Genomic DNA, 121,896 nt, shown 5'->3' on the forward strand with positions numbered 1-121,896 from the left:
TTTTCTTTATTAAAAACCAGAAAGCGCAATTAGCTACAGAATATGCTTAACCCTGTATCGCTCCCTCAGCTCGAGGATATATTAGTTCTTCTTCTTCATTATTAAAAATATCACGGGAGTGTGAGAACATGGAGGAGGGGAGCAGGCAGGAGATATTACAGGTTGTTCAGTAAGTGGAGGCGGGGAGATGTATTCTGTGTCGTGGCTGAAAGGCAACCATGTGCTTCTTCTCTTGCATGCGCCTGAAGACATACACTGTGCATCCATATTTAAATGTTGCAAAATGAGCATGCATGGGATTTGTGGATGTCGGTGACATTACAAGTGAAATATGGCAATAATGACAGTTATTGCTGGAGTGTAAAGGAGAGGCCAACCGTGACGGTGGCTGTCCCTGAATGACCGACACTGAAACATGTATTAGTAAACGTCCTAGGGTAGTTTTTCAACCTCACGGGGCATCCATAAAGCTGTTACCATGAATCTAGTTTCCCTTCTGACTGAGGCTGCTTTTTCAATGAAGCTGTGGCTACATCTTGCATCTTAAAAGGGTAACTTTCTCCAAGTTGATCCATTATACATTCATTGTCATAGGTTCAGGGTTATTTTGCATCATCTTATCTGAAAGTAAAGAGCAACAGACCCCAAATGTTTATCTGGAAAATATTTCCAGGTTTAATGATTAACAACAGAAACATACTAAAAACATAGTTTTTACTTGTTAGTTTTTTTTTATTCACTTTCTTTCCTACATAGGTATGTCTTTTCACAAGTCATTTTGGAGTTTAGACCTTATGCTTTTCCTCAAATCTAGTGTAGAACGAAGAAATGTTCTGCTGCCTGCAGATCATCCAGCTCAGTGATTCAGATGTGACTCGTGCAGCAGGACAGGATGCTTGAGTCACCTCTAAAACACATCAGCGAGGTCAGTGCGGTGCATGAAAGCATTCAAATAAGTGAGTTCTTCAGTGGCGTTTCATATTTTCTGTGAACTTTGAACTGAGCAAGAATATTTTCTCACTCATGGGCGTGAACTGAGTGTAGGAGAGTCTGTCAGCTTCTAAAAGGCTTTTTTTGAAGGGCGAAAGGCCGTGAACTGTGACTCTTCAGGCAAGTCTATGAGAACTTGGTTCATTGCTGCTCTATTAGATTATTACAGGCTGCAACAGACCTGAGACCAGGGAAGAGGTGCATCCAGCAGCAGGACAGGAACCCAAACTCCACCCGTTTCTACAGCGCAATGGTTCAAATCAAACACATCTGCATGTGTTATAATGGTCCAGCAGAAAAGCCCAGACATTGAATCCAGGTGATAAATCGTTGAACCCAAAAACGGCTGCAACAGGTGACAGTTTCAACATGGAATTTTTTCTCCAATATGAAAGAAGCTACAGTAATTAAACAGTGGAACAGTTTTTGCAACTGTTTACATTAAGATAAACACACCAATTAAAAGTATTTCAAGACATCTGTTCATAGTTACCCTTACATATAGTACAGTTATTCAGGTAAGAGCAGACCTGAGTGAAGTTGGCCCCCCCACCTTCTTCAAATCAGACAAAATTAGTGTCAAACGTTTGTGCAACGTTTGTGCTGGTTTCTGCAGCAAAAATTTCGTTTGACACCAATTTTGTCTAATTTGAAGAAAGTGAGGGGGCTGGTTGACCTTTGACGACCTCTAGAAACATCTCTTTATATCTTTAAAATGGTAGCGGCACAAACGTTTGACACAAATTTTGTCTGATTTGAAGAAGGTGGGGGGGCCAACTTCACTCAGGTTAAGATCAGGTATGCGTGCATGTGCTCATGTGTCTGTGTTCTATCTGTTTTAGTACCGAAAAGAATAAGTTTATACATAAATATATATATACATTATTTAATAATCTTTTTAAATGCTTGGTATACTTGTCCAGTACCTTAGTTTTTAATTCTAACATATTACAGTACAATCATTAGATAAATAAATTACAATAGATTGTATATATCTATCTATAACAACATACATGCTAAATCTGGCCATGTAAAGTATGTCTTATACAATGAACATCACCAACTTGAAATTTATTAATACTTAATACCCAAGTTACAAAAAGGAAACAGTCAAGTAATAAGTGTCATTAAAACATTAAAACAATGCATAAACAATGCACTGAGAAGTGCAACAGGCCAAAGGTCAAACAAGTAACAAGCTGTTCTTGAGACCGTTAACTCCACTGGAAGCAGGTGTTCTAATTTGAAGAAAACTTTACAGTTCAGACTCCTCTCTTGGCATTTCATAGACTGCTCTGTGCAGGAATTCCCACAAACGTTCATAATGCTTTAGGTATTTAATGAGCAAGACAGGAAAAATGCTTTGAAGCAAACATTAAAGGCTGGAAGCCGTGTGTCATGGTCCAAACGTTGTCCAGTAGTGGTGACAGAGGCTTAAGATGCTTGCAGATCATTTCCTGATGGCAGAACCAAAGGATATGTTCTGGATGTCTTGGTCTGAGGCTTTGGAGAGTCACTGCACTATTTATGTACCAGCCTAAAAACAAAAGAGAGCAAGCGAGAATGAGTAAGGACCAAATGTTTTAAGATTTAAGACCAGTAACATGGGCTAAAGTTATATATATATTTTTCTTACTTACAAACCCCACATACAGGATAAATAGTACATTCCTAACATTATCATGTTCCAACGTTAACGTTAAAAAACAAACCACTGCATTTTTGTTTTTCCGAGTTTGAAGATGTTTCGCTTTCCATCCAGGAAGCTTTATCGAAGCAAAATGTCTGAATTAGTGTTGAGTTCTATGATTTAAGCCAGATATACTGTACACTGTACGATTTGTTGCCCTTGTGGCTCATGTAGTGTACAGGAAGTAACGACGGGCGATCAGCCTCTCACGACCACTTCCCGATTAGAAATCGTGAGATCGGGAGAAAAATCAAACATGCTTCATTTTCAGTTGACCATCGTGGGCAAATTGCTCAGTGGGCATGTGCAAACAAGGATTCTTTTCCTTCTTCCTATCAGATGAAAACACAGAAGCATGGCGGGATGCGAGTGAAATTGAGTTCTTTTGGTAAAATTGACAGACCGGAGTTGCCACTTTTGCTCAGCCATGTCTTTGACCAAATATGTCGTCGCCTTTTCCTTTTAGGGCTTTCAGCACACAAATTTGCACAAATTTCCAAGGCACCATGTTTCACTCTAGTGAGCTTCTTATTCCTCTTCCACTCTGGCTTACAGATAGACGAGCCTGAGTAGCGCAATCTCACTGCGGAGCTGAGTCTGACGTGGTTTTTAGACGCACAGCGTCAGAAGGTAGATCGCATAAGAGCGTCTGGTCGCACATTGTGAGAACATACATCGTGAGGTGTTAACCTAACTTACTCTTTGTTAACATGCAATACTCAATACTGGCCTCCGCCTCTGAAAAGGGGAGTCGTTTGGGGCATTGTTGGCCTGGCTGACAAGGAGAGATGTCTTGGTCCCCTGCATAGTGATGAGGATTATGATAGCATTAATGAATCCACTCTATTGCTACGTTGTAGGTTTTTGAGAGCTGAAACCTGAGTCCACTCCCTCTATCCAATGTATTTTGACTATGGTCATGTATACATCACATACTCCTAACATATATACTGCCTGCATATATAGAAATACATGTACTTAACAAAAGTACACAGTGTTGTGCTCTATACTTACTAAACTATATATACTGTGCAGAACATCTAACAGTGGAGATTAATAAAAAAAGAAATGCAGTCATCTTCCAAATTATAACTTTAAGTACAAATGCAGATTTAAAATGCTTTGGATCGAGACAAAAATCTATTTCTTACCTTTAATTCTTTCTTGAAGGTCTGCCAGCTGCCACAACAGCATTAGTTTTGATGACGGCTGTCCATTGACCTGAAATAAAAATGGTTTAGCAGAAATGAACTGTGATTTATTTCTCTAACACAGGATGAGGATTGATAGACACAATTATTCAGTTACATCCTGTAATGTAATTAATTTACCAAAGTTGAAAATCTGCTCAACATATAGCCATCTCTGGTCATTTTAATAAAAGCAACGCATATCACACAATAAAGCATGAGCTCACATAGGGCATGGTGTCATCCATGTGCACTCGACTATTTGCAAACACACACAAGGACAACAAGAATGGCGCAAAATGAAGAAGGGAAATGTAGCACTGCTAAGTTATTTAGCACACTAACTTTGTTTTTTCTGCAGTTCAGAAAGTAACTGGTATTATTTTTACAGAGAGCTACATGAAGAAGCAACTGTAACTAGGCTGCATTTTATCGGAAACGAGCCGCATCTCCCAGCTCCAAATAAAATCAGACATTCCAAGTTCCAAAAAACTCAATTCAGGCGAGATACAGCTTGGAGAGGTAACTAGGTGACTGTCAGAGAGTAAACCGAAACTTATTGGCTTACTTTTCTAAAAAAATCCAATCAGCGCGCTCTCTGACAATCAGTCGCCTAGAACGCTCTTTCAACAGAGCATCGCTTTGGACAGATACGCTGCACAGGTTTCACAACCAACCTCCTCCCTAGACCACGCTCTTGTTGTGCCTGCGCAATCGAAGCAGTTCTTATCCGCACATGGGGCACTAATTATTGTATTGCCTGCCCGCTCTCACTTGCATAAAAAAAAAACACCTTGCAGTCTAAAATCCGGGATGATTTAACCGACTCGAGGGCATCCGTGAACAAAAATCGATATCGGTGAAACTCCCAGAACTTCGGGGAGACTTGGGATGTCTGCAAAATGACTTTAATAAAACTAATTAAAGCTTAAAATTTATGCAGAATAATTTAAAGACGTATGAAACACACAAACAAAAAAAATATATATCATGTTCCCACCAATTTTAGCTACCAAACTAACCTACAACTACTTTGCTTTCTGGCTGGAGAACTACTTAAAAAAATTTAAAATATAATCGACCAAACACCCATCTTAATTATGAACTACATTAATTAGATAATTCAGCAAATTCACAAATGATAAAACGAAAAGCTGTTAGCGTGTGTGCTTCCATAACAACAGCTTAGTGGCTAGCTGTTAGCCAAACCAACCAATTAACCTTCACAATAAAATACACTATTTTAATATGTTACACAACACAGACACTGTGATTTAGATACGTTTTGTGCACAAACATTTTATTAATAAGGGAGAAACACATATGCATGTCACACTTTTTATTTTTAAAAGATTTTATTAATAACTTTTCTTCCTCAAAACATATCTTCATTACTCTTGGTTTGTTTGCTACATATAATCCCAGTAAATACACTCAGGACTGTAATTGTAAGATGAAAGAATGCAAAGGTTGTTATAATGTGTTTGGAGATGCAATAGAACAACAAAGACCATTTAATGTGCTATTAACATTTTAGCCTTCTAATGTTTTTCCAGATCTTTAATGTTCTAACTTCTACTTTTCTACCATCTATAACTCATTTGCCACATCCCCAAATCAATCATCTTCTCTTAATTAAGCATTTTCTTCTTTTCATCCCAAACTAAATTGGAAAAAAAGGCTTCTAATTTTCCTGGATTTAGTTTTGGATTTAACAGCATTACAGCGATTGGGTGGTGGCGTGACTCGCTATGTGGTCTGATTTTAAGTGTCAAGACACAAAAGAATTAGCATATTGATGAAAATTATTGCTCTCAGAGGGATGCAGTTGTTATAATTATCTCGTAATCTTTGAAAATGTCAAAATATGTGTGTTGAATATCTTGGACGTGTAGCATCCAAACCCTACCTGATAAAACATTTATAGAACACTGTGCCACAAGGTTAGTTTAGGTATATTATTTCCTGTTTATAATAACAATGTGGTGATGCAGATTTATGTCCTTAAATCCTTGATAATAATGAGGGTGAATTGACAAGATTATAGAACAAGATTATAGAACAAGGTTAAAACTCTATTATTTTGACTACTTTCCTGTTATTTTGCTATCAAAGTACACAGATACATTGATTACTTCCTTTAAAATTATATAATTAAATTTTGAATAAAATGTCTTGAAGATCAGATCAAGATATGGAAGTTTTTTTTTTACACTAGGTTGCAGGCTCTTTCACACCAGCAGGGTTTGATTGTGCCTTTCTCTATTTACTACCAGGACACTGCAAAAATGGGGAAATCTGAGAACAAGATTAAAACTCTTCTTCCAAGGTAAAAAATAGAACTTAAAACAGTGAAATTATCTTTCCATACTCGACCTCGAACCTCAGGATTCCAAGCTCTATGCCCTAACCACCTGGCTGCCAGTCCAAAAAGCAGGACTCTGATAAATCCTGCAAACCCAGGCTTCCTGTTTGCAGGACACTTGAGCTAGCCATCCGCTGGTGATGAAGGGGTGAGGGCTACCGGACGGTAGTCATTGCGTCTGGATGGGTTGGAGTTCTTGGGAATTGGGACGATGGAGGTGGATTTGAAGCAGGTCGGTACCACAGCGTGGGCCAGGGACAGGTTGAAGATTTCCGTCAGCACTCCTGCCAGCTCCCCAGAGCACACTCTGAGGACACATCCAGGGATGCCATCAGGGCCTTGTGGGCTTTAATCCTGCTTAGGATTAAATAGTAGAGAGAAGAGTCAATGGCTGATTGTCTGGGGTAATGGTTGCCTTAGTTGCAGCTGTAGTGTTCCCTCTTTCAAAACAAGCATAAAGTTGTTAATTTCGTTGAGGAAGGAGACATCAGAGGGGTTGGGGGTCCTGTAGTCTGTGAGAATCTGAAGGCCTTGCCACCTACATTAGGGATCGGAGATAGAGAAGTGATCCTCCACCTTTCTTTTCTAGTGGTGCATTGCCTTCTTGATGCCCCTCTTCAGCTCAGCCCTTGCTGCACTGTAGGTCTATGCATCCTCCGACCTGAAGGTGAAAAGAAACTTACCGTACCGGGAGTCAAACCCAGGCTGCCTGGGTGAAACCCAGGAATCCTAACTGCTAGACCATATGGGATTTTCAGGAAAAAAAACATTGATGATCAAGTCGATTTACACCTGGCATCAATTTAAAAAAAAAACATAATATGTTTCCTTCTTTTCGGTGATTACTTTAATTCCCACCATGTGTTTTTTTTGTTTTTTTCAAAATTATCCAACTTTTATCTTCCAGCCTCTAATACAAGAACACATTATCGTTTCATTTAATCACATGCTCAGAATCTTACTGTTCAGAACCCTCTGTACACATCTTCTGTCTCACAATATACCCATCTTTTAAACTACTCCTGGTGACTGTTTCCCTTCAGAACTACTAAATAAACAACTTGCTACTTATTGAGTTGGTTATGAAAGCATTTTGAGAGGCTAAATAAACAAGGAAACTAAGTGCCGTGTAAATGCAGTTCAATAATCATTTACAATTTACCATCAGCTACCAGATTCTGCAGTGTCAGCTTGTCACGGCCAAAGCTGAGTCAGCTTGCTTAGAAGTAAGCATCAATTCGATGATTTGATTGGTAGACAAAAAATGAACTGACTCTGACTGAGTACAACCCAACAAAATTTGATCAGTGTGCTGCGAGCTTAAAAAAAAACATACAGGACATAAAATAATCTATAAATCACTCACAACGGCTTGATGCTTTCAGATTTCTGTGAGCTGCTTCAGCTATTTGAATCAAGAAGCGTAAATCTCTAGTAACATGGCACATGAAGATATCCCTGCTAGAACAAAAAAGGTAAACAACATAGTGAGCCTTGAAGAAGAAATAAAAAAAAAATCAGTCCCCATATCCAGATAGATAATTTTCCCCAAATAGACAAAGGACAAAGGTGCATAAATCAATATAAAGCTGGAGCATCTTTTTCTTGTAACTTAAGGAGATGTTGGAAAAGGAGGATTGTTAAGACAATGTGTTGCTGTGGAGTGGCAAGATATGGAAGATGGAGAGGTCATATGAGTACAATATTAATGCCTATGTTGGAGACAATCGCAGATTTTGTCCCCTTGGAGTCGTCTAAAGTACGAGCTCTAACAGTTAAAGGAAAGAGAGCATTTCAAGAAAAAAAATGTGATCCTTTCTTCCTTTAATAACCAGTCTCATTTTGCATGTAAATCTTCTCATTGTCCTTTTATTGGCAGACAGTGGTATATTGATTGACCTGCCCCCTCTACTCCGTCTGACTCCCCAACCCTTACCTTATTTTAGTGGCAGCCTGAGCTGTAAAGGAAACGAATCAATGGGGGAAATGTCCTGAAACAGTCGATGGAGAAGCCATCTGGCCCCGGTAGTCCACGGAGAAAAGCAGCACGTTCCCCTGAGACGAAACAAACTGTGAAAATGCTGAGAGCGAGTCAAGAAGAGACACGAGAACGCAACAAAACACACAGCAATTGTTAACTCAATAAAACGTAAATCCTCATAATGGGTGACGCTTCACGTTGCCGTTATGTAAGACTGAGACAGGTGGAAGCGTTTTTTTTTAGGCCTAATGTAGGCATGATTTTTGGTTCAGATTGTAAGAATATGTTTGCTAAGCCACAGCACCACAGTTACTATGACAATGATTTATAACATTTCATATTTAATGTTTCTCTAACTTTGATCGAACATAGACGGAAGCTGCTGTAGGAAAGGGAAGTGTTGTCTTTTATCAAAAGTCTAATATTTTTAGTTCACCCCTTAATGCAAATGCCCCATTGCTCTCCAGGTATAGTTGCATTAGCATGCAAACTACATTTGCATTTGAAATGTTAGAGTTTAATTATTTTAACCTCCCTAATTATTAACATTTGCAACTGCTGTGTCATTCATATTCAATGGAAATTGAGCAAAACTGATGTAAAAGGGAAGAAAAGAAAAAAGATAAATTGATAAAAAGCAAATAGTTTTCCAGTATTGTTCACAGGACTTCAACCTTTGCACGTTTTCTCAGCTTGCAAACGAAAACCTTAATGTGATAGATGCAGCATAGCAAAACTGTAATCTGTACTTTTCAAAAATATTTAGAAGAAACTTGTGCCTATGTTTATATTCAGGTGGTAGTTTGCTAAAATATCCTCCTGCTGTAACCACTTCTGCAAGGCTTTATAAGCTTTGCACATCTAAAGATCAAACTACTTTTATTTTATTTTTCTTAAATAAATAAAAAACTCAAGCTAATTAAAAATATATTTTTGTTTCTTTGAAAAGCAAACTTTAGCCCTTGCTAAAGATTCTCAATAGGACTCAGTTCTGGACCTTTACTGGTCTCTTTTATAACTATGCTGATGTCAGCGCTACTATGGTTCCCCATGGGAATGGTTTTTTCTGGCTATAGGAACTTTTAGCTTTCTAGCACACAGTGTTTTCCATGTAGGCCAAACAACAACAACAAAAAAAAGTATTTTGTTGTCATTTGTTGCACATGTTTCCTGCCTCATCCATGGCTCTGGGCTCACTGCAAACAGATTTCTTGTGCTTATCTTCTCGCCACTCTAAAGAGGCAGGATCTGTGGAGTACAGACTGTAACCTTCCTCCGTATACAGATATTCCAACCAGAGCTGTGGATCTATGATGCTGCACCAGATTTACAGCCTTCCCTTTTTAGAGTTTTGATTTCTTTGGTGATTTACGGTATTTCATAATGATCCTCCTGTAGAATTTTTCACATCTTTATCCTTAGATAAAGATGTGAAAGATAAAGAGCAGTTTTATCCAATATAGAGTCATTTACTTAAAGATGGTTTCCATTTACTAATTAGGTGACTGACCTAAAATTAGTGGCATTGGATTATTTTATTTAGAGGTAACATGATTAAAAAGGAGGGGGGGGGGGTGATACAATTGGAATAAAAAAAAACTGTCAGAAGCTTTAAAAATGTGGAAGGGATAGGGGGTATTTATTCAGCTGAATTTTCTACAATGATTCTGGTGAAAGCTGAAAATAAAACAAAGGAATAGAAGATAATGGCACGTCAAAAGGAAAAGACTACAAAGAGCAGAGCAACTGAAAAAAACACAAATGAAAAACAATAGTTTCACTCAAACAGAACAAGGTCATAATGTAAGAATAATACCATGTTTACTTCTTATTTACAGCAACCAAACTCTTTCAAATATTGTCCTTTACTCTTACATTCATTTAGACAATGAACCAGGGTAAAAAAAACATTAAATATTAACTCTATACTTTGCTGTTTTGCTCACATATAGGGTTGGTTCGGTTTATTTAATCTATCTGTTTTGTTTGCCAGATTCTGCTCTGTCCTTAGGCAAACCATATTAACATAAAATTTGCACAATTCATGGCCATCTAACACCTGAACCTGAGGCCACACCTCCAGCCAATCTGAAATGTATTCAATTATGAACGGAAATTTCCACATGAAACATCCTTGCCACGAGTAACGATCAATGCTGAAGATATGAAACTGTTTGTCCTTTTACCATAAGTGGAAAAAAACAGATGTGTGACATTTGAGAGATGCTTCTGCTGAAATGTTCAGTCAAAAGCAAACTCAGAATGCATAAATGCATACATCTTTGGATTACTACCACCATCACAGGCACAATTGGAAAGGAATACCTATACTAGCCAAGGTGCAAACAAGAAAAGAAAATACAATCTATCTGTGGGTCTTTGTATCTAGAATGCTAATTATCACAAGACGCAGAATATAATTCTTGCCAAATTGGCTTTGCACATACACATCAAAAATCATGATTAATCTGTTTCATAACTATAATTTGTTTGGTATGCGTCCAGATTAAGTAAACCCACATTCATGAATACCAATACCTGCAGAGGACTTCTGATGATCAAGTGAGTCATTATTAGCAAAACATAGGATGCAACTCTTTTTATAAAGAAATATTTAATTTAAGAGCTTTGTGTGAAAGTAAATAAGCTATTAAAAAATAAAAGTACCCAAAACATATTTTAGGTCAAACCTTTTTAATTAAATTTTTTTTGTCTTAAATAAAATACTTAAAGTTGTACTAATTGCCCAGTGGCTCAATGCATTCATTGGACATTAATGGGGTCCCATTTTGGCTTTCTCTGCAAAAAATTGAAATCTAATTAAGTCTTTAAGTTTTTTTATTTAACTAAGGAGATAAGTGAGACACTTTGCTAATGGAAAATAACTATTTACATTTAAAATAAGAAGAAGCAATTGCATTGTCTTATTAAAAGTGCATAGTATGTAATTATCTTATTTTAAGAGAAAAAAATAGCAAATCATCTTATTTACCTACTCAAATGAAGGGTAAATACACTTGATTTAAGAAATTTGGTCTTATTTCTAGATCCTTTTTTGCAGTGTTGCTGTATGATGCTTTAGCAACTATATGGTGAATCGATACTACAGTCCTCTCTGTTGAACATTTTATACATGCCAATATTTTGCATATTAATAGCTGTCTACATGTGTCACCATATACTTCCAAATCGGAACCTGTTTTTTATTCCCTGTTTGACTTGTTCAAATCAGTGAATGAAGTTTGTAAACACAGAGGTCTCACACTAAAACCCGGAGATGAGTAATGTCTGAGAAATTAATGAAATGTTATTTTGCACAGATTTATTGAATTACTGAATTCATTACTTGTTAAGAGATTAATGAGCTCAGGGTAAAAAGATTCAAGTCAGTTTTTAAGAGAGCTGAAGAGACAGGGAAACATATTTTCAAAGGGATTTTGATATAGATTTCGAGTGGGAATTCTTGTTCCTTACCTTTCATAGACATAGACTGTCTTACCCAAAATATGTGCTCATCTGCACTGACTAGTGCATGAATGTCAAAGATCCATTCTAAATCCATAGGTTTTAATAGGATGTTGATCCAAACTTTGCTTTACAGCTTTAACTCTTTTGGAAAGGATACCTACAAAAAAAAATAATACAAAATTAGATTCTATATATACAAAAAAAAAAAAACTCTTCCTGTTCCTTTTTTTCCTCCTAGCTCGGGTCCCCTACCAGAGGCCTGGGAGCTTGAGGATTTTGCACAGCATCTTTGCTGCGCCTTTCTGGATCGAGATGTCTGATGTATTTCCAGGGATCTGCTGTAATCACTCCTCCAGTTTGGGGGTCACTGCCCCGAGGGCCCCAATGACCACGGCACCAGTGATACCTTGACCTTCCAGGTTTTCTCCAGCTCTTCTCTGAGCCCTTGGTATTGCCCCAGTTTGTCATGTTCACTCCGACTTTCAGTGTCGTTGTGTCCTTGGGCAAGACACTTCACCTGCATTGTCTACTGATGGTGGTCAGAGGCCCCGGTGGCGCCAGTGTACGGCAGCCCCGCTTCTGTCAGTGAGCCCCAGGGCAGCTGGGGCTACAATGTAGTTTGGCACCATCAGTGAATGGGTGAATGATTGTAGTGTAAAGCGCTTTGGTCAAGTCTCCTAACTTGAATAAAGGTGCTATATAAGTACATGCCATTTACCATTTACTATATATATAGATAGATACTGTTGGCAGTTGAACTGGTAATAAGTCCATGAAATGGACCTTTATATGCAATGCACTACATACTACCTTTATTAGAACAGACATGTTTCTTTTAAGGGTGTTTCAGGTTTCTTCAAATTTTTTTTTAAATTTATCTGCAGATTCTTGTTTCTTGAAAGGTTTAAGGGTTTTTTGACCATACTTTAAAAAAGTGTGAAAGGCTCTCAGTCTCTGCTCTACTTCATCCCAGTGGTGAGTTCTGGAATATGTACAGGTCAGAATACTAGCAAACAGTTATATTGAAAAGGGAGGGACAATTTCCAAACTGCTCCCATACATTTAGGAGCATTAAACGCACTAAAGCCTTGCCTAGGTACTTGGTTTTACACACGGGTCCATTGAAGTAATTGGAAAAACTGATTACAAGTTGTTAAATGGATGAGCAAACACTTTTGGTTATAGATTTTTTTATAGGTTGTTATATTGCTGGAAGATAATCCTCTTCCACAGTCTGTACGTAGAGGTGAAAGCTCACGTCTAGATAGTTTACCCTTATTGTGATTCCACTTTGTGAATAAGAATTGAACAGAGGGATACTAAAAGCTCCTGATATTGTTTTATAAACCATTTGTTCTCTGATGTCGTCAGGCTGTTTGACCTTATATTTGAGGTTTTTACCTTTAAAATGAAATTTATTGCCTTTTCAAAAGAGCCGTAGTTAGATATAACTGCATACAGGTGGGCCCTATTGACTTTCAAGGTTATCTCTGAGTGCAGTTTGGTGCATTTAACTTTTTAGAAGTAGGAGATTAAAGAGGTGGAATACAAACTACTGGATTTTTATTTAAAAAGAAACCTGAAAACAACATATTATATTTTAACATCTCAATAATAAATAAGAAACTGTTGTATAAAACAAAAAGTCATAGATGTTGGCAATTTTTAGAAAAAAATTTAAATATTAAAATGATAGGTTCCACGAAATTTCTAAAATTATGCATTATCTAGAATTTATTTTATTACACTTTTATAAATAACTTTTTAGTTATTATCAAAATAAACATTTAAAATAGTTTATTTTAATAGTATTTTAAGCATTCAGAATTTTAATACTTGGACACATAGACTAAATCAGGGGTCTTCAAGTTTTTCCAGGCCAAGGACCCCCAAACAGATGTTGAGATGGAGCGGGGACCCCTAATTATATATAGTATGAAATTATTTTATATCAAACTGGTCCCATAGTCACTCTATTACAGATGGAGTAATTTATCAAAACTAATTTCTCCCTGGGATTATTAAAGTATTTCTGATTCCTGGTTGATGGGACAGGTGTTGTGAATGAAACGGTGCCCAGCTTGAAAGAGCTCCTGTGTGTCGCTGAATTTGTGCATTGATGACTGAAAGACATCTTCTGCCTCAATTTATCTGTTTACTACAGTGTTTTGAATTCATGTTAATGTGGATTTAATTTCAATTAGTGAAAAAAATTGCAGAGGGGAATAAAAAAAAAAAGTTATCAACCAAAACTTTTGCGACCCCCATGCAGTACCTCCGTGAACCGCATAGGGGTTGCGGACCCCCTGTTGAAGACCTCCGGACTAAATGGATGGCTTCAGGGGTGGAGCTAGAAGGGGGGCCAGGGGTGGCCATGGCCACCCTTTACCAATCATTGGCCACCCCTGTGGCCACCCCTACCATTTTTTTCGCCCTCTAATACAGACCATGGCAGCAGTAATACTATCAAGAGGAATGTTTAAACTTATTAAACATTTTAATTTTTCATATTAATAGTTATTTGACAACGAAAATGCTGTGCTTAATTATGCACATCAAAATACTAACATTAAAGTTGATATATTCAGAATTCTTGCTCTTTTAAGACCCTAATTTTGTGTTTTATGGGGTAAAGAGAAAATTATGGCTCTGCAAGTTTTCAGTTAAATCATAACTACTTTAATAATAACTTAAAAATCCATTTAATGTAGATATAAGTACATGTCATATTAATGTTATGCAAGACAATTTTTGATAAAAGTAGGCAAATAATGACAATGGAAAATATGTTTCCCCTAGACACTTTTTCCACTATACCTTTTATTTAGACAGAATGGACGTCTAAAGATATACATCTATTTGTAATCAAAAGGCCACCCCAATTCAAATTTTCTGGCTACGCCTCTGGATGGCTTCTTTTATTTATTTTTTCCTGTTTATTGTTATAAAGTAATCAATTGACATAAAATCATTTTTGAATATAGTTGAGGCAGTTGGACAACAGAAGTGAAGGAAGCTGATGAGCTGTTGGGTGAAAAAATGGAGAAGTAACCAATACTTCCAGATGTAGTGTGTTTGACATTTTTCCTAGTGCATGTGGAAGGGAAACAAAAAAAAAAAAAAAAAAATGCATTCATTGCGTTTTTATTTTCACTCTCCTCAACAAAAATAAAACCTCTCGTTGAAGCTGAGCTGAGCTCTTCCACCCACGGAATCGCTGCTCTCCAGGCACACATACCCACAGGAAACGCACACAGAGGGATCTGCACCTCCAGATCAACAAGGCAGAACCTTTTCTGCACGCTTCCTCTTCTGCTGCTACTTCTTCTTTTCACTCTCACCTGTTCCTTTCTGCCGATTCACACTGGTGTTCTTCTCGCTTCCTACCTCTCCGCCCGTGCCGCCTGTTCTGACTGAAAGAGGAATGCTGCTGCTTTTATATAGGCCTCTAAAAATAACTCACCCCCTACCTGCCGTCTACAGCGAGAATGACATCCCCATGCAGCCAATGAAGTGGCAGTATCTGCAAAAGCCCCGCCCACTATCTCTATCTCAGCACTTCCTTAATTGGACAAGAGTGACATCATCAACCCTATTTACCTTATAAGGTCACGCATGAAATTGAGTGACAGGTGGCTCCACCCCGCTCTGACTGCTGCTGGAGGAGCAAACCTGGCAACCTGGAGCCCGATCGGCAATCTGGCAATGCGGAAATAGATCTGGCACCCCCCAGACTGAGCAGAAAAGGCGTGACAGAGCGAGCTGAAGGAGTAGAGCAAGCGGGGATTGCGCTGACAAAGATCAAATAACACACTTTCTAATCACCTTGTGTTTCTCGATTTTTTTTTTTTTTAAATTAAAGTTGTCAGGTGCGCTCATCTGCACCGGTTTGGCGCTTTTCCTCCAGTTTTTTTTGTGGTTTATTTTCTCTACTCTTGAGAAAAAAAAACAAGAAGAGAAAGGAGAAGTGCGTTTTATATCGGCAGTAATACGGACTTCTTTACTTTGCCTCTTTTTTCCCTTTCCCTTCCTCATCAAGCATGGATGTTTTGGCGAATTACAGTATTTTCCAGGAACTCCAACTCGTCCATGACACTGGTTATTTCTCGGCGATGCCTTCCCTGGAGGAGAACTGGCAGCAGGTCAGAGATGATGCGCTTTTTTCCTTTTTTTTCAACCCTTCTCATTTAAAAACAATCAGAAACTGAAATAAAATGTCACAAGTGCGCATGTTTGATGTTTTCTGTGCGGCTTTTTAAGTGTTTTTTATGCGTAACGGGTAGTAGTTGCTGAGCTCTGTTTAGTTGCGTCTATTTTTTTCCGCTCTCTGCTCACATGGAGCACAGCGAGGTCCGCTGACAGGAGAAAAACACTCACACAGACAGGGAAAGGGGGAGGATACATCCATGCGCACCAAACGCAGCGCTGACTATGTTAAAGGTGGGGGAAAAAAAAGTATGTGTGAACAATCTTGGTTTTACGCATTCCAAAAAATAAAAATAAATAAAAATGCACGTGCTTAATCCTTCATCATAAAAAGATATGTATTTTTTTTGTATTAACCTTTATAATAATTTGTTTAAAAACAGGAGCCAGGGTTGCTGTGTGAAATTCAACTCGTAATCCACAGAGATTTTAAACGCAAACTCTTAAGCAAGTCGTTAAATCTATTTCACACAGAATCGCTGGCTCCTGTTTTTAAACTAATTATTATGAAGGTTAATAATACAAATCTTTGCAAGTCGTTAAATCTGAAAATGATCCTTTAATAGTTTATTATAATCTTTTATAATAGAATATTTGATTCCTTAAATCACTGCAAGTGCAGCTATGGTTTGTTTGGGGGTTTTATAAACCAGCAGTATATTTTCTGACATTGAATTAACAAAATATGTCACTCAGAATAAATTTTAACTTAAATTTATACATTTAATCTCAGACTTGCCGTTGGATTTGAACCTGGAATTTGACTGGGTCTTTCTAATACAAGGATATGATTTGATCTTAATGGTTTAGTTCCTTGTTCCTTCTGAAGTTAAACATTCCCTCAGCATGATGTCTCCACCTCCATACATCATTCATGAGATCCGACCACTTTCATTCGGTTATTATCTGAATCTGAATATCTGTTGCTTGTTTTGATAAGCTCCAAACTTTATTTGTTTTCTTTGTACCCCTGTAGAATCTAGAATACCTTTCTGTGTTTTTAATTTGTATTTTTTTCCAAGGATTGTTCTGTATTCAGCTGGATTGATTTTCCTACTATCTCTGTCCCATTTCCCTCCCCTCGGCCAAAGAAAGCACCCCACAGCATGATGCTGCCACTGTTTTTATCTGGGGATGGCATGCTAAGATGTGCTCTTTAGGTATTGCCCTGTAGTTCAAGCTGTCTCCCCATCAACTCTGATCAGCATCCTCTCAGCATTATTCTACCCTAAGCAGCACTGATTTTTAGTAACCAATGTCCTTTAATCTGGAAAAAAAGAGCCAGAAGCTTTGATTGGACAGATTTAGTTGCTCGACTACAGAAATGTTTTTTTTTTTTTTTTTTTTTTTTTGCATCGTATATAAACATTTAATAAGAACTTTTTTTTGCAGCTTTTGGAAGTAAAATTACAATTTTGTCCCAAAGTAGGAGTAGAATGGTGAAAGTAAAGTGATTCTTTTATTTTAGATCCATGCTGATGATAGAATTGATATAAGCGTTTGGCTCCTAGAGGCTGATGCTGCTCTTTGTGTGACTGATGTGATCAATAGAAGAGTCTGTCAGCCTGGTATGTTTGGGAATATCCACTGAGACACCAAACACACAAGCTATAGGAGATGGACACGTGCCTAATAGGAATTGACTTCTTCTTAAATAATACATCCACACCTGCCACTGTTTGTTTGCAGATAATGCTGTTGAATAATGTATGTGAGCCACCACAACATTTAGCTGACAATGCAGGTTATCTTACAGACTGCTTTATAACCTGTTATTTAACTACTAAAATCCCTCTGAATCACATTCAGTTCACACTGTTTACTTGTGTGATTGTGTACTGATTTTATTTCAGTGTCATGCAGTGGATAGTCAATTGTTTTAGTTTAGATTCTGATTATTTGAAGCCTTATGAGCCCAAACTCTCTCCTGGATCCATGCTTAGCATCGTATCCCCTTAGGTGATCCTGGGCTCTCATGGTGTGTGTGTGCTTCTCCCTGGGCATCAAAGCAACAGCCATTTTAGCAATTTCACTATTATGTTGAGGACTGGTTTTTGTAAAGTGAGGTCATTTTGCTGGTCCTCACCAGCATTTAAGGCTAAATTTATACTAAGAAACCAGGTCCTCTGTGTGTGTGTCGCAGTTAACGCAGATATGCCCCCTCCTTTCCGCAGACACTCTGCTGCACCTTTCCCAAATTGCAGGTGACCGCAGACAGTGCCGCAGACAGGAAGCCTCTGTTGGTCAAATCCATATCCGCTCTACTCTATGACTATTTTCTGTTTGGTACCTTACCTGCTTGTTTTGTTTGTATGACCGCTATTGTGGAAAACGACTCGTGAGGTTGGACCAGCTAGAAAAGCGAGGGGCGCGAGAACTCTGGGACTCTTTTTCGCCCTCATGTCCCTCCGTTGTCGCACAAATTTGCCACAGCTAGTTCCTGATTGTCCCTCTTGTGTTGTGGAGTGGAATAACATAACGCAGGCCACGCTTCAATATTGGGCATAAATCAAAAATATCCGCATCATACCTGCGACAAGCTCACTGCGACACACTGCTTTGCGAGTATAACCTGCCCTTTAGGTAAAGGACTAAAGTGCAAATTGGTTTAGGGTGAGACTGAGCTATTCTGGCAATGGTTAGGTGTAGGATTATTGTCACGGTTAGGGCATAGAAAGGGTTGAAAATGACTGATAATTAATGGGAATTAATCTGAGTCAACACATGGTCCTTACTTCATCTAGCAAAATGAGAGAGTGTGTGTGTGTTTGTGTGTATGTGAAAAGAAAACTTGCCAATTGCCTTTTTGAATGAAGCTCAACCTTCGACTCTCCACTGTGGCGGTTTCACAGAAAACAATAAGCGCCGGCTCATCCTGGATTTAGTGCAAACGGCTTCCTTTCCCTTCTGTTCTTTTCCTTTCCCTCTTCCCCATTTATACTGACTGCGGTTAAAAAAGTTTCACATAAAAAGTAACTGCTTTAGCTTCAGTTTTAGTCTGATTTTGCAGATTGAGTACATAAAAAACCAAAGTATGTTACAAAACTACATATTAAATTGTAGATTAATAATTGGGCTATTACATGATGGATTAACACAAATGACACTAATTAATCTTAAAAAAAATTGCCATAGCAGGACTAGTGGCATGTTGAAAAGAGCCATATGGTGGCCATGTTTTTAATCCTGCAAGAAAAATATAATCACACTAAATATTGTTTAGCCAACAGGTGGATTAAAACAAAACATTAAAACCAAGCAAACTTGCATAGTTAGCTGAGTCTGGCTTAGTACCTTTATTGAAAGTTAGCCGAACTCAGAAAAGCTTAAAGTTAAACTTTTTTGGTTATGTATTAAGTATATTTGCACTTCAGTTTATTGTTCTTTTTTAGGGCAAGATTATTTATACTTGCAGATTTAGGTGTGAATAAATCTTCTAACAGTAGCCAGACTCCCCAGTCTAGAGAACATAAGATAAGGGTGATGGCAAAGAGTCTCCCGCCCCGCAACATTGGCAAATTGCATTCATACAAAGGCTCTGGGGGTATGTTTTCTGCAATGATCATAAATTCATATATATATATAATTTAGTAATCGATTTATCATTCTCTAAACATGCCTTTAACCCACTTTAAGCAGTAACCCTACCAAAATACAAAAAAATATATATCTAAATATTCTATATTTAAGATTACAACAGAAAAACTTTTTGTCTGTCAATGTACTCTAACCAGAATTCCTCAAGTGGAAAAGTTTCAATTTCACATGGCTTAAATTCTGCAAAAATCTTCTTTAAGAAACCTTTTGCTATCTGATTAATAATCGATTAATCAAAAAAATAATTGGCAGATTAATTGATTAGCAAAATAATCCTTAGTTGCAGCCCTAATATGCATATATATAGTTGCTTGTTATTTCATTAGCTTATCTCAGAGGTCATTTTTTCTAAGGCTAACAACATTCTTGAAAGCCCTTTGTGCTGCATAGAGATATATATCTAACAACGTTTAGAGTGAAATTACCTAATCACTCACTTTATTCATGTAGACATAAATATTATCAATAAATGCAAGTTGTATAAGTTAAGAAGACTTTGATTACCATTTTCATCAAGAGTGACCATCTGTGCTGGAAGTTCAGTTTGTGTAGTGGGAAATATTGTCTGTCATTGTTGTGGTAAGTACAAAAATTAATAAAAAGGTTGCATTCTCTCATAAATCTGTGTTAACAGCGACAGAATTTCAAAAAGGAGAAAGGCACACAGACAGAAACCTGGCACACCAGCATTTTTTCCACTCTTGTTCTCTCCGTCTCTCGCTATTCCCTCATTTACTCCATCGCTAATACGCATACAAAAAAAAAGAAACACAAGCACACACACCCATGCACACATGCGCACATGCTTGGTTGGCATGCACTAATGGAAAGCTAAGGTCTGGCAAGACTCATCCCGCCACTTTCGACAGTAATTGGCCGTTTGCTGTCAGACGGACAGAATCACACACACACACACCCTCACACACACACACCCACACAGGCTGTCAGAAAACCATCATGCAAGCTCAGGCAACCTGATTTGTGGCTATCATTTATCTTTCCAGGCTTTGTGTCCTCATGCAACCTTCTTTTATCGGCTGCTTTGCATCACGGTAACACCAGTAGGAAAAACAACACTCTTTGTTTTACCTGCCTGTCATTTGTATGCTTGTGTTCTGCGTATAATTGCAGCATCTCTCTACATTAGGGCTGAAGTGATGGGCTTTGGGGATTTGTGTGTCTGTGTGGAGTGGTCAGGGATCAAACTCGGACTTCCTAATTATATGTAATCCTTTTATTCCAAAGCAGACCTGCTCAAAGATCTGGTGAAAAATGGAGGGACAAAGAGAAAGTGAAAACAGAGGGATAGTGAAAGTGAAATTGAAGCAGGGGTTATCGTTTTATGTTGCTGTTTTAGAGCTGCATTTACAGGCGCAGGCAGTGTGTGTGTGTTTGTGTATTGTTTGCAGGTATCTGTTTAAAAGTGTTACAGTGCTCTAAACTGGCTGACTCAAACATCTTTTTCTCATCTCTTCTGCTAGTTTACATGCTGTGTGTGTCTGTAGTTCTTTTCAAGCTTATTGATTTATTTGCTGTGGAGTCATTACAGCACTCTGCCAGACCAGCCAGTTCTGTGCTACAGGGAAACCCTGCCTGCTTTTGTCCAGGAAAAGCTACAAGCCTAAATCCATTTCACAAGTGATTTGGACGGTGTGGTTGCACAAATAAAAAAAAACAGAAGCAGTCCTGTCCACTTCTATTATTCAGCAAAAGAAATGCACGTTTGGAACATGCTAACTCAGAGCCGAGAAAGGTGTACTTTTATTTGTCATTCGAAGTAAAGCTTATTCTAATTTATACTTAGAGTTGAACAACTTTTATTGTCATTTTGGATACACAGAGTGTATATGACACAAAATTTCTTCTTGTACAGCTTTCAGAACATTTCCATTACATAATGTGCAGCAGTGATCAAAAGTTGACAGTGTGGGAGAAAAAACACGCTGCAAAAACACGTTGATATGGTGCAAATATGCAGTATTTTGGTTCGGTGTTATCATTATATCGTTAACATGTAATTTCAATTACCTTTGTGCAAGTGTATAAAATGTTTCCAAATACATATGAAATTAGGATATTTTCATTAAACCAGAAAGTGGGGTTTTGACTTGAAATGATACAAGTAGGAGTGCACCGATTGCAGTTTTCTGGCCGATTTCCGATCACCGATCTTTAAAAAGTCTGACCTGCCGATTCCGATTTTTGGTTAATACCGATTTTATTATTTTTTTGCTATAACCAACACTGTGTTACAAGTTCGCAATTCACTTTCAATATTACAATCTTTTCTTGAAAAACATGCCCTTGAACATTAGCCTTGAACCATTATAAACTTGTTTTAACTGCCCATGAGGTAGAGCCTTGACATAGAAATGAATTAAATAATAAATATTAATTAATTAAAACAAACTTAAGACTACAACATTGGTCTTTTGATTTTTTTTACATTTCAAATAACAAAACTTCAACAAAAGATCAGAAAAAATATGGAATAGCAACTGATTTTAAGACACTCGCGGAGGTAAATAGATTGGTGGTTAAGATCGGTTTCATATGTAAATATTGGCCGATCACCAATCACCCTAAATTAAGGAAATTGGGGCCGATCGATCGATTTATCGGTGCATCCCAAGATACAAGTATCTTTAAACAGATACCGAAATGTGGAAGGAGTGTTGTTTAAAACAAAAATTACTATTTATTTAGAAAATTATTTAGATCAATAACCAATGGATAAGCCTTTATTGGCTTTACATCTATCAACATTTATTATGCCAGTTAGCTTTCTGCATTTCTTCACTCAGGTTTTTTAAGAGTTATATTTTGTGATGAGCTACAAGTCTATAAGAGGGGGAACAGAGCCATCACCCCAAACTTTTACTCTTTCCAGAAATTCTCTAAGATTCAAGTTAGGAAACTGGCTGGAAAGCATTTTGATTAGATTAAAAAATCACTTATATTTTAATCATTTTATGCTCAGCTGTAAATAGGATTTAAAGTGTATTATATCAGTTTTGGAAATAATTCAATGAAATAGTTTGTTTTTAACTTTAAGACTTGGTTGGTTTTGTCGTACTGATTAGTTAGCCAGTTTGGAAACAGTGTATAGCAAGGAAAACAGAAATAGCGTTTCATCATAAAGGATGTGATGAGATCTTATGCCACAAACTGTTGCATGTTAAAAAAAAAAAAAAAAACATATATTTATCATAAATTTTGGAGTCTGTTTTACAAAGTGCTGGCCTGTTGGTCACTGCTGTGAGCATATCAGGCTGATATGTGTTAGCTTTTAGCTCGGTACCCTGTTGCATTGATGTCTCTGACTCTTAAAATTGGATGGAAAATTGTCCTCTCTCATGTTTAGCCTCATCAGGCTGACATCAGTTGTTTCTAAAGAAGTCATTGGTTAAAAGCTTTCCTTGGTTGTCAGTCTGAATGCACTCTTGTATTGTGTCTAAACTTATTCCAACATCTCTTATTCATAATCTAAACACTTATTCTGGTCAGACCTAAACTAGATAAATGTGCACTAAAACATACATAGATATATTTGTAAGATATTAATTCGTTTTATGAAAAAGGAGAACTTGGGATTCATAGTTTCCCCAAAATGTAGTTTAAGTCTTTTCTAGTCTTTGTTTTATCGGACCTGTTATTTTACCAATTTAATAACTTTTTGTTTTTTAAACTAGTTTAATTTATTACTATGTTTGTCCTTCTAAAAGTATCATATTGTTGTGCAAAACGTACAGTTAGCTTTTATGGTTCAGTCTGTGTCTCATCAATCTTGGAAGAAATGTTTATTTCATGCTTTAAAAAGCTAGAAATCATGTTAATTTTGTTGACTCTGTCCATGTTCAAAAATATTTTTATTTATTTAGAAGCTTGGCTTGAAGTTACCGAGTGCGAGTTTCTTTCGAAAAGTGGAGATACTTCAAAAAAATTCTGACGTAAGAACGTAATATAACCACTTTCCTTTGGTCATTTTGGTGTTGGGATAAAGCCGCCCAAGTGTGTTAGATCACATTTTCTAGTCTTGGACACCAGACTAATAGAATCAAATATGAGACAGTGATACGATACCAGAGATAAAAACAAGAAAACACATAAAAATCACATGAACGAAATGCATTAAAAAAAATGCATTTTCTTTACAGCTCTTTTTAGGTTTAGGCAGAAAGCTGTGTCAAGGTCTGGTGGTTGTAGCCTTGATGGAACGACATCGTTAACTTGCAGGCATCAGTTCAACAGTTCATTAAGAGGGTCTACGCTAAAAAGATAATGCAACCGCTTTTGCCATTTACTTGAACATATTTAGTTACTTTAACACAATTCATGTTAGCAGGGTAGGACATAACTTACATGATTAAATAAATGCCAAAAGCGTTTGAATTATTTTTTTCAGTGTAAGAGGTACCTGAGGATTTCCTGAACCATTTTCTTGTAACAGAACCTGGAGAGTAATTTTACACTGCTAACGTTAACCTCTCTTTCAAAATATAAAAGAAGATCCTGGATTTTGACAATTAATTTAGTCTTTTTTGAAGCTCATGTGTCAAGATTTAGCCTTAACAAAGACGTTAAAACTAGCAGATCAGTCGATTAACGCTTAGACTTAGACGACTTTATTGTCGTTTTGTATACATAGAGTGTATACAAAATGAGTGAGCAGCAGCTTAGCAGTGAAAAGGAGCATTTCCATTCCTAAAGTGCAGCAGTGGTCAAATGTAAACATTGTGGGAGAAAAACATGGTGCAAAAGGCATGGATGTGAAAGTTCAGAGCATTGCAAAAAACTAAATAATATATATGGTGCAAACATGCATTAGAAAAAACATTTTTGAGTTGAGTTCTATTTGGTGTCATAATATCAGTGTGATGCAGAGTCTCAATTTGTGACTTGATTTATTTTTTATTTTTTTTCCCCCAACCCCAAACACCTTCCATCAGTAGATGTTTTATGAAGACATCTTTCAGGTTTTTGCTTTAACAACAAAAAAAATTGTACAATCTAAAGATGTAGAATGTCGTAATTTCAACATTTAGCTCAGGGGTATGTTGTTTTCCTAGGTCTTAGCTGAAAGTTAAAATACTTGCCTGCTTATGTTGCAGATATATGTATAACCGACAAAAACATTGGATAAAACATTTCATAGGAATGCTAAAACTCTGGCTATATAGTGTCTTATTACAAATCTGAGTGCAAAAAAAAAAAAAAAAAAACTGAGTTGGTACTCCAAGCTGCACAATATGTTTGCAGGCTGTGTCGCTACTCATGCGTACTGTCTGTCTTTTGCCCTGGTTTTCATCTCCTCTGAAACCTGTTGGCCTGCTGCAGTGACCACTGCATGAACTGTTTTCTTTCCCTCTTTTTTTCACTGTTTTCCTCTCTCGCTATCTGCCCACGGCTTGAGGCGGGCGCGGGGAAGTTTGACAAGATAATGAATTGCCATGCATGCTGCAGTTTTTCACATTTCACAGCCCAATAACTCTGTGGAGTGAAGGGTGGAAGGAATAAGGGGGGTGAAGTTAGTAAAAAAAAAAAAGGATGAGAAATGTTGAAAACAGTAAACGCAATAAAAGTGCAGAATAAAATTGGTCCAAAAGGAAGAGACGTTGGTCCTTTTTCTTCAGCCTCCCTTTGTTGTGTCTCACAGTTTGGCCTAGGTAGACACACACACACACACACACAAACACACATATTGTTATGTAATTGTCTGTGGAGCGCAGCTGCTTCGTCACATTCACGACAGACAAAAAAGATGAAGCTGAGGGACAAAAACAAAAGGATGAAAAAAGACAGTAAGAAGGTGGATGAGAGCAATGAGACAGATGAGGAGGTTAACAAATGCAGCCTCTGTTTTTTTGCAGCAAATGATCAAAGAACTTGAAATGAAGAAAAGTTTCCTTAGAGGAAGAGAACTTGAATTCTCTCGTGTTCCTCCATGTCACAACCTTTGTTAGATTAAAATTCCCTGAGTTTGTGTTTTTTCTTCAGTGATTTGGGAAGGAATCAGACTGCTTAATGCTATTTGTGTTCTGCTTTCAGGTTATTGGAACCTATCCTCTGAAGCTGCATTATAGCAGTTATTGGTCTCTGCTGTAAAGTGACTTTGTTTTTGACGTTGTCTTTAGGTGGCAGGTTTGCTGAATCAGTCCAGCAAAAAAAAAAAGACTTGGTCTCAAATTTCTCTTGGAAGAACAGATTTGCATCAAGTTTCTCTCCAATATTGCCTGAGAGGAACTGTATTATTATTTGTGATAATCTTTGTAAAATCTACGTTGATCAATACTAAGGTGGAATTAACCACAAGCTAAACTTACAGCCACTGGTAAAAGACATCTTTCATTTTTTTTCTCCTAAAATTAACCTGTCAGTTAAATCTAGTTTTAGAAAACTTTAACATGTTAAAAGAAATGTTCAAATATTAAAATAAATCAAATTGTAAATTAAGTAGAACCTGAAATAACACATTTATGTTTAAGTATGGAGAATATCATTGACGATGAGAACTGAATGGAAAATTACTAGGTTGTACTTTTATTTTATTCCGTTGAATTGGTTTAATCTCTTTTAAACTACTCACTAACTTATCAGAAAGAGTCTAGAGATATTTCTACCATCTGTTAAACAGATTGTATTGATTACCTCCAGGACTAATCCTCTGACTTTGTGTCGTTAATTTACTAAAAGTTTCAGTCTTTTCATCATGGTGGCTAAATGATACTATTGTTCACATTAATAATTGAGAATTATTTAATTTAAAAGCTAACAAAACACATGAAATGGTATAAATGCAACCACGTACATCTTGAGGTGACATCTAAGATGACTCTGCGTTTGTTCCCTGGTGCTTGTAATATAAAAATGTGCCGCATAAATCTGCAAATGTATAATGTTGTAGTGAGTAATAGAGCTGCACAAACAACTGATTTAATCAAGATAGATGAATATTGTGTTGTTTATTGAGACTCATCCATGTTTTATTCCTTTTTTCAGTCCTATTTTAATGTTCCCAGCAGTCTTCGTGAGTTTTAGCATCTCAAAGACTAACATATACATTTTTTGTGAGCTTTTAAGAGCACAAATAAGTTGAAAAGACAACAAGAAATTTGGTTTATGAGATTGTGTAGTGCCTCTGTAGAGGTTCCTTACTGTCACTACCCGATCCGTCCCGGAAGCACGATGCGTTCTGCACATGCGCCATCAGCTTATTTGTGCATCCAGATATACATCCGGGTCGTCGTTGATTTTATTTTGTGAAAAAGACCTAAATGACGTTTTCCCTTCCCAAAAATAGTAAACGTACTAAAATATAATGTTTTAAAGGTTAATAACGCATTTCCTCTGAAAATAAATGCCTTAAAATCAACTGTTTTATCACTCGTTTCTGCCCGGTCTGCACCGGAAATGTGATCCTACATTACATCCTGTGGCTAACTTTTTAAACATTAATCTAGTCTTTATGAGTTTTATGTTTTCGTTTCGTTTTAACCTTGTGCTATGTGGTACGTAATCAATGAAAGAAACAACTATACATAGATAAACATGGTTTAATCATAGCATTTAACCAATCAGTGTTATAAAGAAAATGTAAAAAGCATCAAAATTGTCTCACGAAAGTCATAAAACATTTATTAAAGATGTGTATGAGCATTCTTTAGTGAGTTAAGAATATAGATAAGTAATTTTAGTAACATAATTACATTATTCATGGACACCCGAATGTATATCTGCTCGCGCATGCGCAGGACGGATCGTGCTTCCGGGACGGATCGGGTAGTGACACTTACCAACATCACAATGAAAATCCAATATGCCTGCTGAGCTAAATGTGTATTTATGTCTCTAGTAGCAAAATGTTTCATACATGGTTTGGATTTTATTACATTAGCTCTCATAGTAAAGGACCACATCTGTTGGTGAACTTGTTGCCAAATACTAAAAATATTCTCCATACATGTCAGTCATTGCATGCTGGGGTGAATTTACCCCAGCATGCAATGTCATTCAAAACAGAACGAGACTCATAGAGATATGATGAATCAGAAGATAAAATCTAAGTCATGAAGATCTATTTTCCACTTATAATTCTGAAAAAGACGTCTTCCTTTCTTTTTTGATTATCAGGTAAAGACATTGTTACTGTCTCCACCTCATAATTTCAGGCCACTCTCGTCAAACACGCAGACAGTGTCCTGGGAGCTGGTGATTCAGTAAGTGAATAAGGCAGAGATTAGATAAGAAAGCGAGCAGTCAGACAGCCACGACAGGAAAGCAGAACAAATGAACTGCACTCGTGATGGAGAGAGAGAGCTTACGCTGTGAAAGCTATAGTCCTGATCTTTCAAGTCGAGTGCCTTTCTGCAGTTCTATTCACCATGGAGCCCGATTACTACAGTTTATAAGGAGATTTACTCATTTATCTCTGCATGCTTTAAGCACACGCGGGATATCTGTTATTGTGAAGTGACTCATCCTAATAGGTCTCATGTGGTACTGATTTAACCCTTTTTTTATCAACAGCCCTGCATTTTAAGAACTCTAATACTATGCTGCACAGCCTGCAGTTTGATAAGATTTAAAAAATGTGATGTTAGTTTCATCTCATCCAGGGTAGAGAAATGCGTTTCATCATGTTCAGCATTAGACTTTTAGCAGGGGGAACTTCCATTTTAGGTAAAAGGGAATACAAAACAGTTTGTACTCAACTAGTTGAGTTATATGTGAACAAAAAAAGTAATAATGACTTATTTGTGAGGAGATTGTAGCTAATAATGACCCCTTAAAAGGTAATTGATCAGTTGATCACTGATTTTTTTTCTTAAGAGGTAAATTTAAATATGGATTTAACATAGAATCACAGCGCATTGGCAGGAGCTACCCTATCCTTCCTTTGCCTGTAACAATGGCAGCTAGATTTGCTGTGATCAGTGGGTAAAAAGTAGGTTTAATGTATTTTTTAGTGAGAAAGCCCACCCAAAAACATCAGCTATGCAGTCAGTTCATCCTGATTACGATCCTGCCTTCAAATATTATTTGGCTGTCAGAGCCACTCAGACCCCCGTGCACCGGTGGTGTGCTGTCACTAGGAATCCTGTTCAAAAGCAGCCTCTGGCCCGGTCGCCTCTTTGTGGTTTTCCACTACTGTTCACAGCGGCTGGAAGACATTTTTCACGTACGTAAACCAAACTGTAGGCACCAGAATAATAAAATCTAACATTTGCTTGCAGGTTTTGAAATGTTTATGTTAATTTAGGCAAATTTGAATTGAGAAAGCTTCCTGGAGGGGAAGCAGAACGTCTTTAATGACCTGGATGACTGAGAATCTTCACCAGCGCATTAATAAACTGTTTCAGAGGAGTGATCATAGTGATCTGCATCAGCAGCGCTGTGTCTGTCTCCCTGCTAACTCTCAGATCAGCTTCTCTGACTGGTTGATGTGGCACGTCAAGCAGCAAAAGTAAAATTTTTCCAACTCCAGCAGGTGCTGCTTCTGAAGTGCATCAGATGCTCAGAAGCTCATGATCCGCTGCTCCTCAAAACGTGCTGCAGGACCTTTTGCTTGGCCAAGATGCACGTCAACCATTGACTCTGCATGTAAACTAGCTGCTCCTGCTGCCTCTGCTGCTTTCAGTGTGAATGTAGTATCACACTCAGATATTAATTCAAACATACACTACGTTTAATGGTTGTGGTGCATCATAGGTAGCTTTGATTGTCCATTTTTCTAATATTTTAATGACAGAAGTGGGAATGTCGAACAACAGGCCTCTGGTGGCAGGATTATTGTTGATATTTTTTTAACGTGTTTCAAAGCCAAACGCAATAAATTCCCCAAAAAGTTGAAAAAAACAATCAACTGGACTTAGTTTCCAAGTTTGAAGACGTTTCTTTTCCCATCCAGAAAGTTTTTTTCAATTCCAAATGTCATTTTGAGATGTCATCATCTGTAAAATATTTCAGAGAAACACTTCTATATTTGCATAACACTGGATGGAAAAATTCAATAACTCACCTGCGTTCACTAGCTAAAGGGGAGTGTGGTATTTTTTTAGCACAATAATATTCATTACACAGAATTTTTTAGTGTCTATGCACACTTTATGACTTCTTATCATCACATTTTTAGGAATAAGATAACACTTTTCAATAACCATCATAATCATCATTATAAATGGTAAAGGCAGCTTTTATCAATGGTTAACAGATAGTTTCTTAATGTTCGATAGTCATTTATAAACTGCATTTATATAAGGTAAATATAGGATATTGTCCTGCCATGTGGATTTAGTTTTTAATCTAGCTTGCCGTGTCATGTTTCACCTACCCTAATCCTAACATAAGGCTTAATATCTTAATAAATGATCTCTTCACCTTTTTATAAATGGTTTGAATGCAAGTTATAAATCAATCGAACATGAATAAACTGTTAATCATTTATAAATGGTCTCTTTACCACTTATAAATGATAATTCTGATGGTTATTGTAAAGTGAAATCAAATCTCTAGCAGCGTTTGATTTATTCACCCTATTTATCAGGAGTGTGATCCCAGGCTCAGGTGTGTTGTATCTTTCTTTTGTCTCCACATCCTGCTGAGCCAGTGTTTGCAGATCAAGTGGCTCAGGGATGAAGCCTTGTGACCTGGCAGCCATCCAGAATCCCCCCTCCCTCCCTTCCTTCCTCCCTCTCGGCCCTTCCCTCACCTAAACATCCCTTTTGTCCATGAATAGTTGACATTTCCACATTTAAACAGTGGAAATGTTCGTCATTCAAGAACTACACGTTTTATTCTCTGACATACTTTCATTAAAATGCTGGTGGAAAAGTAAAGTCCATGTACCGTGTGGTTCCTCTTCCCCGTTTTGCAAATGCAAGAGTAGAAATGCTTCCATTGTACATGTTTGTTGGCCTGAGAACGCTGATTAAAGGATTAGAATATTGTTGCAAATATTTTTGCAAATTTTTGTTAATCTTCTTTTTTTGGTATATCTGATGAGGAGGATAGACCCATCCGTGGCTTTAGTATTTAAGCTTCGGTATGTGTGTGCGATGAGATCATTCATAGTGTGCAGAGGATGTCTAGAGGTAAAGGAAATGACTGCATGTGTGTGTTTGTGCGTAAGCTTGTCAAGGCCAACAGGATCAACACATGCTATAGCTATTATCTTCAGCCCGATTAGTCCCAAAAATTAGAATAAAACACAAAAGCTTGTTTCCTGCAAAGGTATGGTTACTGCTCAGTTTAAAGCCCATAAACTATAACTTTCCTTCACCATCTGCTGCCTTTTAAACAAGCAAGTCATTTCATGTCTACTTTATGAGACAGGCAAACATTTCCTGGGTAACAGTTTTGATTGTAAAGCTGCTGTTTCCCTTGTGTATAGTTGCAATCAGGCCTTTTAGGATAAAATTTACGGAGGTGATTGATAAAGAGGCACATAATCCAGGAAAATTTTCCTTCACTTGATTTATTGGAATAGTAAAATATCAAATATTTTAAGCTGCATATCCAGAATCTTTTTACCTATTTCCATTTGTAATTAGAGCTGAAAATGTTGTATAATTATTGAAACTACCTGAAATTCTTCATCAGATTCTACTAGGGTTGTCAAAAGTATCGATACTCAAAAAAGTATCGATACTGAAATGTTGTATTCGGATACAATACTCATTTTTAAAAGTATCGATACAGTGCCACCACCAGTGGCACCTAAGCAGTCATTCATCTAAAGTGCAGAATAGAGGACAATGCACTTTCTGAACACTGTGTGATTGAATAATTCTGTGCACTTTTCAGTTTTAGACTTTTTTTTTGTAACAGGTGCAGCTGCTGAGAATTATTTTTGTTTCTTAACCGGTTTGGCTTGTGTCATTGTTATGTGTGCAAAGCATAGCCAAGGAAGGAACACTTAATTTTAATTTTATACGTTTTTTATCAAGCTTGCTTAATATTGTGCACAGCATACAACCTTTATTGTATTTATTTATTGTATTTTATTTATTAATGTTAATATTTCTGTAGAATTTTAGAGTCTTTGTTTTTATCCTTGTGGTATCGAAAATGGTATCGAGTATCGAATATTTTCCTTAGTATCGGTATCGAGTTGAAAAGTTTAGTATCGTGACAACTAGGGCTGCAACAACGAATCGATAAAATCGATAAAAATCGACTTTTAAAAGCGTTGGCAACGAATTTAATCATCGATTAGTTGTGTCGCGCGATTAATGCGTCATCCGCCGCCGGCGTCAACCGGGGGAAGAAAAAAAAATATGGCGGAGCGAGTCAGCGCCGCAGTTGCAGTGTTGCCAACTCAGCGACTTTTCAGACCCCTCCAGCGACTATTTTTCAAAAAAGCGACTAGCGACAAATCTGGCGACTTTTTACGGTGTCACTGGCGGCTTTTGCCTGCCTTGGGGCGCCTCCCCCATCCCAACGCCTTTTTCCCTCTCCCACAGGAATCCCTCTCAGTCAGAGCCGCAGGATTTTAGTGAGGAGTTAACCCTCAGCGTCCAGACTGCAAATGAAGCGCGCATGCGCCGGGATTGACGGCGCAAATTGATCACAATAATTAAAATAGCCGGCGCTTTGTAAAGTGAAAAAAGTCGTAACATGCAACTTTTGTAAAAACAAATGAACATGGCACGGAAGCACCACTGTTATGACGCAGCACCTGAAAAGAAAACACGTTGGAGCCTTCAATGGCAGTGAAGAGAGCTGATCAGCAGGATGAGTAACCATGTTTGTTTCATTTTAAAGTGGGGAAACGTAACGTTAGTTTCTCAGGTAGCTCATCTGATGCTTTCCTTACCTTGTTAGTAGGTTACAGACAGTGATAAGGTTGGCTACTTATTTTACTTTTAATTTCATTTAAATTTGTTTAAGCAGCGTTTATATTTTCTTTATAAATAAATTAACTTGCAAATTATGAGGGCAAGGCTTTTAAAGTTTAAATCTTCTGGCAAAGATAAAGAAAAGAAGATCCTGCAATTTATGGAAGTAAAGCAGAACAAAATCCAGCAAGATCAGTAATATGTCAATTAATTATCTGCCACATTCCCATGTAAATATCTGTCTTTGGAGGATGTGTCATTTTTATTCCAAATACAATTTATAATTTGAATCACAGGGCTATTTTTATCTCTATGGTTCAGTATTTTCTCAAGCAGCAACTTTAACTGCTATACTTTCCTGTCTTAAAAGGCAGAACTCTTCTAGTCTAAAAAAACTCATTTGTTGAAATGGGGGGACCTATTGTTTGAACCCCTTAGGGGCTTTAAAAAACAAAAATGCCTGTCTCTTTTTGCGCTTTATGAAACAAAGTAGCCTATATTTTGTGGATGTACAGCTACATTTCTCATGTAAGTTTGCGTAGTTTTTACACAAACATTTATTTTTCATATTGCACCAGTACAGTTAATGAGCAACCTGTACTTGTGGGCTTGTTTGTTCTGTCTAAAATGTTTATTTTGGAATAAAGAGGTTAATATAAAAAAAATTTTTTGTCCGATTCATCGATTAATCGAAAAAATAATCGGCCGATTCATCGATTTTTAAAATAATCGTTAGTTGCAGCCCTAGTGACAACCCTAGATTCTACCTTAAAACCAAAGTGACAGCCTGAAATATCAGCTGGGCTGCTGCCATCAACACCTTTGTTTATAAATGTTGGAGCTCTGCCTGTTTTTCAGTGTAGTCCTGTTTCTCTCACTGTGACTAACTGGATGTGCTCTCTTCATCCTCTGATATGGGAGCTGGTTCAGAGCTCGTCTGCCTGGCTGTGTTTCCTGGACGGGGTCGTCTGTGGAGCTGGTTTACAGTTGTCTTGGGATCTCTGCTTCTTTTTCTATCTCTAGCTGCTGTCTCCTTTAACCCCAGTCGGCCTCGGCAGACGGCCGCTCACACCGAGTCTGGTTCTGCTGGAGGTTTCTTCCTGTTAAAAGTGGGTTTTCCTCTCCACTGTCGCTACAAGCATTGTTAGAGTGAGGGATTGCATTGAGTCAAAAAGTCGATCCAATCAGCTGGTTTTCCTTAGATATAAAACTTTGAAACAATTTGACTGTATAATTTGGTGAACTGTAAAATGCCTTTAGATGACGTGTTGTGAATTGGCGCTATAGAAATAAACTGATTTGAACTATACAAAAAACAATCACTTTAAAACTGGGACACATTTTGGTTTTGATCACATCCTTCCTCAATCAAAGTTTGAGTTTTAATGTAAAACAAATACAGGAAACTCTTTTCCATTCTATGTAACTTCCTTATTATAGAAACTCTCATTGACACGAACACGTCTGGCTGATTGTTCACCAATTCTTTATCCAAAGATATTAAAGACTAAACACTTATTAACTTTTATCAGTTCAATTGATTCAGTTTTGCATTGAAAGTCAATCAATGGCCTTATTTTACCATCAGTATAAATGGTAATCTTCATGTGAAAAGATTATATCATGCTTCTGTTTGGCTTTAAGGCTACTATTAAGTCACATACTTATTCTAGTTAGTTAAATGGGTCACAAAAACATTTAACACGTTTATTGGTTTCATTGGTTTTTGTGAATATAGACTCCTGGTCAGTCTGGTCCTTTTCCTTTACACATCTCCTTACTTTCATATCACAGCTTTTATTAACTCATGTAATAAATATCTATTTGTGTTTCTTTAAGTATTTTCAGAGTTTTATGGAGTTAAATTGACATACAAAATGCAGAAATGTGATGTAAAATTCACCTTTTTTTTCTGTGACAAAAATTTAAAAAAGGGACAAAATGACCAATACGCTTCAATACAGCTAGCATTTGAATACACCTTATAATGATGGAAGTGTCATAAACATTGCTGCAAACTGATTTTCTTTTTTGTTTTCCAAAAAAGGACTCTGAAAGTCACAGGAGAAGTGTTCCTGTATAAATCTAGTTGAGGAGAGGTTCCTTTGGGATGTCAGGGAATCACATGGTCTCCAGTAGCACTACAATGAAGGTGTGACTGTGACAAATGAGACAGAGCTGCAGAGTAGCCTTTGTAGTGCACCTTTCTTCATCCATGATTGCTGTGTGTGTTTGGAGGGGGACAGTAAATGGGTCAGATGCACTGGAGGAGAATGACCTTGGGAATTTTGGCCTGTTTCTCTTCCTGCCTCCGCAGATGCGTGGCTTTATCAGGTTATGAAGGAGAGGTAGAAAGAGAACCCCCTCCTCCCTCTTAAAAAGTCTTGCCTCTGACAGTAAAGCACATAGATTCTAAGTTATATCTCAACTTTTCCTGCTTATCACAGGCGGTTAAATGCTTTCTATATCAAGCCTTTTAAAAGATTTATTTTTTCCCTAATGACCGAATATCTCGGGATATTTCTATGGGTAAAAATGCTGGTTGTCTTTAAGCTTTAGGCTATAGTCATTCAGGTCACTTTTGGTATTTGTCATAATTAAAACTTCTAAATCCTGCCAGCTGTGGACAAGGAGATTTCTCTTCATTGTCTGGCTCAACAGTCTCTTTCCTGGTGGATGGGGGGATACAGTATGTGGGTCGCCAGCTATTTTAATCCATTATGTTGCCTGGAATACCTGAGGGAGTGTGCAAGCGCCGCAGTGTGTGTGGAGAAATACATTCACATCCTAAACCGTGTTTGAAAAACATGTAAAACCAGAAATCAGCAGTGTTTATGTTAGAAAATGTCTGTTTATTGGCTGGGGATGAGGTTTTTACTTCTGTCTACTAAGGCGCTAAATCTTAAAAAAAAAAAAGAGACTATTTCAGATTTTAAGTAACTTTTTTTTTTGGTTCTGTCAGCCCAAAAATTCATTCTTTATTTTTGATCAAACGGCGCAGGTGTCATCAAAGCCATGTTTCTGTTGTTTTTACGTTGAGACGACAGCACAAAGAAAAGCTAGTGATTAAAAATACATTTGATGCTGCTTTTCCTCACGTCTCATAGTTTAACAATATATTTTCAAGTTGCCAGTTATTTGAGTTTTCTATAAATAAAGCTTAAAATCATCCGATTTCAGTCCCCAGCTGAATTTTTATGCTTTCATTGATCAATTTTTTTTACTGTATTTGATTTATTCTATTGAAAAAATTCAGAATAAGGTTAAATAAGACTAACTTCCAAGCCCCTATATCTTCTCTGAAGCTTGATTGTAAATCAGTGTGAAAATCTCTGCTGTCATGATCACCATAAGAGAAGGAAATGATGTAGTCGTATTAGTCTGCTTACATTCACCCACGCATTGTCCTAAATTTTATCTCTATAGATATGTAGAGGTTGGCTTACCAAAAACTACCAAAAGTAGTCTTGGAACCTGAATTAATGGTTAAAGGATTTCCAAGTACGACAAAGTCCTCAATACTTCTCTTGTCTAATCCTATGAAGATTTATCAAGTAGGAATTACGATTAAGTGTGACTATTATCAACTTTATGCCATTTTGACAAATTGTTGAAGCTGAAATTAATGTTGGAATTTCTTTTTTACTATTTTTTCCAATAGTTTTTTTTTCTTTAACAGCTTCATATCTTTATAACTTTGATAAACCGTATTGCTCCCATGTGCTGCTTGGAGATAAATTACACAATTACACATCTGACCATCTTGAAACAATTTATTGGGCTAGTAGTTCATTGATGTGTGCATGTGTTGATGTGTGTGTGGTGGACACAGAAAAACAAAACAAACAAAACTAGTGCAATAGATTAAAAGCATCACTGATGTCGTTCTCACTATATATGCCACAAAATATCATGCAACACTTCTAAATCCCATTGTCCATCCGTGTCATCAGGTCCAAACTAGTTTTTTTGTCCGCACTGCCTTACAAACAGCAGATCATGAGGCTACTCGGCTGTACGGACTTTTGATCCTGCTTGAGAGCACAGCTTGAAGCTGCAGGCACGGACAAAGAAGCATTTTCACAATTACCCACATTACAGTGGACATGGTCTCGCTTTCCTTCTGGATGATAAGCAAACGTCCTTTTGATGCCAATTGTAAACACAATGTTATTTTTTTTTTGTACGAGTGCATGCCCGTGGGACAAGGGCGCAGTCTGAATTATTAAAGCGTGAAGGCTGGAGGAGAGTGTTTCTTTTTAAGACTTTCATACAGAGACGGTTTCATCTTCCTGCTCTGCCAAAGCTCAGACGCACACACTCGCACATCGGGGTTGCGTGACTCATGCAGCCACCTGCTTTGCTTTCCAGCAAGGCCGATGAGATCAGTGGCTTCCTCAAAATACCGAAACCTCTGGAGGTACACAAGACAGAGAAAGAAACCATGTGTGTTTGAAAGGAAAGGAGGAGGTGTGATGATGATGGCCGCCTCCCAGGAGTCTCTAACAATCATAAACACAAAATCTGGTACAAGTTGAGCTTTCTTATTACAATAAACCAAATCTTAGAAGATGGTCCTGATTTATGAGGCAGATCCATCTCTAACCAAACATTTTTCAATTTACTGATTAGAAAACATTTGCAGACGAAAGCTTCGCACATCCTTAAAAGTTCTCTTTTTCCTGTCGATGCATCTTTTTTAACTTAAAGATCCTATCTGGTATTAAATGTTTATCATAATCAGGCAACAATCTATTATGATGTGGGTTTTTTTCTGGATGGATTTAGCAAAATAAAAAAAAGTCAGAGGGAGAGTCTTAAAACTGCTGGTGAGGTGAAACAGAAACAGAGCCAAGTTTCAGTTTTCTGATCACATTTCCCTGCGTGTTTAAATCAAACATGTTGGAAACATCACTTCCTCTCTTATGTAGGTTCTTTTAATAGTCTTGTAGCTGTAAATGAATAAAAAAACAGCACCAGGATTGACCTTCTTAAGTTACCCAGATGCAACTTCTATCCATATCTAATCTGCATGAATTCAGCTTTTGTCCCTCCCCAAACCAGGCAGATTGTTAGAGGAATAAACTTTTGTCCAGCAGGTCTGAAGAACTTTGGTGTAAAAGTTCCCTTAATGCCTCCCACCACTGTCTTCCTATAGACTCAACATCCTCTTTCACTTTCTTTTCTTTATGTCAAATTCAGGTTGGGGATATCTCATCTGATGAGATAAGATTTATATAACTCATGTTGCTGCGGTTAGTATCTACATTTTTTTTTATGACAATCTGATCAGGGGAAGTCTTTTCTGTACATCTATTTATTTTAGATCTACTCTCTAGAGGTGTTACCTTATTTTTCTTTTTCTTTTTTTTTATCCTCACACAATTCAGAAAAATCCCAAGAATCAAAACGACATTTTACCTTCAGCTATAGAAAGAATAGGAAAACCATTTTGGACTATTACCTTTTGACAATAACAGATAACATGCATTACTGTAGCTCTAAACTCTCTGTTTAGTATTTAAGAGGGACCAGAACTGAGCCAATAAAGACGATCTGAACAATAGAAATATGTCCAAACACTTGACTTCTGAGACGTTCTCCAACATCATGTTAGACACTAGATGTTACGGTGCACACCGTGATAACTCAATTACTAATCCTGATCATCTAATGGCCCTCTTTGATATATTTACATTAGTCTATTGGAGACAATGAAGTGAAACGAGTCCAACATAAAGGGAGGGATCAGCTGCTGTTGCTTTTTTTTTTTAATGGATTGACCCTTTTTGTGCACGAGATGTGTGGTGGGGTGGGTGTGTGTTTGAGATGGGATGGGTGGGGGGTGATAAAGTGGGGGATGAGGTCATTGTCTTGTGTGAGCATGCGTGACTCTGTTTGGGTGTGTGGAATAAAGGGTGATTGGAGCCAGTGGATGTATAAGTGATGACTTCATTCGTTATGTATTAATTTATTCTCTGGCTTGTACCTTCACTTATGTGTGTATAAGTGTGTGTGTGGGGGTGTATTATTCATCCAGAAGGGGAAAACCAAAAGGAAAAAAATATTTTTTTTTACCATAAACAAAAGCCAGTTTTAAAATATAGGTATAAGAAGTTGAATTGGGGTTCTGCCAGTGAATAATGAAAATAAATTACTCAAATGAAATCCACCCCCCACTATCCATTTGATAAATATATGCAGACCATAAATCCTAATATATTCCAGTTTGTTAATTAATCAGCTAACAGAGTTTTTCATTATGATGCTTTAAAAAAAAATTGCTTCAGTTTTTTTTAGATTAAAGACATTTCAGAATAATACAACAAGGCATGTCTCTTTTGATTATCTGATCTTTGATAAACTATTACTATGTCAATTAACGTACGCTTAGCGCATGGTGCGTTCATTATAGGGTAATCCCTATTTTGGATTCAGTTCATTAATTGAATAACACAAACATATTTTTTTTTGTATTTCCCCAGAAGATGAGACTGATCCAATTTTTCAAATCATAAAAGAGAAACTGTTTTTCTTTCAAATCTTCAAAAGATTTTCATACAACACAATATTATCTAAATCAAAATGAAGAGATGACTTTGTGAAAGAAAACATCCAGAGTCTTCAAAGTGAAGCTTAATTCATTATTGCTTAATATACAAGCCCCTGTGTTGCTAACAAAGACACCACCTGCACAATGTCAACCTTAATATGGTAAAACGTCCTTAATTAGCCGACTGCTAAATGTTACACTAAGTGGCTGTTGTAAACACAAATTCATCAGGTCATTCACCTTGTCTCATTGAAATAAAATGCTTAGCAATCATCTTCCTACTTTCTTTCATAAGTGATTTTTTTTCAAACTAGTATTGGAAAATGATCTGCTTTTTTTTTATCAGAATCAGCTTTAAACGCCATCCATCAATTTCTCCCTAAAGTTTTTATTCTGTTTCAAATTTTGATGGCCTGTGCATTCAATGTGTTTTTCTTCCAGATGTGCCACCAGATGTGCTCTGCTTCAGATGTCCAATAATGGTCCTTATTTTCAGGGTTGCAAATGTTTTCCTTCAGATTTTCCAGCTCTCACTTGGAGTGTTGATTCAGAGCTTGGCTCTCTGCTCGTCTCTGATCTGTAAACACTTCACCAAGCAGTATCATCGGCAGGTCAACAGTGTTGTTGACTTTCTGTCTCTGATACACATTGACAGAATCTCTGCACACTTCCTCTGTTATCAGCTCCTTTTTCAAAGCGCAGGAAAAGGCTGCAGTGATGTGTAGTTTCAGAGCTTTTTGTTCGCCTCATAAGAGTTGTTGCCAGAGAAGCAAACGCAGGTGAAAACTTTTTCACTTCGAACCATTTTTTTCATACTACAGTAGATTATCATTTTTTTTTTAGATTTACAAAACACAGCTTGTTTATAAAGAAAATGTCACAGTGTTTTCATCATGGAAAAAAGGTCATTAAAATAAAGTAAAACAGTATTTAAAAAAAAATAAACCAACCCCAAAGAAATTAATGTGAATTTATTTAAAAGTCATTAATGAGACAAAGTCAAACAGAAACGTTTTGTTTATTTTTTCCCCCGCAAACATTAAAGAGTCAAACGACAAACAAAGCAACTAGTTGGACAATGTAAGATTTTTTTTTTGCTTTTGGTTTTTGTGCCTTTTTGTAAACAGTTTTTTGTTATTTTAATGTCTGTATAATATCCTGGATTTTAACCTGACAGTAACCTGATTGATATAAGTACAACTGAGTTGAGTTCTATGTTAATAATGTGGGATGGCTGCCGTTCAGTCTGTCCTTGACCTGGAGGGATGTTAAGTGCAATACTTCAAGTTGATTAGGTGACGTGCCAGCTAGTACCCGCCTTCCCTTATACTCTTTTAGCCAATTATAGCAACGAATCGTGACGTTTCGTAAGCTGATAAATCAAACGTTTTCCAAACCCTGTCAGAATAAAGGCACAGACATCTTTCCGACCTACAAATGCACAAAGTGCTTCTCTTTGCTTTGTCATAGGTCCGACCCGCTGGTCGTTACTAGACGGACGTTATAGCGGGAGTCTTTCAACATGGATTTGTTGTGAGAGTAAAAACTCAGATCTTGAGACAATCCACCTTGTAGAGCAAGGTTACCTGGATTAGGCAATCAAGATCTTAAGGTTCACATTCTCAAATAAATGCATATGCTTTTATTTAAACAGTTGAACCCTATTTCCATTGTTTTTTAGTTAACTTTAAGTATTTGCTGTATCCATACCATCATTTAACATGAAAGATCCATCCTCTACAGATCTCAAGCAGCCAAAACACAAAGTTGAACATTTTATTTATTTATTTATTTATTTAAGAGAAAAATAATTTTGAAATAAATGTTACAAGTGGAGTATATCACTTCAGAGAGAGCTAAGGCCTAAAAACAACATACAGAAGGAAACTATCTGAACATTAACCAACTTACCTAATGGAAATTAAATAAACCAAATGACAAAACGTACCTCTTTCACTAAGAAAAACATGAGAAAACATAAGGAATCAAAGCGGCAGCTCACTCCTACAAGCTACAGAACTTTCCATGGTGTTTAAACAGTGTGGCCAGTTGAGATGAGCTGAGGATGAATGAAGGAATCTCTCTCATCGTCGTCTAGGAACCAATCAGCAACAGGCACCTGCACACTCATATTTACATAAGTTGACAACGCCGGTCGTAACATTACATATTATCTGTAAAAAGCTCTCCTTTTATAAAAGTTAAATCTCATTTTCATATTAGACATAGATGAATTGTTAATGTCAGCGTTTAATAATGATACAGAAAATTTTAATCCTCTGCATATATTTCACTAATGTCTAAAAGAAAACCTTCACAGTAAAAAAGAGCATCTCTTTAATGAGATCCTTATATATTGGTGTTATTTAGAAATAATCGTAACAGGAAAAGTAACTGTTTTCATTTTAGTTCTTCTGTGGACTCAGGGTTTTGTCATCTCAGCTCTTTTTTTCTTCACCTCACATCCTTATCATCATTTGATGTTTTCTTTAGCGTGAGCTTAAAGCTTGGAGACACTCGGTGCAGTTGTTGTTGCTGACGCAGGTTCACACAGAGGAAAGATGACAGCCCTCTTCATCTTCAGTGTTTTCACTGGATGAGTGCTTCGACCATTTTCTGCTGCTTTTGTTTTGCTCTCTGCCTCACTCCTCCCATCTCTTGTCACGTCTTTGTCTGCGTTGTTCGCCATGTCGGCTGCTTTTCTTCGTCCCTCTCATCACCCTGAGCAATTGAGATTAGCCTGACACGTGGGACGCACGCATACAATCCGGCGTCTCATAACAAGCTGTTAACCCCCATTTATAAGTGTGGCCTGTAAATCAGCTCGCTGAAAGGGAGTGTAATCCCTGCCGGACGATTTAATGGTAATCTCCATATCCTAAATAGATTACACACAAGTGTGCACAGATGCACCCACATGTTTTCTGCAACCCTTCATACTGGCTGGAGGGAAACCAAAGTTTGAAAAAATGCAAAGCCTTTCCTTTTTCACCATTTTTAAAAAAAAGTTTCTGGGTCATTCAGAGTTCTGGATGCACTTTCTGTCATAATAACTTCATAGTCTTTACTTTTATTTACTTTTTGTTAACCAAATTCTAATCTTTTTATAGCTGGATTACTTTTATGTTTTTTAATAAATGACATTACAAAGTGACAGGTAGTTTTGAGAGTTGAAGACTGCTGCAGTCATGCGAAGGGCAGCAGTGACTTTATACATCTGATTAATTCGGCTGTATTTTTAGAAGCGTCTGAGCTTAAAGATCTAAGAGATGCAAACTTCAAAACCGTTACTTCTTCTTCACAGCAGAAAAACTCAGCAGAATGTGAACATTCGTAATAATAATGACAGGAAAACACTGTAAAATCAACACATTACATGTTCTATCCCAACAGCTTCATTTCATTTGTGCTTTTTATTTATTTTTGTTGTAAAAGTGCCTATAATTTGAATTGGTAACAGTCTTGTTCTTATTATGCTATCATTCAAATTCAATGTTAAAGAGATCTTATTTTATCTGATTCGTCTTTAATTTAACCTAAGAAGAAATAACTCCTTTAAAGGTATTGTTTTTAAAAGACCCGCCCTCTCCACTTAAAAAAAAATGCACGTGCGAAAGCGTGCATGAGCCTATTTCTCCTCATGCATGCTCTGTTGAAAAGTTGACATTCCCATAGCTCATACAAGCTTACTGTGTCCGAACGTCCACCCTAATCCCTAAATCATCAATCACTATGTAGAGTGGGGACTATACAGTGGACTTTATAGTGAAATCAGTTAACTGACCGTTCAGACAGATGATCACTGCTTTTTGCTCCCCGTTGGTCACGTAACTCCCCGTCCACTGCGTGGTGCCTGCGCCATCTTTGTTATTAGTCACCGCAGTCTGGGAGCGACAGCTTGTTGCGACAGCTGTGACAGCAAATCCCATAATGCTTTGCGAGGAGAGCTCTCCATGCAAAGCATTGTGGGATACATCTCCCTCTTCTGAAGGCCTTCCTTTTCTTCTCATACACTTCGTAGACACTTTTTCTCTTATGACCCTCGGCCGTTTTCAAAGAAGTGAGAAAGGTGAGCTTCAATGACTGAAACTGTAGCTCATTACAGCAATAATGCAAAAACAGATAGCTACTGTAACAGGACGAGGACGTAGAACGGCCTTACGTAAACCTATCACCGAATGACTGACAATTAGGAAGAGCTCTTATTTAGATGATCCGCCCAGAAATAAATAGAAATAAAAGATCATCCTCTATACCTTTAATATCTCCTACACCAATATGAAATTAAATGAATGCCTAAAAATGCATTTTAGTTGATTGTTTTCCACAGATTTGTATGACAAAGGTTTCCTGATATCTTCTAATTTTTGCACCATGCAGTTACTTTACTAAGAGACTACAAACGATCTAAGTGATCTAATTCAGCAAAGGAACCAGTCAGGTGAAGGCTACCAAAAATTAGCTATGTATACTTCAAAAGAAGACCATACAAATCGGCTTCCTTTGAATTCCTTTTTTTATGATTATTGTAGAGGATTTTAAAGATAAAGAAATAAACCTTATTGTGTTTCTAGAATTTGTTTCCTTTTTTTGCTATCATCAAAAAATGTTTTTAAAAGTGTAGTCATGACTCTAGATGAGGTGTGATGCTTTCTTCAGTAGATGTCTCTACTAGATGAATTGGTTCTAAACACTGGAACTTATGGTTACTAACAGTGAGAGTCAAAATAAGTAAACTCCCAAACCAAAAAAAAACATTTTTTTCCTAAACTGTAAAGTTTGCATGTTGTGGTTTTAGAACAGTGGCTTATTTCTATTTTCACTGAAGAAGAGTCAGTTCCTACTGCACTACCACCAATATTAAATTCTTGCAGAGGAGGATGGTGTTGGCATGCTTTATTAACAGCAATAAAGAAGTCATACACTAGAGGATATTCATCTGTACTTACAGTCAAATCAGTTATATGTAAAAATAACTTTATCAGAAATAAAACATTACCTGAAGGGAATCTATGAACACCATCTGCAATCCTTTAAAATTAATAGAAAGAGCCCCATGGAAAGAAGTTATACCAAAACTGACCTCCTTTATAGGTAGACATACTGAGTTGGTCTATGGCGGCATAAATTCATCAAGATGCAAACCATCTCTCTTAGATTTTGGATTATATAGAGATTAAAGCAAGTCAGTGTAGATCTTATTTTCAAAGATGATCCACCTGACTTAGATGTGGTGACACTGAAGGCTGCTGAAGTTCGGTACTACTACAGGTTACTGCATTGAAATGATTCGAGCTAACATCCTGCTGGAAGCAGTCCTTGGAAACCGGCTAAACTATAGCCATAAAGAGATCAAGCTCTGGAGTTGAGATTGTGCTCATTTGTGGAGGAAATCTTCTCGACATCATGACACTCCTCACCAGCCAGCCGCTGATGCAGCTCAGGATGGATCCAAGCTTTCCTGTTTGTGCTTAATTCAATTTTGGTGAATTTATGTCAAATTTAGCCTAAAAAAGCAGACAGGAGCAGTGCTCACCATTCAGGGTTGCACATTCAGAGATGGTATTTTTACAAAACCTGCTTATAACAAGTGATTATTTTAGCCACTGTTCCGTTTTTTTAGCGTCTGTGACTAGTCTTCCTTTTCTCGTCTGACTTCTCAATTCAACAGGACTTTTTTCCACATAACTATTCCTCATTGGAAAATTCCGCTCTTTCCAAACCTGATATTATAATGTAAAATGAATTATTCATGACCCTAAAGTTGCGCATACACTGTACGATTTTTTTTCCCTTTTCAGGGAGATCCCCAGTTGCGCAAATTTTTCAATAGGGCTGAGTTTCAAATTAGGAATCGTAAGGTCAGCATGTCAACATGTTGAAATTAAGTCAGCCGTCGTAAGATCGCATCAGAGCCGCAAAGTGTGAGAGGATGCATTGTGAGCTCTGAACTTTCAAACCCTTTGGTTTTGTCGTACAGTTTGAGTTGTGGCTGCGTGCAAGGAATAAAAATAGAGATAGGTGTATTGTAAAGTTTGTATAGATCAACAGTTCGTTAAATTCCTAAAGATCAGGACATTTTTCACCAATTGGTGCTCAATTCGGACCTCAAGTTGACTAGAGGCATAAAAACATTCAGTTACTTTAGTGTGTCTAAATAGGCATAGGTTTACAAATAGTTAAATACGTGTTCCTCATAAAGTGGCCAGTGAGTATAGATAATATCCAGCACTGTAACAGTTCGACACTGGTGGAATATCACCTATAGGTCGGTGTGCTGTTCTCGTTTTGGACGTAGAAAGACTATTAAAAGGTGGGAATAATGTTTTGCTAAGAAATCAAAGTTTGGCCATATGTGAGGAACCTGAAAGGCAAATTTTACTATAGCACAAAAACAAAAGATTGTTTAATGGTTTTCAGGAGACAGCACAGCAGGGAGGCTGAAAATAAGAGCTTACTTTGTAATTTAACACTTCAAGAATTGAAATAACCCTGCTGAAGCGGATGAAATTAGGCATTTGATCTGTTGCGTCGTCTTTTTTTTAATCTTCATTTCCTGCTAATAATTACCAACTTTAAAACCTGTGTTTGAAAACCTAATATCAGCGGGATAAAAAAGAAAAGACATTTTCTGGAATATATTAAAATCTTATCATCTATTTGTTTATTATTATCATTTGTTCTGGCCTGAAAAATAAAAAAAACGCTCAACTAAGGAGCCATTTTTCTGCCTACATGACGGAAGAGCCGCATTAAGCGAACAGTAAGGACGCTGTTTTCGACACTCATGTATGCCCTGCAGTCATTAAATAAATGTATTCCTCAGATTGCAGGCTGTCAGCAATACACCAAGAATACATCGGGGGTAAGAGTCAGCATGTGAGCTGTAGTTGGCTGTGTCCTTACAACACACACTCACACACACAGACCTTGAGCACCACAACATTGACATCATATATAAACACCATCATCATGCAGAACATCATTTAACAGCTTGTGGCGTCTGTGAACGATGTGTGGGTGATAAAAATCGGCCTCGTTGTTCAGAGCAGCGGCCATTTAAACTAAATGATTGTCACTAACAATAAGCTCATTTAACTGAGTGAGAAATGGCCGATGAGCAACAGTTCAACAAATAACTGCTGGGTGAGCTAATGAGCTCTGTGCCACCATGGCTCAGCAGAGAGTTTATACTGTAAACTCATAACTTACAAAAAAAAAATCCTTAATTTTCAATTTTAATTAAGTATGAGCATAAAAAACCTGTATAAAATACATTATATGATTCTCTAGATGTTATAGAGAAAAAACCAACATAAAAGGTTTTACCTCATTAGTCCACACAGTATGAGAACCCATGGTACTGGTGTAGACTCTCAGTCATCCAGGACATGGTAAAACCAAACAATTTAAAAAATCAAGGTAATTGGACTTTAGTTCTGTTTTTTTTCTTTTTGGTTAGCAGTTAGTCTTCTTCCTAAAGCTCTCTTAGATCCCAATCTTACCAAGTATCTTTGTGAACTACGGCTACAACAAAGGAATATTTTGCAAGTCGATTAATCTGTTGATTATTTTTTAGATTAATCGATTTATAATTAGAGAGCCAAAGATTCCTTAAAAGAAGATTTTTCTATGAAATTAAACCTGGTGAAACTTAAGCTTGTGGAATTCTGGATAAAGCATATTGACAGATGATTTTTTTGTTTAATCCTAAATGCAAAATGTTTATATATATATATATATATATATATATATATATATATATATATATATATATATATATATATATATTAGGGGTGGAACGGTTCACAAAATCCACGGTTCGGTTCGATTCACCATAAAAAATTATGAAATTAATGAAAAACTCCCCCCAAAAATAATGGATTGTAATTATTTTAAATGATCCGCGGAAACCCTGGATCATTTCCGTATGTTTTGCTGCTTTGAATTTAATCATCTGGCGCATGGTCTCTAACCTGACAACAGCCAGATGCATGTCTCGCTCTGAATCTGGCTGTTGTCAGGTTACATGCTCTCTACCATCTCCAAGGGACTCAGGGGGGAGCAGACGAAGCCACAGTGGGGGCTGTAAACTTTGCTTTGAGGAGCCGGTCTGGAGCACAGCGGGGGTTGCTGACGGAGTATGAGGGATTTCGGGGTTAGCATGACATGTTGCTGTTAGCATAAACAAAACGTGTTGCACAATGCTTGCACATTGTTGCACTTTTATCCACAACTTTCTTTCAGCCGTCATTGTAGGTCACTCTAAATGCAAAGTGGTCCCATACAGCAGACCTATAAAATGCTGCTGGCGCGTCTTCCAACTCCTGTTCTTTCCCACTTGCCAGTCCGACACAATTCTCCACAACAACTGATTTTTTTCCCTGCTACACCCGGCTAAGCTGCTTCGCTTCTTCTTCTTCTTGTTTACTACTGGCGGTTGGCTTTGGTCGCAGTACCGCCACTAGGGTTGTCAAAAGTATCGATACTCAAAAAAGTATCGATACTGAAACATTGTATCCGGATACAATACTCATTTTCAAAAGTATCGAGTACCAGTGGCACCTAAACAGTCATTCATCTAAAGTGCAGAATAGAGGAAAATGCACTTTCTGAACACTGTGTGATTGAATAATTCTGTGCACTTTTCAGTTTCAGACTTTTTTTGTAACAGGTGCAGCTGCTGAGAATTATTTTCTGTTTCTTAACCGGTTTGGCTAGTATCATTGTTATGTGTGTAAAGCGTAGCCAAGTAAGGAAAACTTAATTTTAATTTTGTAAGATTTTTATCAAGCTTGCTAAATACGGTGCACAGCAAACAACCTCAAAATGTTGTTCTTATTGTTTATTGTATTTATTTATTGTATTTTAATTATTAATCAAAATATTTCTGTTGAAATTTGGAAATTTTATCCTTGTGGTATCGAAAATGGTATAGAGTATCGTATATTTTCCTTAGTATCGGTATCGAGTTGAAAAATTTAGTATCGTGACAACCCTAACCGCCACCTTCTGCTCTGGAGTGTAATCGCTTCCTCTATGAGAAAAAGGAGCAGGGCATGAACCGAACGAAAAACACGCGAACCGAACCGAGACAGTCGAACCGAACGATTCTGACGGTTTTCATAAATCGTCCCATCCCTAATATATATATAAATATATATATATATATATATATTTTATTTTATTTTTTTTTTCCAATTTGGTTTGATCTGTGAGCTAAAAGTATGTTTAGAGTCTCCATGCTCAAGTTGATCATCATTTAATTAATTAATTAATTGATCCCATGTTTCAGCCCTAATGTGAACTTTTAGACAACAACACTGACTTAAACTGAGCCAAGGAAGGTCTGGTTTTGCAGATTCTGGGTCCTTTTCTGATCTCCTTTATTTGTTTGTTTTGGGTCGCACAGTAGTAAAACCTTCTTAAAATGGTGTCTTGATGTTTTGCTTTTTTGATTATTGCGCCTACCTCCTGTTGTCAGATGGGTTCTGCTAAACTAAATATGAGTCAGGTGGTGAATAGACTGTCAAATATTCTGTTAGTCAAGTCTCTCAGGACTTGAATTTCCATGTTTTTTTTACATAGGTATAGCATAAACAAATGTGTGTGTATATATATATATATATATATATATATATATATATATATATATATATATATATATATATATATATATATATATATATATATATATATAGTTTTTATTTTTTTCTGCTTAGTTCTGTTTAGTTTTAGATTTTTCAAACTAATAACTGGATGGTTTTGGTATCACAAACTTCTTCCATGCCAAAGCAGTCTCTGTTGCTTCATCCCGCTGAGTCTGGGAGCATCACAGAGGAACCCCCTGATGAGTGCTGCAACCTTTAACCTCTAACACTCCCATGTCCTTGCTTGCTCAGTCAGAATAAAGGCTACCAAATTGGGTAGCAGTAGTTTAAATGGCTTATGTACCAGAGCTTGGCATCTTCAAAGTCAGCCACTCTGAAAGCAGCAGGGAGGCTGCGGTCACAGAATTAGGATTACAGCGTGAGAGTTGGTACTAAATCTATGTGAAACACTTGCCCTGCCCTCTGACAGCATCCACAGGGTGTAGGTGGCACAGGCGGATCCTTTTGCTTCTTTTCCATGACACCACCACAGGGTATAAAAAAAAAAAAAAACATGAATCCGGTCACGCAATGCAGACCGCCCCCCAGCACCTCGCGCAGTGGGACGGGAAGGTAAAGGCCACGCTCAGCACAGCTTGACTGAACTTAAAGTGGCTTCTTCCTTACTCACGCACATCCACACACGGATTCTCTCACACAGGCACTCCGTAATGGATGGGTTGACATATTGTTGCGCTCTGTAGAAAATGCAGCAGTGCTATCAGCATTTTCCTAGGGAGGACTAAAAGCAGCGCTACCTGCTGACAGCAGCTGATACCGGAGGAAAACTCACCTCGGACCTCGAGGCACAACCAGAGCAGTTGTCAGCTGCAAATTAGCATATTTATCATGATTTGAGCAGGTGGTGTGAACGCACAGCAGTGTGACTTACTTACACCTAAAAACACATAAAGGAAAGCCCCCCCCCCGCCCACGTCGTCATGGAGTGGGGGTGGGGGTGGACAAAATGGAACTGTTTTTTTCCCACATATAGGATCGTGCCATCTCATCTTTTATTGCTTGGCAGGATTGCAGGTTTATATCAGCATTATGATAATGTTCTGCCTCTTTGGGTTCATCGAGTTCAGTGCAGCTCTTTCAGTGTACTTGGTGCACAGACTGTGTGTATCAGTAGTGCAGGGTTTTGTCTTTACTTTGGTTTTATTGTCAGATGCATATATAGTATTTAATGCAATATTGATTCCTTTTGAGGTATCGACTTTTTTTCACTCTTTTTATTTTGTACATTGAATCATACAAAGCTATATCATTTCTTTTACGGGCTTTTGTATCATATAGATGTTCAATTAGAACAGATATTTACAGAGACTTCGTAAGGAGACACATAAGCATTTATTGTGCGCAGCGAGGAGGTGGTAGAGGGGATAAGCACGCTTTGGACAAGGCCGTCCAGGAGTCCAGTGTTGTTGGCCTAAGAAATAATAAAATAAAAGCCAATAGAGGCTGAAATAATATTGAGAAAAACAAATGTGTATTTTATTTTATCTCTAACAACAAATCAGATAAAATATCTCCTTTTTTAGGAAATTTAGGCATAGAAAAACTGTCCTATCTTTCCTAAATATGTAGTAATTGAGAAAGACTTTTAATCATCTTGAGTCTCTCCAGAAAACCTAATATTTACAACCATAAAGGGTCCCTGAGGCAAAATTGCTGGAAAGAGGAGCTCTTTCTAATACATTTTTTAAGTCTTATATTTTTCTACTTGAATTACAGCTATACAGTAACCCCTGTATTAGCTGTGATGCTTATTTTTGGTTAAATGTGTAACTTCATGAAGAAATTGAGACAATGAAAACATAAAACTTTACCCTTATGCTTAAGAAGCTCTTTATTCGATAGCCTAAATAAACTATGTGAGAAAAATGCATAGATGATGATGGTGGGAACAGGTTTGAAACGAGGGTTCTGATCAGACAGCGTGTGTCTGACTTTAAATTAAAGGTACAATGAGAGGTTAGGTGGCGGTAGACGTAAGCACAGGTGAAAAAAATATGTTCTAATAAAATCTATTTGGGTCCAAAGGTATCCACTGATGTATATTAAATCAATTGTGTCATATTATTTATATTTTTATTATTTTACTGATCTTAATAGTCTCATAACCATTCGTTTCTTAAAGTGACAGGAACTGATACGGACTCTTCACATTAATGCATCATTTTAAATCATTTTATAGGCATTTTCTCCTGTAGAGCTGCCTGCCTTTCCTTTTTTCCATAGAGTGTAAGTAATCTAGGTTGCACTTAACAGGAGTTTTTCTATAAATCTTGTAGAACTGAGCTTGAAACCAAACAGCCTCAGATATGAAATGACTTGCAATCATCTTCTGCCTCCCTCTTCAGTGTTTCCCAAAGCGATAATGTCGACCCCCTTCGGAAAGTGGCAGCTCAGCGCAGATTGATCCGGTCCAAAGCGAAGCCATAGGGCACGTTTCAGACCTGGTCCCAGAGAGTCTCGGCCCTGACAGATGGGGGGAGGGGACAAACGAGACAGTGTCAATTTTGAAACAGGCTAATGGGCTAATGAAGGTGGAGAGTTCTGCCTAATGTTCCCAACAGAGCTCCTAGCAAAACCATTAAAGCACTTTTTATATGAGTAGACAGGCACAATGCAATAACTCGATTTATAGGGGTACTTTCATGGTCAATTAGGGTGGGAGAGAGAGGAGAGAGGTCTGATAGGGGAGGCTGGAAGCGTATGTGTGTCTGTGTAATGTGAGCATATTAGTTTTAGACAGTGTTGCGCCAGCTTTCAACTATATTGTCCTGAGCTGCACTGGTTCTGATCGCGTCAGTGCAATCAGCATGTAGATGGATTAGAAACAAGGGCAATAAACCTGCCGTCAGTCAAACACCATTAGACGTGCCTTATTGCACAGAGACATGAGACTAACTGGACAGCGTGAGCGAGTGACATATATCAGTTCAAATGATCACCGGGGAATCCTCCACACCTCAGTAATTCAGGCTGAATAATAAAGCTTGACGTTATTTTTATGAAAAATGGGCTCCCAGTGGATCCATCCCCTCACCTCCTTTATTACCTTTTACACAGCTGGCTGCAGGTGTGACCGAGTGTCCTTTCATCTTCAAAAATGTCCTGATAACTCTGCCCTGGAGGCGCCTTATATCAAACGCCAAACATCAGGCCAACCAAGATGAATCTGAACGCAGACTAAACTAAATAGTTATTGATCTCAGAGAAACCATGTGACATCTTAGAACTAATGTTTTGCTTGGAGAGATTGACATCTGTTTATCTATTAGAAGCTGTCAGTGGGCAGCATGTGAGCCTCAGTCATGTTAAACAAACCCAAGCTTTGAAAGATCACAAAAACAAAAAATAAATAGTTGAATAAAAAACAGTATTAGAGTAATATAATCCAAGTGTTTATTATTAAAATAAAAAATACCACTTTAAACTTTAGTATTTTTTTTTTTAGAGTGAATAATTATATGTACAGAAATAATTTTCTTCTACGCAATCTCCAGTGCCACAAGTATTGGCACTGATAGCATTAATTGCAGGTTGTCAGTAGGGCTGAAACAATCGGATTGATCGTGATTAATCGATTTTTACTAATTTAGTAATAGATTAATCGTTAACTTAAGTATAGATAAAATATGCCTTTAGCTGACAGAGTAACCCACTTAGAGCAGCAATTATAGGAAAATTATTAAAAAAAAAAGAAATTTGTAAACATTTTGTATTTAATATATTTTTTGTGTGTCTATATGCTCTATCCAGAACTCCTCAAGTGGAAAAGTTTTAGTTTCATCTGCTTTCATTTATTTAAAAAATTTCCTAACAAACTTTTGGCTATCCGATTATTATTTTTATTTATTTATTTATTTATTTTTTTACAGTGTTTTTATACTGTCCAAAAAAGAGCCCAACAGATTTTACTTTCACAGGTGGAGCAGTACGGTTATCGCCAAAGTGTTCCGCTTGATTTATGCATATAAATATGATTATGCAGGGAGCATTACAGATTATATGGACACTACAATGTAAGTAGAACAGGAAATGAAAAACTGGAAAAGGGAGAAAAGATGAAAGAATGAAGAGATGAAGGGAGACATCGCCTGCAAGCAGAGATCTAGAAAGAAGTGGCACCTTGATACTATCGCTGAAGTATAAGTATTATTGTATTATTTAATCTGACATGTATACTGTGGTAGCTGAAGATAAGAATATAGGCTGGCTATTTTAAATCGATTAATTGAAAAAATATCATCAGATTAATCAATTAGCAAAATAATCGTTATTTGCAGCCCTTGTCGGCAGTTCATTGCAGGACAACACAGAGACACACAATCATTTACAGACACGCTCACACCTAAGGACAATTTAGAGTCACCATTTAACTTAAATGTAATTTTTCACCGTGGAAGGAAGCTGGAGAAGCCCGTGTTACACTCAGTACTAGGAATCGAACCCAGCAACAGTGCTACAAACAGCACTGCTGGGTAGCAAACTTTCCATTTCCCTGGGGTGTAGATACAAGATTACACTTAGCACTAAATCAGCTTGGAAACTCCTTGCATAGAAGATGGCAAAAAAAATTATAATTAGAGCTGAAATTGAAATAAGTATTTGATAAACTGCATCAACCTATTTGATAGACTGTGGCGCTTATTAATAATTGGATTGCTGATAACTTTAGAGGGCATCACCACTGTAAGGCAAAAACAGTATTTCAGTCCAAACGCATTTTTTTTTTCATTAAGCCACAATTGAGTCTTTACATATGAACAATTTACAGATGCTCAAGTAATGAAATAATGTGTAACTTGGCGATAATAATAATGTGATGGATGGACGGAAATGATCATGGAAGATCCTTAGTGCTTTTTTTGGTTATTTCTGATCCATCAAACTCATCATAAACTCTACCAACGCTTTGTGAAAATATTATTTCATGATCTCCGAACAATTATGTTGAAAATCGTTTTTCTGTTTTTTTTTTTTATTTTATTATTATTATTATAACACTTTATTTCAACTGGAGAAAAGTTGTTTGGATTTGTGTTTGAGAAAAGATCTTATGACAGTTTGACCTTCTGATTAAATGAAACCATGTGTATATCTCTCAGCCTTTAGCTTCCAAACAAACAGGTGCTGAAAAAGAAATAATCATATAGTTGGTAACATTTGTCAACAGATTCAGTGACAAGAATGAAGGAACATCAGTAACAGCTACTTCCTACATTCTTATACTTCCTGTTCTTAAGGAACAAAGGACTGTCTAAATGTAAAAAATATATGAATAAATAAAACCTGAAATCAAATTTCCCACACTAATCACCTCTATTTAATTCTCACTTGATATATGTCTAATTTAATAGCAAACGGTAGCAGGATTTAGGAATTTATATCTGAGTCTGAGAGCCTTTAGAATCACATCAGTTCATCGTTCAACAGGACATCAAGTCAGACCAGCTGTCCAAAACGTTCTAAGTCCAGTTCTTAAGAGCTACAATAGCAGTCTCTTTCTGAAAATATATAATATTATAAAAGTTAAAGATTTTTGGGATTATTTGTTGATCTTATATTTCTAAGTCACCCTCTGGAGTATTCAAAGTTAAATTGTAAACAACAATAATGAATCATTTCTCACTTTGTTTTACTATTAGTTATCAAAAATATGAACAATCTGAGATGTTAGACCTGACGTTGGATTTCAGTGTGATCTACTGTCGCATCCAAATCGATAAATTCAGCAATATGTGAAAATGAATGAGTACTCAGATTGTTGGTCTTTATGAATGCTCCCTTTGACTCTAACTGAATGTTAACCTAATGTAATACAATATTTCTCCATTTATATTACATTAATATATGTATAAATGTTGTTGTTTTTTAATGGAAGACTAATGATAAGCAGCTATAGTTTAAAGCTTTGGGACTACGGGTGTAAAAATCTTTATTGCCAACCCTTAAAGCTTTCACAGACCCCTGCTCAACATAAAATGCTGCCCAACTTGTGAGCAGACCTTTCTAACACAAACAGCTTCTGAGTGGAACATATGCTGCTCCCTGTTTCACACACCCAGACACACTCAACCTCTGCACCGTCTATGTTGCAGTACTGCTGTTTCCCTCAGGGAGTTGTTGCGGCAGTCAGTGGAGGATATTTTTAGTCGAGAGGGAGGAAAAAAAAGGTATCAGGTACAGTAGTACAGTTTCTCTCCTCTTTTGCTTCTGACAATGCATTCAGAGAGCAATGTTGGTGTGAAATACCTCAGTTTATAGCAGAAGCTTGAAAGAACCAATGTAATGGTGAAAACTATCTGGGTACAACAACAAGTAAAACAAAAAACAATGTGGGATATTGGGTGAAAAGTTGTATTAAAAATATTTTAAAACGTATATAACCTAATCAGTCTAAGTTTATGCTTTTGTTTTTACAATCTGCTGCTAAAAATATAAATTAATTAATACATTTGTCCCATTATATCAATGTCATGCATCCAGTTTTCTCTACCACATATTTGCTAGTAATTTGGATTCCCTACTTTGGAAATGAGCTTTTTCGATTGTTTTTTAAAACGCCCTGCTAATATTTATTGAAGAAGAAATTGCTTTAAAAAGCATAAAGTATGAAGCTCCAGGAAATGAGTCATCTTAACAGCAACACGCCATAAAAACATAGGTTGTGTCTGCTCTTATCACTATATACAGTAGGGCACTATATAGTGATTTTAGATGAATGTCCGAACATCTAGGCTGTGTCCGTTAGTCCGCCCTAACCCCTAAATCCCTCAATCACTATGTAGAGCGGGGACTATATAGCGGACTTTACAGTGAACATAGTTAACTGACCTTTCAGCAGATGATCACTACTTTTCACTCCCTGTTGGTCACGTGACTCCGCCTCCCCACACGGTGCCTGCATCATCTTTGTTTTTTGTGGTCGCTGTCAGGTAGCGACAGTCTATGGCGACAGCAGGTTGCTGTGACAACAAATCCCATAATGCATGCCAGGATATATCTGCTCATCTAGTGACCATGGATGATCACTACTTTTCAAGGTGCATTGTGGGAAATTTCAAGTCCACTACTTTTTCATCCACTTGGGCTGAGTCTGAATGTCCGCTCCTAACCACAGTATAGGGCACTACAGTAATGATGGCTACGCCATTTTAGATGAGTGTCTGAATTTCTAGTGGATGAAAAAGTAGTGGACTTGAAATTTCCCACAATGCACCTTGAAAGGTAGTGATCATCCATGGTCACTAGACGAGCAGATATATCCCAGAATGCTTTACGAGGAGAGCTCTCCTTGCAAAACATCACGGTCAGTTAACTGAGTTCACTATAAAATCCACTATATGGTCCCCGCTCTATATAGTGATTGAGGGATTTAGGGGTTAGGGTGGACTTTCAGACACAGCCATATACTTTAATCATATTTTTTCTTTGTCTTGTCATCAGTGTAGTGGTTCATGACAGGACTGATAGATATAAAATATTTCAGTCACAATGTTTTGTTTGTTGAGGTTTTTTTTAGACAATCCCCCAGATTCCACATCCTCCATGTTCGCACCGCTACTCTCAGGTTCACCTGACAGAGCAACTACCCGGTTATGTTAATTGATGAGAACACTTCGTCTAAATCTGAACGTCACCATCCACAGACCCACTTTTAATCTCTTACCGCTAAATAACAAAAACACAAAAAAAAAATTTTGGGCACCAGTGTTGATACCAGATCTGTTCGGGCCCTGTGCATGCCATTGACATTGCGCTAAATGATTGTCAGGACTTTACCACATGAGCTAAAACATTGTGGTTGCCCAACAACGATAATAACATAATGCAGCGTCTGTTTGTAGAGTCTGTTCGTTTTCTACAAGTAGAATAACTGTCGTTTTATTTGTCTAAAATCTCTACGAAAGTCATTTTTAAGATATTCCGTTTCTGTTTCCATCCTCCATTGCACTCAGACCTTAATAAAAAGAAGAATCACTGAGACTTTTTTGTGTCACCTTGTTAAATGTCAGAGCTCAGTCTGTCTTAGAAGGCACTGCTTTCCTTCAAAACTCAGAATGATGTTTTCTACGTACGGCTACTTTAGATCACCGATGAAATTAGAAAGAATAGCAAATATGGGTAATATTATGTTGACACTCCAGAAGAGATCTGATTCTTAAGAAACAGGTGCAATACAGTTTGTCCGAGTGGCTTTGCCATACGATAGGGCAGGGCCCCGAGCAGTTCCCGTACCTAAGCTGGCTGGCCCTCCTTCATGTATTTTCTTGGGGCTTCAATAAACCTGAAGTGGACTTCACCATGGATATATGAGGCATTGCTTTTCACAGGCTCACAGAGTCCGTCTGCAATTGAAAAGATGTATATCGGAGCAGAAGATGCAGAATCTGGACCTCCCTCTCCTAACCAGACAGGTTTTGTTTTGTTGAGTTCCTGATTTTCCAAGTAAGACAGAAAAGGGGAAGTTTTTTGCACACTGCAAGTATTTATTGGAGGAGCAATTTTTCCCTAATAAATGGAATCATCATTGAAAATAACTTTCCCTATTTACCTGGTTTATATTTTCTAGTATTAAACATTCAGGTCTCACAAAAGAGAAAATCAATGAATTGGAAAGTGTACAAATGCAGTTTGACAGCACTGAATAAAGTATCTGCTTTATGAAAAAGCCAGGCTGGGAGCTGAAAGTTAATATTATTTATTATGCTTTTTGCCAATTATGAGGATGTGATGAAGTGATTGTCTTAGAAACTCCATAATTCACAGCAGGTTGTGACGGTTTTAAATGAAGTCACAGTAGGAGGAAGCAAGTTTTTATAAAGTAATAAGTGAGCAGCCAAGAAAAACTAATGTATAATGAATTTTATGATGAGAACAGTAGGAATTCTATCATTCCTAAATAGTTTATTTATTTATTTCTTGATTACCCAAAAAGCTCTCTCTCCCCTGCAGCCTTTTGAATGTCAGGGAGTGAATTTGTGAATCACCAACCAGCCTCACGCTGATCCATCTAACCTGACTGGCGATGTTTACGTTCATTTCACCTTTGCCGTCACGATCTGTGCAGAGCTTTTATCCAACCACTTGGTACGAGGGTCTTTTTACCTTTTCGCATTTACTTTGATTAAAAGTACTGAAGTCAACAGCTTTCATGTGCTCAAGTGGTAAATGTTTAGTTTTACTTTGTGACTCTCGAACTGTGATATTAATGGACGTGAGCTAAAGCACCCGGAGAGAGAGAAAGTATTAAAAAAAAAACAGCAATTCAGTGCTTCAAGCTTCTGAAACTGTCGGGCTGAGGAAGTCACTAGGAAAAAAAATGTGTGTGTGTGTGGGGGGGGGGGGGTGTTGGGGGTTATACGGTGATTTACCCTCAAATTAAATGGGAGCTGACTTTAATGATCCCAGCTGGGGTGGCAGAATTTTAAATTGGCAAAGACGACAGAAGAGTGGTGAAATTGAAGTTAATGAAGGATTTTATTGTAACGTTTAAACAATTCTTTGATAAAAACACAGAGCAGAAATAAGAACTAATAGATGTTTTATTAATTACAAAAGCCGAAACATAATTTCTACAGATTTAAAGATATTAACAACAAAAAATAGTACTTTTTTCAAAGTTGTTTTTGGTGCAAACCTGAAAAGCGAAGACAAAATAGCAGGAATATGGAAAATAAAGGATCCTGGTAAGGGACAGGAGCAGACTAGTGACAGCAGGCTGAGGAGGACCGGAGCAGATGTGTATTATAATTTAGGAGTTTCATTATTGAAGTGAAATGATAAACTGTGAGAGAATATGCTTAGATGAAAGTGCTTTGTAAACCAGTGAGTACCTTACTGTAAACGAATGCAAAAAAATATAAAAAAAACAGCACAGCAAACATAAAACCAAAACTAAAATAGGCCAAATACGTGGACAATAAGCACGCCTTTTGTCCCCCCCAGCCTGGACGCTCGCCTCATGGTGGAGGACAGGCCGTCCGACATGACAAATGACCTGCAGACTGACAGAAGGAGAGTTACTGTGAGAGTCGCCTCATTAACAGAAAGCACATCAGACAGTGGAGCAGATGATTCTGCTGCAGATTTCAGTCTTTCCATTTCAGCCAATTAATGAAATGACGAGGACGCACACACAGACACGCACACACACGCCGTCACCCAGATGGAGGGAGACGGGGAAAGGCCAAAAGCCCAGTTAAGCGGTATTAAATTATTCCTAAAATGAAAAGGCTGTACCTGCCGTGTTGGAGCGCTGTGTGTATTTGGGTGTGTAGGTGCACGTGATTAAGCTGGTAATTAATTTTATGTCCTCGTATTTAATTATCACGGACAGTAAAAATGCTTTGTGTGTGTGTGTGTGTGTGTGTGTGTGTGGCTAGACATGGAGTGAGAGAAGGATTTTTCTCCTCAGTGTCTGTTGTGAAAGCATGTAAATGTAAATTGACCCACAATCTAAACTCAGCTTCATCAGAAATGTAATTTGTTGAGTAGAAAGAAGGGCTACTATTTATTTTAGCCGTATCTAGTGTGTCCTGGTTTTACTGAGGACATTTTTCAGCCTCCTGGCTCTGTTTTGCCTGAAAAGCCAAATAAATCACTGGAAAGAGCTCTTTATTCACACAGCATACATTACTGCTGCACCTAGTTTTCCTTTCTTTGTAGGTTAACTGTATCTCCTCATCGCTTGTCAGATAATGCACCATTTCCTTCATGTGTACAGAAATTTATTAAAATCAAAATTTGTCACATTAACACCACAAATGTCAGTATTCTTATAGAGATGTTTTTGATCAACCAATGAAATAAAACTTTAACTTTTTGGCTTTCATTCCTAATACCAGTTATGGAAAATTGATAGAGCACTTCACCCTAAGGACAACCATTATATGGTAAAACATGTTAGTGGAAACAGCATGGTGTGGGGATTTAGCACTAAGGGGGACCCAAGTCAGACTTGGTCAGACACATCTAGTGTTTTGAAGTATTTTAAATGCAGTCCATACAGTCTGACTGATTTTGAGCTGATTTAATAAAAATATCATTTTAATCTGAAAGATTTTGAGTAATAACCCAAAAGATCTATAGGTGTAATAAAAAAATAGGGATTTTTTTACAAAACATTGATGTAGGGGGATTAAATACAAATGCCTGACTGCCAACCTATTAGCTCCCATCGCCCGGCCCCAAGAGGTTTTGATGACACATTTTGTTCTGCACCGAAAAGCAAGCTTGTCTTTAGACAAAACCCAACATGTTGCACCTTTTTAGAGTCAAGCGATCATAAAGTGTTGGCCTAGTGGTTAGAGCAGGGGGCTTGTGCTTTAAGAATGTTGCAAGTACCCCCACAGCCTCCACTCTGGGTTCCTGGGCAAAACCCTTAACCCCACACTGCTCCCCACCACACAATGGCAGCCCACTGCTCCCTAAGGGGATAGGTCAAATGTAGAGAGTAAATTTCCCCATTGTGGGACAATAAAGGGATTTACATTACATTTAAAGAAAATCATCGTCAAGTTATACTGCCCAAGCATTGGCCAGTATAAAAAATGTGTTTGTGCACAAGCTATAAAAAGGTTGAAGCAGACTTTTATTTTCACTTAATAGTTTGATAATTTGCTTAAACTGTATCCCTTTGATATATGTTTTTATTTCAAACTGATGCATGACTTTGTATTGATCTACTGAAAAAGCTATATCTTAATATAATACATCAGACTTTTAGGTGTGATATGAAAAGAAATCTTATAAAAAAGGTACGAATATAAATGAAACATTCCAATTTAAAGTTAACTGAGTACCTATTATCCCTCAGCAGAGTGACTTCTAGAGGACGTTTGTTTAGTCTGTCTGACACACTGACCTCTATCTGCCCGGTGTTTGTGTGTTATAATCCAGCTTCTGTCAATGAGCCTGAACTTGACTAGGAGGTTTACAGGTGCTGGTCATAAAATTAGAATATCATGAAAAAGTAGATTGATTTCAGTAATTCCATTTAAAAAGTGAAACTTGTATATTATATTCATACATTACATACAAACTCATATATTTCAGATGTTTATTTTGTTTAATTTTGATGATTCAATTGACAACAAATGAAAATCTCAAATTCATCATATCAGAAAATTAGAATATTGTGAAAAGGTTCAAAATTGATGGCCCCTGGTGCCACACTCTAATCAGCTAATTAACTCAAACCACCTGCAAAAGCCTTTAAATGGTCTTTCAGTCTAGTTCTATAGGCTACACAATCATGGGGAAGACTGCTGACTTGACAGTTGTCCAAAAGACGACCATCGACACCTTGCACAAGGAGGGCAAGACACAAAAGGTCATCGCTAAAGAGGCTGGCTGTTCACAGAGCTCAGTGTCCAAGCACATTAATAGAGAGGCGAAGGGAAGGAAAAGATGTGGTCGAAAAAAAGTGTACAAGCAAGAGAGATAACCGCACCCTGGAGAGGATTGTGAAACAAAACCCATTCAAAAATGTGGGGGAGATTCACAAAGAGTGGACTGCAGCTGGAGTGAGTGCTTCAAGAACCACCACACACAGACGTATGAAAGACATGGGTTTCTGCTGTCGCATTCCTTGTGTCAAGCCACTCTTGAACCACAGACAGCGTCAGAAGCGTCTTGCCTGGGCTAAAGAGAAACAGGACTGGACTGCTGGTGAGTGGTCCAAAGTCATGTTCTCTGATGAAAGTAAATTTTGCATTTCCTTTGGAAATAAAGGTCCCAGAGTCTGGAGGAAAAGAAGAGAGGCACTTCATCCACGTTGCTTGAAGTCCAGTGTAAAGTTTCCACAGTCAGTGATGGTTTGGGGTGCCATGTCATCTGCTGGTGTTGGTCCATTGTGTTTTCTGAGGTCCAGGGTCAACGCAGCCACATACCAGGAAGTTTTAGAGCACTTCATGCTTCCTGCAGCTGACCAACTTTTTGGAGATGCAGATTTCATTTTCCAACAGGACTTGGCACCTGCACACAGTGCCAAAGCTACCAGTACCTGGTTGAAGGACCATGGTATCCCTGTTCTTAATTGGCCAGCAAACTCTCCTGACCTTAACCCCATAGAAAATCTATGGGGTATTGTGAAGAAGAAGATGCAATACACCAGACCCAACAATTCAGAAGAGCTAAAAGCCACTATTAGAGCAACCTGGGCTATCATAACACCTGAGCAGTGCCACAGACTGATCGACTCCATGCCACGCCGCATTGCTGCAGTAATACAGGCCAAAGGAGGCCCAACTAAATACTGAGTGCTGTACATGCTCATACTTTTCATGTTCATACTTTTCAGTTGGCCAACATTTCTATAAATCCTTTGTTTTTATTGGTCTTTAGTAATATTCTAATTTTTTCTGATATGATGAATTTGAGATTTTCATTTGTTGTCATTTGTAATCATCAAAATTAAACAAAATAAACATCTGAAATATATGAGTTTGTATGTAATGTATGAATATAATATACAAGTTTCACTTTTTAAATGGAATTACTGAAATCAATCTACTTTTTCATGATATTCTAATTTTATGACCAGCACCTGTATATACATGCACGGTGCTGTCCTTGGTGCTGAAGAGGCAGATGGTTCTGTAACAAAGTTCTTCCCTCTATTTCCCCGTTAGTTTGTTCCCAGGTTTATAGCGAAGAAAAGAGCTTCCTGGAGATCTTTTAGATTTTCTCTCATTTTCTATTTAGAACCTGATGTTTTTTTGAAGATTAAATTTGGTCTGTCCCACAAATTTGAAATAAATAAGAGGAAAACCCATTGTGCTGTCAACACTTTGACACCACATGAGCTCATTAGCAGAGGTTGACTACTGCTAGCAGGGTAGTTAAGCTGTTTGATTCAGGTATTTATTGCAAGAGATCCCGAGAGAATTTGAGCTTGAGACCCGTGGTTTAGAAGAAAACCTTTTTTATAAGATTTTCAGACAAAAATATTCTTTAATTTAAGTCCATCCTAAGGCTCTCATAACCTAGGTTATGGTTTTCTCTTCTGATGCATTGTGTTTATAACCCATGCCTTGCTTTAGGTTGGGAAATAACACCACAAACAATTTCCCACTGAATTTTAACATATCAGCACTGAAAAAGTTCATGTTTATGAAACATTTTTAGGAAAGAAAACTGAAATATTTATTTATTTATGTAATTTTCTTTGGAAAATAATGTATTATTGAATTTAGCTAACCTGAATTGAATGTATGCATGCATGCAATAGTAAGTAATGTTGATATGAAGAGCCACTAACATCTTTTTGATTAAGCAGTAAATACCTGTCAATGCTTATTTTTATATTTGTCCGCTCATCCACTATTTATGGTTTAAGGCGTATTCTCACCTTACTGAGTTGTCAATTGTAGTATTTTTATATGAATTCAGTAACCTGGCATTCAAAACTTCAGGTACTGATTCGCAATATTGATATTCTAAATAAATGTAAATAAAATAAAAGCTTTGAAGGTTGGCAGAGCTTTTTTCTGTGATGTCTAAAGAAAGTTTAGTATAGTTTGTTCTGAACAGACCTAAAATCATTTAATGTCCAGCTCAGTTAAGAAGCATCGATATGTTCATTTCTTTATGTTGCTTCTAAAGGGGTAGATTATATGATCCAGTGATTGCCCGCTGTCTGCCAAGAAAGAAGATGCATCTGTAGGGAAATATCCATTCATGCCTGCAAGGTTTGCATTCTTTGGCAAACTGACAAACTTTAGTTCTTATTGCAGGAAAAAAGAAAGCTTCAGTACCAAATCTTAAATGTAAAAAAAAATGTTTTTGCAACTTTAAAGTACGTTTCTCATGAGGCCCCAAACTCATGCTGTGGTGCTTTCTTAGTAGCAGCAAGTTAAAAAAAAACTCATATTAACACTAAATCTAAGAATGAACCTAAAAACATCTTTAAATTCAGTTTTTTATGCCTAAAAGTCAATTCTAGTGCTAATGAGGTGCTTCCAAAAGAACTGTCACAATGCTGAGAGGGTGTAAAGAAATTAGTCGCTGTTTTTTTAATGATTTGAATGTTAAGAAATGCTCTGCTTTCAGGTTATCCTAAAAACACCATGACTCCTTTGAAGCTGCTTCAGAATTCAGCTGTCAGAATGCTAATGAAGCCCCAAACGAACGGCAGCTGAATTTCAAGTCTCTACTCCGGCTACCTGTCCATTTTAAAATCGATTTTCAGGTGCCTCTGCTGATATTTAAGACTCTTAATGCTTTTAGCGCTATTTATCCAATGTCCTTCTGTTGTATAAGCCCTTTGGGTCCTCAGGTCTTCTTCAGAAGGCTTTCTGTTGCTACATCGACTAAAAACTAATACATGGATTGAGGTGCCTTTTTCTCTGAGGAACATTTTTCCTGCGGACGTAAGAGCAGTTTAGAGTTTGGATATTTTGGAAAGCAAGTTAAAAACTTAATTTATTCTGGCTCACACATTCATTACAGGTGCTGGTCATAAAATTAGAATATCATGAAAAAGTAGATTGATTTCAGTAATTCCATTTAAAAAGTGAAACTTGTATATTATATTCATACATTACATACAAACTCATATATTTCAGATGTTTATTTTGTTTAATTTTGATGATTACAAATGACAACAAATGAAAATCTCAAATTCATCATATCAGAAAATTAGAATATTACTGAAGACCAATAAAAACAAAGGATTTATAGAAATGTTGGCCAACTGAAAAGTATGAACATGAAAAGTATGAGCATGTACAGCACTCAGTATTTAGTTGGGCCTCCTTTGGCCTGTATTACTGCAGCAATGCGGCGTGGCATGGAGTCGATCAGTCTGTGGCACTGCTCAGGTGTTATGATAGCCCAGGTTGCTCTAATAGTGGCTTTTAGCTCTTCTGAATTGTTGGGTCTGGTGTATTGCATCTTCTTCTTCACAATACCCCATAGATTTTCTATGGGGTTAAGGTCAGGAGAGTTTGCTGGCCAATTAAGAACAGGGATACCATGGTCCTTCAACCAGGTACTGGTAGCTTTGGCACTGTGTGCAGGTGCCAAGTCCTGTTGGAAAATGAAATCTGCATCTCCAAAAAGTTGGTCAGCTGCAGGAAGCATGAAGTGCTCTAAAACTTCCTGGTATGTGGCTGCGTTGACCCTGGACCTCAGAAAACACAATGGACCAACACCAGCAGATGACATGGCACCCCAAACCATCACTGACTGTGGAAACTTTACACTGGACTTCAAGCAACGTGGATGAAGTGCCTCTCTTCTTTTCCTCCAGACTCTGGGACCTTGATTTCCAAAGGAAATGCAAAATTTACTTTCATCAGAGAACATGACTTTGGACCACTCACCAGCAGTCCAGTCCTGTTTCTCTTTAGCCCAGGCAAGACGCTTCTGACGCTGTCTGTGGTTCAAGAGTGGCTTGACACAAGGAATGCGACAGCAGAAACCCATGTCTTTCATACGTCTGTGTGTGGTGGTTCTTGAAGCACTCACTCCAGCTGCAGTCCACTCTTTGTGAATCTCACCCACATTTTTGAATGGGTTTTGTTTCACAATCCTCTCCAGGGTGCGGTTATCTCTCTTGCTTGTACACTTTTTTCGACCACATCTTTTCCTTCCCTTCGCCTCTCTATTAATGTGCTTGGACACTGAGCTCTGTGAACAGCCAGCCTCTTTAGCGATGACCTTTTGTGTCTTGCCCTCCTTGTGCAAGGTGTCGATGGTCGTCTTTTGGACAACTGTCAAGTCAGCAGTCTTCCCCATGATTGTGTAGCCTATAGAAGTAGACTGAAAGACCATTTAAAGGCTTTTGCAGGTGGTTTGAGTTAATTAGCTGATTAGAGTGTGGCACCAGGGGCCATCAATTTTGAACCTTTTCACAATATTCTAATTTTCTGATATGATGAATTTGAGATTTTCATTTGTTGTCATTTGTAATCATCAAAATTAAACAAAATAAACATCTGAAATATATGAGTTTGTATGTAATGTATGAATATAATATACAAGTTTCACTTTTTAAATGGAATTACTGAAATCAATCTACTTTTTCATGATATTCTAATTTTATGACCAGCACCTGTATCTCTTTATTTTATATCATATTATTTCACTTTTAACATTGTACATATCCTTTATCTATTTATTTTTGTTTTTTGCCAATCATTAATTAACTCCTTTATTGTATATATTTTAAATGTTTTATATGTATATTTTTAGGTATCTTTGCAGAAATTAAAACTTTTATGTTTTAATTTATTTCCTAAATGCCTTTCACCCATATACTTATTTCATAATTTTTTCAAATTTGCTTAATATGTTAATAATTTTATGTTGAGTTGGAAGTAGGCTGGTCATTTTTTTATGTTTTTCTTGTCTTTATCTGTCAGTATTTCTGATTAAACCTCTGAAAAGCACTTTGTGTTACAACTGACTATATGAAGGGTGCTTTTTTATAAAGATTGATTGATTGATTGATTGATTGATTGATTGATTGATTGATTGATTAATTGATTGATCGATCAAGATTCAGTAGATTATAATATGGCCTCTGATGAGGCTTATTAATCCCATCTAAAAGTTCATTTTTAAATACCTTTCTTTTCTCTATCAAAATTCTTTTTATTTGCATAATTTGATATTCAGGTCTTCTTTTTTTCTATTTCATTATCAGTGGATGGAAGATCATGCTAAATGACAGAATTAAAGGGCTTGAAAGTATCAGCCTGTGTGTGATTACTCTTTAAAATGTGATTCACTTCAAGGATTGAGTTACCAAAAGAAATGAACCTTTCTATGATCTAATGTATTGAATGGCTCTTTAGTCTTTTCAGTGCAGCGTCTCAGAGGTTATATATGCACAGGTGTAAAAACTTCTGTTTTAGAAGAAGAAAACATAAAAGAAAGAAGTGATTGCAGTGCAGCTTTTATACCCTGTTGTAGATCTTTTATCCAGGTTGAAGAAGACAGCTTGATAATATTTCTTTAAAAGAAGTTTTGATATTTTTTGTTTTTTTAATTTTTGTGCTCACAGTGTTTCCATTAGTTTTCTTTTTTTTTTCTTTTTTTTTTGCTGTGTGTTTTGTCTCATTATCTGGAGCATTATTGTCCCTGCTTGGACATAAATCAAACTCTGTTCCAAAAATCTGGGTTATACCCAGAAGTAGGCAGAGACCCAGGTACAGCTGAAGGGACTTAGAATGTATGAAATAAGCTTTAGTTGGTTGTTATTCAAGAATTGGGAAACTTGAACTCTATAATTATCGCTGGTGCAATAATTTAATCATCAATCAATCCTTTTCCATACTAAGGTCTCTTTCTGCCAGAAGCCTTTTGAACCAAGACCTTTTTACTGGAAAGCAGCTGCTATAAATATCTGGGCAAAAGTTTCTACAGTGTAGCATAGTGTTCCCAGTTTCAGTTGTCCTCCTTTTTTCATTTAATACCTGAAATTTTTTTTATTTAATTTAATTTTATTTTATATCTTTAACTTGACAGGTAGAGTGTTGCATTTATTTTATTTTAAAATTCGGGTTCCGTGTCACCATCTGATAAATGTGGTTTGGTTTTCTGGAGGATTCAAAAGGGCAACAACAATCACAGTTTTTTTTATTTGCAGCAAAACCTTTATGAATTTATTCATTTGAAACACGAAGGGTTTGCAAAACCTGCAGTAGGGATGCACGATATAATCGGCCCCCTATCGGTATCGGCCTGTATCGGCCTTAAAACTGAATATCGGACATCGGCCACCCCACCGATATTTAACCCGATATTTGATCAGCTTCTAAGTTTCTAAAGTAAAAAAAAAATAAAAAATACTACTTCTTCTTCTTCCTCAAAAACTTCTTTTTTTACAGACTTAAAAACTTCTAAAGACGAGGGAAAAAATATTGATACATTAAAATATCACAATATCTTCATATGCTGATATATTGCCATTTAAAAACACCATATCAATCTCTTTTACTACTGAAATATTGCTATATGTCATCGTTATGCTACGAAATCCCCCGAAAATTTACAAAATGTTGCCATATTTATTTATATATGTTGATATATTGACGCGGTATCGATCTATTTTACTAACAAAATCTCACAAGAATTTGCAAAATATCACGAGAGTTTGTAACAGAAAGATGAAATTTCACGACATTTTGGAAGTAAAATAGATCGATACCTCGTTTTTAAAAATCAATTTGATATCAGCATATGAAAATATATTTGAGTATATTATTTTTCAAAATGTCAGAAATGGATAACAATACTGCTATTTTCAATGACTATTTATTTTTGTCCAGCTTTAACATCGGTATCGATACCGGTTATCGGCTACATGAGTTTTAAAATATAGGCATATCGGATATCGACCAAAATCCCAATATCGTGCATCCCTAACCTGCAGTTTTGTGAGGGTAGAAAAATCTGGGATTATAAGGTCGAAGTGGATACAGAAACCTGGGCTGAAAGGCAAGTTTTGATATTTTAAAAATATCTTTTATGCATTTGTTTGGAAAAACAAATGTGTTTGGCAACATATATATATATATATATATACTAATATTTATTTTTGTATCATAGTTTTAGGAGAATAATAATAATATATTAATTAAAAAAGGCAAGGAATAGATAATAAGGAATGAGTGAATAGGATGTTATAGATTTCCACTTCTTTGACTGGGCAAATACTTTTCCTTACATTGTGACATTGTGTGTTATTGTTATTTGCATGCTGGTTCAAAAAAAAAAAAAGCTAAAATAACAATTTAGGAAGATTTACAGGCTGCCATTTTCTGTGATGACTTCAACAGATGGCTTTAGGCAAGGGGGTAAAGATAAGTACAAGGGGAAAAAAAGAAGCTGGGTGGTGTGGAAAAATGGGAGAAGCAAGTAGTATTGGTGACCTTTTTAATTTTTGAATGAGCAGGGAAAGCTTGTTATATGTGTGTGAGGGTTTATAGATGTGAGAAGGGAAGAATAAAAAGAAGAGAAGAGAGGATGGGGCTCCTTAAAGGCATGAAAAGATGGATAGAATAGAAAAAAGATGGGGGGAGCAGTTACACAGCAGGAGAGGCTGAGTGCTCTCCTCCATCAGAGACTGTTGATTAAAATTTCATTGGCTGAAGCTAGAGGTCAAAGGTGAGGCTGTGTGTGCGTGAAACACAAAAGGCCAAACTCTTCTTTCTTCCATGCAATCACTCTCACTGATTTCTTTTTCTTTCTCATCATTAGGAGGTTACTGCTTTTAATTGGCTCTCTGCTATCTTTCCAAATAGATGTCCTAATTTTAGATTAAAAGTGCTGTTGGTCGCATGTGCATAACAGTTCCAGTTGGATCACCTTTTAGTTCAGCTAGTTTGTTGAACAGAAATAAAAAAAGGGGTTATTAAGGCTATAAGAAAAGTCATTCATGCTAAATGTTAGAATGAAAATGTTTTCTTAACCTCAGAGAGAAATGATGTCGTTATAGTCATTTTAAATGTACATTTGAAAAAAAAAGATTTAAATAATTGAATAATGAAAGTGTAACATTATTTTATAAGTAAAACTTAATAACAAAAATTATTTCTAAATACTTTTGATGAATAAAGAAAAAAAATACATGCATTTTTTTTAAAGTTGCTTCCCTGATGTGGGGATGAGCCCTCTGGCAGCGATGGACCCGGACAGCTGTGCCCTCTATACTGGGCTGCTTCCTCTCCTGGCTGGTGTCAGCAGGTTTAGGGCTGGAGCCCAGCAGGGTGGCTACATGTGCACCGAACAGGAAGGAACCCTCCCATTATCCCTAGCCTGGTCGGTTGTCCAGAGCTGCTGCCTAGAGCTTGGTTGGATGAGGGTCTGGGGGTGAGTGTTAGTTGTTTGGAGGCTGGGTGGGATCCTGGCAGGTTCAGTGGATCTATAGATGCTGGGATGGGGACTCTTGCACCTAGAACTGGACCGTCTCTCTGTAATAAATAAGGGACTGAAATCTGAGCGAGACCTGCGTAGCTGTAGATGGCATAGTGGGTCATAAAACATGTTTTTTCATTCACAAAATAAATAAGCAGCTGACTTTTAGCTGTTACCCAGATTTACAGGTGCTGGTCATAAAATTAGAATATCATGAAAAAATAGATTGATTTCAGTAATTCCATTTAAAAAGTGAAACTTGTATATTATATTCATACATTACATACAAACTCATATATTTCAGATGTTTATTTTGTTTAATTTTGATGATTACAAATGACAACAAATGAAAATCTCAAATTCATCATATCAGAAAAAATTAGAATATTACTAAAGACCAATAAAAACAAAGGATTTATAGAAATGTTGGCCAACTGAAAAGTATGAACATGAAAAGTATGAGCATGTACAGCACTCAGTATTTAGTTGGGCCTCCTTTGGCCTGTATTACTGCAGCAATGCGGCGTGGCATGGAGTCGATCAGTCTGTGGCACTGCTCAGGTGTTATGATAGCCCAGGTTGCTCTAATAGTGGCTTTTAGCTCTTCTGAATTGTTGGGTCTGGTGTATTGCATCTTCTTCTTCACAATACCCCATAGATTTTCTATGGGGTTAAGGTCAGGAGAGTTTGCTGGCCAATTAAGAACAGGGATACCATGGTCCTTCAACCAGGTACTGGTAGCTTTGGCACTGTGTGCAGGTGCCAAGTCCTGTTGGAAAATGAAATCTGCATCTCCAAAAAGTTGGTCAGCTGCAGGAAGCATGAAGTGCTCTAAAACTTCCTGGTATGTGGCTGCGTTGACCCTGGACCTCAGAAAACACAATGGACCAACACCAGCAGATGACATGGCACCCCAAACCATCACTGACTGTGGAAACTTTACACTGGACTTCAAGCAACGTGGATGAAGTGCCTCTCTTCTTTTCCTCCAGACTCTGGGACCTTTATTTCCAAAGGAAATGCAAAATTTACTTTCATCAGAGAACATGACTTTGGACCACTCACCAGCAGTCCAGTCCTGTTTCTCTTTAGCCCAGGCAAGACGCTTCTGACGCTGTCTGTGGTTCAAGAGAGGCTTGACACAAGGAATGCGACAGCAGAAACCCATGTCTTTCATACGTCTGTGTGTGGTGGTTCTTGAAGCACTCACTCCAGCTGCAGTCCACTCTTTGTGAATCTCCCCCACATTTTTGAATGGGTTTTGTTTCACAATCCTCTCCAGGGTGCGGTTATCTCTCTTGCTTGTACACTTTTTTCGACCACATCTTTTCCTTCCCTTCGCCTCTCTATTAATGTGCTTGGACACTGAGCTCTGTGAACAGCCAGCCTCTTTAGCGATGACCTTTTGTGTCTTGCCCTCCTTGTGCAAGGTGTCGATGGTCGTCTTTTGGACAACTGTCAAGTCAGCAGTCTTCCCCATGATTGTGTAGCCTATAGAACTAGACTGAAAGACCATTTAAAGGCTTTTGCAGGTGGTTTGAGTTAATTAGCTGATTAGAGTGTGGCACCAGGGGCCATCAATTTTGAACCTTTTCACAATATTCTAATTTTCTGATATGATGAATTTGAGATTTTCATTTGTTGTCATTTGTAATCATCAAAATTAAACAAAATAAACATCTGAAATATATGAGTTTGTATGTAATGTATGAATATAATATACAAGTTTCACTTTTTAAATGGAATTACTGAAATCAATCTACTTTTTCATGATATTCTAATTTTATGACCAGCACCTGTATGTTCAAACCTCGCCTACTGATCACTGATAAAAAGGTCTTTCCTAAGTGTGTTTTCATGATTGACAAACAAGTTTTTAATAAACATAAAGCCAGTGTACATTCTCCGCCGCCCTCACACTCGGGCGCATTCATCCAGTCCAGTTTATTCTCTCAGATAAAAGTCTGAGCGGATGTTTTCTTGTTGCCACATTCTTCCGTCAGGTCTTGTCTCCATTAACCTTTTTTTTTTCTTTCATTGAAACCTCCTCCTGCTTTTTAAATCAGACCTCCCAGGCCCCCTCCATTTTATCCTGCTGCGTTTTCAATCAGCTCAGTGAGAGGAAAGCTAAACGCGCAGGGAGCACACACACACACACACACAGGTGTTCAAACCTACTGCCACCTCTGTCACTGTCACAATACTGTACTAAGTGGTTTTTGTGTCGCTGTCACTCAAAATAATATGTGGTGGTTCTGTCAGTTAGAGGAACAAAAACATCTTTCAAACTCATTTTAATGCTCAGGTATCCCTCTTACTTTGCTCAGGTTTTATATATTTAGTAGGGATTGTGTTTGTTTCAATTGCGTATTGAAGACTGTACACACAGGAGCTGCTGTCACACCGCTAATAAAAGTTGCTTTATTATGGTCAAACCTTTTTTTTTTTTAACAAAAAGTGTTCCTCAGTTAACTTTTCCCAACAAAACTATATTGAAATTCCGTCAGAATGACAAGAACTGCAACAAAGTGGCAAGGAATTCAAATGAAAAGAAAATATTTAAGAGGTTAAAACACATCCGAATTTATTTAGAAACACTATCTGGTGTTATTTAAAACAAGGAAAATGAGTCTAACTCAAATATTTTTTACAAACCATTAATTTAATTTTACTCATGCATGTTTTACTTTTGTGTTTGCAGAAGAAAATACAGTAATATGTTATAGATATTGATGCAATGATGATGGTACAACTGAGCTTCTTGGATTTATTGGCTTTTTGCTTTAACAACCTCCATTAGAAAAAATGCAAACAGGTTTCTACAATAATTCATATTTGACCAACCCTGAGCAAGGCCGGCTCCAAATATGTCTAATTTGAACATTGTTTAAAACAAATAATGTTACTGATTTTAAAGAAAAGTACATTCTTATGAGAAGAAGACTGACCCATTTTGGAAGTTTTAACAACTTGTTTTGTTTTTTTCTCCATTATTTACTGTATATATTTTAAAGTAGACATTGAATTAGATTTCATTAAGCTTCTGAAAAAAACACCAAACACTTGTAAAATGGGGGATTAGCACAGAATTATCTGCCACAGGTTTTGTTTGCTTGGAAAATCAAACTATACGCACTTTTGTAATCTTCTCTTAGTGCTGGGTCCAGTCAGAGTCTTAATACATATTCATTAGTAATTGAAGATTTGAAATATGCCATATAAATCTCCAAAATCTACATACTGTACAATGTGTTCTTAACATCTGTTCATTACAATGTAAGGATTAGACCCCTGATTAAGATTGGTTATAACTGATAAGAATGAATAAGATTTACAATGTTAAAGAGTTTCTCCAGTCTGCCTAGGCTGATGACAAATGAATTATTACATTAGAGGGTTTGATCTTTGGTTTCTGAGATAAGTTCAGTGCAGATATCAGGCATGAAATGTCCAAAATGGCTGCTGCCTATTAGATTGCAGAGGTTTAGGTTTTGTTATCTATACTTGGTTTTTCACACCAATATTGGAGGAATTTTAACACCCCCTCCCCTCTGTACTGTCTATGATGTTCATGATGTGGAACATAATGACTTTAGTATAATATGTAGACAGTTTGGTGAAACATAAATGTAAATTAAGATAAAAATTGTAAACCATAGAAAATGACTGTGGCCTTTCTCCCAGCAAAATGCTTAGATGCTAATAATGCTGTTTGGGATGAATCAAGCTAAGTAGGATCAGAATGCTTGTTAGTAGAAATATGAAGAGGAAAAGATGTTCAGTGTAGCAATAAAACACTTTAGTAAAGGTTGTTGATCAATGTTAGGGTGAAGGAACATAACAATAATAGTTTGAAACTGAAAATGATTCTCTATATGTGTTATTGTTCTGAAAAGGGACGCAAGTGCAATGGAAGATTAAAAAAAACGACTTTTCTACATCTACAAAAACTTTTTTTCCTAAACTAAAAGTTTAGTTTAATCTTTTAAACTGATAAAGGGAATCATTGACACTAAAGAGAAGCCAAAACTTTTCTCATATTTAGAAAGAGGATTTTAAAAGTGGGTTAGAAAAAAAGGGTCAAAAAGGGGAATATAAAAGAAGCCAATATAAAACTGCACACTGGTCAGCCTTCTCATTTTTATGGTTATTCTTTAGGAGAAATGTGTGGAGCACATATTTTTCTTGAGAGATAAATTATGAATATGTGATCTATTACTGACATCATCAGGTTCCAATATTTCACTGATTTATTTAGCACACTTGCTCTATTCCCAAACAGAGGTAAAAAAAAATAAGATAAAAAGAAAAGAGTCCACAGAGAAAATGGCAGCAGAAGGAAAGCAATTCTGTTCTCCTTTATAGAGTCATTCATAGGACTAGATCATTTCCGGTTTTTAGTTTTTGATTGTTTCCCTTCTTTAAGAGGAAAGTCTGAGGTGACTCATTTAACCGTTTATATGCCGCTGCTTCTTTATCTCCGTCTAATCATTCTGTCTTTAGCCACTCACTTTGTCTGAAGTTTTGTATTGTGCTGCACTTCTTCACTTGTGCCTGTTGTCATTCTCAGTGAAGTTGCAAAGAAGAAGCTAATGTTTAATCTAAATGAAAAATTAAAGAATACATAAATAAAAAGATAAGAGGCAACTTATTTGCTATAGTTTGTGTTTAAGAACAGGTCAATATATTAGCCTTGATAATTAATATTACAACTGTATATAAATAATAGATTTAATGACTGGACTGATCACATTTTAAGTTACAAATGTTACAAAAATGTTGCATCTAGAATTTATTTAAAGACTTATATCTGTGAATTTATTTTCAGTTATTTAACGAGTCTCTATTTCAATAAGAATTCTTATTATGTCTGGCATATTTCTCCATTCCTCCTCCGCCTGTTGGATTTTCATGTTTTGTTTTTTCATCCCTTTAACATTTTCTGTATTATCAGTGTTATTTATTTCAGATCCAGGTTATTTTTGGTGAGGTATACAATGCAGTGGTCTGACTTACAGTAAAGGATTTATTCACAACCAAAGAATGTTTCAAACCCTATTTAAAAACCAACACTTTTATTCATACAAAATGTGGTTATGTGAAGCAAGTAAATGATGCTTACATGACTGGGAATAGTAGGGCTGAAACAATTAATCAGATTAATCATGATTAATCGATTATTGAAATAATCGTCAACTAATTTAGTAATCGATTAATCGTTAACTGGTGTAAAAACCCTAAAACATGCCTTTAGCTGGCAGAGTGACCCACTTAGAGCAGCAATTATACCAAGATTGTTAAAAACTTATATGAACATTTTGCTTTTAAGATAATTTAAGATAATTTAACCTGGTTTGATTTCGTAAAAGTTCTTCTGTAAAGAAGCTTTGGTTATTTAATTACTGTTTGGTTAATCAAAATATTATCAACAGATTAATCGATTGGCAAAATAATCATTATTTGCAGCCCTTGGGAAAATATTGAAATATAAAGAGCTGTTATGAAAACACAGGCCAATGTTTTACTAAGAAGATCGGAGCATTTTTATATGTATATTGCACCATGAGTTAGGTACACGATATGTCTAAGAGTACGAATTTTAAATAGGAAGGGTTGAAACTTCATTGGACTGAATTATGAATTAGCAAAGAGGAAATTGCAACTGGAGTCAGAAATTGGCAACACATAGGTACAAAACTGGAAAAGTTAAGATGGAAGATGGAAAACATGAGCTTAGGTTCTACTTAAAGTTACTTTCTGAATCCATAGTCATCCCAAATAATTAGCATTTTGGTTTTCTTAAGCCCAATAAATGGTTTTCAGGTATTATCGTCAGCACATTGCTTCTGCAGTGGTAAGTCGGTGTGACTCAGCCTCACCGAGCTGCAGCATTTTCACATGCAAGTTCTCTATCAAATACCAGACACACATGCACTGAAGCCACCTGCTCTCTACCAATGGCTTCTGTTTGATTTTTCTACACTCTCTTAAACACGAGGCATCTCATATTCACACACATCAGTTAAAAGTCATTATGCTCTTCTCACTCTTACAAACATACACACCCTCTATGTACACAACCACATCAGCAAATTAACTGAATAAAGAGCCTGTTTTTGCTTTTTCTTTTGAGTGGCTAATTAGCCATTAGAGCCCTCTTTGTGGAGAGAGCGAGATCCATCAAGAGGTACAGCTTCAAAGGGCAGATTATGGAAGGCAAAGCGCTTTAATTAGGACCTATTTGAACAAAAAAGGCAAAGAGAAAAGCATAATTTGAAGCTAAAAGCTTCATAGAGGGAACTGGGGCATAAACAAATTCTAATACAGAAAGATAAAGAGAGAAAAATCAAACTAAAGGACTGAAGTGAATGAGATGAGATGCTTACAAACAAGATTTCTTCACTAGCAGGAGTGGAAACTATTATACAGCTTCAGAAGAGGTTCATGATAAAGCTCTTAGACCCCCAATCTTACACTGTTCAGTGTTACCATTTGATGAAGATTAAATAATTTCACTGATTAATTCAAGGAATAGTATATTTCAAAAGGCACCAAGCTGTATATATTAATATGCACATGAAGGAAGGAAGGAAGGAAGGAAGGAAGGAAGGAAGGAAGGAAGGAAGGAAGGAAGGAAGGAAGGAAGGAAGGAAGGAAGGAAGGAAGGAAGGAAGGAAGGAAGGAAGGAAGGAAGGAAGGAAGCGATCTGGCTTTCAGGATTTCTGTCTGACAGCAGGAAGGAAGGAAGGAAGGAAGGAAGGAAGGAAGCGATCTGGCTTTCAGGATTTCTGTCTGACAGCAGGAAGGAAGGAAGGAAGGAAGGAAGGAAGGAAGGAAGGAAGGAAGGAAGGAAGGAAGGAAGGAAGGAAGGAAGGAAGGAAGGAAGGAAGGAAGGAAGGAAGGAAGGAAGGAAGGAAGGAAGGAAGGAAGGAAGGAAGCGATCTGGCTTTCAGGATTTCTGTCTGACAGCAGGAAGGAAGGAAGGAAGGAAGGAAGGAAGGAAGGAAGGAAGGAAGGAAGGAAGGAAGGAAGGAAGGAAGGAAGGAAGGAAGGAAGGAAGGAAGGAAGGAAGCGATCTGGCTGTCAGGATTTCTGTCTGACAGCAGTCATTTACAAAAACAACAAAACCTCCATTTTAGGTTGATTTTTGGTAACTTCAAGGAGGTAATAAAGCCTTGTTTTTTTGCTAGGTTGGACCCATTCAATATGGACACGCTTGACATTACATCCACAGAAACAGCAGGGGAACTTCTGACTCAAAGTAAATCCAGGAAAATAGGCTACAGGCTTATAGATGCATCTGGCCTGAACTACTGAGGTGTCAGTCTGTTCATCAAACAATGTTTTAGTCATAAAGAGTCAAATAAAAAGGCTACTGTAAAGATACTTTTTGGCAAATACTTACAATAATACATATCTGGATTGAGGTTTTTAAATAGCATCTCTGTGTGTCTTTTATTGAATAGGATATTCAAGTATTGTCAGTGTTTTGTTGATGGTGGCACTGTCCAGTACACTTAGTAAAGGATTTTTAATGTAAACTTTCTTGCATTAAAACAAACAAACAAACCATAAAATACAGTAAGGCATGATCATGCAGTGGGTTAAGAGTGAGTTATTCTCTATGGCACTAACTTCTTTGTAGTGATTTCTGTTTCATTTCTACTAAAAGATATTTTTAGGATGACAAAAATGTTAATAACTGGGAATTTTTTTGTTTTTTTTTATAAACTGGTATTCAGCAGTCTTTATCCATTATAGGATTGTTCAATTATGTGTTTCTGAAGCAGCATTTATGTAGCAATAGCCACATGTAAAGTCAACACTTGTAGGAAGTGTCACTTTGCAGAATCATGTAAATGGCTTAATTTAGCCATTGTCCTAATGGCAATGTTGGTAATAGTCACATAACAGACTGCATGTAAACACAGACGGTGCCCCCCCTCTTTTTGCTGGATCCACTTCAGTCTGTTTGTGGAGCTCTGTCCTCAATCACCCTTTGTCTGTCAAAAGCTCTTAGCGCTTCCATCCAGAACCCTGTGCTCTCTGCATTCATTATTAATAGACCTCAGTGGGCCAAAGACACACATACAGAGGCTGAGCCTCCACGTAACAGCCAGCTATTTGAGATAAAATATTAAATCAAACACTCATAGTTTAGAGAAAAAAGGAGATGCAGGAGGAGATGATAGAGTATCTGTATCTGACATGCAAAAATAGATTATTGAAGAAAGAAACATTATAGAGAAAACAGATATAGAATATAATAGATCCTTGTCGGTTTAGGTCAGATACAGCTTCTAAAATAAACACCTGACTCTTATCCTGACAATGTTTCATATTTATATGTTGCATAGCTTATACTAACTTTTGAAGCTTATGTTTTTTTTTTTTTTATATTGAAACTTTCCCTACAGTCTGTACGTGCTGCAAGCTTAACTGAAAATTCAAAATCCTGATTTAGATGCTCTTATCTTGTTTCTATTTGGTAACCAGGAAAATCCGAATTTTTTATTTGAATGAGCCATAATCGTACAGCTTTAATGCTTTAAACCCCTAGCAGATTCTCCCAGCAACTTACAGTGGATCCCTTAAAAATCATGAAAACGTTGTATTTGTGTGTGCTTATTTTTTAATTTAGGTTATAAACCTTTGAGGTCTCTCCCATAAGACAATTTATTTCCAGTTTTGAAAATGTTTGTTTAGTTTTTATAGTTAGTTTATGTGTTTTAAGTCATAATTTTTGAAGGGGAGATTTTCCATACTTTGAAGTATTGAAGTGAATTTTTTGCCCACATGTGACTGTGTGTGTGTGTGTGTGTGTGTGTGTGTGTGTGTGTGTGTGTGTGTGTGTGTGTGTGTGTGTGTGTGTGTGTGTGTGTGTGTGTGTGTGTGTGTGTGTGTGTGTGTGTGTGTGTGTGTGTGTGGCTGTGTGTGTGTGTGTGTGTGGGAGGAGGGGAGGTCAGGGTGGGATTGGGAGAAGGGGATGTGTACCCGTCTAGCCCTCAAGAGTGAGGACCATTTTTCCAATTTTACCATCAGATTGAGGACCAGTTGTTGCAAAGTGAGGACATTTTGCTGGTCCTCACAAGGTATTTTGCTAATGGTGAGGTTTAAAGGAATAGTACACCCAAAACATGATTAGCCTTCATTTTCTACTCACCTCCATGCTGAACAACACTCTGGAGTACTTTTTTGATATCTCAAATGCATCTGGAGATCTGGGAGGCTTCTTGCTGTCTGCTGACATTCAAATAATGGAGGTCCATGGCGCCCGAGACAGAAAGGTCCATAAAAGTCCACAAAAACGTGTCAATATTCCTCCATACTGCTCGTCCAATGTAATCCAAGTGTCCTGAGTGGGTAGCATCCAGAATTTACTCGAAACGAAGTCATTTAGAATGTTTTTAGAGCATAAACAGTAGTGTATAGGATTTCCTAATAGCGCCCCCATGCGCGCTCACGATTCTACGGAAGCCGGCAGACCAAACCGGAAGAAAGTGCGCATTCAGCGTCTGGTCTGCCGATAATGCAAGCGTAGAAGAAGAAATGTGCTGTTTACCTGTGCAAAGAAAGAAACAACGAAAGAAAAATGTCTGAGGACTTCAGTGTTGAGGAAGAGCATGAGTTCTTTGCCGAGCTGAATGCGCTGGTTTGGTCTGCCGGCTTCCGTAGAATCGTGAGCGCGCATGGGGGCGCTATTAGGAAATCCTATACACTACTGTTTATGCTCTAAAAACATTCTAAATGACTTCGTTTCGAGTAAATTCTGGATGCTACCCACTCAGGACACTTGGATTACATTGGACGAGCAGTATGGAGGAATATTGACACGTTTTTGTGGACTTTTATGGACCTTTCTGTCTCGGGCGCCATGGATCTCCATTATTTGAATGTCAGCAGACAGCAAGAAGCCTCCCAGATCTCCAGATGCATTTGAGATATCAAAAAAGTACTCCAGAGTGTTGTTCAGCATGGAGGTGAGTAGAAAATGAAGGCTAATCATGTTTTGGGTGTACTATTCCTTTAAGGCTTAAGTATCACTTGGGTTAGGGTTAAAGTGAGGTATGCATTGCTAATGGTTAGGTTTAGTTTTAGGGTTACGGGATAGAAAGGGTTGAAAATGACTGAAAACCAATGGAAGTCAATGGTCCTCACTACATATAGCAGAATGAGTATGTGTGTATGTGTGTTTGTGGGTGAACCTATGTGAGTTTTCTCAATTTGACCTTTCTCCATATGCTATGGGACAGAACAGGGGAACAAGAGGTGAGCCATACACATGCTATCCGTCTGAGCAGTTTGCAGTGGCTGCACACACTACAGCACACTCTAATTGGGCTACCTTCATTCATATTGACAATTGAATACCAAACCTCTCAAAGAAAGTAATCACATACTTTAATCCACATCTTAACCCTCAAAAAAGTATTAAAATATGTATATATATATATATTTAAAAAACTAAAGGTTTATTAACCCCCAAAACACACACAAGCACACATATGCATTGCAAGTCCTGCGTGTCATTGTTACCTGATATTCACAGTGTGTAGGAGAACCAGACGAAGGAGAAGGTCATTCGCATGATGTCAGAGTCGATCCGTTCACCGCTGGCCACGGGTGTGATTGGCGCCCTCTCTCCCTTCGCACACCCTCAGGCTCCATCTATTCTCTGCTGTAGCTCCCCCCTCCCCCTAAAATCTGCAGCATCAGCCGTGCCCCCGCCAGGACACACAAAGTTGTTTCTATTTCTAGTTTCCAATTAAAGTTAAAACAATAGTTCCATTCTACCTGAATTGAAATTATTACCTGAAGGTGTATCGGTGGTGTGTTACTCATACTGCTGCAGGAATGTATGCCGGTGATTAAAAATGTATGTAACCCTTTTGGCACTTAGACCTTTAAAGAAGATCTGCAGCAATTGTTGATGCTTTTCACCCTCCATATAAACCTTAAGGAGTCTAGAAATGTTTTTCATACGATCAACAAGCATCAGCCAATATCCCATACATAAACAGGCAATTTAAACATTTTTTCAAGGTTTATTATGTGGGTATCCAGAGGAGCTGCACTTTCTACTAATTCATAATAATCATGTTATTACCAGTTTGTGCAAAGAGTCAGCTTGAGCGCAGTATTATGTGAGCAGGTTGATATATTTCAAGTTCCATGCAGTCAGGCTCTGCATGCCAATTTTTTATTTGGACCCTTGAATTTTTTTTCCTGCTGCTTAAATTAATTGTAGATTCAGATTTATACAGTAGTTAAAGAAAGTTGGAGGTTTAAGTTTTCTTTTTTTTCTGTTGAAATGATAAAAGAACCTAAAAGAAGACAGGAAAGATGTGGATTGATTAGGTTAACCAATGGTGGTATCACATTATTCCACAGTGAGTATACCTACTGTCTTTCAGGTTGTAACATAAAGTGTATTTAGCAAATGAACACAGAGGCCAGGTGTCTCATTTGTCTTTAGAAGATCAGATTGGTGTAAAAATCATCATGGTCGGTTTCATCAATAAGTGCCTCAATTTTAAGTCATGATTTGGCACATTTCAGTACATTGCCATGCAGGTAAAAAAACAAAAAAAAAACACATGTAAAATGCAGATGAAAAATGTTTGCAAATGAATATTCTTGGCTGTAAATGAAAGAAGATGCAACTGTTGTCATACTTAATAACAAGTCATTTTTTTATATTTCCGACATATTTCTTACATATTATATACAATTTTTGTATACTTGATGAACTTTGTAATTCTATGTCTAAATTTAGACCGCATTATATAATAGGCTGCTTTTTCTTCATGTTAAATGCGAAAAACACCAGATCCGGTGTTTCCATTCATTCTAACAGAAAATGCAGTCTTATGATGGCCATAGCAACTAAACCTTGAATCTGGGTGGGACCACTGAGAACACTGACAAAAAGTCAGACAGAAAGTGAGACATTTAAAACTAGGGTTTCTAACTCCGTGAAAAAAAAAAGGGACACCTCATGTGCGTGCCAGCTGAACCAGTAGCCTTTACCCCTCCTGGCGTGATGATTTATTTTTTAAACTATTTGACTCAGATCTGCATTGAATTAGATGCATATTTGCAGTGAGCTTTATATTCATTATCACAGACTTTTTCCACCCAGGTATTTGTTTTTTTGCATTCTTCACTATATTTCTGCATCCTTTTTTATTTTGGAGGAGGAGGAGCATCGCTATGTGAAAGGTGCACCGCCCCCAAAATCAGCGTCAACCTTTAAATTTCTTCGTTCCCCCATACTGCTCTGTTGTCTCCCGCTATCTTCTCCATGAGCAACACTTGGCTCGACCAATGGGATGAGGGTATTCTGGATCGTTACATATATGTTGTCAGCTCATTGGTCACAATGCAGGAAAGGGCCCAGAAACAAGTTTACCTTAAGTTTTGTATCTAACGTGCCCTTGTTCTTCATTTTCAATTAGCTTTTTACTGACAATTTTTTTACTCGCACAATAATACGGGACAAAGTGTGTTCATTTTCCACTAAATGCAGGACAGGTACATCTATTTCTAAATACGGAACGCTTCCGTTTTTCAAGGGAAGGTTCGCAACCCTACTGAAAACACATTTTTTTGTGTCAAGCTGGGCAGACTTGGACAAACACAATCAGTAAAGATTTCAATAAACAGTTTATTTAGTCCTGGCAGAACATAGGAGGATCGAAATAAAATAAGGTGAAACGTTGTTCTTTTTTTAGCTTATTAGAGCAGCACCTGGAGCTTGTTTTTTCCAGTGGTCTGTAGTGGGACCCTCAACACACAGGTGGGACAGTCTGGTTGCAAGCTGCGTACCTCCTGCTTATGGCTAACTGTAATAGCTACCCTCATTTTTATTAGTTCACAGGATGTAAAAACAAACAAATGTTTTACAATTTTTGGGTCAAACCAGAAACTCCCAGCTGGTTGTGTTTTGTTATTGCTTGATTTTTATTTAAATCATGAAATCATCTTTGTTTTTTGGATGCCAAACTACCTTGTTAGGGTTTTATTTGTTGTTTTCATTGTAAATTCCTACCAGCACCTAGAGATGGTCTTTTTTTCCTTAGGCCTCATCTTGTTTAACATTCTCTCTAGATAGTCTGACAACTAATTAATCATCTTTAGTTGGATTCGAGCTCTTTTTCTTTGTAAACAATCTAATTTAAAGGCAAACACAATAGCCTCATATTGCATACTTGACTAGATGTCGTTCAGCAGCCACTGATGAATAAAAGAAACACAAACGCTCACAAAGCAAAGCATCTATCTGGACAGAAGGCCAACCAGGCTTTCTTTAGAGCCATAGAAATCATTTTCCAAAGGACATTGTTACATTCCTGCATATCATAGTTTACACATACTCATGAACCAATGTCCACCGCTAAGAGATATCTTGTGATTTACATTCATATGTAAATGAGCAATCTTAGGAAATAAGGAGGGGAAGACGCGAGAGAAGAAAATCAGCTTATCACCCCTAAACAGACGTCAACATGAAATATGTTGGTTTGTCTCATCAATGAAATCGAGCAAAGGAAAGCTACCAAACTGGCTGAATGGACAGTCATGCAGTGAAAGAAGAAAAAAATGCACAAAATGTTTGTATAGGAGCTGCTTTAGTGAGCGACGCAGAAAAAGCAGAGCATCGGTGTGAAAATCCCCAGCTGCCAAAGGCCTTTGGCTAAAAAGGGACTTCACTTTCCAAATGGGAACGAGTTAGGAAGGGGTGAGCTGAGTCATAAGGGATTTAAGAAAGTGCTGAGTTGACGGTTATGCGGGAGGCTCTGTCAGTGTTTAATCTGAACAAATAATAAAAAATTTGAGAAAAAAAACATTTAGGCTAATATTTTGAATTGCTAATCATACAAAATTAAAGTATTGATGTGCCACCGGGGTAGCAAAAATGGCTGATAATGGTTTCTTAATTAGTATATTGAAATGTTAAATCCATCCATTTGTTGTCAATCTAGTATTGTTTAAAATAATTACATTTAGATCATGAACAGGTCAAGCTGTTACTTTGAATCAATAACAGAAACGTATTCCAGTACCAGAATCTTTACTTCAGCACTCTGAGGGGAAATGTGGTGATAAATGAAAAGTCTGGAGATTTCCCAGGTTTATTTCTGCAGAGTCAAGTTGAATTATATAAACTGAGACTATTATGTATCAAAAAGATACCATCTGAAGGTCCTTGAAGTCATTATAATTCACTGGTCAGCGATAATGCGATCTGTCACTCTTTCTTTTGTCCCCATGGTAACCAAGTGCCTTGTTGAGCAATAGAGATACTCTCTGCTATTTACATTATCACATCTAGTTTTAAATCAGATAACAAAAGTGTTGAAGTGTTAAGCTAAGTTTTGCAACAGACCAGTGTTCTTGACAACCTTTTAAATTTTAGTTGTATTTTAGATGAAAATGCAAATTAATTTTAGTCACAATTAAGTCATATCATATGTGAAAGTTTAAGTTTTTATTGACATAAAATCTGATATTTAATCTATTTTTTCTTTGCGTACTCTTCTGTATATAATTTAAACATGTGAATACAGAATCATGTATCATATTCTTTATAAACATGGATGTTTGTTAGACATCTCATCACGTGTTTGAACAGATTCATTTAATCAAATACTTATTTTTCTTGTCTTTTACTTAACTCGTTTCCTCAGCTGATGCAACCTAGATTAGGAAACATTACTTTGAAGATCAAAATCCTGTTGCTCCTATATTCAGTTTTTGTTTTACTGTAAATATTTGGGTTGACGCTATACAAGTTTTTTTATTTCTGTAACAATACTGATATTGCAGCATTGAGTATTTGCTAATAATGATATTAAACAGATACCATTTCAGCACTAATTATACTAACTTTTATTACTCATCTTGCTTATATTGGATATTTTAGATCCAGGTTGATAAATTCCAGTAGTTATATCCAGGTTGATATTGGACTGAATTTCAAATCAATATAAATACCTTAATGAATCCATTTTGTTATATAAGATGGAGGGATAGTTGCTTTCCTGAGGTTTAAACTCACTGGCAAATTTGCTCAGACTCTCTGCTGAGCTTCAGTCTCTTAAGGTCACTTCTATCAATTCTCACTCAAACAGCTTAGCTGGGGGGGGAACCCTCTGAGCAGTTATTTTCAGATTATCTACACAAAAGTTTCTGTGTATTCTACTGTTACTTATGGGTGATGTTATTCATAGTGAGAAGAAAATATGGGATTAAAAGGTTTTTCAGTTTAAATTAGAAAAATAGTTGATTGTAAAGAAAAAAAATAGTTTTGAAATATTTATTTTTGGTTATTTGGATAAATTTACTTTATATCTGTTAAAGTTATAGTGAGATTTCAATTTCTGTGGAAACTATTTTGGTTTTTATTCTTATCACGTTGCAGGTTCGATTCCATACTCAGGGATTTTGGGAAATACATACCGTATTTTCACGACCATAAGGCGCACCGGACTAAAAGGCGCACTCTCAGTTATCTGTCCCATTTCTGTATTTAACACACACATAAGGCGCACCGGACTATAGGGCGCGTTTTTTATATACAGGTGCATGTCCTCTACTACCTTTAAATACCTCTACTGGGTATTTAAAAATACAGCGGGGGCAAAACTGAGTATGCCTGTGCTTTATTCATGTATTTATTACAAAGTATTAATCAAACCTGGCAGCTGGCCATGAGACAGACACATCGCAGATGACACAGCGCTGTGATCACTCCTAAATTAACTTAAAATCCTGAAACCTGCCGACAGAATATGTTCGCTTTTATTACCGGTATCCTGGTGCCTGCAGCTAAAATTATTTAGATGAAAAACACCTGCCAGCAGCCGCGGTGAACGAAAGGATTTCTCCTGTCGGTGCACCGCTGGTATGTGGGGGTCTGAGCGCCTCCGACAGAAATAGATAATCTGGATGAACTGACTGCAATTATTAAGTTTTCAGGTGGCCTTTCTCACTTAAAAACATATTAAAACTACTTTATTCCCACTGATCACAGCAAATATAGCTGCAAGATTTAGATTATTTAGATGAAAAAACACCTGCCAGCCACCGCGCTGAAGAGGAGGAGGAGACCAGAGGCTGCTGTTGAATTAAGTTTTCAGGTAGAAAAATAGAGCGGGAGCAAACCTGAGTATGTTTGTGCTTTATTCATGTATTTATTACAAAGTATTAATCAAACCCATCAAAGTCATCATCCTCTGTTATCCTCAGCATTCCTCTGAATAAAACAGCTGCGCTAAATCAGACATGCCAGTTTCCCCTTCTGCGCTGTCAGTCACTTTCCGTGCAGCGCAGCTCCTCAGAAATAATGCCGGCTTTTGCGAAAGCTTGAACAACAGAGCCAGCAGACACGTTAGTCCATCTACAATCCATCCGCAAACGGTGGCGTAACTTGCCCGGCGCTGCCTTCCATTTATCATGAAACTGTGGTCTCCGTCTGTCATCCATCGCTCCCACGCCGCTCGCAGCCTTACTTTGAACGGCCGCTTCACACCAATGTCGAGCGGTGGAAGTTCCTTTGTCAGACCCCCGGGATAACGGCGAGCACAGCGTTAATTTGATTCATCTTTTTTTCACATCGGCTGTGAGATGGGCACGCAGCGATGGTGATGCGTGGAAAAAACCACCTAGTCTTCTCACATACACCTGCCTCAGCCACGCATCCACCCAGCCTTTTCATTTGCGTTAATATCATCAGAGCGCTGTGTCTGTCTCGCTGTCAGCTCCCAGATCAGCTTCTCTGATTGGTTGATGCGGCGCGTCCAGCAGCAAAACTTCAATTTTTCCATCTGAGCAGCAGCAGCGCGTTGGCGGTGCGTCAGATGCTTAAACGCTCCCGACGTGCTGCACCAAAACGCGCTGCGGGACCTTTTGCTGTGCCTATACGCGCGTCAACCATTGACTTTGCATGTAAACTCGCTGCTTCTGCGGCACCTGCTGGGTCCGGTTCACACCGATGTCGAGCGGTTGAACAGCGAGCACAGCGTTAATTTGTTTCCCCATGTTTTTCCCATAAGCTGTGAGATGGGCACGCATGGAGTTACATATTAACAGCGATGGTGATGAGTGGAAAAAAAACACCTGGTCTCCTTACATTCAGCCACTCTTTCATCATCTCCTCAATGAGGTGGTCTCAAAAGTCGCAGTTACAACACACATAGGGCGCACCGCACCAAAGGACGCACCGCACATTTTGAGGGAAAAAAAAGACGTTTAAGTGCGCCTTATAGTCGTGAAAATACGGTAGTTGGTAATCTAGTAAAACTTTTAATCTGTGAATGTTTGAATGTGTTCTTGTGAATATACCTTTAAAGTTACATCTGCATTCTCTCTTTAACATATTTTAAGGTTAGATATTGATGGCGCTTAATAGTAAGAGTGGAGGTTTTTCATTTGGAAAATTTTGGGATTTAATTGCAAATTTAACCAAGGTCACGTTTTGATCTGGACAAAGCACTTCATTTAAATGGTGCCTACTAATCGGCATATTGTTGTATGGTGTGTGTCTGTGAGTGTGCATTTGTTTGATTGTGAATGAAGAACCTTGAGATGTAAAAATAACTAGAAAGGCTGAAGATTTGGTCAATATAACACTCAGTGCTAGCATATTTCTTTACATATTATATCAGCATGACCAAGTTAGTCAACACTCTAATTAAGCCTTATGATGAATACAGGATTATCTATGTATATATATTTTTGCTAAATTTTTTAAAGTTAATTATGCTGTTTGTCCTCTCCTGGGAGAATGTTGTTTTCAACTGACTTATAAAAATCTTATGCAGATTTGTCCGACAAACACTATCCATTAACCTCAGGTAGATAAGATCATGTCACCTGGGCTACATTCACACTGCAGGCCTTGATGCTCAATTCCCTATATTTTTTGTGAAATCCGATTTTTGTGATCTTTTGTGTTCTTTTTATGTGATCTCCTGTGTAAACTGCATTCATACAGCTTATGTGTCCCACATGCGCAGTAGAGAACGCAATGACGTCACAAGCCAGCGTGCTTCAGCACTAAATCCATGTTACGGAAGTAAACACTGATTTAGTGCTGGAGTGCATCTAGCGATCTTTCCAAGCCTTAAAACTTCAATTTTTCAAGATGGTTAAAAAAGATAGTGACCTATGTCGGTTACTAATGGCGTTCTGGTCAGATAAAAGCGACCTGGCCGTTCAGACACAGGTCGCATTTGAAAAGATCTGATTCGTATCGGATTCAGGACCACATAGCCATGTGGCCTGGGTCGCATTGGAAAAAATGGGATCTGTGTTGTTCAGACAGCCATGAAAAGATCTGATCCAGGTCGCATATGGGCCAAAAAATCTTATTTGGATCACTTTAGGCTGCGGTGTGAACGCAGCCTTGGTGTGTAAGATACCCCACCTGTTTTAGAAGTTTAAGAACTTGAATTAAGGAGGAAAATTGTGATAGCCATACAATTCATAACTGAATGAATGGGACATCAGTCAGGTTCTACTAGGCAGTTGCCAAAATTACATTTAGAATTTGGGGCATTTTTTGATCATGTTGAAAGGTTGTGTTATTGAAAGTACAATGTTGTTGTTGTTTTTTTAGATAGAAATAAAGTTTAAAATTGTGTATGGCAAAGTTAAATGTTGTAGTTCAGAGTATGATTTAAGTCACATTTGGTGGCAGGATTTCTCCTGGGTAAATAGCAGAGACACAGAAGGCCCCATGGGTACAAACTATGCCTCCTTGACTACAATAAGGTGGGGCATTTATTCACACAAAGTAAAGTGATTTATATCTTAACCCATATAGTGTTGAGCAAAGATAAAGTTTTCCAAAATGTACTGCAAATTAATGGCATATTTAGAGTCCTATGATAAATTAAAACCTTTGATATACAGCAGTCTTTTTACAGTTTCTTGTAGCTCATACTCCATTGAGGCACCTATCCCCATTGACTCAACATGCAAATCAGAAAAAAAATGTATTAAGGTTTCAACCTTTTATTTTTTTGGTTGTCTTTTGAGTAGTGATGCATCCTGGGCAGGAAGCTATAGGTTAAACACTGCCACAGATACCAGTTTTAAATAAAAAAAAAAAAAAGAAACAAGCCTGAAACAAACAACACCATGATAAGCCTGTAATAAAGAAAATACAAATGTTTTTGAGACAAACACAGGTTTGAAGTTGTGAAATTGAGTCACTGGAAGGTTTCTTGGCTCAGCCTTCTGGAGTTAATGACACAGGTGCCCTTGATGAAAGACGCTGGAGGGCCAGCTGACCAACAACTGTGGTGATTCTGTCCGTTTTCCAGCAAACAGTAGCATAAAAAATGAAAACAGTGTTCTTCAACTAGCAGGATTAATAAAAAAAAGCTCTAATTTTTCTTCTTTTTTTTTCTCATTGTGTCCTTTTCTGTCTTTGCCTTTTTTATTATTCTATGTCTTTTCATCTGTCACCCTGCTTCCTAAATCTCTCGATATAACTTCCATGGCTGGTTGATTTGGCAGAGCAGAGGGAAACAGGCAAGGCCTCCACAGTTCAGGGCTCCAGAGAGCTTGTCCAGGCAGCTACAATCAATCACAGAATAATCCCTCCTCTCGCAGGACTGCCGTATGCCAGGTGACATGGTCAGCAGCTGCCGAGAAATAGAACGCCTACAGCCGATATCCAAGTTAAATTAGACTGGGAAACCAGTGAGTATACTGATCTGCGGAGAGATTGTCTGAGACAAGCCTTACTTGTCACTTTGAAACTGTTATCCTAAAATAAAATGGTTGTGTGACCACTTGATGGCAAATTGGTTAGGAACTCTTTTGACTTTTCAACCTACATGTAGTCAATATAGGCCTAACTAGTTGGTGGGACCTTTGTGCACTTGACTGAATGAAGCTGAATGTGAATTAAATAATAGATTTAAAAAATATGTTAATTCTAATTTTGGTCCTCTTTTCTTTCAGACATGTCTAGAGTTGGAGAGGTATCTACAGACAGAGCCCAAGCGACTCTCTGAGCTCTTTGATGAAGAGTTGGACTGTCTCCTAACACCGGCCTTCATGCAAGGTGGTGACAGTGATGAAGATCTGATGGACCCACTTCTGCCCAGCCTCGCTGACCACCCAAGCCCACCGCCTCTACTCATAACCCTCCCTAAGGTTCAGGCCAAAGTCCTTCAGGTGTCCAGTCCAAACAATGGTCAAGCAGTATCTGGGGTTGACACAAAGGAACAAGTCCTCGGAGGAGTCAACGCTGCACAACTTAGTGCCGCCGTCACATCCCTAACACCACCGTCATCGCCAGAGCTCGGCCGGCACCTCGTCAAACCCACACAGACGCTCACCGCGACGGCAGACGGCACATTAACGCTTAAACTGGTGGCAAAGAAAGTAGGGCTAGGGGCAACCAAAGTGGTGGCTGCTCGAGCGTTACCATCCCCACCAAGCCGAGGAGGAGCCCTGAGTGACAGCGAGCAGGCAGGTGGTGGAAGTCTGGGCGGAGATATTCCTGAGAACAAGAAGAGAGTCCACAGGTGCCAGTTTAATGGCTGCAGAAAGGTTTACACCAAGAGTTCTCATCTGAAGGCACATCAGAGGACCCATACAGGTAAAATTGCTTTTTTGTTTCTTTCTTTCTTTTTTCACCATCAATCTTAAATGTATAATGGAGGATTTTCGCAAATTTTTGAAAAAACCCACCCTCTCCACTTCAAAAAAAAGAAGAGGGAATGTCCAATAAAAGCATGCTCTGTTTAAATATTGCTGTTTGCATTGCTCATACAAGTTTACTTTCCAAAAGAAGGTTTGCAATTTTTCCACTGTCAGACTTACCACCGTTAAGTGAAAATGGTGACGAGCACGTAGGACGGCCTTACGTAAACATATCATCAGAATGACTGACAATTAGGAGGATCACTTAGTTTGATGATCCACCTGGAAAAAGAACGTCCTCCACTATACCTTTAAATGCAGAAAATAAGGTTAGGTATCATCCAAAGCTTGAATTGGGGTGGGGTTTTATCTCTTGGTCTACTTGAGTTCCAATTGACTATTAAAGGTGCGGCTATGAACATATTATGCCGTCATTTTTGAGGTTGATGTGCCAGATTTACTACATGACCTTTAAGGACTATGAATGATGTCTAAATTTTGATCTGCATGCACAAGTTTATTATTCGTTATGTCTTTCAGTGGTTTGTAAAGTTAAATGCCGAATATTCAATTAAGTTATTCAATTAGGCTTAATTTAAGCACCACAGCCAACCTTCGAGTTGTTGCTGACCTTCATTCCTCTATGACTAGATATTACCCATCTACTGATGACTACTTTTAGCAAAATAATGCACTATTTCACAATGCTAAATCCTCTTAATCTGATTGTTGAACATAATAAGTTCAGTGTACTTAGCCCCTTGATTTAAATGCATTAGAGTACCTTCTGAAAGTGGTGAAATGGGGGATTCGCACACTGGATTTGCAGCCAACATATCTGCAGTAACAGCATGAGGTCATGTTCACATAGATCAAAAGGTCTTGGGAATGTTTACAACACCTAGTTCAATATAATGCACACATCAAAAATTGATTCTTGGTCGTTTGGCAATGCTTGCATATTTTCTATAATAAACAGGTTACCCAGAGGCAAAAGCATAGAAAGTGTAGACCAACAGCGGCAAACTTGAAGATAAGGATATCTATTACCCGGTAGTCACTCTGGTAATGGTCTGATTTCTGAACTAGCTGATATAGTGTATATAAATTTAAACGTATTGTACTGCTGGAACTGCGGGATAATTACATGCTAAAAACACTAGATGTTGGAGCTTCTTAAAGAGATTTCAATCATGCCTCTCAACGTTCCTCCAGGAGTATTTATCTCGATCTTAATACTGACTAAAGGGTCAAAAGGCAATCCGTCAGTAATTACCTGATGATTGATAGACTGGCACTAAATGACTGTACCAGATCATCCATGTGTGAACGACTCTGATGTGAAGCTTTAGCTACTTACTGCTGCTGCACCCTCAATGACCCTCAGACAGAGTACAGACAAGGCTAATGTGTGCAGAGCAGAGGGTCTTGAGCTCTTAGGATGCGGAGAGTAGCTTTGTTATGAGAAAAGCACAGAATGAAGACAGAGGCACACATGGATAATTGAAATGTTTCAATGGAAGGACAATTGATCACTAAATACCTCCTTGCAACCTACATTTATACCAGATGTGCTGTTGTAATTTACACATTTCCTGCACAAATCTGGCTGAATACTTGACAAAAAAAAAATGATATGATGTAATGCTAAAGCCCAATAAAATGGGATTTTATAGCATGATCCAGAATTTTAAAGGAAGTCCATCAGTTTTTAACAAGGCTTGAATCATGGAACATTTCAGAGATTAGACTTTAGACTGTTTCATCCATTCCACAACCTGTTTTGTTTACTACAGTATCATCTTGAACCTGCTCAAAATCCCACCTTCAGGCTCAGTTCAAATTCACACCTAATCACAGGGGCAAGCCAAAAGCTTTATGGGGAATGTTTGGAAGGTCAAAGTAGACAACGATTGGATGGTTTGGCGAAAATGACAATGACAGACCAAATCAAAGTGCCCTTTAGCAGTTGCTAGTTAGGATGGTGGTAGGATTGTATTATGCGGTCTTTGATCTTCTAAGATCTTCACCAGTAACCTGTAAACACACAAGATAACTGAAAGTTAAAATACATCTGTTTTCAGAGGAAACAAAAGACCCCAAACACCCATCTTAAGTCATTTTGGTATGAATAAAGATCCGTAATATTTTACTACTGGAATGGCCCCAACCTTAATGTTGGCTTTGGACAAATAAAAACGTGCTAAAAGAGACACTTAAACAAATGTTAGTAAGGGTGTATTTATGCACATTAGAGCCTGTAGGGACATGAGAAATTCCCCAAGAAAGGTATTTTATTCCACAGTAGTTACACAGTTTAATTGATTCCCTTGGGTTTTTTATTGTCATTACACTTTCACAAGTACAGAGCACCGAAATTTACTCTCTGCATTTTAACCTATCCCTTTGGGGAGCAGTGGGCTGTCATTGTGAGGCTCCAAGGGAGCAGTGTGGGGTTAAGGGTCTTTGCTTAGGTAGCCAGAGTTCTGAGTTCTGACTTCTGGGCTTGAACTCAGAACCTCTGGATTCCAAGCGCAATGCCCTAACCACTAGGTTGCCATTCCCCAATATCAATTAATCGGCTTGATCGAGATTCATCGATTATTGAAGTTATTCAATGTAATGTAAATCCCTATGTTGTCCCACAAAGGGGAATTTCAGTCTCTGTATTTAACCCATCCCCTTGGGGATGGTTCTGCCATTGTGTGGCGCCAGCGGAGCAATCAAGGGTTAAAGATCTTGCTCAGAGACCAAGAGTCCTTGAAATGAGAATGAGTGGGACTTGAACTCAGAACCTCTGGGACTCAAGCGCAATGCTCCAACCACTAGGACACCACTTCCCTTTAAAAGCAATAATTTACGACAGTCCTAATGACTGGATATTAACTTCTGACCAGTATTGTCTTTTCTTTGCTGTAGGCTACCCTACAGCAGGATTTTGCTGTTTCTCAGCTATCTGTTGATTTGATTTAGACTATGATCTTTAGCCTGAGCCATCACGGATCAGCAGCATGAGTCCCAGCTACACACAGCCCAAAGCTAGCATTATTCAACTTTAGCTTTAACTACACCCATCAATTTACAGCGCCTAATGCATTTCATGTCCTCCAGTTGTCATCATCCAGTGTTAGCAGTCTCACCAGGTTCACAGTACACAGCCTCCAGACATCCACTGTATTAATACTGGCAACCTTGGCATCATTAATCCAGCGTGTTACAGGCTTATATGATCCCTAAAACCACGGCATGGCTTTAGGTCTTGGTTTTCACTTCCAGGGTTTGGACCTGGAAGAGCTGGGGAAGAAAAAGCCTCTGTATCTCTAATATAATAATCCAGAATGGAGCTGCTAGTCATCTGGAAGCACGGCTTCCCCCTACAGTATCGGTAATCTTGGGATGATTCAGCTGTCGAGTCATGCTAACCGACGATTAGCTTTTAAAGGCAGAGTCATTTGCTGGGGAAAATAAAAAGCAGACACCCTTAAGACACTGCAGCTCCTTCTCTCTGAGTGTGTGTGGCATAAATACGGGGGTGTTTTATTCCCTCCCGATGTGTTCATTACAAGCACAGAGCTGTGGTTTAATTAGCTTAATCCTCTTTTTGGGTTATTATGACCATAAATCATTGAACATACATGTAGACGGGGATTAGTGTTGCAGAGCCTACAGGGAGGAGCAGCAGCAGAAAGCCTGCACAGTCTTAGTACTCTTACTGTAACTCACCAGAGGCCATTGGAAGCATCATTATATTCATGCCTGTCAGTGACTGAGCTGTGCACAGGCTGCAGCAACACATTATGTTGATTGCAATCCAGTGAAGCCATTTTTAAACAATTTCTCTGAGATGCAGAAGCGATGTAAAGATTTTCTTACATAAGGATCCTCATTACGGATGAGTTGTAACATTAATACAACATTAATAGTGGTAGAAATTAATTCAGTAAATCTCTAAAGTATCCAATTAGTGATGCTTTGAGCCACAGCCAAGTTTTGGATGTTTTTATTCCCTGCTCTGTTGGATAAGGTTGGATCTCTAAAAGCAGCGGAAGCCTATTAATCATATCCTTGTTATTCAAGTGGTAGTCCAAAAAAATACACTTAACTAAATACTTGGCATCTGAGATTGCAGTAGCGAGGAGCTGTCTGGAAGGACTGCCCATCTGTCAGAAGTTGTAGATGTGAGCTCCGTGTCTTGGCACCTCGCTTTGCAGCAAATGTGCATCGCTTTGCTGCTCACAGAAACAGAATCAACTAGAAAAGTAGATGTTGGGTTTGATGTTATCTGGCATGAATTATCATCTAGCTTGTTAAGGCTTGAGCAGGTTAATTCGACCAATATGCTTAGTTCAATAGTTTGTTGAGTAGGCTCACTGCACTCATATTTTAGAATAAGCCTCTTTAGCAGCCTGTTTTATGTCTTTCTAGGACTGATCTGTATTTGGATTCATCCATCTTCAAATTCCTTCTGACTGGTTTCCCTATCTGTAACCCTAGAGTGCTTAATGGAGCAGTTCCCATCTTTACTCCTGCAAAGTCGTACATGCAAAATTGGTTATGCTGTTCATTAAGAGATTGTTGCCTAGAAGTGACTTATGCTGCATCAAGATTCACTTCATATGTGAGTGCACAGTGGTGGAATGGCCTCACTTTACCTAAACAGTAGCCTCTCTCTGTATCTTCAAGAAACTCTGCACACTCATTTCTACCAAGAAGCCGTCCGACAAAAGCCAATCACCTTGGTTTCCCTACCTCCTCATCTGTTTTCTTTTTTGTATGCCTGTGCCTTATTTCTACACTACCACCACTGAAGGAGTCAGACTTGGTGTCCTACTAAGTAAGCTTATTGTTAGTTCTGACTTTTACTACATCACCGTTGGTGATACAATTTGGATAAAAGCTGAAAAATGAATTAAAATAAACATAAATCCAATGCACTAAAATTTATTTAAAAGGCTGAGACTTCTAATGTACTTAAGCTTTTTTATAAATCATGAGTTGTAAAACAACCTGAAACATGTCAATATTGTCCTTCCACTTTGTAATCATGTACTCCTTGTGCCTTTTTAAAATCCATATAGAGCACATTGCAATTTATGGTTTGATGTAATAAAATATAGAAAATATTGGAGTCAAGATCTTGCAGGACTTTCTTATTGGGTTGCAGCTGTATATCTTATTATTTGAATTTGTTAGCTGATGTTTTCCCTCGTTATAGCTTTGTGTTTTGGTACCATTTATCCTGCCTGCTAAAGAGCACAACAACATGCCACCACTGCCACCCTTTACAGCTGGTTCAGTGTTTTCAGTGCATGACTCAGTTGTGTTTATCTTTTTTTCAGTCTAATTTCATCTGTTTGGTGATCATAAATGGTGATCATAAATGCTGTCAAACAGATGCTGTTTTACGTTATAAAGAGTTGCCAGTTTCTTGCAGAATATTCATGTTTAGTTTTCCTCTTGTCAGATTTTTTAACATATAAACAATCCTTTATAAAGTCAGATCTGCATTTACATAGATAAAGAAGAAAATAAAAAAGTATTAGAATGTGTGAGAAGCTGAACTTCTGTATGGTTTAAGTCACTGCAAGCTTTTAAAAGCTTCTGATGGATTTATTTTGTTAGAAACAGTTTATTTGTACCTTTTCTTTGTTTGTCTTGTACTTAAATCTTAATTCTTAAGAGTTGTGGTTCAAAGGTTAGGTTGCTGTTGTGATAACTTCAGTTTGCACCTCCTGACCTTAACCCTCACCCTGCCCCACCGACAGCAGGTACACCTCCAGCCTCATGTGGAGTCAGGATAACACCTTGATGACCTCTCCTCACACCTGAACACCCCTCTACACCCCCTCTCTCCACCTCCATTTCTCTTCCCATTGCTTATTTAGCTAAGGTTGCCAGGCAACTGCATCACACTCCTCCATAATTGGTTGGTGGCTGGCGGATTGTCCGTGCCTGTTAATCTGTCTCTCTGTCTCTCAGTCCCCCCCTCTTCTTCTCTCGCTCTCTCAGTTGCTAGGTGACTTTATCATGCATCCCTGCCTTGCCGTGCTATAATTGGCTGGCGTCATGGTTGCTGTGGCGTAAGGCCCGAGCTGGCCTTGCTTCATTCCTCCAACAGTGTGTGTCTGTCTGTGTGTCTTCACGGTGTGTATTTTATCGAGCTCCTATTGAAGGAAGATGTGGTTCTCGGGCCAATTACTGAAGACAAGTGTGAAACGTCCGCCTGTCTGGCACCTGCGCCCCCCCCACTCACATACCCTTTATCATATGCAGACATGTAGGTTAATAGGAGAATACTGCTCAGAAAGGATAAGCTGACAAGTGGTTTGTTGCATTTTTTAAAATACCATTCCTTACTGATAAAAGTGAGTGGGTGGACTCACACAGGTGTTGAACATGAACCATTTTGCTGTAGTTCTTCACAGAGATTGAAGTAAACTGTTGTGAAATCCCCTCTACATAAGTCTAAGTGCAATAGAACTGGCCTAGTTTATTGGGGAACCCTCCGTATAATTGGATCCCGTCATTCCAGTTATAACATTGGTCAAAGATGCTTAAAATCCAGCCCATAGGCATGCAGAATATATCTACTGTATATAAAACTGGGGAAGAATGGGTCACTGTCAGAAGATTTGCAATTATCAACATCTAATAAGATGATGCCTATGTACAGTACCTGATATGTTGTTGCAACTTAACAGATATCTGTTAGGGGTAATTTAGGAAAGTGGAAGCAATGAAGATAAAAAAACTTAAGCAAATACTGATATGCTGAGCTGGGTGTTTATTTTGTGCAGAAGCAGTAGCTACAGATGTCTCAACTTCATATGGTGAGATCAGCTCTGCTTGTGTGTTCCACAGAAGAAGTTTCCCTGCGTGAGAAACTCCATCTGATTCTTATGTCATCTAGTAAATGTGGTTGATGATTTATGGATTTCTTTCTTGGAAAAATAAAGATCTATCTAATAGAAAGGGTCTAATCCAGTGTTGTGAAGCCCTGTGCCTCTGACATCAGAGCAGACGAGATGCTTTCACTTAAATGATGAATCATATGTATCCCTCTTTCAATCCTGTGTAGGTCTTCCAGTTGCCAGGTGAACTGCCTAACTGGATCTTATCAGCTGAAAGGTTTGATAGTATGGGGCCTTTTTCTGTAGCTTGGCTTGGTCTCTTAGTTCCATTGAAACTTGGTATACCAAGAAATTTTGGACAGTTTTATGCTCTCAACTTTATAGGGACAGTTTAGGGATGGCTGTTACATTTTCCAAGATGGATGTGCACAAGTAAACAAAGCAAGGTCACAACAGCTTTAGGTTGATCTAGAGAGAGCAGATGATGGACGACTTACCACAGAGGTGGAAAAACAGAAATGGTATGTAGGTATCCAGTCTTTAAAAAAACCTACAATTCAGCAATTGAGTGATTCCTTCCCACTATCATTGCAACCCCCACCCCATTACAGGAGACCAGAGCACCTTGCCTCTTCATCCAGGCCAACAATTCCCTTTAACGGCCCCCCTTTCAGAGACATAGACAGGTTTCGGGTATTGCAGGCTAAAAAAGAAACAAAATGACCCCTATTCCTCAGGGGCGGACCTGCTTGTCAGGTTCAATTTGCATGTTTTCTAATCCAAAACAAGGCTTTGCTTTAGTCCACTCTATAAAGCCTTGAACTCAATGCTATTTCTTAAATTTTGAATTGAAAAAGCTTCCTGGATTGGAAGCGAAATGTGTTCAAACTCAAACCAAAGTCCAGTGGATTGTTTTCTAACTTTTTTGGAATCTTCCATGAACATAAAATTATATATCTGGTGTCTCTTAAAATGTAGTTTAAACAGCCAACAAGAAATCCAACAGGAACCCAATCCATGGCTTCAGCAAACCTGCCAAATAACAGTTTTACATTTTATTTACAAGAACCACAAGAATCTGAAAGTGGAGAGCTGCAGGAAATCAGTTGAACTTTCTGGTTGATCTTAGGGGTGAAAGCAGACGGATCACGAAGGAGTTGGTTGATGACAACCGATTGTTTACTTAAGATGAACTGCTGGTAGCATGGATCTGTAGGGGTTTGATTCAGCGGGCTTTGCAGTAGGTACCCCAGAGGTCCAGGAGAATATGAGTGAGATTAGAGGGCAAGAAACATCACACTGGAGAGCAGGCAGGAGATGTAGACTAAGAACTGCTGCACACAGCTAAGACCTTTTCCATGAAGATCAGAGATGAACTGGAGGTTAAATGGTTGTCTGGAACAATAACAGAGTCTATTTTTTTTTTTTGTTGAGGTTTTTACAGTACTGGTGACTCGTTTTTTTTTCAACAGTAGGCTCACAGGAAAGGGGTTGAGATATGTGACAAAGGACCACCGGTCAGATTCGAACCTGGGTCGGCTGCGTCGAGGACTAAAGCCTCCCTACATGGGTCATGCACGCTAACCACAGCTTCACTGAAGCACACACGAAAGAGTCAATATTAAATGAGAATCCCAAGAAGACACATTTCAACAAGAAGTATAATCCTGGTTTAAGTCTTTGGCTGGAATACAATCATCCAGCAAAGAGAGATGATCCTCCAGCTCCTTATAAACACACTTATCTTATTCACTTATTCTGGGGTGTGCAGAAAAAACGGGTCGGTCCAGCCACCAACAAAGATCCTCTCTGTGACAGGAAGTTCACTCACACCTAAAATACAGCAAAACCCCAGAGACACATATGTAAGGTGTATTGGTGGAATACGCCTTTATGAGTTGACTACTCTTATCTCAGTTAAAGATATTCCATTTTTTAATATTCAGGCAAATCATAATGAAATACAGATAGCACAGCAACATGGCTTTGATACCTGGAACTAATTACACTCTTCTTCACTAAGACCCAATAATACAGAATATTTTATTCAAACTCCATATTCACAAACATCAGCGGCACAGGGATCACCTGTCACCTAAAGAGCGCAATAAGACAGCAATAAAACCCAGATCCCAGTCGTCGAAGTCAGCCACAGATTGCATGAGAAACGACTTGAGAATTTGAATATGGAAATCATGGGGAGCGTAGCTCGTGATGCGTAGATAATTTAGTCCGAGAGCAGCCACAGTCATGTTGTGTATGTGGATAAAAGTGGGTTTCTATCAAAGAAGCTGTGGGGAGATGAAGGAAAAAGGGGGCAATCATTCATAGTGTGATGTTCCTGTTGAACATCATCTTTTACGCATCGTTGCATCACCTTGCTGTCAAAGCTGAAGACTGGGCAGGTGTATTTTTTCGCTTGGTGTATTCTATTCTGATGGTTCGAGTGTTGAATCAGTGGAGTTACGGTTTACAAAAGGAGTTGACAGGTAGCTTTTTCTCTTGTTAGAGTAAGATGAAGAAGTTATGGTCTGTTTCTGTTTCTCATTCATTGTTTCTCTGACATCTTGCTCCAACAACAACAAGTGCTGTGTTTGTTCAGGGTGTTATTTTTCTGTTGTTGATTTTTTCAGACTTTATAAAGTGGTAAAATTGATAGCCCTGCCAATAAAATTTCCTGAATTACTTCTGTATACGTAGAGATGCTTAGATATTTAATGCATATCCTACCAGTGAATTAACAATATTTGAGCCTTACCAGGTAATACTGACAAAAAACACCCTTCAGTCTGGAGGTCTGTTACTAAGTGAAGAGGTTTAAGTGAGGAGAATCACTATGGCACATTTATTCAAGTTAAGCAATTTTTGGCTCACTATTTTTTCATTTAGTCTTTTTTTCATTACTGTATTTATTTTTAGATATAGCGCCCTTTGTCCTCCATATTAAACTAAGTTGCATATCAACTCCTAAATTATTCAATCTAAAACTGTATTTTACAGTACAGTGGATATTATTGTGTTCTGACAGGACTAATTGCATACGGCAGGCAGGCTAGAAATATACATATTTTTTAATAGTACTGTATATTCCTATTTTGTAGCTCTAAAAAGAAAATAATAAATTGCTTAAACTCTGTGTCAGGAAGTCAAATGTTTAAAACATTACAGATTAAAAACTTGTCATTAAAAGAAATCAATGTATCTCTTATAAAATCATGCAGCACAACAGCGTTCCACTTTGTATCCCAGACAAACTGATATTCTTTCTTCTCTTAGCATACACTGTGCACAACTGTTTTATTTCCATTCTGATTGTGATGCCTAAAACCACAATTACGTTTAACAACTGGATCACTTGTGAGTAAAAAGCTTTTTTAATGGAAATGTTTGGCTTTTAAACATGTTTCCTGATGCTTCAGACCACATTAGTTCCACTTAGCTGTGAATTTGTACATGTTTGTCTTCTTAAAAGGATTGATGTGTGCTGTGACAAGAGAATAGGGGGCTAGTGGGACATCTGGTATGCTGACTGAACAACGGCATATCCCTGTCCATTAGGAGTCATGAAGACCACAAGCATTGTAAACACCCCTCAGTTCACAGCCGGGCACATGGTCCAGTTAAGGTTCAGGTTTGAAGCCCAACCCAGAGACCTTTCATGTATCCTCTTGTCTGGTGAATATGAAATTAAAGACACTATAGAAAAAACGTAATTTTATTGTTAAAGAAGTAGGAAATATGGAGCATTGTCATGGGAATGTTGATGATTTAGGTGAATAAAAATCCTTCTGTCCGTACAAAGTAAGGAAATAAGCTGCCCTCTGCATGAGCCTCTTGGGTTTAAGTTCACATTTCAACACTATTCAACATGGACCAGCTATTTGTTAGTTTACTCACCTAAAAAGGCTGTTTGACATTTTTTCCCTTTACCTTTTTGCAGTTTATTTTTCTTTATTTTTATACTCAAGAGAAATCTTTGTTTCTGGTTTAGAAACTGACAACTTTGAAGCAATTATAAGTATTTATTTAGTCTCCAATAGGAAATTAAGACATGAGACTTATTTTGGTTTTATAAGAGTTTGGGCTATCTAAAAAGGAAAAAGAATTTTCTACAATGTTTTGGAAAGTAATTTACAATAGTATCACCAAAAGAATACAGTTCATTTGAATTATATGAAATAAAAGCCTTTTTAAAAAAACAAATTCCAAGTAAGCCTAAAGGCAAACTGACACTGCATTGATATGAAAATAAGTCCTAACAACCTTGAATGATTGGCACATTTATATTTAGGCAATATAGAATTAGTAACGGAAGCACATTGTATAGCATGTATACATATCAACTTTTCTTCATTTGAAAACATTAAGGGAAATTTTTCCTTCATTGTTTCTTTTGGATTATTCTAACTCTACGGTTCATATAAATGTAAAAGTAACAAAAACCACGCGACCATTAATGATCTTAGCTGTTCTTTAGCACGTTTTTTTTTTCCTTTGTTGCTCTGTATGAATAACAATGTCTAATATGATGAGTCACTTCCCACTTAGTTAAAGCCACTAAGACTATTCCTTTAAGTGCATGGGTAATTCAAGAGGCTCATGCGGAAGTTTTAAATACATTTATTGTTGACTGAAACACTTACGACTCCCCTTTGTGTTGAGAATGAACACAGAAGCTGATCAGAGTTGATGGAACCTGAAGAAAGGGGCCGCTCGGGCTTAAGGTTTTAAATTGGGCTGGAGCTCTTTTATAACAATAATAAGCTTGACGCTAACTAACTCTGGCTGTGCCCGAACGTCCTCCCTAACCCCTATATAATTTAATCACTATATAGAGTGGAGACTATATAGAGCACTTTATAGGGAACTCAGTTAACTGACCGTTCGGACTGATGATCACTACTTTCCGCTCCCCGTTGGTCACGTAATTCTGCTTCCACCTCTTGGTGCCTGCGCCATCTTTGTTATCAGTCGCCGACATTGGGTAGCGACAGCCTATGGTGACAGCGGGCTGCAGGGACAGAAAATCCCATAATGCTTTGCAAGGAAAGCTCCACAATCAAAGCAATCTGATATATATATGCTTATCTATTGGCCATAGATGATCACTACTTTTCAAGGTGCATTGTGGGAAATTTCGAGACCACTACTTTTTCATCCACTAGCCATTCGTATACTCATTTAAAATGGCGTAACCACCATATATTGTGCTATATAGTGATTAGAGCGGACATTCTGACACAGCCTAAAACTGAAACCCACTTATCACATGTCCAGATCTTCATCTGGGACTCATCTACAAGACTATCTACGTCATTCTAATATCCACCAACCACAGCTTCAGCAACATTACAAAAAACACTAAGTGTGCCCAAACTGCAATTTATGGCCCATTTTGTGTTTTACTGGGCCCAGGTTCAACAACACATGTAGAAATGCCGATTGATGCGCCTCTAATGAAAACCAAGAAGACACTGAATCCATAGCAGTCAAATTCTTAGCAAAACTGACGATTTGCAGATGACCACTCAGAAAAATTCTCTAATACACAGCCAACCCAAGAAAGGCACATAAAATCTGTCCTATTTCTCCTTGAGGGTTTTCCATCAGAGGTTGTTTTTATCCAAACAAAGGTCTGTTTCTGGAGTATATATTTAACCGATAGCCTATCATTTATCCGCATACGGACCCACAGCATGCCTATATATGGAAACTGTCCCTGTGCTTAATTCACAAAGACCTCTGATACTCTCGCCTGTGATTCGCTGGGGCTTCTGTCTATTTCACATCGGTGCATATCACTTAATTCTGCAGAATGCAACTTTCCCAAAGATGTGTGAGTCTCCATGATTGGACGGTAATTTAGATACGCCCGTTCGTCTGTGCTAAAATAGCACCACAGGGGTCTGCCAGTATTCTTTTCAATTTAAACATCTATAACTTCTGAGTTGCCTAATGGACACAAAACTTGCTACTTATGTAACCAAGGTGATGTGGCTACAGTTTATGTTGTTTTATTTCTTTTATAACTGAAAAAGTTGGACATTTTGTATGTAAACATCCTTAGGGTTTTTTTAGGCGAAAGTTATTTTCTGGCCATTTAAATTTAATTTATCCAGAATAATTTACTTACAAATTTTCACATCCAGATCATCTCCATAACCTTCATGTCAGTTGATAACAAGAACGATTTACGCAGTTTACAAGTTGAGAAATGCCTTATAAAGTATGAGTATGCCTTTTTTGGTAAATGGATCTGCAGGCTTTAAATAAAAAAATATAGTTTTGCATCATGCTTTTTGAAAATAGGCAGAAAGAAAATGGGATCAGAGAGAGGGGAAAGACATGCTGCAAGCAAAGGTCAACAAGTTGGGACTCGAACTTGTGAGCTATGGAGCAATGACCAAAGCCTCTGTACATGGGTCATGCACTTATCTCTGCACCACTGCCACACCCCCTGCGTGCTTCATGCAATAGGACGGGGTAACCTTTGAAGAAAACCAGTGACAGTTTGGGAACTGTTGGGCTGGGGTGGAGGTTCACCTGAAACCTTTTGAAATTTTTGTTGTTTTAGACCCTCATAGGCAGGTAAGCTATTCCTTCTGGTAGATAATCTAATATAGCCAAGAAAATACTTTGCAGCAACAGCATCTGATTAGGTTTAGTAATTTAATACTCTCATTAAGATAAAATGTTGTTGATTTCTTATTATTTTAACCTCTTAACATATTTGCATTTATTCTCCTCCCTACTTGGTTACGCTACCAGTTTTTGAGCACTGAAAATCCAGATGAACTTCTGCCTCATCTTACCCAGTGCTTGATCAGACAGGAGAGAACGCTTCACATGGAGACCCATCATCAGGTCCCATCTGAAGACAGTCTGCTCTTACATGCTACACACGCACACACACCCCTCTAACAAAACACACACACACAGCTGGAAGGCTTTCTATCATGGTGAGATAACTACAGGCTGAGAACAATAGCCCATCTCTTCTCCCATCTGGTGAACCGGAGGATGAAACTTCATTTACATTTCAGACCCCCTCCTTGCTCCTCCTTGTGTGTGCGCTTGTGCGTGGATGGGCAGAGGTGTGGTAATAAAGGGAACAAAACGAGATTCATTTCAGGGTGAATTTGGGATTATGAATTAACATGCTACAGTGCTGAAAGACTTCATTTACAGCTAATTGAGTGTGTTGGCTCATTAAAATGGCTGTTGTGTAAAACTGCTCTGCCTGGCCGCCCCTGGGCTGGATATGAGTGTGTGTGTGTTTGGAGGAAAACCTAGGGGTGGTAACCTGCATATTAGTGAACAGCTGTAGTTTAGACGTGTGAAATTAGATGTAGAAATTGTTATAAAACCTAACACCTTCTGCTCTTTTTTCCCCTCCATCTCTCTGTGGCTCCGTCAGGTGAGAAGCCCTATAAATGCTCATGGGAGGGCTGTGAATGGCGCTTTGCCCGCAGTGACGAGCTGACACGACACTACCGCAAACACACTGGAGCGAAACCGTTCAAGTGCAACCACTGCGACAGGTAAGCACTCACTTCCTTTTATTCACTTATATTACTGCCACACATTTTGTGTGCTTTTGAAGGATGTCTTCAGCTAACAATTGGGGACGTTTATCCTACAACCAAGTTGGTTTTGCGCCCAAAGACATAGGGCTCTGCTTTCGTTTATTGAAATATCTCCATAAACATAAACAACTCCATAAACATAACTTTTTTATGTATTTTATAATGTCATTTATAGTAGGCTGTAAAATTCACACATATGTCTGATTGTCTACATTATATTAGGGCCATTTTCCTCTGACCAAAATAAAATCCATTATGATATCAATTATGATTATGGGTTGCTCAACTCCCCTCCTGAGGACCTACTATTGTACAATTTTTAGCTGCATTTTTTCTCTAACAAACCTGAATCATATAAATGGCTCTTTATCAGACCTCTGCAGAACTGAAAGAAATGCTAATGAGTGGATTCAGCCATTTCATTTAAACAGGGAGGCTAGTATTTGAAGTAGGTCTGGGGGACTAGAGTCAGGCTGGTTGAGATTCTCAGTCATCCAGGGAAAAAAATAATTAAAAAATCCTTCTGAGATAAAGTCCAGTTGTTTTGATTTTTTTTCAACAGGGCTTGATTTAATCTTAGCTTAATTTCAGCAAATCTCTAAATAGCTCCTCTTCTATGGCCACTAATTTGTCAGAGTTTTTTTTCTGTAGAAAAGGTGCTAATGTTTTGGTTTGTAAGATGTTTTCCTAAGTAATGTGGAGAGGTATAATCCAAGGTTTAGTTATTAAACAATATGCCAAGCTTCAAAGTACATCTACATTTTAGAAACCCCCTGGAAAGACTCCAAGGGGACAAGAAGAAAGTGGTTTTTGATATAAAATATAGTAAAGAATGTTAAAACTTTAACAGAGCCAGACCATTTCAACCCAAAATGAAACTTTATGGTATTACTGTTTTGCTCTGTATAGAAATGTTCAATATTGCAAAGAACTTAAAGGCATAGGGGAGGATGTTCTTTTTCTGGGTGGATGATCAAACTTAGTGGTCTTTCTAACTGTCAATCATTCTGGTCATATGTTTATATAAGGCCCTCCTACGTGCTCGTCCCCATTTTCACTTACCGGTGGTAAGTCTGAAAATTGCAAATCTTCTTTTAGAAATTAAGCTTTAATGAATAATGCAAACATCAACTTTTAAACAGAGCATGCACAAGGAATAATGAGCTTGTGCATGCTCTCGCACTCGATTAATATGCCTTCCCTCTCGGGCGCGGGTACAGGGTTGTGCATGTGCATTTTTTTTAATGGAGAGGGCAGTTCTTTTCAAAAATTCCCGAAAATCCTCCACTATACATTTAAGGTTGCATTATGCTTGAAACATGTACAACCCACGTGGAAAATTAGCCGCCGATCACAACATCTGCAGCTTTTCGACTATGTACGGCTTTCCCCCATTCTGGCCAGCTCCAAGGTGACGTATGCATCACAAACAGTAACACCACACCACATGAGGAAGTGGAAAACACAGTTATTTTTAAATTTATTATTCCTCTTTGTGGCGTCTAAAACTGACAATCACTCCTTTCCAGGGGTTTTTCCACAATCTGTTGATAGTGGTGATATTTATAAGCTAAATCACTGGATGTCATCTGTCTGCATAGCTACACATTTTTCCAGGTGTATGGTACAGAAATTGTGTCCCTATGGAGGCGGCACAGAGGGGAGGTGGGGCCAAACGTTATGCAATTTGGCTTCCTGGACCTTGCAGACGCTTCAAGCATAAACCAGGCTTAACATTGGATTCACCTTAAACACACCAAATTCACTATGGAGCATGGTTATGGTAGCACCTTGTGTGGTAGTAGTAAGGTAGGACAATAACCATAATTACACTGCAGAACTACAATGTGGTGAATAAGAATGAATTCATATTCATGTCTAAGAATGGCCTAGTCAAAGTCCAGACCTAAACTTAACATAGAAATGTCTCGCCAAGGCTCTACTTTTATTTTTAGCTGGAGGTATTTTACAGAGAATAATGATTGAATCTCTAGATGATGGTTGGGTTTTTATTTCAAAACCAAGCCTTTTTTTTCCCTTCCAATCATAATTATGTTGGTCTACCAGATATATTCCTAATTGTATACCTTAGAGTTTATGGTTTCAATGTGGAAAAAAGTCTGCAACAGCTAATTTTGTGTTAAGGGCGCCCTGGGTGGGTATTTTTTTAAAGATATTCAATGTTTTTTCCTCGTTTACAGCCTCTATATCAATTACCAAGCTCATCATTTAACTCACAACAAAACATGTTCAAACTGACGTGTATAAACACTCAAATAAGCTTCAAAATTAAGTTTCTCATTTTGTTTTATCTCTGTGTATAAAGCAGAAGAGTGATGGGAAGAGTTTGCTGTCATATCACTGTACCACTTTTCTCTGTTGAAACTGCCTCTGAACATTGGTTGTTAATGCATTCAAAGCAGCAGGGAATCCGCCAGCTTCTTTGACAAATGATAAATAAAATAACATTTTTCATCCAGCCTCAATCTACAGGCATCTCATGTGGCGCTATGGGATTGTAATGATCCACGACAAATTTTGTCTGCTTTTTTATTCACAAGTAAGATCAAGTTTTTTTAAATAATAAACAAAGTATTGCAAATTAGTTGTTTTGAATTGCAAACATTCCATTAAAAGACGTTTTCCTCCTTTAGCTGCTGTGAAGGAACAGCTCAGAGGAGTTTTTTTCTTAAAGTGTGATAAATATTCAACACTACAGCTCATGGTGTATTCAATTTAATGATAAGGAATGTTATTACTCCAAATTAAGTTAGTTCTTAGCAGATTTATATAACATTGGAAAGAAGGAGACGTGAGCATGAAGGACGGTTCTGCCTGGAAACCCACTAGTTGTATTGACTTTCTAGACAGTGTTTTTTCAATTGATCCTGAATCCATTTGTTTGTTTCCCCGACTCGAGTCCGGTCCAATTTAAGGAAAACAAAGCAGAAGCTGAAGAGATGGTTTGTGTTTTCTTTAAAAAAAAAAGTAAAGACAGAGCTGCTAGAGCAAAGCCAGAGCTGTATTTGCAAGCCTTTTGTTAGTCACATTGTCACTGTTTAATTTTTGCTCCTCAAGGTTTTGTGTGTGTGTGTGTGTGTGTGTGTGGGTGGGTGTGGGGTGCACATGTGTGTGTTTGTGTCCATGTGTGCTTACTCATGCCCTTGTTAAATGGATTCAGGCTATTGGCAAGCAGGTTGCAGCTAATTGAGTGGCACCAGATGCCAGCTCCACTTGAACATGCACTTCTTCTCTGTGTGTGTGTGTGTGTGTGTGTGTGTGTGTGTGTGTGTGTGTGTGTTTGTGTGTGTGTGTGTGTGTGTGTGTGTGTGTGTGTGTGTGTGTGTGTGTGTGTGTGTCTGCACCATCTCCCAATTTATTTTACACACACACACATATACCAACTTTCACCCAAGAGAGAGTGTAATTGGCTGTTGTAGGTTCCCTCTAGTTTTGGTTTAACACATAAACCCCCAAAGAAACCTGCTGGAAGCTTCTAATCCAGGCTTGGAGCAGCTTTAGCTCCTTTTTGGAACAAACAGAAATGCAAAGTCATTTTGGCCCCGTAAATAAATCTGCACATGGAGCGACAAGGACAGCAAGGAGTCTGTCTTATGTCATGGATTTGTATTTTCATTTCAGGTTGTAAGCTTTAACATTGCAGTGTTTGTTCTTTAATATGTAAACTTGGTTATTTTTAAAATGATGGGCTGCCACTATGAGCTGTTTATAGGCCATTATAAAAATGTAATATAAAAATTATAATAAATCCCTTAAAAACAGTGACCTGCAGCTTTAAAATTAATCTTGTTTAACGGAAAATGAAGCAATATTTTATCATATCAAATTTTTATTTTACTCAAATTTAAAAAACTAGAACATTAGAATGTATCTGAGATCAGATATTGGGTGTTGGATTCAGAATGGAAACCCAATCATCCCTTTAGTCTGTATTTAAAGCCAAACCCAGCCTTATTATAAAGAAACCTAATTTGCCCCCTTTTTTTTTTATTTGGAACTTTATTCTTTTGGCCTTGATGCATGTTTCATGATCATAGCTGAGTATATTCACCCTTTTTTACTTTATGTATTGTTGTGGATATATTTTCTAATGAAACACAAATATGTTTTTAGTTTTTTTCCCTTTACCTGCTGTTAAAGTGTTAAAGTATTTCAGTTAATAGTTTTTACCTCTCAGAGTTATGCTGCACTGAGCTGAACTGGGTCCTAGCTGCAAGTTGAAAAACTATCTAGATTTTTTTCTGTTGTGTTCAGTGAACAGGAAAGCTACCGGTAAAAGTGGATTTTTCTCATTTGACTTCATTCACTCATAGACAATGATTCCCAGAAGTTGACCACCAGAATTCCTTCTGTTTAGCAAGCAAAATATCTGTGTGGTTGATCTTTTTTTTATTTTTATTTTTTTAATATAAGGGATAAACTTGTCCTTGCATGGTAAAACATATGGGAGCAATTGCTCCACTTGCTTTGTTAAATAAAAATAAAGAAAGAACAACTATGTGTTTTAAGTGAATAAAGTCCCAATTTGCCTCCATTTTATAAAATATGAAGGATAAGTTTAAAGGATAAACACAAAGTGAAATATAAGCTTGAATTATCCAACAAGACTTGAAAACAGATTGTGGTCTTTCTTTTATCCATCTTTTAATTAAATCATCTTGCCTACTGACAATGTCAACATCCAATGGCCTCAGAGAATGACAGCATATGTTTTGTTGTTCTTTGTGTCGCACCTCTAATGCTTCCCCTTTGTATTTTTTTTACATGCTTAAATAAAAAGATGAATTAAAATATGCTGAACGTCATCAAAAGATTTGCACATTCACGTACGTTCAAAAGTACATCTGTGGTGGGTGGAGTCCACCAAGTATTACCATGAGAATAGGGAAAGGTGGCAGCCATAGAGAAGTTAATATTTGATAAAATGTTCACCCTGACAGTATTTCCCCAGAGGATGACACACGCACACCCACACACACACTAGTCTTATTAATTCTGACTAATCAAGCAAATACCCCCTGATGTTTCCATGGAGCTTCAGAGAGGATGCAGGGGGAAAATAACAAAGAAAAAGAAAAAGGAGGAAAATGAGAGTTAGGATTAAGAAAGAAAGCTAAGAGGGAAGTGTGTCTGTGAGTTTTAGGGGATGGGGAGTGGGAGGTACCCAGCTGGAGTAGCCCCTACGCCCTACAGTTACACAGTAACTGGCATGACCATCTGTCCAGCAACACACACAAGCAGAGAGGTCAGGGAAGGCGTTACAGTTTGTGGCTACTAAATGGCTTTTTGAGGAATCTAAAAAACCTTAATATCTAAAATACGTAAAAGATGACATTGAGAAATAATGGCGGTAACTAGTCGTTTGGGTTTTTTTTGTGGTTGTGTTAAAGATTACTCAGCAGTATGGCATGTGTCAAGTGGTTATTCATGATGATGTGCGAGAACAGAGGCCCCCTGGATTAAACCCAGGAATTTTACAGGCCAAAAAGTCAGGCACCAGACTGGAAAGAGTTCTGGTGAATTTCAACCCACCAACTTAGGCCAACTTATCTAGTCTGCACAAAATGGCAAAAAAGTTGTCAGGATGGCCGAGCGGTCTAATGCACCAGACTCAAGTATCACTCCTTCCTGTGAATGTGGGATTTCTGGTCTCCGAATGGAGGCGTGGGTTGGAATCCCACTTCTGACATTAAAGTTTTGAGTGTTGGCCTAGTGGGTTAGAGCAGTGCACTTGTGCTCTGGGAAGATTGCAAGTACCCGGTTCCTGAGCAAAACCCTTCACCCCTTATTGCTCCCCGTCCGCCACACAATGGCAGCCCACTGCTCCCTAAGGGGATGGGTTAAAATGCAGAGAACACATTTTCCCATTTTGGGACAATAAAGGGATTTACAAAACAGAAAGAAGAGGAAACAGATTAATTTTAATGATATTTCTGTTGTTGAAATTGCTGTTCGAATTGAGTTCAATTCCCGGCCCGGGGTCTTTCCACATGGAGTTTGCATGTTCTCCCTGAGCATGCGTGGGTATTATCCGGGTACCCCGGCTTTCTCCCACAGTCCAAAAACATGACTATTAGGTTAATTAGCTTCTCTAAAGTCCCCTTAGGTGTGATTGTGTGTGTGAATGGTTGTTTGTCCTGTTTGTCTCTGTGTTGCCCTGCTATGGACTGGCAACCTGTCCAGGGTGTACCCCGCCTCTCGCCCGTAGACAGCAGGAGGTATGCACCAGCACCCCTCGCAACCCCAATTGGGATTAAGCGTGTCTGAAAATGGATGGATGGACGGAAATTCTTGAAGTTGCTGTTACCACAGCCGGGCCCGTAACTGGACACGGTTGGCCACGGTGTTTAGTGGGAGTGACGTTTTGCAACAACCCCCACTCTGCCTAGTAACTTAGTTACTGCATCCTTAAATTAACCAATTATTATGCAAAGTCCAGCAGTCACTTTTTATTAACTAAAATGTTAATGAATGGGGATGACTTTCCTATTATCCCAACTTTAGATGTGGTTTTGAGTTTAATTCTCAAATGAAAAAAGTTTACTACACTACCCTACACTACACTACCCTCTGAAAACCAATCCGTGCCGAGTTCGGACCGAGTTTGGATCAGTTAACTGTGCCCAGCTTGGTTCCTTAGGACCATTTACACATTACGCCTGCACGGTTCCTCACCTCCTGGTGACGATCTATGGTAGTTATGCTCTGTTGAGGGAGTCAAGCAACTCAACATGGCGGCGCCTGTAACATTCAGGAAGTTTGTTTTTAGTTGTGATATTTCGTTGTTTGTGGACAGTCAGGCAGAGAAGGCAGCCTTTGGTGGATTTACTTGACAGAGTCAGCTTTTGGTAGTCTAATCATGGTTTACAGATGCAGGAAATAATGACAGGAGTTGAGCTTCATCACACTACTAAGCAGAATCAACACTGGAAATCATGTGACACCGTAGGGAATCTAGTATTTTTATGAATGTCTGAAATTTCAGGCTGACTGTAAGGAGATGACCCGGTCTGCTCATGCACTCTGTTATCTGAGAACCGAGCCAGAGGTGAACCGCGCTGAGCCCTGCTGTTGAGCTAGTATTAGTTTAGCGTGGTTTGGTCGTGTCTTGCACGGCCCGGTTCAGTTTGGCATCCCTTTTACACTCAACAGTTATCTCGGTTACCATTCTCGGGCCGATCTCGGCACGGCTTCAAAAAGGTAGTTTAAATGGGGCTTATGATAATAAATAAATCCACCTTAACATGCTTCAACATTCTGTAAAGCAGGTTTGACACTAAGTGATACTTTTTATGTAATATAGTAGAACTAAAATAGACTTTCTGCTAAAGTTAAACAGGAGCCTCACCTTAGACCAGCGTTGACTGTACTTCCTGTATATGAATGATAATAAAAGTAAAGAACAACAGTATTTTAGGATTGGGAGTTAGGTATAACAGAAGTTAAGAGTAATTTCATGATAAACTTGGCATCCAAATCATTGTTGTGGAAGGGTTTAGGAGCTTCATTGGATCAGAATTGCATTAGTTGAATTTTGGAGGACTGTCCAGACATTCTGTCTCTGTTGGTTTCAGTCAGTGTGGTCAACATCCGCCCACTTTACGCCTTCTTAGGAAATCAAAGCCAAATATGTCTCCATCTCAGCACCCATGCTTTCCATGCCCAGAAGCAAAACAAATCTGATCTAATAAAAGCATGCTCTGTTTAGCAGAGGGTGTGCTCTTAAGAGTTGCATTAATTGATCAAGTTTGCTGTGTTGCATTGTAGGTAAAGTAACAGCATCATCAATATGCCTTTACTCCAAGCACTGACTAGAGCTGTATGAGATTCAGCATCAGGTGTGCAGATTGCTTCTAGAAGCGGTGTCTTTCAGAAGATCAGTAGATTTTAACAAGGCACAGTGACAGGGAGCCACCTGTGCAAGAGTTACAGGTATGGACTTTTTTCTACTAAATATTCTAGTGAGTGAAGTTATGTCAGATCGGGGGATTAGGAATGACAACAAGTCAGCCATGAAGTGGTAGGCTGCATAAAGTCATAGAGCCGGGGCAAGTTGATGCTGAAGAGTATAACTCTGCTGCAATGAGTGGAGAGCTTCATTGGATCAGTTTCCATAAAGAAGATGCTGGGTAAAAGCCATGCATTAGCAAGAGCAATACAAATTGTTGGATGCAAGGAGTCTGTCTTAGTTGGAGCAGCTCAGTGAGAACAGACACCCAGTGGTACTGGAGTGTTTTAATTGAGGCTGCTTTGCAGTATCTGAAGGCTAAAATGGTGCACATTATTCACAGCAGAGCCAGGCTTTAAACTATTAATTTTCCTTTTGTGTATTTATCTATTTGTCTACTCATAAATGGACTGAACATCAACTAGCTCTAAACACAAGAACAAATGGGCAAAAAAGACAAAGAATAGGATCGACTAATTAAAAATGAATTAAGCCTCTGGCAAATTGAATTTGTAATTCCTCACTCTGGTCTCCCCCACACTCAGTTGCACTTCTCCTTTAGTTAAATCACTGGTGTTGAATATTATTGTGGCTGTTTTGTATGTAACTGAGGTGCATGTGACTTTGTAAATCTACTAAAATAAAAAGCACATGGATTTATATCATCGAATGCAGTCAGCACTGCATTTAAAGGGTTGAGCATGAGAGAGGAGTATCTGCCTGTCCGGGTTAGCGTTCGTATTAAATGTGCATATCTAATTAGTCTCTGCAGTTGTATTTTACTGGAGAGCCTGATTGCAGAGCTGTGGAGGTCTGACTGTGATTTACAGCTATTATTGAGTCATGTTTAGGAAATCACTGAGGCTGAATCCGACTTTACTTGTCATTAGATCTTGGAGTAGTTTGTGTAAAATAATGAAGCAAGACAGTTCAAATATAGTAGTTTTAAAACGACAGGACGATCATCTTCATACTTGTTTGTATTACAGATTTGCCCGTTCTACTCCCAGTTTCAGCTCCAAAATTTTTTAGTTTTTTTATTTAAATAAGAACCATCTTTGACTGGATCTAAAATTACTTTTCAATAAAAATCAACGGTATATTTTTACTTTTTGGCCGTAGACTATATTCACTGTAAGTGCAAAGCTCTTACTGAAATTTTAAAGTAGTTTAGCATTAAAATGAATAGGAATTCATATTCTACAATTATTCTATAATGCAGATATTAGTGTCTATTTTAGAAAGCATTTTGGTGTTTAAAAACTAGTTACTCTAAAAGTAAGTTTCATTACTCAAAGTAGTTGAGTTTTTTGTCAATATTAAAACAATACAGTTAAAAATTTTGTCAAAATCTGTTTGTTTTTTATGTAAAAGAAGCTTCTGCAACATGGAGAGATAATAGATGGGCTAAATCTATGGTTTCCTTATATTTTTCCTTGTAAAAAGAAGTGAGAAGGTATGCGATGGGGTTGTCCATTAGACCAGGCAGTGAGGATTATTACCGGGGTAGATCACTGTGCCCACAGCCTCAGAAGGGTCTACATATGCTGGAGTGAGAAACAAACCAGCCACTATAGTTGCACCATAGTTTAACAAAACTGCACTTCTATCCTTTGGCTATTATACATTTTCACTGAACGTATGAAAGGCACCGAGGCACTATAGGTAAATAGATATTACAAAACATCTTAGGGCTCAACGATCTGAGAGCATTCTTTACAAATCCGAGTTATGGGGCGACAGTGGCGTTGGATGTAGGAGTCTGCCCTGAAATCGAAGGGTTGACGGTTCAAGCCCCGGCTCTGACTTTCAGTGTCGTTGTGTCCTTGGGCAAGACACTTCACCTGCATTGTCTACTGATGGTGGTCAGAGGGCCCGGTGGCGCCAGTGTACGGCAGCCCCGCTTCTGTCAGTGAGCCCCAGGGCAGCTGTGGCTACAATGTAGCTTGCCACCATCAGTGTGTGTGTGTGTGTGAATGGGTGAATGAATGTAGTGTAAAGCGCTTTGGTCTAGTCTCCTGACTTGAGAAAAGGCGCTATATAAGTACATTTACCATTTTACAGAACTGTGTTTGGTAAAATGCATAGAGTTGTCAGAAAGCTTATGAAGCCTTGGATGAAAATTGGCTAAAATGATGCTGTACCAATGGGTATTAAGAGGGTCTGGCATTTGGCACAGGTTGAGCCAAAATCCATCTTTCGGCATTGATCAGCAGACTTCTGGGCTAAATACATTTCTAATTTAATTTAAATCAATATTTTTTAGTTAAAAAAGGTCAGATTGGTTGCTGCTCAATCCTCATTGGATGATTCTTCTCTGTCCTTACTCCAGTACTTCCTATATTTCTATGCTTTACGCAGGGTTTCTCATTCTGTTTTCTCTTCCTCATTCTGCAGGTGTTTCTCTCGATCGGACCACCTGGCTCTGCACATGAAGAGGCACATTTAGGTCAAACAGGAGAGGACTGGAGGAGGAAGACCACTGGTGGAGGAGGTGTGACAGGAGAGAGAAGGATGGACAGAGAAGCTACAAACCGTTCAGAAAGCTTCATGAAATCATCGGAGAAGAGGGAAATGGAGGAGAAGAAGAGTAGCTAGATTGTTGTTTTTCTTTGATATTACACATTCACATTTTGCAGTAGTACACACTTCGCACATCCGTCTTCTATTACATCATCCCGGTGAACCCTCACTGCTCTCATGCAGCTTGGGGGTCTTGGACACTGCCAAACCATGCTTAAATTGCTTGATGAAACACTGCGCCGCCTTATTTTCTTTTTTTTTTCTGTGTATTCAACAGTTTACATTATTGAGTCATTTTGGTGAGGAAATAGTCCAGTGGGGAAACTCTTAAATATTCACTTAGTCAGTGCTTTCCAATACTCAACTTTTTTCTTGCTGTTTTTCTACATGAAACATAAGGAAATATCATCTGCCGCACTCAGCTTCTGTAATCTATGTGAAGAAAACAACAACAACGCAACGTCTGTGAGAGAGACACCATGCGGATCGAGACTGACAATCGACGCCCGAATGGGGCTCAGATTTCTGTGCGTTTCAGAGCGCCAGTGGGAAATCGGTCAGCAGATGCTGCTGCAGCTCTCAGGCTCTCCTCCAGAGGGAGTTTGCATCTCTCAGCTTCACCGAGACGCCTGCCGCCTCCGCAGGCCATCCAACAGAAATGCGCAGCGACACTTTCTTCCTTTTTTTTGTACTTAAAAAACAATAATACTTCTTATTATTAAAAAAAAAAAAACAAAAAAAAACACGAATGACACTTTTGCGCTTTTTTCTCTTCGAGAAAATTCAGCGCTCACTGACATTTTACAGGAAATACTAAGAATCTGGGATGACTTCAACAGAATGTGTATGGAGCGAAGGAGAGCGTTCTTGGGTTTTTATCCCCATATGCACTGACTCTGCAGACTGAGCAACCAATGGATGGGGAAAAAAAACCTGTATCAGCTCAGAGTAAAGGATGTATGTTGTGTTTGGACTGAAATTAAAGCAAAAGGCAGAGAGATCTTAGGTTTTCTCTGCCGCTTTTTTGCCCTGCAACCCAATGCAGCTAAAAATCAAACCCCCAGGATGACCTCCTGTGTTCTAAGAGGGTGGACTGACTTAAAAACTGGCAAACCTTTTCTATTCATGAGTCATTTCTTTTATTCTGAAAGTCATCCGTGTGTGTTTTCACCAACTCAGAGGAACCATCTTCCAGGCAGCACTGCAGGGCAAGAACTGAGGCTTAAAGAGCTGCTCCTTGCTGACTCACATGGAACTTAAGATGCCAACCAACATTCGCAAGTTGGTTCTGAACAGAACTGGTCAAACAGACCCGACTACTTTGCCTGTTTTTTATCCATTAACTGCACTTACTTTTTTATGTTCTCTGTGCTTTTTTTTCTACAGCCTAAAATAAGAAAAATGGAACACAATAAAAAAAAATCATAAAAGACTTTTAAAAATACAACACAAAAACAGCTTTTTCTCTCTTTACACTTTGCATACAGAACAAGCACACATACTTGGTTAACACACGCAAACACGCTGCAGTTCCTACGCTCCTGGCTCCTCTCATGATAAGACTAATAAGAAATGGAAAAATAATTACTGAACTAATGAAAAGAGTTGGAAAACAAAACACAGCATGGCAGGCTTTATTGCAAACACACACCGACTGCAGCTCATGAACACAGACAGATACACACACACCCACACACACTCTCTTTGTGGAATTATATGTTCTGTTCCCAAATCTTTTTTCACAGTAGGAATTTAGCAACTGTTGTTTAGTGGAAGACTATCTTAGCTCTCGGCTGGAGGTAACAATTCCAAATCCTTTGAAGTGAGAAATCGGCTTGTTCTCAGCTCCAACAATCACCCACAGAAACCCTCGCTACAGTTTGCGCCTCATATTTAATCACTTATTGTACTCCAGGACTCGGATTGCATCGTTGATTGCAACAAACTGTATCAGCCGGTGTTTTTTATCGGGAGGGGGAACGACAAAGGTGGAAATACTGAAGAATCCTGCATGGTGGGATTTATAGCCAGAAGCAATAGAACAGCTGCTTCTTTCAAATATTGTAAAAAGGCTTATTGATCATGGGAGAGTCTCTTAAAACAGCAGCCCCAAATGTCAACAGAAATATAAAATTATTTTTTTTAAATCTCAACTGCAGGTTTGATTTAACAAAAAAAATTTTGAGCAGCAATCATTCAGAAACTCAAAACTAAACTTAACATTTTCCACAGTAGCAGTACAATTGTTTTAGTAGCTAGTTCAACTAATAAATGATCAAGAATAACATAAAAAAAAACAACCTATAACCAGTTAATTTCTCTGAGGATACATCTGAAGATCATTAAAACTTCATTTAGTACAAATCAAGTAGCTGTAAAGAATTGAAATAAGTTAAAAATTTCATTTTTTAGCTGTCGTTAATTGCTGCATGATTTTAAGTGAGGTTTTGTTCGAAGATTATAAGGAATTATCTTCAGTAATTATCTCTCTTGGTTTCTTCGCTTAGAATAAACTCAGATTACTTGAGCCCAGAGCTTGGAGTGCTAAATTAATCCCAGAGAACAGATAAAATTGGACTTATACCATCCCTTTCCCGCTCCAATCACCAAGGCGAAACGGTACCAATGATCATCCTGTGTGACGCATGGATGCAGATTGTTACAATTTTCTGAAATAAGTAACTTAAAGTTAAGGTAGGATAACAAAAATCACTAAACAAAGTATTTTCATATTTTAATATGAATATATAGCTAACCACCCACTGCAAATATAAAAGTGATTTTAAGGAGTAAAAATAATTTTTTTAAGCCACGTCGGCGTTTTTCTTCTCGGACACGCTTCTGGCTTCTACTCACCGGTCAGAGAAATTATACAAGAATCATTTGAACCTTTTAACACAAGGTTCTCATTTAAAATCCTTAAGGATTTGAATCCTGTAAATTCCAGAAGCATTTCTGCTTCACCTCACTGGACTCTGCTATGAGCTCATTAGCAAAGCTTGACTACTGCTAGAGAGCTATTTTAGCCATTCGATTCAGGTGTGTAGAGTAGGGGAGACATCCAGTTACAAGAAACCGACCTCTGATTTGAGTATGAGACCCAAGCTTTTTAACAGAACCTCACTTAAAAATCTCTGCGCTTTCACTTAGAGCCTGAAATTTTAACAATCTATTAGTTAAGTCTGCCTATAAAGTATGCTTTTTATCAAACAGTTAAATCCACAAGTGTTTCTCTATCATAACTCGGTGGTCAAAGCATAATTTAGTAAATTTCCTCCTAAATTATGCAGAATTATCTGCTTTTGAAACATTTAATTAGCATTTAAGAAACCCAAATAAATAACAATGAGATTATGAATTTTGCAGTCGGAAAACTGTAGCATTTGTCGGATCACCTGCTGGGGTTTCAGAGCCACACTTATACTTTTTTTTTTTTTTTGACCTGAATGTACATTTCTTTATGGATACATAAGAATATGAGAAAATACAAATCTTTAGTTTAAGCTTTCTTTGCTCAGTAGTTGCAAGAAAAACAACACAAGCCCTGCAATCCGAGCTTTCAACGCCAACGCTCTCACGGCTGCTCCATCCGCCCACCAACACCTACATGCCCCGCAGCACATGCAAACAGTCCAATGCTCGCTGATGCAGTTGGGTGAGGGTGCAGGTTCCTGAAGCTGGTGGAGGATTTCAAATCCCAGCATGCCCAGTCATTGTGCCAGTTGGCCTTGCCAGCATTCATTAGGTGAAACAGTGAAAAAATCCCCCTCAAGGGTAGGAAGAGAAGGGGGTATATGGTGCAGCTTTGAACAATCAATACCAAAAACCTCCAGCATGGAACTGCCCTTCAGCCATGGGCATAGTCTCCTCGGTCAGAGGAGATCAGCGGGGCGCCGCCTCCGTACCGGTCCTGTGTATCTTACGGCAGCTTTCTCCTCTAACTCTTCCTGTCTATTAGATACAGTCAGAGTATAAAGTAAGTGCACCTTTTTTTCAGTTTTGTGGTTTTACACAAGATGTCAACAACCAGAGAATTCTGATTTAACCCAGTTTGAGGTGAAAAAATTAAACAAAAATGACCATGCAGCCATTAATTCCTTAACAAAAAGACTAAAATGAAAATGCAGCTCATGTAAAAAAAAACATCACTGCATTATTTGAATTTTAGTGGCATATAGCTGCACAAGAAACTGGACTGTTTTTTTTGCAACAAAACAAAGATTGGAAAGATGGTGCAAATATTTTATCATGAATGTCTGAAAAAGCAGCTCATGTTTTCGATTTAGTCAGAACAAAATCTTTTAGTTTTTAATCTTTCCGTTTCTTTTTTCTGTTACGCATAGAGATGTGGATCGAAGCTTTTTTTACGGGATGTACAATCATGACGAATGGAGATTGTTGCACTTTTGTGAGACTTTTAATGGCTTGAATGTGTATGTCTGTTTTTTGTTCAGTTTCTTTGTTTTTTTACCCCGTCATGCTTACTGTGAACACATCACCCATTTGTCAGTGGCTTCAACTGCTTATCTAGTGTGTAACTTTGCAACAGAGTTGAATTTCTGCTTTTTTTATACCCCAAAAAATATTGATGTATTTACTATATTTTGTTGTGGCTCTTACTTTATCCACTTATGTATGTCACAGAGGTTACTACTTCAAATAAAAAGAAAAAAATAGAGAAATCCTATCACATGTCATGCACCTCACAGTTTTAAAAATGGGGGGTATTTTTAGCTTTAATTGGCTTGACTTAATTAGACATTTTAATATCTATGAAGTTACAACATATTCTAATGACCCCACTAAAACTACAGCTCTGCCAAATAGCAAACAAACAAATAGAACATTTTCTCAAGCTTTGACAGATTTCTGAGTCACTTCAGATACGGTTTTATATTTGATCACCTTCCTGACTTAGCCTGTCAAAGCAGGTTTCCTGTCACAGTGTGGCTCTGGGTCGCCTGCCGTCTGTGAAGCTCGAGCCGGCTAGCTGCCGTTGCACAGCTCTGATTAGCATTAGAACTCCCAGCACTCCTTGCAGATGAGCTAATGAGAATGCTCTGGGTCACAGGGAAACATATTTGGGTAAAAAGAAAAAAAAAAAGTGGGGGCAACCTTAAGCCACACAGATTCCAGCTGTCCACAGCCAGTGGATAGATCCGATCTGCAGCCGATAGAAAGCCTCTAAACACAAACACACAAAAAAAACCCTAATACAGAAAGATACTTCGCTAGAAATATAATACTAAATAAAATAAAAATCTGTTTTCAATCCATCCATGCATCCATTTTCCGTCACATTTATCCCTGCTGGGGTCGCAAGGGGTGCTGCTGCCTATCTCCAGCTGTCAATGGGCGCGAGGCGGGGTTCACCCTGGACAGGTCACCAGCCTTTTACAGATTGTTTTGCATATTAGTGTCAAAAGCATTAATATATTCTGCTTTATCTCTCTGATAACAGATAAAATAAATGAGAATTTCTCTGCAAAGTCCCAACAGGTGTTTAATCTTTGTCAATTAAAAGTGCCATTCTAATTTGTTTCCCTCCATCCCTCCATCCTCACCTCTCCCTATCTGTCCGCAGCAGTTTTCCATGCACTGTCAGCTGCAGGAATGCTGAATGCACACTTTACAAGTTTTGCCCAAAGATTTGCATATTTGCAAGTTAACTGCTGTGAATGTAGTAGATTTAGTAAGAAGATCCTAGAGGCAGGGATGCAGAAAACGAAAGACAGATGGAAGGGAAAGGATTATTTTTCTTACATGACCATCCCAGTAGATCTTAATTACAGACATGCTCTTACTCTCCATAACACTTCCAATCTGCTGTAAACGGAAGTTGAAATCATTGCTTATAAATGTAAGATAAGGTTTTCATGGTCTTAGAAGGGGGGCAGTGTAGCGGCGCTAGCAGCTTCAGCAGCTTTAGTTAAAGGTATCCATTTAGCATACTGCAGTCTTTTGAAGTAAAATATCTAAAAGGTAGAGCTAAGGTGGGATCTAATACTATGTCAATGTGAGTGGTCATAGCTGACCATTTTTACAGATCGATTAAGGTCAATGGAGAATAATTTATCTGATGATACACTAAAGGTATTTACTCTAAAGGATGGTCTGAATGCGTTGTTATTAAAATCCTATTCTGTTACTGAAAGTTTTGAACCTTATTTATCTGAAGTTAATAGGTTTATCTTTATGCATGGCCTGCTTTATTGGGAATGTTATTTGGAAAAGTGTAATAGCATTTAAGGCCGTGCTTGGGGAATTCTTGAGGCAGTTCTGTTGTACTAACCTCGTTATCACGTTGCAAACATAACAAACCAAATGATAATTTGGTAAAAATGGAAAAAATCCGTTAAACATTTGCAATATTTTTCACCCTCGCTTTCTTTGATTTTATTTGAGAATCTTTATATAATAGTTTTAGACGATATTTCATCATATGATGTGTTTGGAGAATAACAGCCATGGGGCGGCTCTGGATGGGGGGCCAACGGGGGCCGGTGACCCTGTAGAACTCATCCTGGCCCCTGTTTTGTTCACTGTATTTAAAACGTGACACTAAATTTATGTCTTCTGATGATATGTGCTGACAAAAGAGACCTTAGCTGATTGGTTCCTCAGAACATTTTAATCTTTTACCTTCAAATTTTTATTTATCAATTATTTAGAAATTGAGGTACGTCACTTTAAGCTTCAGCTGTATTAAGAAAGGGTCACAGTCTACATCTCCTAGATTACGGGTCTGCAACCTCTTAATACACTAAATTATACCAGTTTTTTTTTTTTTTTCTAACACATTTACAGATCTTCGATACAAACAACTTGGAAACATTGAGGTATAAAAAAAATTAACATATGGAGCCAATCCTGAAGATTATGTCTTGTTCTCAT

General features: G+C 37.9%; 1 protein-coding gene across 1 annotated transcript; it reads left to right on the forward strand.

The window, feature by feature from the left end:
* The first annotated feature begins 15,405 nt into the window (after positions 1-15,405).
* klf7b (Kruppel-like factor 7b) lies at positions 15,406-120,257 on the forward strand. The gene is made up of 4 exons (XM_038297466.1): positions 15,406-15,826; positions 89,387-90,029; positions 104,342-104,465; positions 114,877-120,257. The coding sequence occupies exons 1-4, from the start codon at positions 15,725-15,727 to the stop codon at positions 114,926-114,928; spliced, it is 921 nt and encodes a 306-aa protein (XP_038153394.1). The 5' UTR covers positions 15,406-15,724; the 3' UTR covers positions 114,929-120,257.
* Positions 120,258-121,896: the final 1,639 nt, after the last annotated feature.

This window comes from Cyprinodon tularosa, unplaced genomic scaffold, assembly GCF_016077235.1.
Source record: "Cyprinodon tularosa strain WSP-4 unplaced genomic scaffold, ASM1607723v1 ctg388, whole genome shotgun sequence".
In the NCBI taxonomy this organism is placed as follows: Eukaryota; Metazoa; Chordata; class Actinopteri; order Cyprinodontiformes; family Cyprinodontidae; genus Cyprinodon; species Cyprinodon tularosa.

Bases quoted from the DNA above. Each gene is read 5' to 3' on its own strand.
- klf7b (XM_038297466.1), top strand. From the start codon at position 15,725: ATGGATGTTTTGGCGAATTACAGTATTTTCCAGGAACTCCAACTCGTC. The intron at 15,827-89,386 runs GTCAGAGATGAT...CTTTTCTTTCAG, and splicing joins TGGAGGAGAACTGGCAGCAG to ACATGTCTAGAGTTGGAGAG. The intron at 90,030-104,341 runs GTAAAATTGCTT...TGGCTCCGTCAG, and splicing joins ACATCAGAGGACCCATACAG to GTGAGAAGCCCTATAAATGC.